The sequence below is a fragment of the Microcebus murinus genome, chromosome 24 (assembly GCF_040939455.1).
Source record: "Microcebus murinus isolate Inina chromosome 24, M.murinus_Inina_mat1.0, whole genome shotgun sequence".
NCBI classification, from domain to species: Eukaryota; Metazoa; Chordata; class Mammalia; order Primates; family Cheirogaleidae; genus Microcebus; species Microcebus murinus.
In genome coordinates this window covers 17,768,144-17,910,586 of record NC_134127.1, presented here as the reverse complement: position 1 = coordinate 17,910,586, position 142,443 = coordinate 17,768,144, and the positions used below count along the sequence as shown (strand labels likewise).

The following is a 142,443-nucleotide window of genomic DNA, read 5'->3' as shown; positions in this document are numbered from 1 at the left end:
AGTAATTATCTTGAGTGTGCCTCAAAACCGCCTAGAGTGCTTGCTAAAACACAGATCGGTGGGCACCACCCCCAGAGTCTCTGATTCTGTAGGTGGTGATGGTGCATTTCTAACAAGTTCTCATGTTTGGAAAATCACAGCATGGACAATAGGGGCATATTGATTCCATAGCCACGCCTCTCCTTGGACAGTACTTGAATTTCATACTTAAAGACCTTCTCCTGACCTATGGATCCCAATGCATGTTATGATGTCTACAGCCAAGCTGAGAATTTATGAAGGTCAGCACAAGTTGACTTGACCTTCATTCCTTACTTGCAAGCAACTGGAAGAGCCGTTGTATTTTAGGTTTGAAGTAGGAAATAGCCAACAGGCATTGGTCAGGAAACCGATGTTAGCATGGCTGGCCACGGCAACCCCAGGCGCATACATCTCTACCTCTTCAGAGAACCAGCTTGTTGTCCTTCAAAGGCTTGCTGTGGAGACAAGAAGAGAGGGTGTAGGGAAAGAAAGTGACTGCCAAGTCCACCACAAGTTTGGACAATATCTTTGTTGATACCTAAAACATTCCTGTTATAACAAGTATCACTTCGACTCAAAATAATACATTTCCTCTGGTTCAAGTGACAAGTGGTTGGAATCATGCTTCTTGCTCTCAGCCCACACACACGTAGAGAGGAAAAGTGATACTGCTCATTTTGTAGGGGAGGTACCAGGTCAGAAACTGAGACACAGAAAGATAAAATCCAAAAAAAAAAAAAAAAAAAAACCATAAAACACATATTTAAGGAAATCAAATCCCTGCATAAATGAGGAGCCAGTGGTGAAGCACTCAGGCACTTTTAGAGTGGTTAATAGTTGGTGCTCTGAGACCTGCATAGCCACATCTGTCTTCTGGAAGATTCCTTGTGTGTCGGTGAGTGTGCTCGGTCCACATGACACCACAGCCCTGCACACCGCTGATTAGATCAGGGCCCGTGCCCGATCCAAACAGCCAGGGCTATGCGGGCACATGATTCTTGATAGAGGTGGCTGACTTAATCAGATCTACTCAGCAGCAAAATCAGCAAATGCAACTGACAAAATAGTGCAGAAGCAGAAAGATGCAAAGGAAAGACAACAGGAAGAAATTATGAAAACACAGGCAGAAGTAGGAGGGAAGAGAACAGAGAACAGAGAGGGAAGATGAGGTAGAGGAAAATACTTTAGTGGCTGACTCGTCCCGGGAGCCGTTTTCTTTTCCGTGGCGGCTGGGGTCACTTCCCAGGTTAGGAACAACAGTCCCTTCTCTGGGAGCCCTCGTTGCCATCTGCAGAAGCTCTTCTTGTCCTTCCAATAAACTCCCATGAACTGAGATAACCTGAGCATGTTTCTAGTTCTCACAAACGTATCTTTGTTAATAAAAACAGAGATAAGAAGAAATCGTTACAGACTAGAATCTCGGGCCAAACCAAGAAGTTGAAATGCAATATGAGTCAATGATGAATGGCTTCCTTTCTATTAAAAACACTAAACAGATTGGACTGGGTGGTAGATCATATAGGTTTTAGGTGAGCTTGGGCTACTAGAAGCTGGCAGTATAGTGCCTCCGGGGAAAATGCCAACTCAGCCTTAGCTTGCCTTAACAAAAGTTTAGTGTGTGGAAAGAAAGGGAAAGAGAAAGAGAAAAGAATGGCTGCTCTCTGCCTTGAGCAAATATTTGCATTGATGTGACCTCCTCAGGTCACCACAAGACAGCATGTAGGCACACAAGCAACACGAATGGTTAGTGGCAGCATAGATTAGGCACCTTCCCTAACATGGTTCCTAGATGTCCTTGAACCTCCTACAGCATGACACCTGCCTCCCCTTGTCTCCTATAGCGTTACATTTTCATGCCTTATTTTATTTTCTGTATTCCCTATCAGACTGGAAGCTTCATGAAGACAAGGACAGATTTGTCTGGCTCGGTACTCTGCTCCTAGCACCTAACACATGCTGAGCAGAGTTGGTTCTTTTGAAGTATGTGTTGAATGAATGAGAACATCACATCGTATGATAAGGGTGAAGTAAAATGGGAACACTACATTTGGAAAGGAGGAAGTTCAAGTAGACTGGATTGTGGTTTTCAAATATCAGCAAGACTTTCAGGTAGAAGAGGGTTGTCCAAGTGGGCAGGACTAGCATGGTGTAGCAGAGCTGAGAGGCCCAGACTGTAGGCACACCCCTGAGCTCACTCTTCAACTCATGGACGGTAGACCCACCACTTAGACCTAAGTGTCATGGTATCACTTCTAAGGTTTGTTACGGCTTCGACATTTAATGAACCATTGACTGGTGGGTAAGCAGTACTGGGAAAGAGATTTTTATTTCCACTTCACCAAAACTCCCCAGTATTTCCAGATGTCAAAAATAGAATGGTTCAAGCACAGTGGTGCTCCTGTAGTCCCAGCTACTTGGGAGACAGAGATGGGAGGATCACTTGAGTCCAGGAGTTTGAGTCCAGCCTAGGCAATATAGCCAGACCTCATCTCTAACAGGAAAAATAGAACGGTTTGTTTCATAAAATAGTCATTTGTTAATATACGTCTTCAAGCAGAGTTAGAATACCATCTGCTATGTACCTTTTAATAAGAATTCTTGCGTTGGGTGAGACATTGAACAGGAAGACATTTAGCCTCATCAAATTCTGTGAAAATTCCAGTTACACTCTGGGTGCTTCAGTATGGGTGTCAGGAATGTGAACCAATCAAAGAAAGAAGTGATTTCTGCCTTATTTGGTGGCTTGGTAGGTAAGTGGCTTAATCTCACTGAGCCTCAATCTTCTCATCTGCTAAGTAGGGATAATAACAGCTGCCCTTCCTGCATTAAAAGGTCGGCAAAGATCAAATGAGAGAAGGTTCGGACTTTAAATGTATGAAGTGCTCTACAAATATATTAAGTCTCTGCTTCTGAGGGAGAACAGGAACTCCACGAAGACATATTCCCGGGCGTCCAGGCCAAGATTCTGTCAGTCCAAAGCAAGAGTGTTTTTTCTCAAACCTCTCTCTCGTTCCCTACTTGGTGATAATAGGGCTGCTAACTTGTTTTTTCGGTTGTGGTGATTTCACTTGCTGCATAAATGTCAAGTTCCACTTGACTAGAAGTTAATATATAATGTCTCTTCCCTTCCCCTCACGAGTACAATCTTGTTAAATTATCCCTTTATGCTCACAGTGATTTTTTTTTTTTTTTTGCTTTTCAGTTTTAAGTCTTAAAATAGCATATTCTACCCAACCGCTTTACTGCTTTCAAGGCAATGAGCATGGTGCCTGGCATTGTGGGAGTCGAATGCAAATCATAGTGAAGTTGGCTGTGCTTCAAGTAACAAGAGCACCGCCAAATGGGCGTTGAATAAGGAGAACCTGACAGTCCCAGGAGCCTAAATTACCTTGCATTTGCTGCATTTCATTCACAGTCTCCTGTCACCCTCGTGCAAGCCAAATGGAAACACAAGATGAGTTTTATTGTCCCCATTTTACTAAGAGGAAAAACTAACATACAAAACAAGGAAGCGTCTTTGCAAAGGTCTCCTGACCTGACCAGGGCTGGACCTGAATTTACAAGTTTGGCTTCCTATTGGCACTTTATACGCTTGTGACTAAGTAGTCTTCAGGTGCCACTAGAGGATCTGCCCACCCCATGGGTCAGATCTACCCCAAATTCGCTCTCCAGGTCTCTGGCCATTCTCACTAAGGAAGGCTCTGACCTTAATCATGGTACATTCATGGACTATCAGAAGAAGATGCAGGGAAATGGTTCTCAGAACAAGAGGAAGAAACGAGAAGAGGAAGCTTGTCTTGGTTGTTGACTTATCAGTGTTTGGCTCCTGGACACTTATGGGAATATTGGGGAACAAGTCCACATGAGGGAGGAGAAGACCCAGAGTGAAAGGGACGCATCTGCCACGTGTATACAGTGGCTTATGGGAGGGGGATGTCGCTCCACTGTATAGATAAGTCAGGGGACATTCACTGACTTATCCATGGTCATGTAGCTAGGAAACGTCAGAGCCCCCCATGAGCTCTGGTCTGCAGGTAACACTGGAAGATTTTGTTCTGCCTATAGATGAATCTCCAGCATTCACGACAGGGGCATAGCTAGAAAAAGAAGTCTCTTTTTGGCCTCCCAAAAATAATGCCATAGAGTTAAAAACTGTCCTTTATTTTTTCTCTGCAACAGGCTAACCCTGCATTATTCATAACAGGTTCACTCACACAGGTTTCCTCCTCAAGGGGCGGGGGGCCCCTTTTCTTGGACCTGGCTTTTCCATGTGAACCCCAAAGAGGGACGCTGGGAATGTTTGAGTTTAGCTTTTAAAACCAGCTGGAAATGTCCCCATACCCAGAGGGAGAGGGGCTTTCCCAGAAAACACTCTTGCACAAGACCCCCCTCTTTTTTGTCCCCCCTCCACCTGCATGTCAATGGAGAGTCACCTTTGCCCAACACCCCTTCATTAGCAGATAGCCAGCTGCCCCGCCGCCCACACCTCCTGCCTTGCAGCCTCTCCAGGCAAAGACCAGGGCCAGCGTCTGTCCGGCCAGGCTGAGGGGTGGGGTGGCCTGGGCAGCTCTCCCCAGAAAGCCCCCCCGCCCCTCCCAGCTCTGGGCTCAGTCCTGTATACAGCAGCACGGTGGCGGCAGGGAACCTCACCGCTGCAAGTTGAAACAGGACTCCCCGCCTCCCCTCTCAGCAGCCAAGCTTTAAATAGGATTAATGAGAGAGAACATTCTAAACACTGCACAGAGAGGTTCCAGAACAGGCAGCCGGCTACTTCCGCTCAAGCTGCCATGTTGGATCCGTTCCCCCGGCTGCCTGCTCTGGCTTGGGGCTGGCCTTGTGCACTCTGCCCTCCCGCTGCTCTGGCCGACCTTGAGGTTTCAAGGACAAGGTGAAGCCCTGTTGTCCTCCCAAGTTCCCCTCAGCCCACGGCTAATGCCGGAAAGTTCACTCTTGCCTTATTCATTTAGATGAGTTGATTATCTCCATTGATAACATTCAAAGACTCATTCGGGGAAGGAGTTAGAGGTGGGGCCAGGAAGGAAGCAAATTTAGGCTGTTGGCATCCTACACACCTTTGTGGGAAGTGCTCTACGGTATAGAGATCACCATCCCTGGGAATTGCAGTAAATGTTTGCACATTTTTTCCTATGTCCAACCCTATGGAATTATATTGTTAATATCAACTCAAAGGGGCACAAAACTGAGCTTATGGGTACAAGAGACTAAGCCAAAGTCGCACTGCTGCTAAATGCAGAATAGATTTCCAACCCAGGTCTTCAACTCCAGGTCTATAGGCTCCAAATGTTGTTCTTTTTCCACTACATCATGCCAATGGGCTTCCGGCCAAATCATGAGATCGGTTCTAATTGGAAGAAATAGGGTAGAAAAGTCCCTGGGTTTCTAGTCAGGGGAGGGGTGGCAAAGGGAACAGCAACTGACACTTAACAAGGGTTTTCTGATACATTTGGCCCTATCCTGACCCCTTCCCAAGCACTTGCTTAGGTAACACTCACATAGCCCTCACGGCAACACTGAGGTAGGTGCTGTTCTGGGAAAACTGATGCTATCTCACAATTTTGTCTGCACTGAACCCTGAAGGCAAAATTAGTCAATTACCAAGAGCCTCTTCTGGATGGACCAATCTGGCTGCTGCCACCGTCCTTTGCTATTCCCAGCAACTTTAGGAAAAAAAGAGTCAGAAAATACTGGAAGTAGGCTGGGAGTGGTGGCTCACGCCTGTAATCCTAGCACTCTGGGAGGTCGAGGCGGGAGGATCATTTGAGCTCAGGAGTTCAAGGCTAGCCTGAGCAAGAGCGAGACCCCGTCTCTACTAAAAATAGAAAGAAATTAATTGTCCAACTAAAAATATATAGAAAAAGTTAGCCAGGCATGGTGGTGCATGCCTGTAGTCCCAGCTACTCGGGAGACTGAGGCAGGAGGATTGCTTGAGTCCAGGAGTTTGAGGTGCTGTGAGCTAGGCTGATGCCATGGCACTCTAGCCCAGGCAACAGAGTGAGAAAGGATGGAAGGAAGGAAGGATGGAAGGAGGGAAACAGGGAAAGAGGGAGGGAGGGAGAGAGGGAGGGAGGGAGGGAGGAAAGAAGGAAGGAAGGAAGGAAGGAAGGAAGGAAGGAAGGAAGGAAGGAAGGAAGGAAGGAAGGAAGGAAGGAAGGAAGGAAGGAGAGAGAAAGGAAAAAGAGAAAGAAAGAAAATGCCAGAAGTAACCTTACAGAGGGCCTTGTGTTACCATCTGCCACCTCCACTCCCCTACCCCCTTTCACTCCTCCCCAATTTTGTGGGTGATCAGATTAAGACCCTCTTATGGAGGCTACAGTCAGCCTTGGGAATAAAAGCAGAATGCATGATCAACACGTACAGACCTCGATACCTAGAGTAAAGGGAGTGTAGTTAATCCCAGAAGACATGAGGGAAGAATGGGGATGCTCACTGAGAGGCTGGATTTAATTAAAAAGCCAGGCAGGCCAGCAGGGGCCCGAGCCCAGGACAGCCCCTTGTCCCAGACACCAAGTCTCTGATCCCTCCAAACCCTCAGAGGACAGCCTCCTCCTCTCATCTAGGACTCCCGGAGCAGCTTCCCGAGAAACAATTGAGTCAACGTGTAAATTAAATTGCAGCACACAGGGTCTCCAAAGCCTCTGCTATTTTTTTCCTCCCCCTGGGGAGAGGAAATGAGTGTGCCAACATTCCCCATAGGGGAACTAAATGATTTCCCAGAAGTCCGGGTCTCATATGCTCTATTTGCTTAAATGAGTTTAGGGCCATAAGCAAACGGGAGCTTGACAGAGCCCATTTGCAAAAGGCCTCCCTCGGAACTGACAGGGGTCATGCCAACTTCTTTGTCTGCAGCCATTTCTCAACCCTGGGGAGAAATTAGCCCAAAGTCAATTAGTCCATTAGTCACCAACCATGTGCCCAGGATCAGGCTGAGTGTTATTAGGGAATAGAAGAATAAGAGGTGGTCTTTGTCCTCATTTATTCATTTGATGTTTGTTGAGTGCCTGTCATGAGCTGGGCACTTAAAACCCAGTAGGAAAGTGATATTCATTCGCCTTCATGGTGAAGGCATGAACAGCAGGACATGGGTGGGTTATTCAGGAGGACTTGGATCGCGTGGGAGTGGGACATTGAGGAGAGTAGGTTAGGACTTGCAGGAGGCCTTGAAAGACACTTTCTTGCTGGCCTGCAGGAGGGCAAGGACACTGATGGTCACAAGCGTGGCCTCCATGGTGGGGGGATGGGGGGTGTGGAGCTCTGGGCTGACCTTGACTCAGGAGACTTACCTGTTTGGCAAGTGCAGGGTGTTGCAGAGATGAGCACCGAAGTTTCAACTTGATAGTGAGGGGAAGCTATTTTATGTCTTGTGTTTGCCATGGCCCAGGAAGTTTCCCATTCATTTTAGGGCTCTCCGGCCTCAGGTAGGGCTGAGGAAAGTTGACTCTTGAGAGACAGTCTAGAAGATTAGAGAGAGCAAAGTGTTTGGATGGGCCTGAATGACAATCCTTTTTCTTCCACTTACTAGTGGTGGGATTTGGGGCAAGTTGTTTAAACACTCTGAGCTGCAATTTCTTCATTTGGAAAATAGAGATAATGATTTTCTACAGTTATTAAAAAAGATACTGTCAGTAGAGTCCCCAGCAAAGATGTGGTATGTATTAACAATGGCAAGCAATGACTGTTAGTTTTCTCCAGGGCTTCCCTCTTCTTGAAGACAAAGGTGAACTCTACAAATATGTCCCAACATCTACTCTCTCCCCAACCAATTGGTTAAAGCCAATCAGGGTAACTGGGCAACTGCGTAGAGTTTATCAATGACTGCTAGATGACATGGCCAAGCCTGTTCAGTGTCAGCTGAAGGTCTTGTGGGACAGGCCTTCTTGATCCTAAAAATAAGATGCAGCAACAAAAGTCTTTTATTCATTCCTGGTTCTGGGTGTGACAACTGGACCGATAGATCCAACCTGGGATCCTGAAGCAACCATCCCAAGGCCAAAACCTATGCTCTGGAGACAGCAGGACAAAGAGATAGGAAGATCCAATCCCTGATATCATTGGGAAGCCAATGTATGAACTACTGTGGACTCTGTACTTACCTGGACTCTGTACTTACTAATTCATACAATTTTTTTTTTCAATTTTTAAAGCCATTTTGAGTCAGTCGTTTCTGTATCTTGTACCTGGAAATATCCTCATGATTCACAATTTTAGGCAAACTTGTCCAAACTACAGAAGAGGTATATTTCTGTGATAGATACACCTGTGATAGAACAGGTGATTGATAGGCCGGGACCTTGCAGAGATTGTATATTAAATTAGAAATAGTCTGTTACATTCTATTGAAAAACGTGGGGTGGAGTGGTCAACTCAGAATACTTCTTCTCATTTCTCTGTAATTTTGTTCAACCCCAAGTTTACATCAAAGGGCTTGCTACCCAATTTTCACATGAGTGTTGCCAGCCAGGACTTACACAAAGCCTATTCACACTGGAAGCTAGTTAGTGCCATTTGAGCCCAGAAATTGCATTAGCCAACCTGGCTGGTTCACTATTCTCTGCCCAGGGGAAGGCTGTGGTCAACACCGCCCAAGTCAAACCACGTTGGGGTCCTGCGTCAGTTACAGGGTTTCCGAGGCAGTTTCAAGACATGTGTCATTAAACCCTCCAGTGAAACTAAAACAATTTCTTATCTTGTATTTTGACTCTTTTTCCTTTCACTGAGAGCCTAGAGTGTACATATTTCCTAACTCGAGCATCTTTGTGGAATGAGGTCATTAGTGAATAAAAATCCTGATGTCAGCAGTTCTCCCAGGGCACCTAGGGGCATTTATTCCCTCTAAGGCATCTCTGGTCTCCCTGATCTTAATCAGGTGAAGAACTTAGAACGAAGTTCTAGACAACAATTCTGATAATGATGATGAGATGAACAATTCCTTGAAGTCACGAAATACCTTCTAAGAAAGTAGAAATACTACTTGTACGTTATCTCATTTGTCTTTGTAACAGCCAGAGGAAGCAGGGAAGAGACCTTCTTTCCAATTCAAAGGTGAGTTTACTAAAGCCCGGAGATTAGAAGTGCAAGGTGCCCAGTTATTTATAGGTAAGGAATTTAAATGCTGGTAATAAGATCTACACATCCAGAGCAACTCCAGGGAAACTGTTTCCTACCCTCAAGGGAGACAGGACACTGAAGTCATGGGGCATTGGCTCTGGCTGCAGGAAATCCAGCCTTGTTCCTGACCCTTTCTCAGGTAGCTTGGAGATTGGTAGCAGCCCTCTGTTGATTCTTTAAAGTTTTGCTAAGTTGTCTGGCTTTATAATATTTTTTCATCTACTTTTAGAGATTATCCAACCTCACTTAAATATAAACAGCCCTTTTGATCTCCCTGGATTTTTAGGCTTGAAATAATGTTGAACAATTATTTGACATTTCATATTTCTCTCACCACCTGCAGCTTTATTAATTCTTTCCATCTTTGTATAGTTGCCACCAGATAGACAGGGATAACGTCATCAGCCCCCCATTTTACTGACTAGCAAACTGAGTCTTGCAAAGGTTGTGACAAGACTGCATGTTGAAGAAGTGGGAATCCATGTGGATCATCTGAATTTGAGTCCAATCCTCTCTCTGAAACATCATCCTGTCCCCTCCCCGCATAGCATTCATTCAAGTATTTTTGGAGTGCTTGCTGTATACCAACAATGGGCTGGGTTCTGGGGATTCCGTGTTGAATGAGACAGACATGGTCTTTGAGCAAGAAACTTATAGACCAGTTGAAGAGACAAACAAGAAGCCAGTCAATTATTTACATTGTGATAGGGGAAAGTACCTTGAGGAAGGAAGAGTTTTTGTAATATAGACAAGCTGCTGGCTTCACTGGTCCACGGGTCTGGTCCTGTGGTCCAATCTTAGTCCTAGAGATGGAGAATGGAATGAAAAGCTGAACAGTCAGCCCTGTATCTCAAGTGATGAATAGACGAGGAGGGTAGGAGATTTTTACAAGAATGTGCTTTGTGACTGAGCTTTCTAGACTCAACTCAGGTAGGGGAAAGCCTGAGGGAGGCAGAGGTCCACGTAGGACACCTTCTCAAGAACCCAGGTGCCCAGGAAGGGCAGTACTCCTTCATTAGACAAGGAAGCAGAAGAGGTACACTGAAAATCCACCAGTGGTGTTGGGGACAGACATACCCAGCCACTGCACTACCATGCCCAACTGCTGAATCAGGGAGCTAATTATAGCTTTGTACTGCTGGAGACCACATTCCTGAGGCTTTAATGTACTCTCACACACACACACACACACACACACAACATATACACACATGCTACACCATCCATCACAGTTCTCCTCCCCCATTCTATCTCCTCACTTTCTACTCCACTCTCAATGCATTTCACTTTATCTCAAGTATCACCACAGGGTATTTCTGTTATTCCATAGTGTTCCACAGTTCCACCCCTCATACACACATCAACACAATGCTCACACCTTTTGCCCAACCCTGTCATTACAGAGGGCTGTACATCACACCCAATCTTCTACCTAGAATGTCTCTGATGAAGATGCCAGTGCTGAAGGAAGGCCCTTAAGGAGTGTCTCAACCAAACCACCCACTTTGCAGATCAGGAAACTGAGGCCTACCAAGCCAGGGATGTGGCTTGTCCAAGAGCATATAAATAGTCAGTGTTAGGACCAGAACAAAGAGTAGGCTTCCAGGGCCCTTTGCCCCTTCCACAGAATTCCACATCTGAAGACATAAAAATGAATTAGACTGAAGTCTGGAGCCTGCCTGATCCCTTATTCTACCTTCCAAGAGTCTCCCCTTTCCTTAAGTTACTGGAATGTTTGATCTATGTTAACCTATTCAGTAAAAATGCATGAGACAGTTTCACCAGCAAACAAGCACACATATTCTGTGTCAATGAACTGAATCTATGGGACTTTAAAGAAAGGAGCATCATTCTGTCTGGGATGATCAGAGAAGGTATGAGTAAGGATTGCATTTTAGGTCTCAAATTTCGAGAGGTAGACTTAAAGGAGCATGATAAAAGCTTTTCAGACTGAGGGACAGGTATATATTAACATGGGGAAAAGGAGGTAGTGTTCAGAAAAGGCTGAGTAGCTTTTGGGGTTGACACTTAGGAATTGCAGTATTACTTGTCTTGGCCACCATGTGTACGCATTTACCACAAGCCACGGATTCTCAGTTAATCCTCACGACACACCTATAAACTAGGAATTCATTCATTTAACAAATATTTATTGAGTACCTATGATGTGCTTGGCAAGTTCTAGCTGTCCAGGAATACAACAGACCAAGTCTCTGGCCAGGAACAAAAGGCAACGAGCCCCTGCCCTCAGGGAGTCTATACTCTGGGATTATTACCTCTTTTTACAAATGGAAAAAACTGAGATAGAAGGAAGTTAGGGGACTGGCTCAAATAACAAGATGCAAAGGCTGTCTGTACTCTCAAGCCCCTGGCTGTGCTGTCTTTCAGGAAGAATAGATGGTCGGAGTCTTCAGTCTTCAGACCTGGAGGCAAAGAGGATGGCTACTCAGCGGAGTGTCAGAAACAAAATGCTCTGTTTCCCTTTGGACTGCCTGGACCCATTCTATTTATAATCAGAGGTCAGCCATGGTAGTCCCACCCCACCCCGCCGGCCCCTCCACACACACACCCTTCTTTCAGGCTGAGGATCACACTCCCTGGGGAAAACTGCCACCTTCCAGCTTTCAGTGGATTAGTCTCAGTCCCCCCAGCCGCATGCCGTACCTGGCACCCCAGTGAATTGGCCTTTTGTCCAACCAAAACTTGTAAGCTCGAATCCCCTCCTGGCTCAATTGCTAGAAGTTAAAAAATGAGGGTGGTAGAGAAAATGATAGTGTCAGAAAGGGATTGAGTGAGATTTATACCTATAGACTTGAAGCAGGCCTCTGCTTTCACCTGAAAGTAAGCCAGCCCTGGGAAGGAGCTGGAAAAGTCTGCGTTTGGACTGTTGGGGAGCCGGGGTGCTCCGGGGTGGAGAAGCAACAGCCCTCACTGGACTGCTGGTCCCTGAGCAAGAAATCCAGCCTTCTGCGGGAGGGGGAGAAGGCACTGGGAAAAGGAAACTGGGGAGTGAGAAGAGCAGGGGTTATAAAGAAGAAGGGGGCACAGAGAAAAGGAGAAGGCAAGGGAATGGATAAGGGAAAGCTAAGGGGTAAGAAGGCAGTGCAGGTAATGGAAAAAGGACAGGATGAAAGCAAGGTGGGAACAGTCGGAGAAGGGGGAGGGGAGAGGTGAGCGGGCAGGGCTGCGCCTGGGGCTGTGCAAGTGAGAGCGGAGAGGGGCACCCGGGACCCCGCGCGGGCGGCGGGCGCGGGGATCCCGCAGGTCGCGGCAGCCGCAGCTGTCAGCCGGGAACAAAGGCCGCCGAGCCCGGAGCCCCGGGCGGCGGCCGCGCCCGGCCAATGAGCGGCGCCGGCGCTGGCCCCGCCCCGCCCGCCCGCGGCCCCGCCCCGCCCGCCCCGGGCCCCGCCCCGCAGCCGGGACCCGCGCAGAGCCCGGCGAGCAGCGGCCGGGCGCGGAGGCCGAAAGTTTCTCCGCGCGCCTCGCCCAGCCAGCGACAGCCGCGACCGCCCGGCCCGGCCCAGCTGCTCTGGGAAAAGAGCGACCGGAACACGCGGGGACACACACCTGGAAAAGGATCCCAAGTCAGGGCGGCGGTGGCGCAGGGGACAGGTAGGGTGCGGGGGACGAGGGTCCCTCCCGCTCGCCCCTGGACGTGTCCGCGGCCGCGCCAGGGCGCCGGGCTGCGGGGCACTGCGCTCCCCGCGGCGTGCCAGCCCGTCCGTGCCCCCGCGCGTCCGTCGGTCTTTGTCTGTCTGTGTCAGCGTCTGTCTGGGTGTCTTTGTCTCCGCACGGAGCTGTCACGGTCTTCCCCCCTGCCGGGGTGGGTGCTGCGGAGCCGGCCCCCGCCTGGAGGGAACCATGGTGCGTCCGTCCTTCTGTCTTTGTCTGCACGTCTCCTGCAGACAGGGTGTCTCTCCTCCCAGCCCCGAATCTGATGTTGGTGGACATGAATGTTAGGTGACACGCGTGCCAGAGGTGAGCAAGTGGGAGGCGAGGAAGCGAGGCCGCGGGGGGCGCTGCCTCTGAGAAAGGGTCTGACAGTCCCGGCGCCGCTGAACTTTGCAGTCTGGAACTTTGCAGATGGGCTGTGTCCACCCCGGTGGGGAGGACAGGGATGCAGTTAGAGGTTTGGAATGTTTCCTTCAAGGAATAGGTCACATGGGCTGAGGTGGTTAGAGAGGAGGGTGGTTAACTCGGGGTATCTAAGTGGCTCCCTGGGGCTGCAGGTCACCAGGGTCAGTCCTGGATGTGCAATTCAGGAACTAAGGCAAAGCACCACACTCATGGACACACAGTCACACACCACGTTCGTTTCTTCCCCGAGCAGCCACGGGTAACCAGACTCCCTCCCTCCCCAGCTCACCCTGAACAGCCTTCCAAGCACCCAACTAAGTGGCCACAGGCACCGAAACATCACCAAGGGCCAGGTGATGTCTCTCTTTCCTGCTCCAAGTGGAAAGGATTGAACTGTGGAGCAAATGAATGTTCTGCCCGCCCACGAGCGCATAGGGCCTGGGAAAGTGCTCCAGACTTGCTCTTTTCCAAGTCCTCAATTGCCCAGGAATAAGGTATCTCAGGGATCTGAGCACCTAAAGCATTCCTGGGTCCTTCCTCGTATTGCATTCACACCCTCCTGCAGCCGCCAGCCCTCTGCACTGGCAAAGTAGTGCCCAGGTGGAGTTCTGACAGCGCTTGGTGGGGGGCTACTCCAGATAAGGGTCCCCCACACGGCTAAAAGTGCAGCCTCATAGGGATCCTGGGAGCACAGGACCCCGCAACAGAGGCGAGCTGTCTGCCTGCCACTCCTTCCTGCACCAAGACCCCTGAGCAGAGTCAGCAGGTATGGCAAGAGGGTGTTTGTAACCTGAGCTTTCTCCAAGTTCAAAAACAATTTTCTGCGGGCACACTGAGGGAGAATGCAGGTGTTTTTTGGGGGAGGTGTATATGGGTATCAGAGATAGCGTTTACAGATGGGAAAGGTGTTTGTTGTGTTCAAGGGTGGGGAAGAACTCAGTCTGTGGGTAGGAGTGTGGGGGCAGAGAGCACGCACACTAATCAGGTGTGGCGTGACACCTTGTATTTATCCAGCTCTTTTCTTCTCAGGAGCTTTGGGCACATCACAGACGTTATCTCATTTGTTATCTCATTGAACTTCACAACATAACTACCAGGTTGGCACTTCTGACTCTCTGTAGTCTGCCAAGGAAGAAACTGAGGACCACCAGCAGAGAAGGGTGTTCCCTGAGGCCCCGCAGTTAAAATGGGAGCAGTCAGGGCAGCTGCTAGTCCAAGTAAGAGGTCCCAGCGGGGTGGATGTGAGTGGGGCCACTCTCTCTGCCCAAGGTGGGAAGAAAAACAGCAGAAATAGAAGAAACAGCATTTCTCGTGGGTGTCTGTCTGCAAGCAAGAGGGCAGACGGGACATTTGCTGGGGCTCAAGATAGCTGTTATTTTACATTAATAGCAGCTACTGTGCGCTTCACAGGGTAAACTTGTTTTAACAGTTCAGCTCGGGCATTTGTGTGTCTGCAGGAGGTGCCCCCATCTGTCTGTGTGTGGCTCGGCCGATGCATGTTGGGGGGCTGCCATGCAAGGAACGCTGCCGTGCGGGGTGTGCTGGGGAGAGTGTGAGGGGAAAACGTGCCTTTCAGTTTTGAGAAGCCTTGTGTGTCTGCATGCATAGTGACAGAGGTAGCTGCTTCCAGACATATATAAATGGCTTTCTAATCCTGAGATCTTATTTATATGCCTTTGCATTTATTCAACACTCATTTCATAAATATTCATAGGGTGCCTACCAAATGCAAGCTCTGGGCTAGGCATGAGGCGACACAGATGCAAAATGCAAATGGTGGCAAACCTATGGCGAAGCAGCTTATAGACTAGAGTAATGGATGATACTGTAACATTTCATACCATTCACTAAGTACACCGCGTGTGCCCAGGGCTTTTTATTCATCATCTCGCTTCATTTTCACTGCAGTGCTGCAGGGTGTGCATAACTACGAGAAGAGGAGTGTTAAATAACTTAGATAGGCCAGTCCACAGAGGAGCAGAGTTTTGAACTCAGCTCAGTAAGACTCTAGACCCCGCCTCTTTCCACTTTCTTCTGCTATCTTTGAGCACAGAACACACTGTTTCTTCTGTGTAGAATATTCCTGCCTAGTTCCTCCACCTTGTCCCCCTAACTAGCTCCCACGTTTGGTTTTAACCATAGGATCCACTCCTCCAGGAAAGTGTCCCCTGTCTCTTCCTTAATTCCAGGTCAGATACCTCCCTCCAAGTTCCTACCATACTTCCATGCTATGACAGCATTTACCCACTGGTTCCTGAAGAGTCTGCAAAGTTTCTAGAAGCAGAAACTGAGTTGTGAATTCCCAGCTCAGAGTACAGTGATTGGCTACTACAAGTAGGCCCTTAGTAGATGCTTGTTTAATAAAGTAGGGGAAAGGAGAGCTGGCAGAGGCCCTGGGCAGGGAGCGTGACTCCTGACAGTGGATTTCTGCACGGACACTCTTTGCTGAGTGGCCTCTGACTTTCCTTCCTCTGTTCCCAGGCCGGCTCCTTCAGGGCCTCTGCAGAGATGGGGGCATCGCAGGCCCCACCTCCAACAGTTCAGGAGCCCAAGGGAACCCTGGCCCCCAACCCATACCACCTCCAGATCTATCAGCCCACAAGTACAGTTCTAAAAGGGGAAGGTTCTAGGTATGATCTAGACCCGGGTTTCTTTTTCAATCCTGCACTTTGTGTTTTTAGAAAAGGCCCTGGAAAAAAAAATCCTGGACTTTGAACCCTAAGAAGCAGATGGTTCCAGGGCAATGATGAGGTGTTTCTGGAGTTTTGCCTACAAAGGAGTATCCCATAGCCTGGGGAGTATTTAGACAATTTACATATTAGCTCTTTGAGTTTGCCTTTGAATAGATCTTTGTGCTGCTACAGTTTGAAACCTGTAATGGACACTCTGAGGCAGCTGTCGGGAGTATGAATTGCTACCATGTTTGGGGAGGTCATCTGGCTGTGATTTTCCAAGGCCACACTGACTCTCTTCCCATGCCCTTGGCATCACCCCGTTATTTCTTATATTGGGGTTACCACATGTGTTCTAGGGGATCCACAATGATTTTAGTTTTCCTTTCAAAGATCATTACTCGAGTTTGAAAACCTCTGCATTTCACTATTTATTAAAAGTCTTATAAATGTGAGGTAGCAGGGAAATGGGAGATGACAAAGCTAAGTAATGGTTTGAGACTAAAGTTGGTGATGAACATTGGGAAGAAGAGTTAGCACACCTGAATCAATGACAAATAAACTGAAAATTGGCAGGTGAGTTGGAACCTCCCTCACCAGGGAGGAGGTGGCCCTGAACCGAACCTTGAAGTTGAACCTAAGGAGGGTATGAAGAGAGTTGATGAACTAGCAGGCAAGGGCCTGACAGCAGGGTGCAAGCTGATCGCCGAGGAGATGGGGCTGTCTCCCTCGCAGGACGGGTGGCCTCCTTCTGCTGGGCGTGGCCAGCCTAGGCAGAGCTGGTGAATGGAAAAGGGGAGATAACTCACCTCTCCCCACTGCCTCCAGCCAGTGTGCAGATCTGCCTGTAGTTCTCCTTCTCCAAGGGTTTAGAGAAGTTGATGGGGCATGTCAGCTAGAGCCAGGCTGCTGGGTTGGGCTTCAGGCTAGTGGCCTCCCATGCCACCTGGCACAGCCGCTCTCTACCTGGCTTTCCCACCCTGGGTCTCCCTCTCCCACACTCTCACTTCCTACTGGACCTTGACTTTCACCATGTCTAGACTTCCTTAATAATAATTTTAATAGCCCTTTTTATTTCGACAGGACTTTACACTTTAAGAGGGGACATAAAATTATTACTAGGACATAAAATTATTATTATAATTATTGACACCTCACAAACGTCTCTGGGAGAAGTTTCCTTCCACCATTTGCCAGCCGAGGAAACTGAGGGAACCTGTCGAAGGTGAAGTTCACCCAAGATTTTAAGAGGAATGCTGAGATTTGAACCCAGCTCTCTTGACTCCCAATCTGGGGCTATAACTACCAAGCCATTGGGTCTCATTGATTAAATGTATTTAGGTTCAACAATTAAATGGAATTGTTGGCAAGTGTTTCGTAGGCAGGGGAAAAAGAGCTTTGTAAAATTCTAAGAATGGGTTACTTTCATAATTATTGTAAATGAAGCATGGTGAGGACATTTGAGTGGTCTTCGCTTTTTCTGTGTTTGCTCCCCCACCACCTTCCTCCTCCCTAAGCGATTGTCATACATATTTGTTAAGCTCAATAGGCAATAAATTAGGGAGTATCTAGTATAATGGAATGTCTACTTAAGATTTAAGGAATGAAGTTTATCATATGTCAGTTCCTTATTTATAGCTAGTCAATTCATAAGGTCTAATTCACTCCATGTTGAAATTGAAGCAAAACTTGCCTCTACAGAATCTGAATTAATGGCATTTCATTGGAACACCAAACTTTCTTGCATAATCTATTTCAGTGTTTCCGCTTTGTCCATAAGCAAATAAGTTCCAAACTAAAATGGGGTGGCAGTCTGTTCACTGTAACCTAAGCAGTGTGCGGAAACCAGACTTCAGGGGCAGTCTCGCAGGGAGGCTGCCCCCCAGTTGAGAAGAGAATTGGATGGAGCACCGTGGGAAGCAGAGGGTCTCCCAGGGAGGGGGGAGACAGAGACAGAGGACAGGCAGAGAGGGAATGTGTGTGTTAGCTGGCAGCTCAAGCTAATTGTTCTCATCAATCCAGCAGAGAGGTGATTTTTTCTTACCAAGTGGCAGGCCAAATTGGCGTCTGAGCAGATGTGACGTGGGTTGCACCCCATACCTGGAACAAAGGCAGCCAAGAGCTGCCCCGTGCAGATCGCCAATAGATGCGCTTCCGTGTCAGTTCATCACTGTGGGGGAAGATAACTAACCGCCTTCGGGATGGCGCCAGAGCACGTGCGTGTGTGAGCGCACACACAAACGCACATTCATTCACCCGTGCTCATCGCCTCTCCCTCCGACACATGCTCTCCTGTGATGCCCCACCTCACAGTCCCAAGCACAGCACCTCACACAGATCTTCAGAGACTCCCACGATGCCAGGACCCGGAAGAGCCGCCTCTCTCTCTCTGCCTGGGCTGGCCAATCTGTGAGCTCAGGCAGCCCCCTGGGGGGCCCCAGAGCACCCCCATTTCTACCCAGCAGCACACAGCAGTGGCCATGTGCCCGTCAGAGCTGCAGATCCTCCCAAGCCGAGCAGCACCCATCAGAAGAGGAAGGACCAGTCTGGGTAGGACTCCCAGCTCGAGGGGCCCCTTGAGGGTGTCGAAAGTGGAGCTGAGATTGGGGTGGGGTGAGCATGCTCCCAAACCCTGCCTGTCTCTGAGTGAGAGTCTAACCTCACTGCTTAGCCTCTCGGGGGTGAGGCAGTGCCTGCGTGAGGCACCAGGGCAGGTCTGTGCCCTTGGTCACTGGCTTGTTGGCTTGGGGGGCATCTTCCCTCTCCTTGCTGTTGCAAAGCCATTTGCTGCTAAATTACCCTCCTCCTGGCACCCTGGACTGCTAAATTGGTCTCGACTTGCTGTACTTCCACCCACCACCTTAGTCATTATTCGCTGGCAGCGTTCAGAGAGTGGGTGTAAGGCAGCTGAACATTATATTCCTGCTGGAAAGGGAGAGAATTGAGTAGAGACATGCAAGGAGAGGGGAGAGCGGGAAGGAGGTGAGACAGAGCGCGAAGGAGGCAGGGAAACACGGCTTGGGGTGTGCCAGCACCTGTCCCTGGTGACCCCAATGGCATGGGCGGTGAGGCCCTGGAGGTCTGCTCAATGCTGGCCTGGAGGAAGGAAAGGATGTCAGCTGCAGGGAGAGAAGGGTTCTGCCTTCCACGAACTGCCTGTTCCTTGAATTCTGCAGGACGTACTTCTTCCCGTTGAGCATTTGTTCCCATGTACTAGCTTTTCATCTCCACCCCCCTCCCAGCCGAGCTGATAAGCCCCTTGAAAGAGAAAGCGAGTCATGCCTCCCAAGTCTCCCCAGCGCCAGGCCCTGGACACAGCCCGGCTCAGCCCCAGACGCCTGAGACAGATGGCGGTAAGGCCTACGGTGGCTCTTCCTGCCCAGCCATTTAAGATCTTCCTGTGCCGCCCAGGGGCCACCAGGCCTAGAAAGCGAGACAGGCAAGAGGGGAAAGGGCTCCGTCTGCCGTCTCAGTGAGACGCTTCTGGGAGGGCAAGGGTTACACTTGCAGAAAAGACCACCTAGGAAAGCAAAAAACTTAGAGACCTGCTGTCCTGGTGCAGAAGGCTGGAGTGACCCCCGCTCAGTGTCGTGCCTGGGGCTGTCCTGATGGCATCGGTGCCCAGGTGCCCAGGCATTGCACCAGGGCTGGCAGGAGGTGGAGGAGTCGGTTCTCACGTCGGGCAGCAGAGAAAGGGTCAAGTGGGGCAGACCGGCCTTGACAACAGGTTCTCTGAGTCACTGGTAACATTGTTTGGCCGCCTGGGCAGAGGTTAGAAGGGAGACAGTGCCAACCCACGCTGGCTTGGGACCTGGTGGGCCCCCAACCCAGGCTCCTTCCCTCCCACACTCTGCTTGAGGCAGATAATGAGAAAACCCTGAGAACAAAGGCCTCCAGCCAGCTGGGGCGGGGGGAGCGGGCAGGGACACTTGGGGCCACCTCAGACTGTCAGGGGGAGGAGGATGAGCCCTGAGGCTGCCCTTGGCCTTGCACCAGTCCCTGAGAGGCAGCCCCATGCCTGGCGTGTGCAGGGTGCCTGTGCTGGGGCTGCCCTGTCCTTGCGCAGCAGGCTGGTGGCCACAGAGTTCCAGAACATCAATTTGAGCACTCAGGGCAGCTTCCCTTATTTATTGCAACTTTCAGACACTCCAGCTTCAGCTCCTCGCTGTTCCTCCCCCCAGAAGGCATCGGAGCAGTGCAAGGGGAGGAGGGGGGGGAGGATTGGACTGCGCTCACATCTTGAGGAGACAGCCTCCCCCTCCTTGCCGATCAAATTCCCCCAGCCCCAACGCCTCTGTGGCGCCAGCAGACAAACCGCACTGCAGGCAGGTGGGAAAACAAGAGAAGCCAGGCAGAGCCCCCAGCCTCCACCTGCACCGTAAATCGAGCTGGCCATTGAAGGGGGCCGGGAGGGCTTCCCCAGCTGCCTCGGGTGCCCCCCCTCCAGGACCGCAGCTGGCCCTGCTCAAAGGCTCTGCAGCCGGCTGGTGGCGCAGGTGTGGGCAGGACGCGTGGCTTCCCGGGGAGACTGGATTTCCTTATCTACCAGACTGGAGCACCAGGCTTGCAGCTTTCCGGGCCCTTCCACCAGCACCTCAGACGTCTGTTGACTTAGAAATTCTCTCCAGATGATAGAGTTACTTCTGTCCTAGAGCCACAGACAGGACCTCCAAGTTGAGGGCTCCAAGATTTATCAGGAAATTAAAGAGGCTGCCCTGAAGGAATGTCAGATACTCTGCACACACACACAACACTTCGTTCGGGCCGGGCATAGTGGCCCACGCCTGTAACCCTAGCACTCTGGGAGGCCGAGGTGGGAGGATCACTTGAGGTCAGGAGTTCGAGACCAGCCTGAGCAAGAGCGAGGCCCCTATCTCCACTAAATATAGAAAAAAATTAGGCTTGGTGACATGTGCCTGTACTTCCAGCTACTTGGAAGGCTGAGGCAGGAGGATCGTTTGAGACCAGAGTTTGAGGTTGCTGTGAGCTACGATGATGCCACTGCACTCTAGTGGTCTGGTGACTGGTTGACTGGTCTGGTGTTGGGAATGAGACCATTCATTACACACACACACACACACACACACACACACAGGTCAGTCTACAAAACAGAGTGAGGTACAGTCTTCATGGAAGGTACAGAGCCGGAGAAGGGCCCCAACAGCTGGGTGTGCTTTCCAGCCACTTGAAGCTAGGGCTGATGAGAGAGGGACAGCAGGTCATAGGGAAACGAAACTTTCTAGAAAGGTGAGTTAGAGTCAGACTGGAGAGGGCCAGCTGCGGTGTGCGTGTGTCACCCCTGAAGTCACAGGCAGAGGAGAACCTACGGTGGACCTCGGTTCTAGGAAGCTCATCTAGCGATGGAGTGGAGAATGGATTTGAGAGTGGACAGACTTCTTTCTAGAAATAGCATTATTTATTAGAGCACCTTTCCATCTTCATCCTGTATCTCCTAGTAGGATCCCAGAGATCTTGTGCAGCCTGGAAATGTTTGGGCTTCAAGGAGAATGAAGTTCATAGTCCAAGGTCAAGGTTCTGGGAACAAGACTTATTTATATAAACGGGAATGGCACATGGGTAGTACCTCCCTGCTTTGGACCTGGAAGAAGTCACAGAGGGCTTTTTAAATTTCTTTTTTTTTTTAAAGATGAAGACACAGGCTCAGAGAAGGGAGGGGACTTGTTCAGGATCCCATGGCTGGTTAGTGACAGAACCAGGACCAGTGAGTGTCCCACAAAAGGGCTTTTTCCACTAGGACTGAAAAGCCAGTAGAATCCATCAGACCCTCACACCTTGAGTGTCAGGCAGATCAGCCCCAGAGAACATGCGAGAACACAGCAATGGAGAGGTACATTCAGTCTTCGTGGGTTTTTCTCTCCTCTCAAGTCAAGGGAGCCCCTGGACTTCAGTGACAGCTCATAACTGGGTCTCCATTTTTCTCTCCTCTCTTCTTTCTTGTTTCTTTGGGCTTTTTAGGTATCTTATTCTGTTCCTCTGCCTTTTCTGTCCTTCTAAGGGCTCTGTGACAGTGAAGGCTGGCTGTGGCAGTCATAGTTGCCACCAGTTGATACTTTCAAAAAATGAAAGTAAGTTCTCCGCCTCTGTCTCATATGTGCACCGTTTAAACCAAACCCAAACAAAACGGGAGGGCTGTCGGATGCCAGTCAGCTGTGCTACCCACCCAGAGAGCCACACCATGCAGGGAGGGCTTTGCAGACAGGAGGCGGGCGCATGTGGCAGTGCTAGGGCGCGTCAGTGACTGGGCAAGGGACTCCAGGCATCCCTCAATCTTAGAAGAACCAAGGTGCCAAGGGTTCTCCTGCCCACTGCTGTGAAACTCTCAGAACAGCACTTCCCATCTTTCTCTGGAAGGTTCCTCAATGTGGTACCTGCCCAGGAGTTCCCTTCCTGCCTGCTGAAACCCTGGCTAGCCATGAGAGGGGGTGAAGCTGGGGCAGTGTCCCATGAGAGCTCTAGAGAGGTGACACCTATAGACAGGGCCTTCCTCAGGACACACCTCAGCCCATGCCCCGCTCCCTTAGTCTCCCCAAGGAGCTCACCCTCAACCTAGGAAGCATCCTACAGTCCTGGTAGAGACAGCACGGGAAGTCCTCAAGGCGAGGTATGGGGTTTTTCCCACATGTCAACCCTGCGGACAAGTTCGGGAGTGCACAGTGGCAAAAACACGGGTTTGGGGATCAGATCGGCCAGTGTTCAGATCCCAGCTCTGCTATCTATTAGCTATGTGGCATCAGGCAAGTCACTTGGCCTCTCTGAGCCTCAGGTTTCTCATCTGTAAAATATGTTGTGTCTCCTATAGAATGTTTATGAAAATTACATGAGCCAATGTAAGTAAAAGCATGTGGAAACATAGTAGGAATTCTGTTTATGTGAGTCTCACCCCTTCCCATCAGCTCCAAAGGGAGGAAACGGGGCACCAGGTGAGTTGCCCATGCAGTTGCCCATGCAGGAGCCCTGGGGACAGGCAGGTGTCCGGGGGCCAGCGAGGGATGACATCAGGACCAGGCAGTGCTGCCATGGCAACAACCTTCTTATCCACTTACTCTGGCAAAGGAGGCGGCTGTGACAACACAGTACGGGAGGGAGTCATTTCCACCTTCATCACCTGCATGTCTGTCTGTGTTGTCAATTTGGCCATATTAAAGACAGTCTATGAAATGATGCAGAACAGACGAGTGTGACATCACTCAGTGTCCTGAGGTCGGCACCCTGTGCTGAAAGCAGATCTCTTGCTCAGATTGTGCCAGATGTGTGTGCAGGCCAGGAGCTGAGTTGGGGAGAGGGCTGGCCTTCCCTCCTCCCCTGGGGAGGACCCCCACAAAGCCATCTCCAGCCAGTGTGGGGAACAGACTTCGGGGGAGGAGGATTTCTCCCCAGGGTGAACAATTGGCTAGAAAGAGTTACTCTTGTCTTCCTTCCTTCCTCCTGCCTCCTGCTTCAAAGCCAATGTCTTTCCCATCTGGATCATTTTCTGGATTATGTAGCATGTAAGGTCAGGAAAGGAGGAGGAAGAAAAACAAATAAAATGAAACTTCTCTCTCTGTTCCGTTTATGGGGGTTGCGCAGATGTGAGAGGACCTAGGTCTGCCTGAGTCTCACGTGGGAGACTGCACGGGACGCATGGAAGAGTCTCATTCTGCCCTGGAAAACCAGAGAAGCATATTCTGCTTGAATGGCATGAAACAAGTTGGGGGCAGCCTGGGTGAGCCAAGGAGAAGCTGACTCTGTTTTGGACATGCATTCCCCACCAGGGACACATAGATGAGCCCTCCCACCTGAAACGAGCAGGCTGGCATTTAGTGATTTAACGCACCTTCTAGGAGCTCCATGTTGGTTTTCTTCTCTTTGTCTCTCTCTCTCTTTCTTTTCTTTTTTTGAGACAGAGTCTCCCTCTGTTGCCCGGGGTAGAGTGCCGTGGCGTCAGCCTAGCTCACAGCAACCTCAGACTCCTGGGCTCGAGCGATCTTCCTGCCTCAGCCTCCTGAGTAGCTGGGACTACAGGCACAAGCGACCATGCCCGGCTAATTTTTTCTATATATTTTTAGGTGGCCAATTAATTTCTTTCTATTTTTAGTAGAGACGGGGTCTCGCTCTTACTCAGGCTGGTTTGGAGCTCCTGACCTTGACAGATCCTCCCACCTTGGCCTCCCAGAGTGCTAGGATTACAGGCACCACACCCGGCCTCTCTTTGTCTCTTTTTTAAGTGGAAGAAACTTTTCCCTGTTAATGGTGTGGCCGAGGGAGTTGAGGGACACAGTCATTAGAGGTCCAATCTGATGTTACAATCTGAATTAGCAAAGCCCGGCAATTTTCCCCATTCTCCCATCCAAGTACTAACCAGCCCCGACCCTACTTAGCTTCCAAGGTCAGACAAGTTTAAGCGTGTTCAGGATGGCATGGCTGTAGATGATGCCTCCATTCTAACATGTTGTTATCTACAGGGGAGGGGGGAATGTCTCCACCCGCATGGGGCTCACGTGACTTGTAGGAATGCCTGGGAGCAGGGATGTTGTGTCACTTGCCCTAGCTCGGTTGCGGAGCTGTCTGATTCTAGAACTGGGAATGGTCCCGGAGATCTCCGGAAGCCAAGTAGGACCCAAGGGAGCCGTGGGATTTCCCTGCAGGCAATCCCAGCCCTTTAAATTACGGGTGGTGGGATCCTCCCACCTGTGGGCCAGAGACTGGGAGTTCAAAGGGCTGCCTCCGCACTGTGCAGGGGAGGCTGCTAAACTCCCATTGACCTTGCTGCAGGGAGGGATTCAGAAGCTAGTGAGAGATGTGGAACCTGTTAAAGAACACACCAGGCAGCCTAGAATTAGGCCTCACTCTCCTTGGCATAAAATGCTTCCAGGGAAGCCCGCCAAGAGTCAGAAATAATGGTGCTAAGATGTGGTCTCTGCTTAACTCGTCTCCACCCAGAAGGGGCCTTGGGAGGTGGGTCCCAGGACAGGAAAACTGAAAGAGGTGGCAACACGAGCCCAGAGCCCTTCTCCTCTCCCTCCACTCCGCCGTCCCCCTTTTCTGCCAGCGACTGAGGACTGTGCTTGTGAGGCAGCCAGTTCAGGGGGCTGAGCGTGGCAGGAGGGCGCCCGTGATCGGGACCTGTTTGCTTGGCCCACTTCCCCTGAGGACCAGAAAGGGCTTTCGGGGGCTGAGCCTTTGCCAGAAAGTCCTTTTCCACTTTGAGTGCTGGAAGGCTCCTCCAGAGGGAAGAGTCTGGTTTCCAAGGGTGGTGGCTCGGCAGGTTTCTCTTGCCAGAAAATCACGGGGCAGTCAGTGTCCCAGATCCAGTGCCAGCCCGAGCATCGCTCAGGGGTGCTCCAGTCCCTGTGCCATTTCTCGATCGCTCTTCCTGACCCAAGCCACGGAGGTGAGGTCATACCTGGACTCCTTCACTCTGTCCTTCCTCCCTCCTTTCCCTGGATCCAGGTGGCACGGACACCCCACAGGTGCTCCTGTTCAGTCCTCAAGGCAGTAGAATGTGTCTGAGCAGTAGAGGCCACATCTCACCTGCGCCCCGGGGCTGTCCTGGCAGATGCAGAGGGGAAAGAGGAGATGGCGCCAACGCCAACCGTAACCACCCCACCCCCCACCCTCCGTGTCACCCTGGCGGGAGGCTGGGGCTGCTCTGTCAGGTCCACACAAGTGCTTCTGGCTGTTCCCTGCTTGAATGTACTCAGTTCCTCCCACATGGCAGCCTTTGTTCTAGAAAGGTGGGTTTTTTTCTACCCTCCCTTTTCCCCCCTCCCCCCAGTTTATAATCCATTTGTCAGATCAGTGATTTCCATGTACTTTAAGAGCAATCCCTGCACACAATTGATACCTGATTACTAATCTTTTGTCTAAACCTAATCTCTAAAGTCCCCAAATGGAAATGATTAGAGTTTTTTAGATAAGGAAAGAAGAGAAATAGAGCCCGGGGCCTTGCAGAAATTGGGGGAAAATATATGGAGAGTCTGAGCTCCAGTAATCCAGGTGTCTGGCTGCCAAGTCCCAGATGTAAAAAAAAAAAAAAAAAAAAAAAAAACAAAAACAGCTGCCATTTATTAAGCTCTTAATTATATCCTTCTTTTACAAATAAAATTGTATTCAATCCTTACCAAGCCCTGCGAGGTAGGTAGTACTGTTAGCTCCGGTTTAGGAACAAGGAAATGGAAGCTTGGAGGGTGGGCAGCAGCACCCCAAGACAGGGAAACGGGGTTAAATTAAGGGATCACAGGGCGGAGGGAGGTGGAGGAGGCGCAGGGTTGGGGGCAGAGTTGGGGCGAGGTCTGCAGGAGCAGAGAAGCAAGGGGACAGAGGGCACGGTGGTGGGGAGAGCTGCTGCCCAGTGGCACCGTGTGTGTGTGGCCAGAGCAGTGGTGACCACAGCCTGGCTTCAAAGCCAAGCGCTGCTGCTGGCCAGGTGTAAAGCTGGGGGTGATGACAATGCCCCCTCTCGGGGTGGGGGCGAGGCTTGCACCAGATCACGTGTGTGTCATGCGTGGTCCAGCACTTAGTGCACGGAAAACACTCAGCGAATGGGAGCCCAAGAGGCTCTGTCCCCCTGCTTGACATCCCAGGGACCTGGCACTGCTGCTTCACCTGGGGCACTGCCTCTGGCCCGAGGTGATGGCAGGGAGGCAGGATGTCGCCTTCCAGGCAGTGCCGACCCCCTTCCTGAGCCAAGGGAAGCTGGCAGTAAGCTGGCAGTTGGCCTTCGCACAGGCTCCTGACAACATCCAGGTCCTGAGTCTTCAGTGAGGAGGAGGAGGTGGAGGCGGCGATTTAAGAGCCCCCCCGCTGTGTGGGGGAGGGAGGGAGACAGCGGGAAGGCCATCCCTGCTGCTGTGGGAGCTGCCAGCGCCACTGGGAAAGCTTGCCTCCTCTTTGGGAAGGAGAAGGAGCTTGCTGGGCTGAGATGGCGAGGGAGCAGTGATGACAGAGCCCCAGGGAGGAGCAGGAGCTGGGGGCTGAACAGACAGCATAGTGGAGACCCCTACACACACACACACCTCAGCCAAGAGCACTGTGAGTGGGGCACCCCAATCCTGAGTGGTGGCGGCACAGCTGCAGGTGGGCGGGGCTGCGGGCGAGGGAGGAGCTAGCCCCTGCCCTTAAGGTGGCACAGGCTCCACCCGGCAGGGAAGCAGGGTCCCTAGAGCCAGGACAAGCTCAGGAACCGTCCCTAGAGCCAGGAGGGAAAGGCAAGTAGAGGAAGGGCAGGCAGGTGAGAGTTTAGATTCCACCAGGCCTTCCATCCTCAGCACTCAGCATCCAGCCCTGCGCTAACAGCAGAGACACAGGATTAAAGACCCACCTTTGAGGGTTCAAAGCCCTCATGTGGCCGTCTTCTACCAAACATACATCCCGGGGTGGAGTTGCTGGGCCAGAAGGTATGCCTCTGTTCAACCTCGACACTGCCAAGATTTTCCTAGTGTGGCCAAGCGAGTCTGCATCCCCCCAGCAGTGTTTGAGAGTTTCCCTTGCTTCACATCTTTGTCGACACTTGGTATTGTAAGACTTTCCTTTAGCCATTCTAGTGGTCATCTAGGGGCATTTAATTGTGATTTCAATTTATATTTTCCTGATGACTAATCATGGTGAGCACCTTTCTATACATTTTTGGCCATTTGAATATCCTGTTTTATGATGTGCCTGTTCAAATCTTTGGCTCATTTTAAATTTGCTTTGTTTTTTCTTTTTAATTAGAGATCTATAAGAGTTCTTTTCCATATTCTGATAAGAGTTGGTTTTTTTCAGGTCTATGTATTGGAGATATCTTCTTCCGCTCTATGATTGCCTTTTCACTCCCAATAGAGACCTTTGATGAAAATAAATTCTTAATTTATTAATATTTTCCCTCTAGTGTTAGTGTTTTCTTATGTCCTGGCTAAGACATTTTTGCCTGCCCAAAGGTCAAGGAAGATATTCTCCTGTTTTCTTCTAGAAGTTTGGTGTTTTACCTTCTGCACTTATATCTACAATCCATCTGGAAATACTTCACTAGGAGTGAAGCTTCGTTTTTTTCCTAAACGGACACTAGCTCACCCAGCAGCAATTTTTTTCTGCTCTACAGTGTCCCCTTTTGTCATAAATCAAGTGACCACATATATGTGGGTCTATTTCTGGATTCTATTCTAGTCCATTGGTCCATTTATCTACCCTTGTGTCCATAGCATAGCATCTCAATTACCGTTACTTCATGGTAAGTCTCGATATCTGTTACCATTCCCGCTCCAGCTTGATTCTTTATCAATATGATCTTAGTTATTCTTGGTCCTTTGCATTTTAATATATAAGCCACTGGGATTTTGACTGTGATTGTATTGACACTATATAGGCCAATCTGGAAATAATTAAAATCTGTAGGTTATCAAGCCTTCTGATCCATGAACCCGGTGCATCTCTGCATTAATGTAGATTTTCTTTAATTTATCACAATAATACTTTACGGTTTTCAGTCTAGAGGTCATGGATAACTTCGTTCATATTCATTCCCCGGCATACACATTTTGTAAATGGTATTTTTTTAAATTTCTTTTTCTGTTTATTTGTTGCTAATATATAGAAGTGCATTTGGTCTTTGTATATTAATGTTGTATCCGGAAACCTTACTAAGTCTATTGTGAGGATTAAATGAGATAATGAGGAAGCCTCAGCCACAGAACTCCTACCTAGGCACAGAAGAACTGAGGCAGGTCAGACTCAGTACTAAGGGGTGCAGCGAGCAAAGGAAGTTTCCAGGGTGGGAAGTTGGTGAGTTTTGGAGGGCAGGATTTGCCTGCCAATCAAAAGAGAGAGAATCCCTACAACATGAGAACCATAAGAAAACCATCCTGCATAGACCTTGAGAGAGGTGCCAGAGACCCAAATGGACTGGAATGCTGCTACTGCACTTGAGAGTTTGTAAAGCCCTTCACGTCCACTGTCACTGATGCTCACCATCAGTGGCCTACGAGGTCACCACCGTGAGATCTTTCTGTCATCTTCAGAGAGCAGGAAGGTCTCCCCCTGAGGAAGTAGTGGTAAGATCAGTTTCAAACACAGCCTCTTGATTTTGTCACTCGATGGAGAGGTCACCTAAGACTATCCGATGGTCGCACGGGTCTTGGTGACTGAGGCCGTGGGAGCATGAAAAGGTTATCAGGCAGGTAAGTGACCCAGGTGTTGAAATCTGTGTTTAGAAAGTCCTTTGTGCAGAAAGGGCTAGGGGGCAGGAGAGGCAGGCAGGCCATTTGGAGGTTGTCATTACGCACTAGGCACGAGCTGACACGGGCTCTGCGGTAGAGGGGGCGGATGCCAGCAGATGCAGAGGAGGAGAACCACAGAACACGGCCAGGTACCTGCTGGGTCAGGTCCACAGGTCTGCACAGGCGACACACAAAGAAGATGAGTGAAGAAGGCTCCTCGGGGGCTTTTGGTTCTCAACTCTGTATTTAAAAAAAAAAAATGAAACGTGCATGCCCGTGTCTTTCCCCCTTTCTCAGCTAACCTTGTGATCAAAACAAAAACAAACAAACAATAAACTCTTTTCTGCTCATCTACTGCTCAGTGGACCCTGATCCCAGCTGAGGGCTGCGGGCTCCCAGCCCCTATTCCACCCTGACTCGTTAATTTCAGAAGGGCAGCTCTGCCCCGGCCTCCTGGGGACTCCTTGCTCTGCGCCCATCCTGCTAACTCGGCCCTTCCATCGGGGATCCGGTGACTCCCTTTTAAGTGGCTCTGGTGTGGCCTGTGCACCCTCCACGTGAGGCTGGACTTGGTGGTGGATGTTCACCAACAATCCTTTCTCTCTGCTCAAAGCGTGTTTAGTCACTGATCTGGCCGGAGCCTTCCAAAACATCTATATTGGAAAGAGCAGTTATGGGACTGCCCATGAGTGAAGCCTTGAAGAGAATGACTCACTCAAGACCACACAACTAATCCATGGCCCAGAAGGCCAAGTTCAAGCCCAGGAGGCCTGACCTCTAATTCATTGCCATTTTGACTCCACCATCAAAAAAGTGGAGTGTCTGTAGCCTGGGCATGTCTGAGATTCCCTATATTCAGTTGGTTTTACCTGTGATGAAACCCCGATTTGTGGACTGGGAAGATTTTGATCCTGGGCCTGCAGGGATGGAGAGGCTGCGTCGGGGGCAGGCAGGACATTGCAGCTGCTCAGCCAGATGTGCAGTGGGCACTGCCAGGCAGTCTCTCCTCTGCGGTTTGCAGACCCTGAGTCCTTCCTTCCTGCGCCGACAGCTGACATCTCGGCAGCGTCTCCCGCACTCTCTCCCTGCAATATGAACCGCGACTCTACATAACCCGTATCCTAGACCGGGCCGTGTGTCTCCCCAGAACAGCCAGGTGTGGAGGAAGAGCCGAGTGGAAACGGGCTGTCCGCTTGCAAAGGGCTCTCCGTGTGAACTGCTCAAGCTGTGTCCCTCTCTGAGCCTCCAGAACAGACTTCAGTCTGTTCGGGCTGCTATATAAAAATGCCATGAGCAGGATAGCTTGTAGACAACAGAAATTTATTTCTCACAGTTCTGGAGGCTGGGAAATCCCAGAGCAAGGCGGCAGCAAAGTCAGCGTCAGGCAAGGGCCTGCTCTCTGGTTCGCAGAAGGTGCCTTCTCGCTGTGTCCTCCCATGGTAGAAGGGACAAAGCAGCTCTCTGGGGTCTCTTGTATAAGGACGCTAATCCCATTCATGAGGGCTCCACTCTCGTGACCTAATTGCCTCCCAAAGGCCCCACCTCCTAATGCCATCACCTTGGTGATTAGGTTTCAACGTATGAATTCTGGGGTACACAAACATTCAGACCATATCAATCTACAGCACCCCTTTCCTGGTAGACAGTTCTAGAACACATCTGTGCATCCATAACATGTCTCCTTCTTTTCAGTCCTGAGAGCAGCAAAGTGACAAGAGATGTCACTGGGCCGGGACAACTTCTCCAGAGCTTTTACTCCTAGGGCCAGCCTGGCTCCACTCCTCTTCTGATCCCACAGGGGTGCTCCCTGGAGGGTGAGGATGGAGCATGAGGATGTACCTGGAAACTGCCCTGTTATAGTCTATTCTAAAAAGTTCTATTCTTTAAATTTCACATAGAAATAACACTCATTGAGCACCTACTGATGTATGCTAGATACTGGGTCAGGCACTTTCCATATGCTATCACATCCTCTGATCTTTAGAACAACTCCAGAGTGTTTATAACAGTGGTTTTCAACTGGGAAAGATTGTGCCCCTCAAGGAATAATTTGGCAATGTGTAAAAGAGACATTTTTTAAATGTCACAACTGGTGGGGGAGGGGGGCAGTGAGTGCAACTGCATGTAGTGTGCAGAGGCCAGGGATGCTGCTAAACTTCCCACTACACACAGGACAGCCCCTTACAATAAAGAATTATCTAGTCCAGTTTATCAGTAATGCCCAGGTTGAGAAACTCTTCTACAACCTAAAAATGCAAAAAGAAAAACTGGAGTTCAAGGCAGTTAAGCAGCAGGCCTTACAGGTAGTCAAGGCAGAGCTCCGTTGCAATCCTCATCTGTCTGACACTAGAACCTCTGCTCCTTTGGTTACAAAATGCTTCTGATGTTCAGGAGCAACTGCCCACCAGGTCACATTTGTCCGGGGAGAGGGCATAGTCTATTGTTTTGCATCAGGCAGGCAAACATCAGCCTGCATCCGCTGGACCGGAAGCCCAGCAAGTTCTGAGAGCAGCTGCTCAGGTGTGAACCTTTCTCACCTGCTCAGGTGTGAACCTTTCTCACCCAGGTGCCCTGGAGGGTTACAGAGGCACGAGACCCACCTCTTCCTGCCTGAACCTTGCCATCTCATCTGAGTAGTTACGATGTGTGAACATGAAGGGCCTTATAAGTGGCGTGAGGGTATTGCCAGGAAGCCCACGAGCATCGGAGGACCTGCACACCTGGTGGCAACCAGGGAAGGCCTCCTTTGTGGAAGGGCGGGACTAGAGTGGGTCTTGGAGGGCCTGGCTGTGGGATTTTGGTACTCAGGGGAGAAGTTCAGGTCTAGGGGCAGCCAGGGACTATACTTCAGGGTAGTAGGATGGGCTACAATGATGGCACCATCCTCCCTGATCCTGTTCTCTCTTATCTCCTATCACTGTCCTCCTTGTGCTCTGTTTGCTCTAATTACTTTCAAGTTCGGACTTTCATCGTCCTCACAATCACCTTGTTAACCATTATCTTAAAAAATGTTGACAAATGCCGTTTTCGCTGAGTTGCTCAGGGAGAACAACTGTTCTTCCTGCCGTTGCAATTCCCCAGCCCCCAAGCAATGATTTGAGAGAATATATAAGCAGTGTGAGAGTTCAAGATCATAGGAGCAGAACTAGCTGGCTGGGGCAGAATTCCGTGCAGGCAGGAGGTAGAAGGTGAGCCTGGGAGGTACTGGAGAGCCTTGAATGCCGGAATAGTGGCCTGGAGGAAGATGGGAGCGCAGCTTCCCAAGGGCTGGTTCTGGGGAGGACCAGAGGGGGTGGGCAGTGTCTGTGTGGAGTGATGTCATTGTCAGAACCACCCCCCGCCCCTTACTCCTCCTGTTCTGCAGTGGCCACCAATTCTCCTGGTACTTCCTTGAAATAACATTAGTGCAATCAACTCCTCGGCTATTAGAGGGGAGGGCAGGTCTGCATTCAGGCGATGCCGCCCTTTATTTCAAGTGTCCTCATTGCTAATGGGACATGGGGTCCCAACACATGTGCACGCGCCTCCGTGCATGTGGCAGCGGGAGGAATTATCCCCATGAATGCCAATGAATGGGCAGGGACAATGAGGTACAGTGAATGAGCCAGTTGTAAGGGGGCCTTTCACGGGGCCTGAGTGACAAGTGAACTGCTGAGGAAGGCTGCCAGCGGGAACACCATCCGCATTGAGAAAATGAGAGGGGACTTTTACGCCTGACAAAACAGGGCTGCAGAAGAAGCCGCAGCCCCTCCGATCACTACTGTTACTGGGCAGATGACAGCAGGAGGAAGCGTGTGCCCTCCCTGTGGGCCGCTCTAAGATCAGGGCCAATTCTTGGAGAGAAAGAACTGAGAAGAGGAGGGAAATCCAACCTCAGCTGGCGGTGGGGTGGGGCGTGTCTAAGGGAATGAGAGTGTTTTATGGGAGGACAGTCCAGGGGCTCCTTCCTCTCCCTCCTCCCTCCTTCAGTAGCAATCCTACTTCCTGGGATGGAAGCTAAATCAGGACAAGGAAATTCAGCAGCCATTCCAGCAATTTCTGGGGCAAATAGCTAAGTGTCTGCCATTTTTTATGTCCCTAACACTAACCTGCTAATACTTCTTCCAAACTCATGGAGCCTCCCTGGCTTCCCTTCCTCCTCCTTTGAACAGTTGATTGCCTGGGTATGCAAAGACAAATAAGACAGTGTTAGTTTTCAAGAAGCCCAAAGGAGAGCACAGAGGATGGACAAAAAACAAGCTACTTAAGATACAGAGTGAGATCAGTGCTATTAGAATTTCAGGCCCCCTGTTGTAAAATAATGGACAAGGAGAAGCAAGGAAAACACAGGAAGGCTTCTCAGAGGAAGTGATGTTTGAGCTGGGCCTTGAAGAATGGGTTTTCCTAAGCTAAAGGCTGGGGACATGGGGGCAAGTTGTGGAAGAGATTCTAGATTGTCAAGGCTATGAGAGAGCATCGTGTGCTAAGTGGTATTTGGAGAGAAAGGGCCAGACAGAACCGGAAAGAGGAGTTGGGACCCAGGGCATGGAGGGTCATGAATGTACCACAGGGACTGAATACACATCACTGAGGAGGAATAAGGATTATTATTACAGATGGGAGAGTCTGAAAAGGACGTCGACCTGAAGCAGGCAGATCTGTGTTTAGAAAGGTAACCTCTAGCTGCTCCAATGTGGAAAATCTCTGAGCTAGCAGAGACCTAAGGCAGGAAGCCCATTCATTCATTTATTCATTCGATGAGCAGATGAGCATGTATTGAGCTCCAGCTGTGTGCCTGGCACTGTGCTGAGTGACACAGTGGTGAGCAAGTGTCGCAAGGTGCTCACAGGCGATGGGGCTGTTTTTGCACACGTTCTCCTCCTACAGAACCCCCAGACTCTGCCCCAAGCCAGACCCCGCAGTAGACCCAGACAGCTCGCCTGGGAAATGGCCGGAATGCTGCCAAATGCCGATGTTTTGGATCTTGCATCAGGCTCTTGGCTCAGTGGTGGGTAGAAACAGAGAAAAGGGGACTTTTAGGGCCCTTTGGCTACCCTTGGTGACCGGGATTTTCTAGCACTGCACCCTCCTTCCTCCAACTCACAGAGCACGCAGTTAGAGGCCCAGTGCTTAAACCGTTTCTTTCTTGGGTTGTCCTGTTGAAATGAATACCAGCCTTTTATGCACTTCCCCGCAATCCTGGTGTCCAGAGCTGAGAACATCTTTAGTAGTTATTGAGTGGGAATAAAACACGAAATGCTTCTGCTCTGCTCTCACACCACAACTGTCAACACAGAAGTCTCCTGGGGCCCAATGTGTGGGGTGTCCCCACCGACCAGCGAGCAGTCAGCTCTGCAGCAGGCGCCAGCTGGGTGTCCGCAGCTCAGTCCGATCCTGACCCTGTCCAGCTGGAGATCATTTCAGCAGGTTGTTTCACCTCCTGCTTCTGACCAACTGGCTATGAATTGAGGTTCCCATCATCCCCTCCTTCGGTTTGATTAATTTGCTAGCGCAGCTCACTGAACTCTTATGTTTACTGCTTTACTATAAAAGGATGTTACGAAGGACATCCATGAAGGGGTGTGTGTAGGACGAGGCATGGGAGAAGCGGTGAGAAGCTTCCATGCCCTCCCCTGGCATGCCACCCTCCAGGAACCTCCGCACGCTATCCAGAAGCACCCCAACCCTGTCCCTTTGGGTTTTTACCGAGGCTTCGCGGCATAGGCATGATCAACTCAACCCTCTGGCCATTGGTGATGAACTGCACCTTCAGCCCCACTCTCTTCCCCAGAAGTTGGGACTTTCCAATCCTGCCTTGACCAGCCCCATCCTGACGCCACAGTCAGTCAGCCATGAGCTACAAAAAGGCGTCACTTTGGAGACTCTAAGGATTGGAAGACTAAATCTATATTTTACAATATATCAGTTCTCCATTCATTAAGCCATTGTATCTTAAAATGAATATAGCAAAGCAAATCTTATCCCAGGATTATATTATTTTTGATAACCTGAAGGCCTCCTATACATTTTCTTTTCTTCTTCTTTCCTTTTCTTATTTTTTGGAGGTAGCGGTAATGGGATGTAGGTAGGTGGCTACTAGCTTTACAGACTTCTCCTCCCGTTAAAATGTGCTCCAGGCCCCAAAAGCCGCCTCCATTTCTGCAGGCTGCGGGATGTCTCCTGCCCGTGCTAACGTGCACTCAACCACACACCTTCTTGCTGCTGAACCGGGACTGCTCTCAGTTAATAACGGCTCACCCCAGCATGCGACATCTGCACAGAAGGAATCAGGTCCCCGTCACCAGCAGCTGGGGTACAATCTCTGCATTCAGCCAGCACTGCTGCTTTTGCAGGGCCCTGTCCCCCTCCCTGCCTCTGCTCGGTCACTCCATTTGCATCACGGTGGAGCCCTAGTCTGGTCCCCCCCCCCTGTGGTCCCACCAGCATGTTCCACTCTTCTTCTTCTGTCTCTTCTCCTCCTCCTCCTCCTCTCCCCACTGCAGACAGATTGCCCCTCGCCTTTTAGGGTCCCCCCTCCTCCCATATCCCCTTAGACCTCTGTCTCCCCAGTTGTGGGAGTTGTGGGGAGTGGGGCTGGGGGATGAGCGGTGAACACAGTCCTCTTGCCCCCACCTTCATGATCTGCCCCCACACACTGCCTGCAGACACTGGTCACACGCCTAAGAGGTAACCCTGTTGAGACACTACAGGGCAGCCACTTTATCTTTGTTTTTGATCACATCGCTCCAGGGAGCCACTCAGGGAGGGAGCAGGGGTCAGGTCAAGGGGTCACAGAGAACTAATTCAATCTTCTTTTGTACAAATCCCAACTTCCAGCCCAGGTGAGACCACCAGCTTACCCCGGCTTTGCTGGGACTCTGCCTATGATTTAGCACTGACACCTCACATCCCAGGAATTCCCGCAGTCCCAGGCAAATCAGCACAGCTGGTTGCTTTGTGCATCCCAAATTCCCTCCACGAGTGGAGCTTGGCGTGCAGAAGCGCCCAGCGCCACCAGGAGTGTTAAGTGCGGTGCACACACCCACACCCCAGCGGCTCACGTCATTCAGCTGTGCTCTCCTCTCCGCGTGGGGAAGGTCCAGCGCCACAGGCTCCAGCACACGTGCAGCCCACAAAGGTGCCACTGAGGCATGAGTGCCCACTCGGAGACTGCTTCTCTGTCACATGCTGAGGCGGAGATTGTCACCGCTGTGCTCTGGGCGGGGGTTAGGGATGAGGACGTTTGTGAACAGCCGCCGTGTAGAGTGTTTCCTGGTGTTGCAGTTAGGAGGAGGCGGCTCGCAGAACCCATGCACCATGAAATAGAAGACGATTTGTGAACACGTGCCTGTCCATTCATTCCAAACACGTGCTAAGCCTGGGGCCAGGCGGCGAGCTAGAAGTCGGCTAAAGCACAGTCTTTTTTTTTTTTTTTTTTTTTTTGAGACAGAGTCCTACTTTGTTGCCCAGGCTAGAGTGAGTGCCCCGTGGTGTCAGCCCAGCTCACAGCAACCTCCAACTCCTGGGCTCAAGCGATCCTCCTGCCTCAGCCTCCCGAGTAGCTGGGACTACAGGCATGCACTACCATGCCCGGCTAAGTTTTTCTATATATATTAGTTGGCCAATTAATTTCTTTCTATTTATAGTAGAGATGGGGGTCTCACTCTTGCTCAGGCTGGTTTCGCACTCCTGACCTCGAGCAGTCGGCCCGCCTCGGCCTCCCAGAGTGCTAGGATGACAGGCGTGAGCCACCGCGCCCGGCCAGCACAGTCTTACAGTCCGCTGAGAAGGCGCTACTGTGCTGCGGCGTGATGAATGCCGCTGCGACACCAGGCAGAGGGCGCCTTGTGGACGCATGGGAAGGCTGCATGGTGGAAGCGCTGTCTCAGCAAAGTCCCAGGGGCTCGGGTGTAGGGAGCAGCGTGGGAACACCTGGGGCAGGGGCCTCAAGAGAAAGGAGAGATCTGCAGAAGCCCAGTCAGCCAGCGTGGAGGGAGGGCCAAGGAGAGGCCATGGTGCCATGAAACATGAAGATACAGAGATAAACAAAGTCCGGGTCCTGAGGCCTTCTCCTCCATGCCAGGAAATTTGGACTTTAGTCTTTGGGCAATAGGGTATCCTTGGGAGAACCAGGAAAAGAGCAAATAACAGGTCTATTAATATCCCAAGGGAAATATGATAGCAACTTAGACTAAGACAGAGGCAGCGGAGTTGCAGGGAAATGCAGGTTTTGGGGGAAACCAAAAATGAGGTGGGACGTGATGATTGGCCAGAAGCAGGTGGGGAGGGAGGAGAAGGAATAGATCATTCCTGGCTTTGACAGGTTTCTTGGGGGCCAGTTTCTGGCTTGTCCACAGCTGTGCTGATCTCTGAGCCCAGGAGCCCAGAAGGAGGGGTGTGCTGGAGCAGATGGATAATGGTAAGGAAGAGGGAGAACGGTGAGTTCCGTTGTGGACATGCCGAGTATGAGATGTGGTCACCCCTCCGAGAGGAAAATGGGTGAATGCTTAGGTACAAAGTTCAGGAAAGCGGTTTGGGCGGCAGGTGCAGATCGGAAAATCATCCCCTTGCAGATGCAGCTGAAGCCATGGGGAAAGCTTCGGCAGCGCAGGGGCAGAATTTAGGGTTCAAGAAAGAACACGGAAGAGCATCCACACTTAAGCAATGAATGAGACGAGGATGACAGAGAAGCAGCCAGGAGGGTAGGAGGAAAGCCAAGAGATCAGAGCATCCTGTGGGCCTAGGAAACGGTGTTCCCAAAAGGATGGAGTGAATAAAAGATGCAGTAACTGAGAGGTCAAGTTGGATAATTACTGGGAAGGTCTATTGGATTTTGCAACATCTCTGGAGAGTGGGTCTAGCGGGTGAGTGGGGACAGAAACCAGCCTTCTGTGGCTCTAAGAACGAGTAGGAAATGAGCAAGTGTCAATAGTGAGCATGGCTTTCTCTCTCAAGAAGCTGGACTGGGAACAAGAGGAGAGATGATGGTCCCTGGAGGGGACAGTGGAGCTGGAATGTTGTTTTAGAATTGGGAGACTCGTGCATGTTTCAGTGCTCAGGGGAGAGAGTAAGAGAAAACCAGCACTCGAAGAAATAGAAGGAAGAGAACATTAGTCTTGGAGCAAGACCCCTGAGATGTCAGGGCTGACAGGAATCATGCCTTGGGTAGAAGGATTCGCCTGATACGAACAGACTTCTATTGCATTTCACGGTGACAGGCACAGAGGAGGCAGCCGTCATTTTGATTGCAGGCTTATGAGTTCAGGGAATTAAGGGAGTTTCCTGCCAGTGAGTTGACTTCTCTCTGGATTATACAGATGAAGTTTTCTGCAGGGAACCAGGCAGCAGGCAGAGGGCTTGGAGAGTGGCAAAGGTTTGACAGATGGGACTTGAGACATGTGGAGGGAGCTGGGAGAGCCCAGGCAAGCTGGGACACCCCCATTCCTCGGTGTGCCCATTGGAGTCTGGCTCAAAAGGAGTTTCCTAGTAGTTGACAAAAGCACGGCCTCGCAATGCAGAGTCCTCCGAGCACACGAGGGAGGGAAATGGCATGATGGGACACGTGCTGCTGACATGCACTGGGAGGTGACACTCAGCAGTGCCCACCCTGCCAGTCACATGGAGCCAGGCCAGTGACCTGCCTTCACCCTGCTTGCCCCAGGCGAGGAAAAGGACGATCCGATCCCATGGGTCAGAAGTCCTGAGTTCTAGAACCAGCTCTTCTAGCTGTGACCTCTGGAACTCTGTGTCCCAAATGGTGTCCATGGTTATGGTGAGGACAGATAAGGACACAATGTGAAGGTATCTGGAGTATGAGGTGCCACCATGCTGTGAGTGTCACTGAACACACCTGGCAAGACATCCATTTCGCTGGGGCCCCTTACTTCCTTGTTGCTTCCTGGTTTCTTGTCATCAGCAGAATGCTGAGTGGTTGAACAGGGGTCCAGGTGACACCAGACCTTCCTCCTGACATCCTCATGCCTGTCCTGGCCCACACAGGAAGGAACACAGCTGATATATGACATATATGGTAAGGTGACCATACATCCTAGTTTACGTCTGTTGTCCTGGTATAATCTACACTAGGGCCCCCTTATAAATGTCGCAATTATCTGGCCACCCTACTGACAGCCCACGCTACGTTCACAGCCTCTGTGTTCCTCGGAAAGCTCCTGTTTGCAAGTCAATGGCTTCGGTTGTGCACAGAGAGCACCAGGTCTGGCTGGCAGGTTAGCTGAGTACCATGTTGATTTGTCATTCCCACCTTCCTGTTATCTTTCCTCCTGTCATGGGGGACACTAAGAGGGTGCTCAGGGATGACCTTGAAGGAGTCTGTGTAAAGGGGGTTACAGCCAGGCTCCCTTGCCCCGGTTTTGCATTTTGAGAGGACAGCTCAGCCTGAGAAGCATCTAGAAGATTTTTGAAGTCTGCAACTTTACTGGGCAGGGGCACTATCTTATAGGCCCAGCCAAGCTCTGACATGTCCAGAGCTTCCTGACACACCAGAAGGGGCCAGGACCCTGAGTCCATACTCTCCTCCACTGTCACCAGCCCTAGGTGGCTACCTGAGAAGAAGGAAAGAAGGAAGGAAGGAGAAACTGAGGCAGGAAGGAAGAAAAGAGGGAAGGAGGGAAGGAAAGAAGGAAGGAAAGAGGGAAGGAGGGAAGGAAGGAAGGAAGGAAGGAAGGAAGGAAGGAAGGAAGGAAGGTAGGAAGGAAGGAAGGAAAGAGGGAAGGAAGGAAGGAGGGAGGGAGGAAAGGAGGAAGGAAGGAAAGAGAGAAGGAAGGAGGGAGGGAGGGAGGGAAGGAGGAAGGAAGGAAAGAGGGAAGGAAGGAAGGAGGGAGGGAAGGAAGGAGGGAAGGAAGGAAGGAAGGAAGGAAGGAAGGAAGGAAGGAAGGAAGGAAGGAAGGAAGGAAGGAAGGACGTTAGGAAGGAAGTTTTCTTCTCTTTCTGAGGCCCTAGTGTAAGATTTCCCTGAGGTTTTCTACCCAGGGCCTGTATAGAAGTCAAATTCACGAGGGCCTACCCAGCATTTCCTCAGACTATGAGACAAGGTCCCTACCCTCAAGGAGCTGTAATGGCAATTCGTGTCAGGCTATGCAGCTCACAGTGACAGAGGTACAAGAGTACAGCACAGAGGGTCTCACGCTGTAGCCTGCGTCGGAAGCCTCTGGAGACCCCGTTAAGACCCAGGTGGCTGGGCCTCGGGGGTGCGGCTTGGCTGGGGCTGAGAAGGCGGGTGTCTGGCTGGGTCGCTGCTACTGCTGGCCTGAGGGCCAGACTCCGAGAGCTGTTGCCGTGGAGGCCCTAGAGAGCGACATGCCTTGAGTTCACCTGGGCATCTCTGCAGAGGAGGCAGCACTGGGGCGGCCTTGGATGATGGATACCACATGAGCATGGGCGAGCACTTGCTGGGGGTTACTATGTGCCGGGTGGGAGGGGTAGCGTGTTTCACATACACCGTTCCTGGAATCCTCATACAAATTCCACAAAGTAGATACTGTTATTGTTCACAAAGGCACTGGGGCAGTGGGTGACCAGCTCAAAATAGTGTTGAGGGGGACACAGACACAGATGTTGCTGAAGGTTCTTTAAGAAACTGCATCTCGGCCGGGCGCTGTGGCTCACGCCTGTAATCCTAGCTCTTGGGAGGCCGAGGCGGGCGGATTGCTCAAGGTCAGGAGTTCAAAACCAGCCTGAGCAAGAGCGAGACCCCGTCTCTACTACAAATAGAAAGAAATTAATTGGCCAACTGATATATATATAAAAAAATTAGCCGGGCATGGTGGCGCATGCCTGTAGTCCCAGCTACCCGGGAGGCTGAGGCAGAAGGATCACTCGAGCCCAGGAGTTTGAGGTTGCTGTGAGCTAGGCTGACGCCACGGCACTCACTCTAGCCTGGGCAACAAAGTGAGACTCTGTCTCAAAAAAAAAAAAAAAAAAAAAAAAAAAAAAAGAAACTGCATCTGGATGTCCCCTGCTCCCGCCCAAATCTCAGCGTCTGCTCTGAGCTGTTAGGCAGCCTCTGTGTCCCCGCCCAGCCTCCTCCCCCAGGCCACAGGCTGTGGGTTTCCAGGGCCTGGGGTTCTATTGCTGAGCAGGGCATCAGACTGGCATTGCCTTCTGCAGACCCGTCAAGAAACGCAACGAGGAGCAAGAGGCGCTTTCCTGCCTTGCCCTGCACCCAAGAGGCAGCCCCGGTCAGGGGAAGCCATTCCCAGCAGAGGGAAGAGCAGGGGGCACCGAGAGGCCAGGGTGGCATTTTGGGGAACCACAGACGTTCAGCAGCGCTGGGGCGGGAAGTACAAGCAGGTTCGGGGGCAGAGCTGGAGTGACTCACCTGTGCCGGCATCTCCCCATGGCTCTTGAGAGCCCCTGGCCCTGCCCACTGGTAACCCTCATCAAGAAGGTTCTCAGGGACTTGGGTGGCAACTGGGGGACAGCCCTGTCGGAGCCCGGGGCCTCTGACAAGAGGCCGATCATCCCGCCATCGGGGGCTGTGGGGTCGCTGGACGTCCAGCAGAGGCTCGAGGCTCCTGCGCTGGCTGTGAGCCCGGCAGGAGGCGGCAAGGAGGTTGGGAAACCGGGGCCAAGGGGACACGGGAGTCAGAATTCCTCAGCCAGACACTTCAAAGGGCACAGAGAGAGGTTTGACTCGGGACGGGCAGAGACTCGTCTGGGCGGCCCCCTGCTTCCTGGCGTGTGCACACAGACTGCCGACAGACGGCCCCGGGCCTCCGAGCTCCCAGAGGCACCCTCAGGAGAGACACACACCCGCCGCACCCACCACCCAAAGCCCCAAAGCCACCCTCCCTAAAGGGCCACACTGAACTCTTCGCACACCACCAGGTCGTCCCTGGCACCCGGAGCCGGGGTCTGTGCTGTGCCCTCTGCCAGGACTTCCTTGAACCCAATCAGTTTCTTTTTTTTTTTTTTGAGACAGTTTCACTCTGTTGCCCGGGCTAGAGTGCCGTGGCATCAGCCTAGCTCACAGCAACCCCAAACTCCAGGGCTCAAGCGATCCTCCTGCCTCAGCCTCCCGAGTAGCTGGGACTACGGGCATGCGCCACCACGCCCGGCTAATTTTTTCTATATATTTTTTGTTGGCCAGCTAATTTCTTTTTGTTTTTAGTAGAGACGGGTGTCTTGTTCTTGCTCAGGCTGGTCTTGAACTCCTGAGCTCAAACGATCCACCTGCCTCGGCCTCCCAGAGTGCTAGGATTACAGGCGTGAGCCACCGCGCCCGGCCCCCAATCCCTTTTGGAGTCTGGAATCTACCAGGTCTCCCCACACTGCCCACCCTGCGCCCCCCTACACACACACACACACACACACACACACACTGGACACACTCGGTGTGTATAAAAGGAGAGTTGGGGCATGGGAGGTGGGGTGAGGGGGTGGCAGGGGGCGTCTTTAAGTCGAGCTCTGTATTGTGTGCCCCCCCCCACTTCACCCACCCTCCCATGCCTGCCCACCTCCTGGAGAAGTCTGTGCCTTTTGTCTGCCCAAAGCAGAGCCCTCCCAGGGTCTTGCAAGCGGTAGCGGGCTTTCCACTCTTCCTGCTTCTCCCCACCGTGTCTTGCCACCTCCGTCCCTTGTCACACCCTTGCCTCACCCAAACTTATGTGCTCCAATCTGCCACTGATTTTCCATGCAAAGACAGCACGCCTCACTCAGCGCCAGACCCTGTTGGTAGCTGGTGATGTCACCGCAGTCTCGGGCTGCTGGGGCGCAGGGTGGGGGACTTGGCTTTGTCTTTGGTCTGACAAAAGTATTTTTAAAGCAATGCCTCTCAGCGGAGAGAGATTCCCACCCCACCCTTCCCCCTCCCTGCTCCATTGTTCAAGGAAGATGTCAGTGGGCAGAGCTCTGGGGAGGGCGCCAGGAGGCCAGGTTTCCAGCCCGGCCCCATTCCCGCCTTGCTGTGTGGCCTTGCGCAAGTCACCTAACTTCTTCGGAGCGCTGGAGCATCTCTGGCCTTAAAAGCTTTTCTCCATTCTATTGTTCCCTCTGCGATCTGGCACCAACGTGTGTTTCTCGTCCTGTCAGCTGCCTGGGACTCCTGGCCCTGCCCTCCCAGGAAGGGCCTGTGGCACGGGTGGAGTGCCGCACCGGTGGCCGCTGCAGTGCCACTGAGGGAGCCCGAGCTCCCTCTTTCTTCTCCAGGGTGCTCTGTCACCAGGCGCCTGCCTTGCCAGTCCCCTCCCTGGCTCCTGGAATGGGTGGGAGAGTTAGCCCACCTGTCGCCCATCCTTCCGATGGGGCAACCTGGTTCAGAGAGTGAGCAGGACCACAGTGTGGAGCTCGGGACAGTGAAGGAAGGTCAAAAGTTGGGAAAGGGACCTCCACAAAGGCAACCCACAGAGTCGGAGATTCTGAGATGACTTGAGATCTCTCCCGTCCCATTGGCAACATTGGATTGTCTGATGAGCCAAAGGCCAATCAGGTACCAACCTTGCTACCTGGGCCAGGGAGCTACCAGTGTGTCCCCACTCCCCTTCCCCACGCCCAGGCTGCCTTTTCACAGGTTCTTGCCTAATGAACCTGAACTTGGCCTCCCAGGCAAGTTCAGGCAGCCAGCAATTTGGTAAGTAGGTAAGACTTACATTTCAGTCCCTGTCCAAGGCCCCGCTGGTTGTGACCATCCATCACTCAGACTCAGAATTCACCTTCCAGGAGGTCTTAGTTCCCACTCTGAGTTTCTGAGGGGTTGGTAGGCAAGGGGGCCACTGCCCCCGACATGCCAGCCTCCCAAGCTTTAACTGGTCCTGGGTTCCTTAAGTCTGTCTGTCCAAGTGAGAGAGTCTAGCCAGGTACCCAGCCCTCCTCTGGAGATCTCCCCCACACCCCCAGTTAGGATCTGTCACAGGTCTTTGGAAATGGCTCCCTTTATCGAGGCACTGCCCAGATAGCTCTGGTGCCCGGTGGCACCCAAGCCACAAATGCAGATGAGCCCAACTCCTGCTCCTGCAGGTGGGAGCAGCAGCCGCTGCACAGACAGCAGCAGGGTTACATTTGCATGAGCTTTGCATGTAACTGTGGGTTTATTTTTGGAAGGGGGAAGGGCAGGTTGGGATTGGTGGGTAATCTTGTTCCCGGGGAGAAATGTCAATCAGTGCTGCCAAGACACAAGCTGCCCACCCGGACGGAGGAAGGTTCAGCGCAGCGACAACCGCACACAAAAGGCTGCCAGGCAGAGTGGCTTTTGATTCCTCCCGAGCAGTGGGAAGCGGAATTGCTTCCGATTGTTCACCCCAATGGAATGACTCAGCCTGCCAGCGATTTCCCTTTCACTCTCTGCCTTTCCACCGAATCCAAGTGCACTTAATTGAGAGCTGCGTGGGCTTCTGCTCCCAGCCCACCAGCAAGCCGCGCCCCCCCCCCCCCGCCCTGCACCTCAGCCTCAGCCTCCCCTTACACCGCCCCCGCCCCCCGCCCCCCCTCCTCCCTTCTCGCCTCTTTCCCATTCATCTGTTCACTCAGAAAATATGGATTGAGCTGCACATGCAGCCCTGCAGGCTCCAGAGGTTTGCAGACGGGCTGAGATGATTAACTAGTTCAAAGGCTGGCCCCTGCCCCAGCCCTGGCCCGACGACCCTCCCTTCCCCCCTCATCTAGAGGAGCAAACCGGGAAGAATTCCAGATAAGGGAAAGCAGTGTGTACAGGGGCGGGGCTGAGGGGGAGTCAGGGAGTCGCCATAAAAGGGGGATCAATTAGCCCTGGACACGTGCCCCATTCAGCCCCAGAGGGAGCTCTGCTGGGGAGCTGGCGGACCGCCCACCAGTCTGGTGCAGCCAGGGGCCCCCAGCCCCAGCCAGCAGATGCCTGGGGACAGCTCTCTGGGCTCTGCAAGTCCCAGCTGCCCTCCTGGAGGCAGAGAGGCAGGTCTGGTGCCACCGGGAGATTGGGGGCGGGGGAAGGGAGTTTTTCCTAAAGCACCTGCTCTTTTTTTTTTTAATAGACAAACTCTCTCTGTCACCCAGGCTGAAATACAGCGGCACGATCACAGCTCACTGCAGCATCCAACCCCTTGGCTACTGAGTAGCAGGACTACAGGCATGTGCCACTATGCCCAGATAATTTTTAGATTTTTTTTTTTTAGAGACAGGGTCTCACTGTGTTGTCCAGGCTGGTCTCAAACTCCTCAGCTCAAGCAATCCTCCTGCCTCAGCCTCCCAAAGTGCTGCAAGCCACCGTACCTGGCCAGGACCTGCTCTTTTCATTTCAAGACAAGTGAGGACCTAGTTCTAGCATCTTTCCACAGTGCTTTATAATTTCACAAGCACTTTGGCTTCAATTCATCCAGCATGCCCTGTCCTTCTTACTATGCTCAGGCATTTTTATTAAATATATATGAGATTTCATTTAACCCTAGCAATAGCTGTGAGTTGGTATCAATTGTGCTTATCTGACACCTAAGGAAATAGAGGTGCTGAAAGGTTGAATCTTATGCAAGATGCCAAAACAAATCCTTCATTCTGGAATCCTTTGCCCAGGGCCTAATGTGATAACGCAGGTAGAGTGTGTGCTGGGTCTGGGGTCTCAGCCGGCTGGGCCCAGAACATGAAATGAGTGTCCCAGAGCAGGAGTGAGGCAGAACCAGAATGAGAACTCGGGTTCCCCGACTTCCCACCTAGCACCTCTCTGTTACCCGGCTGCCCACAAAGGACAGAGGGTCTGCACGAGCAGGGTCTCAGCAGCAGCCGACAGAGAAGCGGGAGGAAAGGGTATAGGACAATGCCAGAAACAAGGAGACCCGACAGCCTGGACAGCATCTTCCACTGGGGTGTCTGGGGGGGGGGTGCAGACGAGAGAGTAAGAACTTTCAGCTCCTTCTGCATGAAACAAAAAATTAAAAGCCACACACGTGCTGGGGGCAGAGGGCAACTGGCCCTAACTCAGCGAAATCCTGAGACTCTTGCATTTTCAGTTAAGTTAGTGCTACCTTTTAAACTTGTCTCATTGAAGTGCGCGTAGCTGCCCTATCTCTCAGCCAGATCCTTGGAAACAGAAACTCTGCCTTTATGTCTTTTGCTTGGTCCAAAACTTTGAGCAGGGCCACTTGTTGAGAAGGAGGTAAACGTACTCCTCCCTGGGTGACCAGTTGACTTAAAGTCTAAGTGACAAACATTTGGGTGGAAACGAGACTTGGATTCTGGTTGTATAGACTTGGCTTTGGCATCTAAGTATGTTGAGAATTCCGTTTAGGCCCCACGTCTCCCCACCCCGCACCCCCATGCCTCACCTTCCCTTCTTCGAACCAGGTCAGTAGTCCCTGGGCCTCCCTGTGAGCTGATTTTTTAAAAAAATGTTTGTTGAGCACCTATTATGTTCTAAGCACTGTGCTCAGCACTCTGTGCTCCAGAGAAGCTTTAGCCCCGTCTCTGCCTTCAAGGAGGTTTAAAGATAATCGGGGAGGCAAACCTATACCCTGCAAAGTTAGATAATGCAAGAGCTGCCTGCACGCTGGAGGCAAAAGGAGCTGAGCTCTGAGAAGCAAGCGTGGCCCGGAGGGGACTCCCTGTCGTCCGTCCAGAGCAGGGAGATGGGGCAGGCCTGGCAGGGGCTGCGTTCTTCCTTTGGAAAGGCAGCTGAGGCTCCACGATGAGACTCGGGTTCTTCGTGAGGGGTCCCGCTCCCCTTCTCGCACTCACAGTGACGTTTGCCACGTGGCATGCCCCGAGGGACGATGTGAATGCAGAATAGGGAGTGCGACAGTCTCCAGGTTCCACAGGTGGAACCGAGCACGGCTCAGATTAGAAGTCTCCTGGGGAGCTGACGCCCACCCAGAGGCATTTCCAAACCACCCCATGGGAGAGCCTCTGTCTGCTCTAACACGCCGCCGTCCTGCCGCTGGAGCACGCCACGCTCCAGTCCCCACGCTCCTCTTGTCCCTGCCCTCGCCCTGCCGTGATGCCGCGTGGTCTCGGCCAGCTTCCACACGCGCAACTTTGCCGGGCTCTGCAGCTGCCCACCCACCCCGCTGCCCGCCTACTCCCCGTCACTCCCGGGGTGCCTAACACGCTTTGCCAATGGAACGTCTTCCACCAAGCACCCGTTCTCCACCCCCTCCTCACCCCAAACCGGCTCCTCTTGTGGCTTTTCACTTCTCCATAAATGTGGCAACTTTCTGCTTCTAGTTGCTTTGATGAAAACCCTGGAGTCGTCCTCAATGCCTCTCTCTCTCTCTCTCTCTCTCTCTCTCTCCCACTCCCTACAACCAATCCTTTAGCAAATCCTATCAGCTGCACCTTAAATTACATCTGAAACTGGCTGCACAGCTTTACCGTGGGCCAGTTCTATTAGTCACTCGCCTAACGGCCCACCACTTCCACCGGGCCCCTCCGCAGCCTCTCCACCCAGCAGCCAGGGTGACCCTCCCCGGCCCAGGGCAGATCAAGGTGTCAGCTGCTCCCAGCCCTCCAGGGCTCCTCATCTCACGCACCTGCCAGCGCCCACCTTGCTAAGGATTCTTCAGCCAGGCTGGTCTCACACCCAAGTCCCCTCTGCCTCAGGGACTCAGGGCCTTTGTACTTGGGGCTGCTTCTGATAATCTCTCTTCCCCAGATGTCCATGTCAGCTTGAGGTCTCTTAAATTCCACCACCTCCCAGAATTCTGTTCTCTTGTCCCTGCTCTGGTTTCCCCAGGGCATAGGCATGGCAGGCTGCGGTAGACACTGATTTGCTTTGTTTGTTTTTTTTGAGACAGAGTCTCACTTTGTTGCCCTGGCTAGAGTGTCGTAGCTCACAGCAACCTCAAACTCCTGGGCTCAAGCAATCCTCCTGCCTCAGCCCCCCGAGTGGCTGGGACTACAGGCATGCGCCACCATGCCTGGCTAAGTTTTTCTATATATTTTTCGTTGGCCAATTAATTTCTTTCTATTTTTTAGTAGAGACGGGGTCTCACTCTTGCTCAGGCTGGTTTCGAACTCCTGACCTTGAGTGATCCACCCGCCTTGGCCTCCCAGAGTGCTAGGATTACAGGCGTGAGCCACCGCGCCCGGCCACTGATTTCTTTATGGCCTGTGCACACCACAAGGAACCTCAGTCCCAGGCGTGCAGAGATTGTGACTGTGTGAGTCACTGCTGGGTCTGCCCTGCTTAGAACGGAGCCTCTCGTGAAGCGGGTTCTCTGGTTTGTTGAATTAGTGGACAAAGGATGAATGAGCCGAGGGCCAAGGCGTGGAGACAGAGCTGGGCTTCCGACGTGCATTTCTCTGCCGCCCAGGATCAGGCAATCAGAATAACTACCCCTTAATCACCATCGCGATGGTGCAGTGACTGTCCCCATCCCAGCCTGACTTCTGTCCTGTGTCTCCTTCCAGGCCCATGGCTCTACCGGGCTCTGTGAGGTTCTTGCTATGACCGCAGTCCCCTCGAGGAGCCAGGACCGCTTCCCGCTGCCACAGCCCCTCCAGGCGCCCGCCCGGCCCAGCCCTCCCTCGGCCCCGGGTCACCATGGGCAGCGTCAGCAGCCTCATCTCCGGCCACGGCTTCCACAGCAAGCACTGCCGGGCGTCGCAGTACAAGCTGCGCAAGTCCTCCCACCTCAAGAAACTCAACCGCTATTCCGACGGGCTGCTCAAGTTCGGCTTCTCCCAGGACTCGGGTCATGGCAAGTCTAGCTCCAAAATGGGCAAGAGCGAAGACTTCTTCTACATCAAGGTCAGCCAGAAGGCGCGGGGCTCCCACCGCCCAGATTACACGGCGCTGTCCAGCGGGGACCTCGGGGGCCAGGCCGGGGTGGACTTTGACCCGGCCACCCCACCCAAGCTCCTGCCCTTCTCCAATCAGCTAGACATGGTGAGCGGGGCCCTGGCAGGGGTGGGTGGGGCGGAAAGGCAGGAGAGAGCGAACGGGGGGTGGACAACATAAGGGGCTGGGGGAGTGGTGGCCCGAACGTTTAGACTCCCAGAAGACCGAGCGGAAGGGCGAGGGCAGGACTGTTCGGCCACACCGCCGAGATCAAAGGTCGGGCAAAGACATTCAACCAGAAGTCTCAGGTCAGCTTTTGAGCAAAGTGCAGAGAGGAAGCTGAGCTCTGCAGAGGTGTAACCGGACCGTGCAGGTGGGGTGCGCGGTGGCATCTGCGCAGGCGCAGGAAGGAGGGGGTGCTCTGGGAGGGTCTGGAAGGGACGCAGTAGCTCCTCGCTCAAGCCGGGCCCAGAAGCATCTTTGACTGAATAAGGGCTGAGATTTTGTCACCATCTATCTAGCACAGGTGAGGGCGAAAGAGTCCTGGGTGCTCAGAAGTCCACCCTCATGCCAGCTCCAGCACGCTGGGTCCCACCAGTGGACACTGAAAATGACTGTCCTGTTCAGTCCCCGCCCCTGCCCTGGGGGGATGAACCCACTGCTTTGATTTACTAGGAAAGAGCCGTCTATGTTTGCGTAGAGCTTTCAGCTTTTCAAACTAAAAGGCTTGTAAACTTGGAGGCACTCTACCAGTGGAAATCAGGCTTTTAAAAAAGGATTGTTATTCCAAGTTCCCCTCCCTGCCCTGCAGCCCTGTGAGGAGGCCACAGTCTGTGTTCCCACTCCAGGCTAATGGGAGAGCCGGCGGACGTGAAGAGGGGTCACCAAGCTCGTCCAGCCTAACACCCTGATCCCAGCACACAGAGACCCAGGAGGGCTGGGACAAGCTGGTGGCAGGTTGCTATTTCCTAGGACAAGGGGCCCAGGTCATCGTTTAAGGACATCCCCTGGGGACAAAGGATTTTCTTTCTTGAGAGAGATTTGCCGTATTTGGCTGCTTCAGAGCAACACACGACGTCTGCTGTGGGTACCAACCAGGCGGACTGTCACATGGGCTCTATGCGGTCGGCTGGCACTCGTACCCACAGGGAGGGACAGGTGGGATGGGTGCTCTGCGGAGGCTCACGGTCTCTCTGGTCCTTTTCCTCCGCAGGGCTCCGAGAAGGGCGCGGCGAGGCCCACAGCCTTCAAGCCCGTGCTGCCACGGTCAGGGGCCACCCTGCACTCGTCCCCCGAGAGCGCCAGCCACCAGCTGCACCCCGCCCCTCCGGACAAGCCCAGGGAGCAGGAGCTGAAGCCCGGCCTGTGCTCCGGGGCGCTGTCCGACTCGGGCCGCAACTCCATGTCCAGCCTGCCCACGCACAGCACCAGCAGCAGCTACCAGCTGGACCCGCTGGTCACCCCCGTGGGGCCTACCAGCCGCTTCGGAGGCTCGGCCCACAACATCACCCAGGGCATCGTCCTCCAGGACAGCAACATGATGAGCCTGAAGGCGCTGTCCTTCTCCGACGGCGGGAGCAAGCTGGGCCACGCCAGCAAGGCGGACAAGGGCCCCGCGTGCGTGCGCTCCCCCATCTCCACGGACGAGTGCACCATCCAGGAGCTGGAGCAGAAGCTGCTGGAGAGGGAGGGCGCGCTACAGAAGCTGCAGCGCAGCTTCGAGGAGAAGGAGCTCGCCGCCGGCCAGGCCTACGAGGAGCGGCTGTGGCGCTGCAGGGACGAGCTGGAAGGCGCGGAGGCCAAGTGCGGCAAGCTGAAGCAGGCCTCGCAGAAGAGCCAGCGCGCGCAGCAGGTGCTGCACCTGCAGGTGCTGCAGCTGCAGCAGGAGAAGCGGCAGCTGCGGCAGGAGCTCGAGAGCCTCATGAAGGAGCAGGACCTGCTGGAGACCAAGCTCAGGTCCTACGAGAGGGAGAAGACCAGCTTCGGCCCCGCGCTGGAGGAGACCCAGTGGGAGGTGAGGCCGCGCAGTGCTCTTGGGCCTGGGCAGTCGGTAGTTTGGCGACCATCTCCCCCTTTCCTCCTGGTGCCGGCCAATCGTGCGCAAACGCCAGCCGCACAGGGGGCTAAAGGGCCACCGGCTTTACCACCCGAAGAAGGGGCTCTGGTAAACCATTTTGGGGAAGCACTTAGCTCTGAGCTTCCTACTCTCCCCACCACACCCTCGTGGCCCCCAGACTTGAATTTCCTAACCCGGTCATTGGCTGGGAAGCCGGAACCCAGGGAACCCAGACCCAGCCTCACTGCACCTGCTCACAGAGGCCCCAAAGCAAGACGGGCAGTGCCTGAGTCCTTGCAAGGCCCGAGAGACCATAACTTGTCTTAGTTGCTTTTGAGGGAAGGGACCCCGCCCACTATTAAGTATTGTCACAGCAGGCCCCACGCCCGCCATGGCCCCGGCCACGCCCGAGATGTACAGCGCATGCTGGCGTGGGCACCCAGGCTTGTCGGTCAATCTGGAACCCAGCTGGATGTGGCTGTGACCTTGTTCCCAGGTTGTCCCGTCAGGCTATCTAGTAAAATGATAGATAATAATTTATATAACATATTTATGATATAATGATAATAATGTAGAAAGTGTTTATTAAGTGCCAAGCCCTAGGTTCTCTCCTCTATTTCCTGCAATACCCCAGTAAGTAGGTACTATTACTAATCCTCAGTGTACAGGCAAGAAAACTGAGGCTCAGAGAGGTTATACTAGAATCAGCTAGTTAAGAGACTAGTCCAAGGTCTGCGATGTGTATATATTAGGTATCGGAGCCAGGCTTTGCTCCCAGTGGCGTGATCGCTGCACCCTGTTGCCACCATGTGACATGTCCAGGATCACCCGGGTCGGAAGTGGTGGAGCTGGGACTCAAAGCCAAGTCCACGCCTCGACTATCATGAAGTGACTGTCGGCTTGGCCTGGGAAAGATGCACTTGGTCTCAACCGAGCATCGTGGGCGGGGCTGAATCTTCTCTGGGACGGGGCAGTGTTTCTCGGAAAGCGAGGGGGAGGGAAAGAGAGGACATGGCAGGGTGGCTTCCGGTCTTATTCCAGGAGTGCCTTCTGTAGGGCCTTGAGACACGGCCAGCCAGACCGGCCCTGGTCTGTGACCCCAAATGGCCAAGACCCCGGAGACACAGGGGCTGATCAATGGCTTTGGTTCTCATCGTTGCTCTTGGTCCAGTTTTGGAGGGGACAAGAGTAGAATTGGTGACGGAGGGCCTGGGGCAGCACTCAGTGGCTCGTCACTGGGCAGGTAGGTGCTGGGCTCTGTCTTGGAGCCAGTGTGGTGCTTGTGGCAGTGGGTGCATGACATAGTCTTTGCCCCCGCCCCTGCAGAGAGGAGAGAGGGGGGGCTGGGTGTGTGCAGGGGTGAGGTTGGGGCATGGGCATAGCGTGGATGATAGAAATCTGGCTGGCACGGACACCAATACCATCGGTGCTCAGTGTGGGTGACAGCTGCCAGCAGTGGGCAGATGCACCCAGCCATGGCTGATCTGCACAGGCTGCGCTGGTGCTGTGAGTGGGGGGCCCGGGTTGGGGGTGAGGGAGGCACGCAGACAGACCAGGCCGGACGCAAGCATGGAAAGACCCTCACAGAGGGGCTTGGCTTCCACAGTCCTCCGGCCCACCGTACCGGGTGGGGACACTCACCTCTTGGCGCTCTGTCCCCGTCCCCCGTCCCCGGCAGGTGTGCCAGAAGTCAGGCGAGATCTCCCTCCTGAAGCAGCAGCTGAAGGAGTCGCAGACGGAGGTGAACGCCAAGGCCGGCGAGATCCTGGGCCTGCGGGCGCAGCTGAAGGACACGCGGGGCAGGCTGGACAGCCTGGAGCAGAAGACGCAGGAGCTGGAGGGCGCCCTGCGCACCAAGGGGCTGGAGCTGGAGGTGTGCGAGAACGAGCTGCAGCGCAAGAAGAACGAGGCGGAGCTGCTGCGGGAGAAGGTGAGCCTGCTGGAGCAGGAGCTGCTGGAGCTGCGCGCCCAGGCCGCGGTGGCCCGCGAGGTGGCGGCCTCGGCGCCCGCGGCCTTCCCGGAGGACATCCCCGCGCTGCAGCGGGAGCTGGAGCGGCTGCGGGCGGAGCTGCGGGAGGAGCGGCAAGGCCACGACCAGATGTCCTCGGGCTTCCAGCACGAGCGGCTGGTGTGGAGGGAGGAGAAGGAGAAGGTGATCCAGTACCAGAAGCAGCTGCAGCAGAGCTACCTGGCCATGTACCAGCGCAACCAGCGCCTGGAGAAGGCCCTGCAGCAGCTGGCCCGCGGCGACGGGGCCGGGGAGCCCCTGGAGATTGACCTGGAAGGGGCTGACATCCCCTACGAGGACATCATAGCCACCGAGATCTGAGAGGCCGCCCGGGGGGAGCGAGGCCTGGGGACCCGGCCCTGGGAGGCAGGAGCTGAGCCCGTTCGAAGAGGGCTCCCCTCCCCAGCACCCCTGCTCAGTGGCTGCAGCCCCTCTGATGGAAGCCACCCCTGGGGGCACAGGCCCAGGGCCCTGAGTGTCGGGCAGGGTTGCAGGATGGCCTTCCCTCCCGTGTCTGACGTCCCAGCGCTTACCAACCCTGCGGCCTGCCGGACCTCGGGCCCTGACTGCTGTGGCTTCCCCAAAGGATGGGTCCAGGGACCGCCATGCCTCAGTTAAGGGCTCCCCTAAACCTGCCTTTGTTCAGAATAGTTAGAGAAACACGCCACCAGGGAAGGTGGCCACTGCCCTGAAGCCACGCAGCCAGGCCAAGTGCGAAGCTCCCCTTCACCTCTCATCCCAAGCCCCTTCTCCCCCGTGGACACACCGGAATGCCTTGGGAATAGAAAGAAGCCATTTGTGACCAGAAGCCTTGGAGCCTGGCCCGTCAGGAGCTGAGCTGCTTTTCCTGTGGCCTCAGACAGAGGGCTGGCAGGGGCTCTGGAGAGCCTGGCCCAGCACCGGGGCTGTCCCGACCCCAGCCAGCCACAGGAAGGAGGGGACAGCTGGGCAGACAGAGGGGGTCAGAGGGAGAAACGAAGTCGTGTCAGCCAGGGGTGGGTGGGGACCAGCCAGACCCTGGGGCCCAGCGCTGCCTGCTGGTTCCCAGTAGCCGGAGCTGAGAAGCCTTGGGACAGTTGGAGGCCTTTGGCCTCAGTGCCCAACCTTCCAAAAGCCATAGGCACTGAGGCCCTGGGGTGGGCTCTGGGAAGGGAGGGTCCAGGGCACCGTGACACAGAGTGGGTGGCTTTCCAGTCGTCCCAGGGGAACCTCCGGATCCCTCCAGCTGGGGCTAGAGGCAGGGTTTCCCCACCTGGTTCGGAGTTGCCCGGTGGCTACTCTGGAATGTTATTTCCTTCCCCAAATCAAGGTTTTACTTGGATGCAGAATGACCCGTGTCCACTGAGTGCGCATGTGTGATCTGGGCGTCTCCCTCCTTTGCCTGTGGCTGGATTCAAAAGTGTGCTGTTTCCCCTCCGCCTTTAGTGCCAAGTTCTGGGTCTGCACGGGTCAGGACGGGTCCCCAGAGTCGCCGTGGGCCAGAGCCCTGGGCAGGGAGAAAAGAGGAGGCGCACGCAGCAGTACGCACAGCCCCAGGCCACCACTGCCCTGTCCTCCTTCCCCTCGAGCCCCCAGCACTCCCAGACTGTAAAGAGTCCCGACGGCAGCAGCGTTTCTCAGGGGCCCGGGCAGTGCCCCGGCGAGGCCGGGCTTTCCCTCCCGAGCACGTGCAGAGCTGGAGGTGGGGGGAGGAACGTGGACAAGGTAGAGTTTTGGAGTTGCTTGGTTCAGGGAATTTTCTTTTTCTTTCTTCTTCTTCTTTTTCCTTTCTTGTCTGTCTGTCAGAGGCAAGCCAGGCCCAGCAGGCTGTTGTCTGTTCTATATTTGACTCTAGCCACAGCTGCTGTTCTTAGGACAGCCAGCCCTGCTGGGTCCTGTGCCTCCCGCCTGCCTGCTGAGCCGGTGGGGACAGTCTGGGACTCGACAGTCTGAGGCCATCCCCAGTCCTGTCTCCCCGGCACTGGGGGTGGCAGCCGGAGGGGGGGCACCTCCCTTCCTGCCCACCCCACTCATGGGGCCCCACAGCCCTTCCCTGGGTGAGAGTTGAGGGCAGGGCCACCTTCCCTGTGCTAGGCTCTGCTGTCTGGTCCCCGGGCTATGCCGTGCTGGTCCTGCTGTCCACAAATGACAGATGAGGGTTCTGGAATTTCAAACCACAGCTCTTAGTCACAGGCTAGATTTAAACCTGGAATCCACAGGCCAGAAGCCCCTCCCTGCATGGAAGGCAGTACCTCCACAGGGCATGGCCCCGACCCCGAGTCAAAGACGTCCCATTCTTGCCCCATGTTCCCGCCAGCCTGTGCCTTGTTGGAGTCCTTCCCCCGTGAGACTGCCCCGTGGAGAGAGAGAAAGGGGCTGGCTGCCCCTCCCCAGAGCCCAGCACCCTGCCCACAAGACGTCGCCTGGGAAGAAGCAGGTCCCAGGCCCAGTGTTGGAGCCCGTGTGTCACTGTGGGGTGTTGGTACCTCCGCCCACAGGGGAGCTCAGCCTTCTTCGTGTCTCCATGGCCCTGCCCCAGCCCCCCCCGGAAGTCCACCCAGGCCCTGCCCAACACCCCAGATGGCAGATGGCCCAAGGGTGGCCGGGGTGGCCCAAGGTGGCTCCAGAATGCAAGTGTCCTGTTTCCCAGTGACCTCGCCTTCCTGTGGATTTTCTTCCCTTCCCCATCCGAAAGCATCCTCACTATTCTTGGACCACGCCAGACTCCACCTCTCTGGAAGGAGGCTCTGAACAGCGGGGGCCCCAGGCCTCGGTGGGCTTGCTGCCCTTCCCTCTGGGCACTCCGTCTGGCACGCGTGCCCACTCAGCTCCCCAAAGGATGCCTGGCCTAAAAATACTCCAGCCGTCTGCAAAGAGAGAGTGTCGTTCAGCACCACCTCACCCAGGAAGGGACTCTGCCTCTGGGCCTTGGAGCGGCCAGGCTCTCGGGACAGCCTCAGGGGCACCTGGCAGGTGCCAGGAGCACCCAGCCCCCATGGGCACCAAGCTCACATGGGGCTGGGAGTGGGGGCATCTCTCCGAGAGGCACTCACAGAGCCTCTCGTTGCTGGCGCCAGCCTGGACCATCTCTTAGGTGAGACAGTTGCCCCAGCATGAGCCAGGCTGGCTGGCAGAGCAGTGGCTTTGGGAGAAGGGTGTCCCTGTGGGCCCTGAGTTCTCACCCGGTACTGCCAGGACAGGAGGCTGCGCCGCCCGGGCCACTGGGCCTGAGCTCCTCACCTGTCGTGCAGGTGGCCTTCACGCTGTGCCTGCTGGGAAAGCTGGAACCCTCGGCAGAGAGGAGCCCCGGATGGACTGGCATTTGGAAGAAGATGTACATAGTTATTTTTCTCTCTATCGTTTCTTGTTTGGCTTGGTTTGCTTTTGACAGCTTCATTCGATTTTTATTTTTGACGTCACTTTTTGGCCATGTAAACTATTTCTGGTAATCTTATGTTTTTATTTATGAATAAAGAATGCCATTTCTCATGCCCTCCAGAGCCACGTCTGTCTGCCCTCGCCACCCTGGCATGCCCGCGCTGCAGCGTGGCGGCCCCCTGGGACTCTCCCTTTGGAACAAGGCGGGTGATGACGCCCCTTTCCACCCGCGAGGGGATGCAGTGGGAAGTGTGGGCCCCCGGGTGACAGAGACATCAGGCTGGCTCCTGTCCCCCAACCCCTCGACCTTACCCTTGAAATGGGAGGAAAGGGGGCGAGGGAGGGGACCCTGCAGAGTCAGGAGCTCCTCCCCCAAAGAGAGGCCGCCTCTCCCGACTCACCCCACCGGCTGCCGCCTCGCCAGCCAACTCCCATCCACCGCATATGGCCTCACTGGCAGGAGCCCAGAGTGGCTATTGTTGCCACTGCCCCAGGGTCCCCTGGCCGGGAGGGTGCGTCACCGCAGTGGCCATCTGCCCAGCCTTCTTGGGACCAGCCCTCCTGGTTCACCTTGACAAACATTCCCTGCTGCCCTGGGCTCAGCTCCTGGACTCCGAGGACTTCTGCTCAGGTGGCAGGAGACAGAAGGGACATGTTAAGAGGGAATTTAAAAAACAAGGCAGCCTGTGGAGCACATGTGGGGCAGGTGACAGTGGCTCTGGGTGGGGGAAGGTGCCAGGCAGAAGAGGACTGGGGACAAGCATGCGTGGGACCTAAGAGGAGAAGAGAGGAAGGAGAAGACAGAAGCACGCCCCCTGTCCCCATGGCACAGTGAGGCCCCCTGCCTGCCGTGGAGGTGACAAGAGCATGGGCGTGGGGCAGGTGGAGGAGGGGCGGGAAGGCCGGGGCACAATGGCCCAAGTGCCCAAGGGAGGCCAAACAGCTGAGAGAGGTGACCGGGCCAGGACAGGAGTCCCCCTCTGTCTAACTCAGAAGCCCCAGCCTTTGGGGGAAGGGTCACGCCAGACCTGGGAGAACCCCTTCCCGGCTGGTCTTCCTCCTAGAGCTTCCCCAGGCTGGGGCCTCACTGAAACACGCCTCCCACTAATCCCAGCCGTGGCCAGGCCCGGGACTCTCACTCGAACCAACGGAACTCAGCAGGAGCTTCCACTCTTACACTCTGTGGCCCTGTGCTGCCACGTGAGAAGCCCCCACCCTGCCGGAGACCACGCGGAGCAGGAGGGGCACACTTGTCCCAGCGCAGCCAGCCCCACCTCCAGCTTTGCGCAGCTGAGCGAGCGACCCAGCACCAGCCGATCCCACGTGGAGCAGAGCCTTCTCCCTCCACTCACCCCTGCTCTGCCAGAATCCGGCCCCCAGAACCGTGAGCACAGTGAGGGGAGTGTGTGTCAGCCGCTGAAGTCAGGGTCACCCGCTTCCTCCAGAGTCCTGCCAAGGACCCAGCCTTCCTGGAGCCCCCAAGCCTGCTTGTTATTTTAGGGGGAAAATAGAACAAAAGGGAAATGAGAGAGAGAGAGGAAATTCTCCTCCTTCCCCGACAACACACAGCTCCATCCTTGGCCTCCACCGCCAGCGAGGCAGTCTCCGGCCCCAGACGGACTCGGAGCATGACGTGCCTGTGGGGAGGAGGCGGCGTGGTCATTCCCAAGCGTTTTCAGCAGTGGGTGGCTTCTGAGCTCTCTGTGCAAGGCCACGCTGCCCCCAGTGTCTCCCCGGCCCAGGTGCCCCCAAGGCCCAAAGCATCACCATTTATTCACTCACGCATGCAGGCAGCATGGATCCCTTCCATAGATAGTTACGGAGCTCCGGCTCTATGGCCAGCCCTGTTCCCGATACCAGAAATGCAGAGGTGAACAAAACAGTCGCGGTCCTTTCTCCTGATGGGGTTACACTTTGGAAGAAAACAAACAAAATTTTCCATTACAGTAAGTGCTGCAAAGGAAATGAACAGGGTGATAGGATCTGGCTGCGGGTAGACTGGAGATGCAGCATCTGGAGGATGAGGTGGGGGAAATTGGCACAGGAAAAGGGAAATCAAAGAACCACAGATGTCCCCAGATTTCACCATTTTGACACATCATGCCAGCCATGGGTCTTACCCAACTCAGATGCTCCCCACCCCCGGGGGCTTAGCAGGGGACTTGCCACTGTCCCTCCCCAACCTCGGCTTCCCCTGTTCCCGCACCATGGACGTCTCTTCCTGAGCAACCTACGCCCTCACCTTCCTCTCCATCCTCCAGAAGCTCTTGCCACCACTTCCCAATGGAGACCTTTGAAAAGCCGTACGCCCTAAGCATTGTTCTTCCGCACATGAATATTAAAGATGAAACTTAGTGAAATGGCACAGTCCTTGTACAGATGCCGAAATTAACATAGCTTCTTTGTAGGGAACTTGATGAAGAAATGTTCAGCTTCGATGAACTTATCCAGATGTTTTGGGTTTTTTTTCTTTGTCGTTGCTATTGTTTGTTTATGAGTTTGGGAGGGGTGTGCTTTCCTGGGTGGGGCTCCAGGCAAAAGTTTCTCCAGGCTACTGCATCACCTGGACTTCACCCACCGATCTCTCCCTGCAGTTTGCAGTCGACATTGACTCTTGTCTGTCCACCACCCTGTCTGTCCACTCAGATCCCAGACCCTGTAGGATCTATCCACTCCCTAAAGCCCTCCCTGCCACCCTCTTTGCTTCCTGGCCCAGATGAGGTTATCCAAAGAATCACAGAACATCCTAGACATCTTAGACATCTTCTAATTCCAGCCACTGCAATTCCACAGGTGTAAGAAAAGCGAGACCCAGAAAAAAGAGAGGGCTTTCTCAAGGTCACGCAGCTAGATCATGAGAGACCCAGCCACCGAAACAGCTCTAACAACTCCTCTGGTTTCTTTGCCCCTGCTCTGGTTCATCAGCGCCACTGAGGCACAGCGGCCAGGTGGCTTTCAGGTCTCTCCATTTTATGGTTCTAACCCTCACCTTGGCCAACCTGAATCTGACCACAGGGGCCGGAGCACATTCTCCAAAGCATCACATCAGTCATTACGATAAGCTCGATCCCCAGTGAGAGACTCCTCTTGCCGGTCACAGTGTTCATGAAAAAGATCCCACTCTGCTGCCTCGTCCTGTTTTCTACCTTGAGACCTTTAATGGGAGGCGGCATGGTGCCATGGCCCGGTGCTCCACCTGTAGAATCAGAGCTAGCCAAGGTCACTTCCACCCTCCCCTGCTACTGAGCAGTGTGACATTAGATAAGTTACTTAACCTCTCTGGGCTTCAGACGGTTGTTTTGACAATTCGATGAGCTAATGCTCAATAAAGGTTAAAGTATTGCCACCATTTTTTACTACTACTACCACAATTGGTGATACTATCATATCATTATTATTATTTGCTAATATAATGTCCCTGATTTGAACTGTGATGAGCTACAATGATGCCCCAGGCTCCCTGGGCCTGGCAAAGCTCCGCTCCTTGGGGAACAGCTGCTTTGATTCTGATCAGGGTCTTCCCAGATCCCTGTAAGCTTTCTCGCCAGCTCTCATCTGCAGAAGGCTGACTTGTGGGGGAAAAGCCCCAGGCGGAGAGGGCACGGGCGTGGGGTGGGGTGGGATGGGCAGGCTGATCTGTGGAGCTCACCAAAATCTCCTCATTCACCAGCTCCCTAAGGGCAGCCCCTCTTCCCCCTGCCCTCCCCTCTTCAGCTCTGCCACTCAGTGCCTGCCCTAGTGTACACACATGCATGCACACACATGGACACACACATGCATGCACATGCGCAGACACACACATCCATGCACACAACACACACCTGCGTGCACACACTTGCACACACATGCATGCACACACATGCACACACACCTGCATGCACACACTTGCACGCACATGCATGCACACACATGCACACACACCTGCATGCACACACTTGCACGCACATGCATGCACACACATGCACACACACAGGCATGCACACACATGCATGCGCCCCTCCCCCCCCATGGCCTCAATTACAGCCAACAGAGAGGTAAGTAGCTCACCACAGCACTCCTAATCAGTGGCAGGTGAAGCGAATTAAATTCCTCACACTAAGAATAACAGACGATTTGCCCACCGTGTGGTGCCCGTCACTCAAAGGCCCCTCTAGGGCTGGGGGGGATGCGTTTCAAGGCCCAGGGCTCCCCTTGCTGGGCTGGTTCCCAGGCAGAGGCCTCAGGGAGCTCACTGGGCTGGGGCGGGGGTGCTGCCGTACCAAGAAGAAGGCAAGTTCACTGCCATGGACTGGGCTAATTTCCCAAGACTGTCCCTTGCATTTTGTACACAAAAACCTGTGGCACAGTGGACCGTCACTGTCCTGGGCCTCACTGTGGCCAAAGCATGAGCTCTGGCTCTGAGGTGAGGCTGCCTTTTCCTCCCACCCTAACTTCAGCAGTAGATGAAGGTCTCGAGTACAGTCAAGGTCGCCTGGCCGCCCTCCCATCCTCCACCACCGTCAGACCGACCCAGCTTTCCTGGGCACTGTCTTCTGAGCCAGGAAAACACCAGTCTGAGCAGCTGGGTGCTTGGCCTCTGCCCAGCGCGAGGGGCCAGGCACACCCGTGGAAAAGGGACAGAGGAGGGGTCCGAGCACCTTCACCCACGGTTGCCCCCCCCTCCCCCCGCCTCCTCCACCAGCTTCCTGGTCCATCTCTTGTGCAGCCAGAGCTTTCCAGGGAAGCCTGGCTCGGGCCTCGCTCTGGCTGCGCCCCAAGGACTATACTTAGAAAGAGGGAGGGGCACAGTCATGCCAACTGTCCGCTCCAAGCAAGAGCCAGCATCGCGGGGACGCGCCAGCTACAGGAAGACCAAAGTCACGTCCCCCATCCCACTGCCTGCCTCCAGCCCCAGGCTGGGCACCCTCCTGCTTCCTGATCCCAAGAGCCGTGGGGCATGCTGGGGCTCCATGCCACATTGCCGTCTTCACTGTCTTCGTTGGTGGGGTATTTCCCCTTCTACAAATTCCCAAAGGGCACAACTCTATCAGAAAGGGAAAAAGCCCATTAAGCTGATTTGCTTTTCCTATACACACACACACACACACACACACGCACACGCACACGCACACGCACACACACACATGCGCACACACACATGCACACACTCGCACACATGCGCGTGCACACACACACATGCACACACCCACGCACACACATGCACTCACACGCACGCACACACACGCACACGCACGTGTGCGCAGAGTTGATAAAAAAGACAGTGCTCTTTTTCTCTAGCTTCTAGATAGATGTCTTCTAAGTCAACATCGAAAATTAGGGCTTGAGAGGCGTGTATGTGTGTGTGTGTGTATGTTTGTAAGAGTGTGTGTGTATGTGTGGATACGGGCTTGAGAGATGTACAGGTGTGTGTGTGTGTATTTGAGTGTGGATGTGCGGATGTGGCCTTGAGGGTTATGTATTAATAAATGTGTATGTGTATGTGTGTGCGAGTGTGTGTGTGTATGTCAGTGTGTCCGTGTGTGTCTATAGGGGTGGGAGGCCCTGAGGTGTCCCCACGTGGGGAAGGGGCTGCGTTTCTTCCATGGCTTCCATTTCATCCACACGCCCCAGGGAGCAGGCCAACCTCCAGAGGGCGCCCACGGGACAGGGGAGGGTGGCGCAGGCCAGGAAGGAAGCTGCCAGGCTGGGGAAAGGGGAGCTAAGGTGGGACTGGGCTCGGCCCTTCCCCCCACCCTGCATTGCCGTGCACCTCCCCCGGGAAGGGGTGCAGCCCTGGGCGAGGAAACGTCTCAAGCTGAGTACAAGCCTCCAAGTGCAAGTGACTCCTCCAAGAGTCACAGCCAACAGCCAGGGGAGCGACAGCCTCACACTGGGGGGGTGAGGGGGACCTGGCCACCCCCAGGGCCTCCACTGCTCCCCACTTTCTCTCTTCCCCCCCTCTGCACTCTCATCACTGCCCCCTCCGCCTCTTCCCCCTGCACCCAAACCTGGGCCTTGTAGATGGAACGGGGTTCCCCCACCCCACGGCCCAAGCCCTCCATGTAGGCACCAAGGCCACCCGCAGTGTGGGTCACAGTCACACCCCCAGACCCAGCTGTGCTCAGGGACACTCGCTGCTCAGAACCAGGCGAGCGGCAGGGGAGCAGGCACCTGGGCTGCACCTCCACTGGGCTCGGTGTCCCGCCAGGACTGGGCTGCGGGGAGAGGACTGGGGCTGTTCTGTGGGGTGCCCAGGAGCCAGCTACCTGCCAAGGGCAGCCCAGCTTCGGGGAGCCTTCGACAGCCCCAGAAGCTGGCCCAGCCCCCCACCCACCCCCCACCCCCGTCTGGCCACACCAGGTGCTGGGGAGGGGATGACTCTGACCAGAAGTCAGATTTCCCAGGGGCTCTGAGTCGCTTCTCCCAATCAGCCTGGAGCAAAGCCCTAGACTTCCAGGGTGATCCCGTATGGACTGGGCTGCCTGGCGAGGGCACCCCAGGCAGGAAATGGCAGAGAAAGTGGCCATTGTGCTCCATAGCAAGAGAGAGAAAAGGCTGTGACAAAGGGAGGTCCCAGAGGGCTCAGGCTCTGGACTCACAGCCCCATGAGGCAGGTGCTGTCACTGGGCCCCGTCAGCATGTGGGACCCAGGCTGCGACAGGCCCGGGCGTGGGGTCGCCTGCTTTGTGGCCCTGCTTTCTCTCAGAGGCACACGGAGGAAGGGAGGCAGCCAGTCGGGCCCCTGTGGGAGGCACATCGACCCTGCAACCCAGCACGTGACACTTGGGGCTCTCCGAGATGTCACCCCATTCCACAGACATCCTGAGTGACTGGAGATGTGCCAAAGGCCACTCGCCCCCGCCCCCCTGAGCTCCTGACGTTGGAACAGCCCTTCTCTTTGCTCCTCGCTGAGTTCCAATCTGCGTCTGCCGAGGTAGATGGGACAGGCAAGGAGGGGGACAAGGCAACACTGCTCAGCCCCACAGAGATGCCACCAGCACCTGCCAGCCTGGTTGAGGGTCGGCGGGGGCTGGGTTCCACAAAGCAGCTTCCGTCCCTGGGGAGGGGGTGGATGGTGGAAGGTTTGACTAGGACTGTCCAGTCGGGGCGGGAGGGGCCTGGATTGTGGGTGGGGACATAAACCCACCCTTGGATCCCAGCAGCCTTTCTGTGACCATGAGGTCACCCACGGCATCTTACAGCACAATCTGTCAAGATCATTAAAACCCCGTCTCGCAGAGGCCCACAGGAATGGCAACTTTTCAGCAGGGGACACAGAGCTGGCTGCAGGGTCTGTGCTCTGGGCCACCGAGCCGGAGCCCGGGTCCCCTGTCCTCCCACTAGCTCGCAGGAGTTTCTGGAAGGGACTGAAACACGTTTTCCTTCGTGGCTCCCCCCAGACTAAAAGCTCCTCAAAGACGCTAATTTCTTTGAACCCCCAAACACTAAGCAGCAGGAGAGGCACCCAAAGGAAATGGGCATTTACTGGGCAGGGTGGGAAGAGTTGGGGGAGGGGTTGCCGTCTGGCCGGGAAGACACCACACGGGCAATCAGGACAGGAGGTGGCTGTGCGACAGACAGAGAGGCAGCCTGGAGGGAGGGGAATGGATCCGGTGGGTGGATGGAGGAGTGATCTTTGCTTCTAGTGCAGTCAGGGTCCCGGTTACGCCTTAATCACAGTGGGGCTTAATTATGGTGGCGGATGGAGGAGGGAGAGGGGAGGACCAGCACGGACAAATGCCTGCTCGGGCTGTCATCATACTATAGCCAGGTCCTTGTGACACTTGGCCAAGTAGTTCTGGGGGCAACTGGTTTCCCAGGGCTGCCACAACAAGCCCCACACCTGGGCGGCTTAAACAACAGAAATGTATTCGCCCGCAGTTCTGGAGGCCGGAAGTCCCGGATCAAGGTGTTGGTGAGGCCGTGGCCTCTCTGAAGGCTCCAGGGGCGGATGCCCCCTTGACTCTCCCACCCTCTGGCGGCCCCGGGTGTTCCTCAGCTCTCGGCAGTGTCACTCCCATCTCTGCCTCTGTCTGCACGTGGCTTCTTCTCTTGTCCCCGTGTCACTGTGTCTTCATGGGCCATTTCTCCTCTCTGTCTCTCTAAGGACACCAGTCCTATTGCATTAGGGACCTGCTTCATCTTAACTAATTCCATCTGCAGTGACCCTGTTTCCAAATAAGGTCACATTCTAAAGTCCTGGGGGTTAGGCCGTCAATATATCTTTTGGGGACACAGATGGACCCACGACAAGTGGCTGGGGAGGATTGAGATGAGGGTGTAGACGCAGAGCAAGCTGGGTCTTGCTAAATGCCGGAGTCCCTCCTGCCCGGTCCAGACCCCATCCAGAGGAGACCTGCCAGACAGAGGAGGGTCGGCGTGTCTAGCAGGGGCACGTGAACTCCTGGGGGTTGTTTAAACCGCCCTCTGTTGAGAAGGGGGTGGGGCGGGGTGGGTAACTCACTCAAAGCTACTTGATTTCCCCAGAATAGACTCAGGTCCCAAGAGTGGGGCGCTGGGGCCTGTCCCCCTTTGAAGTGCAAATGCAGGCCCCACGGTGCAGCAACGCTGCAGAATAATCAGTGCCTCGCATCTGCCACCGCTCCTGGCCCGCCTGCAGTGTGACCCACCAGCTGCTCGTTCTCTGGGTGCCCCCCTGGCTGCAGTCAGGCTGGGCGATCAAGCCCCAGGCAGACCCGGTAATCACCGCGCAGCGAGGAGGGGGCATTAAGAAAACAGAGTGTTTAATGTGCAGGGTGGCAGCTGCGCCCGTCTCCCCGTGTGCTCAGATACCTGCTGTCCCCGCTGGGCCTCGGAGTGGGGGAGGGGCGCAGGCAGCCTTTGTTTGGCAGCGGCTCACTCCCAGGAGCCCAAGGCACTGCAGCAGGAGGAGGAAGGGACATTTGGTGGTCCTGATAATGATCAGCCAGTGACCTTGGCGATAAGGATGTGTAGGGCCAGGCTCCCCTGTGGCAGAGGGGGCCCAGCTGGCTGCTGCAGGGTTCCCTGAGTGGCTCCACCTCAAAGCCCAGGGCTTGCCCCACAAGAGAGGTCAAGGCCAGCACCCCAGACAAGAGGGCCCTGCTCCAAAAGCTGGGCTTGGGAACCAGACAGAGAAGATCTGGTGATTGTCGCTGGCACTCAGTGCTCTATAGGGCTTTGGTCAAGTTAGCAAACGGGAGCCTCAGTTTTCCCATCTGTGAAATAGGAATAACATCGCCTACTGCGTGGGTCCTTCCAGGTTGGCGTGAGAACATGTATGCAAAAAGCCTATCAGAAATACTCAGCACACGCTTGCTTTCCCCACTGGGCCTAAGGATCCTCTGGAAAGGTTTCGGTCCTGGCACCATGCTCTGGAAGGGGGGCGGGGGGAGGCGACAGAAGACATCAGGCAGTGCCCTCATGGCATCCTCGGTGCCGAGACCTTGCTCGAGAAGGGACGGCTTCCTTCCTTCTCCCTGCGTCCACCTCCTCTGGCCACTTCACCGCTTGGCCACTTGCCTTTTCCAGGGCCCCAGTGTGGCAGCCCTGCCGTAGCTGCGGTGACACAAGGCCACGGTCCTTGAGCAGCCCCAGCCTGAGGGAGACAGCCTGCTGTGCAAGGCCCACCAAGCGAGTGCTCTACACACCACCCAGGACCAAACCCCGGTGGCAGCACCCAGGGCCACAGCGGGGAAAGTGGGCCTCTCTCCCGGGCATGCTCAGCTGCTGCCTGGGGACTGTGCCCACGGCTTCTCCTCGGGGAAGGGCTTCCTTGCTTGGAGGGAACCAGGCTGTGCCTCTGAGACTCTGGAGCCTGCAGAGGAAAGGCTTCCTGGAGCTGACACCTGCTCCTTGTACCTCCCTAGGCCCCTCAGGGACATTAGTCCTGACCGGCACCAGGGAAAGCCACTGGGGGCTCAAAGAGGTGTTGCAACTGGGACTCCACAGAGCACTGTCCCTGTGCCTCTGTCTGCACATGGGCTTCTTTTCATAAGGACACCAGTCACATTGGAGTGGAAGCTGACCTCATCTTAACTAATTATATCTACAAACGATCCTCTTTCCAAATAAGGTAATATTGTGGGTACTGGCGGATTAGGGCTTCAGCAGATGAATTTTTTGAGACGGGGGACACCATTCAACTCATAACTGGACTTAAGGGTAGAACAGGATTTGGGCCAGAGAGCAGCAGCCTCCTGATGCGGTTCCCAAAGTCAGGGCAAGAGAGCTCTCCCGTGTGACTGATCTGGGAGAAGACAGGGAAACAGGTGCACTTGGGACCCAGGGCCCCGGGGCCAGGAGGAGGCGGCCTCCCAGAACTGGCACTGCCTTGCACCTGCCTGTTTGAGCTTGGGAGAGCTGGAGGACCCGTCTTTGGGCTTTGTCATCAGATAGTGGGGAACTACTAGAAGTTTTCTCGCAAGCCAACTTAGAGCTCAGGGATTTAGCACAAGCTGGAAAAAGAAATGGCTTAGTACCTGAGGCTGTGATTCTGCCTCTGCGGGGAACTGCCTAGCTAAAGCCCCGCGTGACCCACAGGCGGCTGACAGTCTCTTTACGCCCCTTCCTCACCTGTCAATCAGCCTGACTAGCTGTGCCCACCTCCGAGGGATGGTCTGATAGTTAAATCAAATGATTCCTGCAAACATTCAGATCACTGCTCTGCACATAGTCAGTGCATGAATTCCAGCCCCGCAGGGGAGGGACGCCCTAAAGAGAACACAGAAGGTAACTTTAGGTGTAGGATTCTTGGGAATGCAAAGACAGGCCAGAGCAGGGGAGGAAAGAGGGCAGGGGGGAAAGGAGGTGCTGGGGGGGGGAGTGCACTCCACACGCGCCCGGGACCTGTGCACCCGCCCGCGCCCTCTCTTCCCCTGCTGTCCACTGCCACCTGCTGGTGACTTGTGGAAACGCAGCAAGAGTCGCAAGGATTTCCCACCCTCCCCAAGTTGAATTTTACTTTTATAACAGGATTAAAAGTACCACTACTGTCCCCTTAGACACACGGACTCCCTTGCACATGGCTAGTCTAAGTTTCCCAAAATAGCTTGCTGGATGACGTGGACCCCAAACTTAAGGAGGGCTCTAAGCGGGGTCGGTGATGGTGGTGTGGATGCCGGGCCTCTTCTCCCTGTTCAGGGCCAAGCCCACCTCAGGGCAGGCTTCAGGAAAGAGTCAGTCCTCTCTGGGCCCATAAAAGATCCCTGGGGGGGACGGGGCGCAGGGCAAGGGCAATATACATAAACTTAACATTTGTACCCCCATAATATGCTGAATTAAAAAAAAAAGAAGAAGAAGTTTCAGCTTCTGCTTGAAATGAGGCTTCCCCACGCCACAGCCTCCGAAAGAGACCCCGACTGACCTGGCCAACCCCAAGGGCTACAGCCTGGGTGTGACTGTCAGTTTGACCGAGAACCGGAGTGTGCGGAGTTGGGGTGAGGACATATAAAATGATAGGACGTCCCACTGGCTTCTCTCCAGGGATACTGGGCACAGGCATGGCACATTGGCCCCAGGCCAAATCTGAGCTACTGGGATTTAGAAATCATGGGGCTTCCTCCACCCATTTGGGGGTCTTCAAATAAACCTATCTTTGCGAAGTACAAGACTAGGTCCTGGTTTGCCAGAAGAAATTCAAATGGCTAAAAGGGTTGGGAATTCTTTGGTAACTTGGTTTACTTTAACAAATGTGATAATGTACATTTTAATACCTTAAATTAGCAAAGTCTTTCCCCCGGTGGTGTTAGAAGTCAGGATAGTGGTTTTCCTGGGGAGAAAGGGGAGACGGTTGGAACCTGGGAGGGGACATGAGGGACATGGGGACTTCTGAGGTGCTGGAAATGTCCCGTCTAGTGAGTTGGATCTAGCTCTACAAGTGTGTTCACTTTGTGAAAATTCATCAAGCTATCACCTTAACAATTTTGTGCAGTTTTCTATATATTACTCTAATAGACAAATTTTCTTAAATTAAGGCTTTTTGGTTTGTTTGTTTGTTTGTTTGTTTGTTTTAACAAGAACACCCAGTGCCACTGAAGGTGCAAAGAAATGATGGTGGTATCAAAAGTTGCCACAAACGTTTTTACAGCAGTGGTACCAATCAATATAAGTCAAGGGCGTTAGTAGTGCTCATATTCTTTGTCCTATACTTTTGAAAACATCTTAACTATACCAGAATATAGACAAATATGTGCCGATGAATTCATTACTGCATACATAAAAAGTTGAAAATATCAATAAACAATAGAGAAAATGTGGCACATTTATGGTAAAGTATTATATAGTCTTTAAACTGTTTGAATGCTTAATAAGTGCAGTCTCTCATGCAATTAAGTAAAAAGGCAGAATGTGAAATTTATGTATCTTTAGTCTCAATTGTATTAAACCACTTGGAGTCTCACCGTAAATAAAGGTCTGTTTTTCTTTAAAAAAAAATATGACATTAAATATATCTTTAAAAGCTCAGCAAATAAGCTAGAAGTTACTTGCTTCCCAAATAAACTAGATTCTTTGACATTAAAAAAAAAATCATCCCCATACACTGCCAGCACGAATATAAAATGGTATAGCCACTTTAGTAAATAGTTTGGTATTTTTCAAAAGGCTAAATATAGAGTTACCATCTGACCCAGCAATTCTACTCCTAGGTATATATACCCAAGAGAAATGAAACATATGTCCACACAAAAACTTGGACATGAATGTTCATAGCAGCATTATTCATAATGGCCCCATGGTGGTAACAGCCCAAATGTCCACCAACCAATGAATGGATATATAAAATGTAGTATATTCATATAATGGACTATCATTCAGTAATAAAAAGAAATGAAGCATGATGCATGCTCCAACACAAAGAAGCCAGACACAAAGAACCACACGCTGTATGATTCCACTGATACGAAATACCCAGAATAGGCAAATCCATGGACATCGAACGATTAGCAGTTGCCTACGATTGGTGGGGCTGGGGAGAAATGGAGAGAAGCTTCTAAAAGGGACAAGATTTTTTGGGAGAGTATGAAAATGTTATAAAATTGTGATGATGGTTGCACAACTCTATGACTATAATAAAAAAACCACTGAATGACAAGCACTTCAACTGGGTGAATTGGATGGCGTGTGACTTACATTGCAATAGAGCTGTTATTTAAACACGTGCATGCGTGCGCACGTGCACAGACACACACACATGCAGCATGACCCTCCTCCTGCTCCGCCTTCAGTGGTTCAGGGCACATTCTTCGCTTCAGTCACGTTTAAATCTCTCACACTCACGGTTTTGTATCTTTCAGAACCCGTAGCAGAACACATGGGTAACTCCCTGGTATTTTCACAGGTTGCTGAAGCTCTTAGGAGTTAAGTCGCCCGGAGCCCCATCTCTCTCTGGATGGCCCAGAAATGAGCGCACAACCCTTTCAGCCCTGCCCCTGCCTTCCGGTGCAGGTGGGGGCTGCTAGCTAGGCCCACACTTAAGTCTGGTCTCTCCTTCCCTCCCCACCCTCCCACCGGATTCAGCGTTGCCGCTCCAGTTCCTGCCGGCTCACGGTGGGAAAGGCTGGCAGCTCAGGAGGCAGGGCGATGGAGGATGGCTTCCCAGCGTCCTCATCTCTCCCTGAGGTTTTGATCAAAGCGGCTGAAGGAGACAGAGCAGCAGACCCATGAGAACAAAGGAGCTTTTAAAAAGTACTGCTAAGGGTCCATAATTCCCCTCAGGGTACATGTAAGTTAAGACATTCAAACAAAAGATATTTTTTACTTCGAAATTATTTTTGGTTACACGAACTTCGTTGTTTAACTGACACTACTCAGATTAAACCACGGGGTTCACTGTTTTGCAAGTATATGTATTGAAAGGTTGTAGCTTAAACACATCAATTCTTGACATGATTCATAATCTTATACAAATGATCTTTGGGAGACAGGAGCCAGAATTGCTCTGGGCTTTGGTTTAACAAGATAGAAGGGCAAAGCCAGCTGGTAAAGTCATGATTGCCGAGGGGTTCCGTATGATAAAATGTTAAAAGTTTCCTCTGAGTGGTAGGATTAGGGTATTCTCTTTGTACTTATCTGCACTTTTCAAGTTCTATTTGTAAAATGAATTAAGTAAACCATTAATGAAACTTCCTTAGAGCCAGGATCACACCTGCGTGCTACTGAATAGCAGATCGTGGGGAAAAGTACAAGAGAAGCAGAGAACAGAACGTCTTAGCTCAGAGCTCACCGCGGGTTCCAATACCTAAGCTTGGGTTACAGAGCTGGTCCCAAAGCCCATGTTAAATACTTGAGGGCTTCCAGTTCCAGCTACCTACTTGGGACAGGACTTCATACTCATGGGCTGAGGCTCTACATTTTGGAGAAGACCTTCTTTTATGGACAGCATATACGTTAAGAACAGAATTACAAAGATCCCTATGCCAGAAGGCGAGATCCGGATTCTAATCCTGTTCGGTTACTGAAGAGGTGAGTAACTCCCTTACCCATTGAGGGATGGTTAAGGGAATTAGAATGTTTAGACTGAAGGGGAATCAGAAGAAGCGGCAACGATCATCAAGATGGTAGCAGGTTGCCACCTGGGGGAGCCCTGGGAGACAGGCCAAGGGCACCACTGGGTGAAGTTAGAGGGAGGCAAGTTTTACCTGGTTTAGGAAGAACATTCCGTCAGAGATGTCCATCCTGGAGTGGACTGCCTCCTGAGACATGCCCACTCTCCCCAGAAGCTGGATGTCACTGTCCCAGATGCTCAAAAGGCCCCTTGGTTCCCAGGAGAGGGCTGGACCAGGCCATCTCTAACCCAGCCCTCCCGATTCCACAGTCCAGGGCTCTTTGCACTGATTCCGGTTTGTTTGGGCTTATTTTTATTAGAGCATGTTCTCCGATAGCCCCTAGGCTGACATGCAGCTCCAGAAAAAGGCACCATTTGATTCAGCGAACCATTGACTGCCCTGGCATTGAGCTGGAAGTGTTGCCACCTCTGAACTCAATGTTCAGCCAGCGCGTGGCTGCTCAGGGGCTGCTCCCTCTTGTGGAAATGAAGAAAACTGCTGAGAAAAGTTACTTGGATGCATTTGGAGGCTCTTGTCTGCATACACGTCCCCAAGTTATCTCCTCTCAGAAGCTTAACTTTTTCATGTAAGTTCTGAAGTTCCTGACTCCAGCCTGTCATGGCCTTTAATTTACATTCACACTACCATTATGTCCCCTAAGATACTAGACTGGGACTCTAGCCACAGTACAAAACCCTGGTTTCTAGAGTGGTCAGAATTTGACGACACCATTCTGGCGTATAGAGTGGCCTTTGGATGTTAATATAGTACTTTGGAGAGAACACTAAAGACCCAAATTCTAGGCTGGGCACAGTGGTTCACGCCTGTAATCCTAGCACTCTGGGAGGCCGAGGTGGGAGGATTGCTCAAGGTCAAGAGTTCGAAACCAGCCTGAGCAAGACCCCGTCTCTACTATAAATAGAAAGAAATTAATTGGCCAACTAAAAATATATAGCAAAAATTAGCCGGGCATGGTGGCGCATGCCTGTAGTCCCAGCTACTTGGGAGGCTGAGGAAGGAGGATCGCTTGAGCCCAGGAGTTTGAGGTTGCTGTGAGCAAGGCTGACGCCACAGCACTCTAGCCCGGGCAACAGAGAGAGACTCTGTCTAAAAAAAAAATACCCAAATTCTAGTCCATGTTCTGCCATTCCTTGCATGACCTTGGACAAGTCATTTATTTGATTTTTTTAAAAAAATCTGTGGGTAAGGGGCTACAGGACCACTGCTATCTGAAATGCTATAATTTATCAAATTTATAAAATGCACTAGGAGTTTGGAGACAAAATTCTTTGGAGAAAAGTGGTATATCACATGTGCAATACAGACACAGCTGCTAACCACAGCAAACAGCCCTGTTTTATTCCCGGCTCAGTGCCCTCGGGGTCCTGCAGAGAGGACTGGCCACCCCCTTATCACGCTCATCTGTGCCTCCAGCCTCAGAGACGGCCACAATCAGATGCTTTGTTTGTCCCCTAAATAGGAACTATGGTAGACTGACCAGGGAGGGCTCAACAATTCCCAGCTTGCCCACATGTCTGAAAATATTCAACACGTCTCCTGGGCAGGTTGGGCCACTCTTGCTGAGGATACGATGTGCTGTGGCCCCTGAGTGACTGGAAGTGATTTCTGTTTCCAGCCATCAGTCACCTGCTCATGTTGCCACTCAGGGCTTCACATGGATGAGGGGCAGCTAAGGACACCACATGGTCTGCCTGGGCACCAGGCAGGTGTTCAACCCCAAACTAGAAAATGGTTTGGATACAGTTGAAAGCTGTGTAAGGAACACAACTTTCTTTTAAAAAAAAAAAAAAAAAGAAAGAAAACCATTTCCTTGTACTTCAGCTTTCCCACAAAAGATAATTTTCCCTCAAGAGCTGCCTTGCCAAGTTTTTCTTGTTGTAGTCTCTAAATGATATTTTTAATTTAGTCTGGAGAATTATTTTCTGCTGGCCCTTAATACTGAATTAAGCTAACTTTCCCTTACTAGAGTAACAGAAAATTCCAAAAGCAGACAATGCTTTGTTGTTGACCTCAAAAAACTTGCACCCTACACTTGCTGAAAATAACACCTTAGTGAGGTATTACATTAGTCTAAAAACTTTTTCACTCACATGCAATCTCACACACTGAAGTGACAGTCAACTGCAGGCAATAAATGTCTAATGAGTCATTTAGTCAGCCTGACCTTTGAAGATACTTGTCTTTTTAACTCGTCTCTTAAAAAAAAAATTAGGTCTTATAGCTGGTATAAAAAGGCTCCCTTAGAAAATGTTTTCATTAAAAAGTAAGCTACAAACTGAAAAGAGTACTACTTAACCAGCAAATCCTAAGTGTTATGTAACAGTAATAAGGAAAATCTGTCTTAATAAAGGTTTATTAATAAAAGTTACCTGCTGTGGACCAGGTACTGTCCTAGAGGTTTTTTTTTTGTTTTTTTTTTTTTTTGAGACAGAGTCTCACTTTGTTGCCCAGGCTAGAGTGAGTGCTATGGCGTCAGCCTAGCTCACAGCAACCTCAAACTCCTGGCTCAAGCGATCCTCCTGCCTCAGCCTCCCAAGTAGCTGGGACTACAGGCATTCGCCACCATGGCCGGCTAATTTTTTGTATATATTGGTTGGCCAATTAATTTCTTTCTATTTGTAGTAGAGACGGAGTCTCGCTCTTGCTCAGGCTGGTTTTGAACTCCTGACCTTGAGCAATCCGCCCGCCTCGGCCTCCCAGAGAGCTAGGATTACAGGCGTGAGCCACCTCGCCCGGCCTGTCCTAGAGTTTTATACACAAAATCTCTAGTCCTTATAACTCTCTAAAAGGCAGATAAGCAGACTCAAATGTGTTAAATGACTAAGCAAGGCCATTCAGTAAGTGGCAGAACCAGACAGAGAATTCAGGTCTACCTAGTACTTTCTATGATTAAACTTTTTCCTCTGCATTTCCTGAAAGCTGCCTTGAACTGAGGAAGGGAGAGAAATGGGAGGTCTCCATGATTCCACAATGCCAAGTCCTGTGCTTTAAGGTTTTCTTTCCTTTTTTTTTTTTTTTTTTTGAGACAGGGTCTTATTCTGTCGCCCAGGCTGGAATACAGTGGCATCATCATAGCTCAATGCAGCCTCCAAATCCTGGCTCAAGCCATCCTCCTGCCTCAGCCTCCTAAAGAGCTAGTACCATAGATGCACACCACCACACCTGGCTATTTTTTATTTTGTGTAGAGATGGGGTCTCTCTCTTGCTCAGGCTGGTTTCCAACTCCTGGCCTCAGGGGATCCTCCCGCCTTAGCCTCCCAAAGTGCTAGGATTATAGGCATGAGCCATCATGCCCAGCCTAGGTTTTATATACCAGACCATCCATTTGAGATATTATGGGAAGCAAGCTTTGGCTTTCTTCAATATATATTTAATTTTATATTTACCATCTTTCATTTGTAGCAGATAAGTTCTGTAGGTCCTAAAAATGTCTGAAACAAAGAATGCTATGGGGCACTTGCATTATAGGGACTCTTGGCCCTGAATCAAACATGAGGCATGTTGTAAGAGCTATCACTGAGAAGAGCTTGAAAAAGCAGCCCGGAAGACAGAGGGTATAAAACATGGGACATGTCCCTGCAACACTGGGGGTTGGTTCACAACACTGGTTTATGATGTTCAAAACTGAACTGAAAAGATGCATTATTATACATTTAATTCTTGTTGCTTTTCTGATTAGAAGATACAGAGTCACTTCAGGTAACTTCCATTTAATTTAACATTTATTTTCATCTTATATCCAGATATCACATTTTCTACATTAAAATATAATCATGCTGACTCCCCCCACCCCCCAGACCCTCAGAGAAAAAAAGTGAAGAACTTTACACAACTTGAAAGATGGAATGCACAGAGTAGGGAAGTTGCTATTGCACCCAAGTCCAAGTAACAAAGAACACAAAGAGACCAAACAGCAGACAGGGCAGAACTGCATAGAAGATAGCTCAGGGCTTGCACCAGGGAGGAGCAGGAATTAATAAAACTCTAAAGCTGATTTTAAATGCAATCACTTGTGCCACAAGATTACCCTGAAAAGGTAGAGACAGGTCAGAAAGCAGAACCAAATTGGGGATTTTTCAAAGGCTGCTGTCTAACAGAGTTTAAAATATCCATAAACATAAGAGCTTTCACTTCCCACCTTGCCTTCAGCATCTGGTCAACACTTTAGAAACTTAAACCACTGTTAGCACAACAGAATGTAAAATGGATATAGGTTTTTCTTTCTTCTTCCTTTATTGTACCCAATCACGTGATTCCTTTGCGTGGAAACCCAGTAAATATCACTGAGACAAGGCATCTTGCTGCTCTCAGGTAAATGCCAGCTGTGCAAAAGTTGCATAATTCTGTGTTACTCAGAGGGAGAACTGTTAGCACAGGGGTCCCAATGCATATTACTAAATAGGAAAAGGAAACTCCTTTTGCTAATCTGTTCATTGTACAGGAAAGAGCAAGGAGACAGTAAAAACCATCTGCTTAGCGCAGCAGCACAGCCCCACAGGCACACGAAAGAAAACACTCAGGAAAGAGCCTCTTGGTGGCTCTCCTTAAAGGAGATTTCTTTCAGGCCTGATCTTGCCCCTAATTTAGAGACCAAAGCATTGTAACATCAGAGTGAAACTTTCCAGGGGGTTGAGAGGTAAGGTCTAAGAGACCCAAATAATGAGGACGTTATTGCCTAACTAACTACACCACTATGTACAAATACATACATCAGTAAGGAAACTCCATCCCTGCAGCTACTTTAAACAAAGCACTGAAAACCCAGGTTTTATGAATAGGGGATATTTTAAAGTCTGTTAGCAGTTTAAAACATTGCAACACTGGCACAATATGTTACCTATTCTTTGTTTTTAATTAAAGGGTAACACGGTAAACTCCAACACAAAGGTGGGGATGGGGGAGAAAGGAATAAAGAAAACAAGACCAGTATTTCACAAGAGGACCAGGCCAGTGAGGAAGCAGCAGCTAATGCTTGGCAGAGTCTCGAGGGTAGAACTCGCTCAGGGTGCTCTGAGGGATTCTCTTCAGCATTTCTTTGGGGAAGATTCGGAGCAGCTGCCAGCCAATGTCCAAAGTCTCATACACAGTGCGATTTTCATAAGGACCTTAAAAAATTGAGATTGAATTAATAAAAGCAAAGGACTTCCAACTTAGCAGTGTTACTCAGTATTTACTGTGTTATATGACTGGCAGTGTGAGCATTAAATATAGAATGGGAAAAAGTTAGGACTCTCAAGACTAAATGTGGAGAGGAGGGTACAAACAGTAAGTACCACAGGGAACACGAGGAAAGGAGAGGGCTGTGGGCTGGGGACGGGAAGGAGTCTAGCAGGTGGGGCTGGGGAGGTTGATCTGGGCTTTGACAACTGAGTAGGATCCATGAACAATAGAAACTAGACTCAGTGTTCTGTCCAGAGATCAGTGAGAAAAGCAGTCTCTCTAGAACAAAAGGTTTGCACAGAAGAGAAAAGGCTGAATTTGAAAGAGACCAGTACAGATGCTTGGAAGGCCTTCAATCTCAATCAAGCACCTAACCACATGCATAAGCCTGTGGTTTTCAAAGTTGTTATAACTATTTCTAATAGCAGAATCATCCTTATCCCCCCCAATAAATTTTACTCTTCAACCAAAGAATCAAGAGTGGCTGGAGTTCTGGGTTCTTTTCTCTAGAGAAGAACACTTTACTTTTTAAGGTATTGAGGTTCGGCATTTAAAAAAAAACAACCAACAATCATGTATATTTTGGGGATTTTAATATCAATAACGCATTGCATAACAGAAAAGCGCACAAATGCTAGGTGTATAGCCTGGAGCATTATTCCAAAGTAAACATACATGTTGTACCTACCACTGAAGTCAAGAATATTACTAGCATGAGCAGGGGTGATGGGAGACACCAAGCCAAACAGCTGGAAAACTCTACATATGCTATGTAAAGGAAACCATCATGGGCTGTTTTTAGTAGAGGGACAACCAATAAAATAAATAATAAAGATGCCCTGACAATGGTATAGAGGGAGTCAAGAGACTAGTCAAAATGCTGGCACCAGCAGCCAAAGATGATGGGACAAAGGCTGGACCAGGGCCTTAAGACCCAGCATGTGGTCTCATGCAGTGGTCAGAGACCAGCAGCTTCAATATCACCTAGGAACTCAAAGAAATACACAATCTTTGGCCTGAACCAGATCTACTGAATCAGAGTTTGCATTTTTTATTTTATTTATTTATTTATTTATTTTTGAGACAGAATCTCGCTTTGTTAGGATGAGTGCCGTGGCGTCAGCCTAGCTCACAGCAACCTCAAACTCCTGGGCTCAACCGAGCCTGCTGCCTCAGCCTCCCGAGTAGCTGGGACTACAGGCTTGTGCCACCATGCCTGGCTAATTTTTTTCTATATATATATTAGTTGGCCAATTAATTTCTTTCTATTTATAGTAGAGACGGGGTCTCACTCTTGCTCAGACTGGTTTCAAACTCCTGACCTCAAGCAATCTACCCACCTTGGTCTCCCAGAGTGCTAGGATTACAGGTGTGAGCTACCGCGCCCAGCCTAGAGTCTGCAGTTTAACAAGACACCCAGTTGAGACAAAGCATAGTAAAGTATGAGAAACACTAGACTAAGGTATTATAATGGAGACGAAAACAGAATAGGGTAAGATATCTTAAAGAAAAACAACAAAAATTCATATATAACTGATCACTGGAGAGTAAGTGAAGAAGGTTAAGAATAATACCCAGTTATTGAGTTCAGGTTAATAGGACAATGATTGTGCCCGACTTAGACAGAAATTGCAGAGAGCACTGCAGCACTGCTAGGCGGGAGGTGAGCTGGGAAAAACCTTTGGTTCTGCCCATACTGAGCCTGAGGGGATGGTGCAGAAACAATGCTGGTGTCCCTAAGGTAGCTGGAGCTGTGGGATGAGAGCAGTTGAGTCCCCAGCATGGTGAAAAGTCAGTAACAGGGGAAAAAAAGCACAGAAAGAACAGGTAACTGAGTAAGGAGCAAGAAGGTAAGAAACAGGAAAAAGAGATGAAAACAGATGATCAGAAAGTCCCAAGCCCCCAAAGCCCAAAGAGATGGCTGTTGAAGAAAAGTCATGAGGAAGGACAAGTGGCAATGAGGGCAGCAGCACAGCAGAAGGCCAGCTGGATGGAGGTTTCGGAAGTGCAAGGGAGGGAAGGGAAAAAATAAGATGGTAGCTAAATAACTGGACAGGCAAGTTAAGATCCTTCCCAAGGTGCTCACAAGGCCGAGAAGGAGCCGGAGGGTTGGGAAGACCTCCTTCTCTAGTCAGAGGTATACTGGACAGAGACCAGTGTAAATTCTCTCAGTGGGAAAGGAGGCTTCACAGCCACACATGAGGCTTTGTATGTTAGTAGGAAAAACGACAGTCATCTTACCCTGAGCAATAAAGTTCCTCTCAAACTTCTGCAGAAATTCCAAGTAAAGAAGATCATCTGAGGTAAGAGCTTCTTCTCCCACTACAGCTTTCATGGCTTGTACATCCTTCCCAATAGCATAGCAAGCATACTGAAGAGAAGACAGGCTTGTATGAGTAGACAGAAGATTTTATAAATGTTAACAGTAACCTGGGATATATGAATGCACTGCTATAGTTTTCCTCACTAGAGACCACAGAATTGTGTACAAACACAATTCACATAAAGTTCACACAAAAGTACCAGAAGGACTTTATAATAAAACAGTATACTTCCTTGGAAAGGAGCCTTCAGGCATGCAATACAGAGACATTAATAACATTTTACAAAAAATACACTTCCTCAATATGTCAGTGAGCTTACAATTCATAAAGCATTTGAAATTGAGAATTCCTAAACCACAGAGAAATCTATCTTCAAGTTCCATTCAAGAAAAATATTTATGCTACCAGGTTTGTCATTTCTACTTTATAGTCAAAATTATTTTTATTTATGTTTGGTGTACAATCTTGTGACTATAAAAAAATCAAAGATTTCATGTAATATATGAAACTGTATCTCTTAGTGTTCTGATGATTAATGTTAAAGCAAGAAATATGTTAGAGCATACTTTCAAGAATATTCTACACACTTATTAAAATTATTAATAAAAAATTAAAACCACCTTATTGCTTGTTTTATTTAGAATTATGTAGCATTAGACATGAGTTTTAAGCATATTATTTTTAATATTGATTATCTACATCTATCCTCATGAGAAAAAGACTGTTTGGGTTATAACGAATGAGTACATATTTTCCATTTCAAGTCTAAACTGAAATTCCACATGGATGGGAAAGAGAAAAGTGATAAGGCAGGAAAGAGTTAAGTATTAAGACTGCAGAAAGAACGAACTGAGACAGGTATTCCTTTCCTTCAAACACCATTCTCAGAACCTACGTACCAGCTGGTTGGAGACGTCGGCATGATCCTTTCTGGTCATACCTTCTCCAATAGCAGACTTCATTAATCGTGATAGTGAGGGCAGCACATTAATAGGAGGGTAAATCTTAGGTAGAAGAAAAAATTACTGTATTTAAGTATAAAAATTCAAGCTTTACTAGTAGTAAAGAAACATTTCAAACTCATTATTACCCCTTAAATCACATAAAACTACTATATTTGTTTTCTACATGAATTCTAATATCCTTTCCTGGGGAGAAAAGGTAGTAAAGAAACACATTATAGCATAGTATTTCTTTTGAGATCAAATCCAAAAAGTGTAATTTATAAAACAGTTCAAGACTATTTTGATAAACAATTTTCAACATCTGCCTGGAAGGTACTACCACATGAGCAAGTGTAAACGGTCTTCTGAACTCTGACTCAAAAAATCACATCCAAAATAAAAAGATTAACAAGAATTCTACCTAAAAGCTGATTTTAAAAACCAGCATCTATTACAGAACTATCAAAAATCTTTTTCTATTAATCATCAGATTGGTGGATATACCTTTATGGAATAGAATACCCAGAAAAGCTGAGATAACTGACTCTATTTTAAGGCATAATAAAGAAAAGTGATCATTCTTAATTGTGGCACTCTGCCCACACCAGAATTTTAGTATTTAGACATGACAATTTTTTAGCCATGTTAAAAACAATTCAAGTTGATACTTTGAACAAAATAATTCCTAACAGCAAAATCAAAGTCACTAAGGAGTAACAGATGAGAGAGATGAAAGATCTGTAAGCTTTGCGTTGTTCAAATGCCAATTACCTGTCGGTTGTGCAGCTGTCTGTCCACATAGATCTGCCCCTCTGTAATATACCCAGTCAGGTCAGGGATGGGGTGAGTGATATCTACCAGAGGAAGACAGATGAAGTTAAACTTGGCACTTTCAGTTTATGAGTTTTAAAGCGGCCACCTCATAGAACCAAACCCACAAGAAGTGAATCTGTACTACTTATAGCATTACCTAGAAGCGTGTTATTAGAACAATTTTCTGTGATGATGGAAATGTTCTGTGTCTGCGCTGTCCGACAGCGTGGACACTAGCCAAGTGTGGCTAGCGAATACTTCAGATGTGGCCAATGGAACTGAAAAACTTATTTCAAATGGTACTGAATTTTAATTAACTTGAACTTAAATAGCCAAACGTGGCTAGTGGCTACCATATTGGCCAGTTTAATTTGTCTAGTTACTACAGTTATATACGTGTTGGCACTAACAAGGTAAACAGCTGCATTTGTAAAAAAATACCCTCTCCTAGACACATGCTCAGCCCTAAAAATATAAATAAAATTCTATTTTAAACACAAAATTTCCTTACAGAAATTTGCCAACTTGATGTATATTGAGAGAACATTCTTAACTCATAAGCTACCATGTTTCCCTGAAAATAAGACCTACCTATAAAATAAATAAGCCCTAGCAGAATTTCTAAGCATTTGCGCAATAGAAGCCCTACCCTGAAAATAAGACCTAGTGATGGGCGTGGCTACGCAGCGCATCTGCACAACCCATGCATTTTGTCCGGAGCTCATCTGCTCCATGAGAGCTCTATGGCTTGATACGAGAGATTGGGGCCAATGGTTCTAAAGAAAATAGACTTGCAAGAAATTCAGGATGGAATTCAGGGTTTGGAGAGTTATGATGATGTTCCAGAATAAGACGACTTAACTATATTTGAAGAAATGTAGATTGTTGTACCCGTACTTAAAAAAAATAACACATCCCCTGAAAATAAGCCCTAGGATGTCTTCTTGAGGAAAAATAAATATAAGACCCTGTCTTATTTTCGGGGAAACAAGGTATCTCAGATGGACATACAACATTTCACCATGCAAAATACAGAGATGCTAGACAAGAAAAGCAACTCTATGAGGCTGCACTGGAAAGGTCACACAAAGCAATGCGCTTCTAAATCTGTTAAATTGCATAATTTTGTAGCTACTCCCTTAGAACAAATCAATTTCATGTCAGAGGCAGTGTAGCCTAACAGTTGGTGTAAATTATGAACTCAGACCACCTGAGTCCTAAACCCATCACTTCCTAACACTGACAAATTACTTTACCTCCCTGTGCCAAGACTACAGCACTTGCCTCAAAGTTGCTATGAGGATGATCAAATGAGTGAATACTTATAAAGCACTCAGAAGAGAGCTCAATTATAGTTAAGGTATTACTGCTTTTGAAAATATCTTGTAAAAGTGCTTTAAAAAAAAACTGAAATAAGGACAAGCAGGCAATAATGTAAGAGGAATTCTGAACAGTCTCCCCCCAGGGCCACCCTGAGCACCCACACAGGTGCACTGTGCTGTGTGCGTCACAGACACAGAAAAAAAAAAAAGTAATTTCTAACCAGCCCTTGGTTAAAAATTCTGTCTCTAAAGTCTTTTGGCATTTACTATCTGTGCTTTTCATGTGGCACTTAACATAAACGATCTTAAATTCTGGGGGCACAATACATAAAATACTCAGTCCCTAACTAGACTAACTTACATTAAGTAGAGACCACAAATTCTTTTTAAAAATTCCTTACATTTAAAACAGCAGGCACTCAACAGTACCTAATAAATGGAAGTGAAAAATTTAAATTGGGAAGAAAATTGCTCTTCTTCCACAAAAAGATAATGATAATTATGTGTTAGTTTCAAATAAAAAATTTTATTTAAGCCCAAGTAACTAGTTAAACTCGCAAAAGAATTTCAACTTAAAAAGGCCAATGGTATCTCTCTTAGAATCAAAGTCCTTATAATAATTATGTCTGCTATAACACAAAGATTAAAACTTACCGTCGTTAGGCATGGTGAGAATAGGGATCTGAGTAATCGAGCCATTTCTACCTTCCACTCGCCCAGCGCGCTCATATATCGTGGCTAAATCTGTGTACATGTAACCTGGGAAGCCTCGTCTACCCGGCACCTCCTCCCTGGCTGCTGAGACCTGACAGCAAGCAAGTTGAGGAGAACATCACACACCAGAATGTAACGAGTAAAGCTTGGTGAGAACATGTTTGTTTAAACATGCCAAGTTAACAAGTTGAAACTCCCATCCTGTTCATTTTAAATACTGTTTTTAAGAGATGATTTTTTTTTAAATCTCCTAGCAACGTAAGTTCGAATTATTCTGCAAAAAAAATGTTGACAGTGGAGGACCAGTTTTTTCCCCCAAATCATATTGCTGTAATATAAATGTTCAAATAGTTTGCTAGAAGAAAATGTGCTTGTAATTCTATAAATCAAAGGAAGTTAATTTTAAAACTGAGACAAGATTCTCAGTTCACAAGATTTATTTCATGCTATGAAGCTAACCATATGTATGTAAACTAATCCCAAAAAAGTCAAAAGGGAAGGAAATGTATACCAGGAATCGTCTGTTGTACCTTACACACATTATTTAATTCTCACAACAACCCTATAAGGACAGTTGTTATCAATTTATAGTTAGAATCAAGGGTCAGATAGTTTTCCAAGATCACAAAGCCATTACACTGCATAAAATAACAATAGTTATAAATGGTCTTCCTTTTAGAGACAGGCATACTGGAATACAGACATACAAATTAACATACAATTAATAAGAACCCTAAAGTATTATTAAATGCAACTTCTAAATGCTATTTTGCTACCTAAAAGAGTATGTTACAGCAGTGCTACCCAAAGTGTGGTCTACAGACCAGGTGTTAATGAGATAATAGAGAAGGCAAGATAAGCATTTAGAGACTTTACAGAATAATTTTGTCTTATTAGAACTAATAATTTTAAAATCTGGGTTTATAAATTGTACATCTTTTAAAAAATATCACTTTTCTAATAACTAATTTTTACTGTATTTTACAAAAGTATTGGTCTTTGATTGAAGAGAGGAAAGAATAGTCTTTTACCAGAGTTAGTGAGAAACAGCAATGCATCAAAGTGATATAGGGTGATGGATCTTAGGGGATTTTAAGAAGCGAGTAATTTAGATAGCATTTCTCTTCAGAAGTTTTTTTCCCCTTTTTATATACTTAAAAGAGTAACTTACTCAAAAATTCAGTCATTTATATTAGAACAAACACCACAAAACTTCTGGGTAATAACTGCTAGAATCTCAATATTGTTCCTAAACAAACACTGGGTTTTCTAAAGAAAAAAGTTCTGAAAGAACTGCAGGAGTATGGTCTTTATTTATTTAAATATTAACATCATTAAAAATGGAATTCTAAAAAGGTAAAAATTGATAGTCTGGACAAAGAATTTCCTGGTAGAGTAACTGAATAAATAGCCTATATTATTTACTCCTTTTTACAATCAGTTTTGTTTTTTGAGACAGAGTCTTGCTCTGTTGCCCAGGCTACAGTGCTGTGGCATCATCGTAGCTCACAGGAACCTCAAACTCCTGGGCTCAAGCAATCCTCCTGCCTCAGCCTCCTGAGTAGCTGGGACTACAGGCGTTCACCACAACACCTGGCTAATTTTTTGTTTCTATTTTTAGTTGCCCAGTTAATTTTTTGTATTTTTAGTAGAGACAGGGTCTCACTCTTGCTCAGGCTGGTTTCAAACTTATGACCTCAATTGATCCTCCTGCCTTGGCCTCCTAGAGTGCTAGGATTACAGGCGTGAGCCACTGTGCCCCACCTTACAATCAGTTCTTAATCCGTAGAGACACTGACAGTATGATAAACAGGCTAATAATTAATTAATTAATTTTTTTAATTTTAAAAGAGATTTATTCTGAGCCAAATTTGAGGAGCATGACCCAGAACCACTGCCAAGAGGCCTTGAGTAAGTGGACTCGTTGTGGCTGGGTTACAGTTTGGTTTTTATACATTTTAGAGACAAGGGTTACGGGTAAACAGGCTAATAATTTAAATCTCATCCTCTAAACACTTCTACCAAGTTGACAGAAAAGAAGTTGTATTTTCCCTTCTGATTAAGGTATTCTACCAATATATGAGCAATGAGCTTAAAAACATGATTTAAAAAAAAAAAAGAAAACTTGCAAAGGGAGAAGATAGCCCTGAAAATCAACCCATTTTGTTTAACTGAGGAAAAACAAAAACCAAAAATCTTACCTCTCGAAGTGCTTCAGCATAAGAACTCATGTCTGTTAGGATAACCAATACATGTTTCTCACACTGGTATGCCAGAAATTCAGCTGTGGTTAGAGCCAGGCGAGGAGTGATGATTCGCTCAATGCTGAAAGGGAACAATAAGTCCCAGGTCACACAAACCAGAAGGCCAAAACCAAACGATTCTCGAAATAATAGTACAGTTCCCCTTTTAAAGTTTTAGATAAACTGAAGACAGTAAAGCAATTTTTACTGTAAAAAGTCTTAAGTAAGGCAGTACTTTATAAATTTCTCAAAGCTACACAGCTTCTCAAACCATGGGGAGAGTGCGCAGGGGCAAGGGGGGAGGGAGGGAAGAAATGGAAGGCAGATTTCCCAGGTGAGAGGAAAAACGGTGTGCTAGGTAATTCATATGTATGATCGCATTTAGTACGCAAAACAAATGAGACAAGTATTTGTCACATTTTATGAGCTTCAGAATCTAAGTAATTTGCCCAATGCCAAATAACTACCAAGCAGCAAGGGTGGAAGTAAAATACAGGGTTACCTCATTCCAAGCCCATACGTTTTCATTACCACATCTTACCTCTCCCTGGTCTTAAGTAACATTTTTGACCCTCAGTCTGGGCAAACAAAAAGAAATAGCTCTAAGTACTTACGTTGGGTCATTAGCCAAGTTCAAAAAGAGGCAGACATTGTCCATTGAGCCATTTTCTTCAAAGTCAGATTTGAAGAACCGGGCAGTTTCCATATTTACCTAAATAGGCATGATTTCATTAGCAGTGGGAGAAGAAAAATTCTCATCATTTATTTCTGATGAGGCCACGCTACACGATCTAAATTATTCCTGCTTTTAAAGTTTCAAGTACCAAAAAAACTGTCACAAAAGCCAACAGAGTAAAGAGACTGTTTGAGGCACAAACAGTATTATTCTTAAATTTCAAATTAGTCAAATGCTAAATTTTAATCCTCAGTTTGGCCAAAATGCCAAATTGCAAATTCTGTACCTGGAGATAAATTCAACTATATATGTGTAGTTTACTACATTGTTTTAGTTAACATATACAATTAATTTTATATGTCATACTATAATTAAAACAAATAAAAACCTTATACTTACACCCATAGCAGCAAATACAATTGCAAAATTTTCCTCACAATAGTCCACTACATCTTTGGATTTCTTTACCAAACCAGCCTGGCGACAGATCTGAGCTGCAATCTGAAGAGGATTATAAAAGAACTGAGTTGAAATCTAAAATAATAACATTTCTATAACTAAATAACTTTTATCCTAAACTTTTTGGAATTATAATCATAAATGAAAGTGGGAGGTTTTAGGGGACTTACCCAACAAAACTATTTTGTATTTATTGAGAAGATATGCAAGGGCAAGCAAGAAGACACATGCATGGATAAAGATTCAAGGTAACTGGATTATACAAATAAGAACATTGAGTATTTATTTTAAGAACCCTTTATTTCTAATAACAGTGATGCATTTAGAAATTCTTCCCTGCTAAATTTCAGATCCTAGTTCTCACCTCATTGTGTGGTAACCCAGCAGCAGAGAATATAGGAATCTTCTGCCCTCTAGCAATACTGTTCATGCCATCTATAGCTGAAATGCCGGTCTGAATCATTTCCTCTGGGTAGATTCGACACTGAGGATTGATGGGCTGACCTAATGCATTTCCAAAAGGAAAAATTTTAGTAGGTCTGCACAGTATTTATCAATAGAAGTAGAAATCAAATCAAATTTAAAAGAGAAAGCACCAAGAAGGCCAGAACTATATAAAGCATTTCTCTCTACTCTTAAAAAATCAGTTTACTTTTAAAATCTGAAACTTGAAATAACTTTTACCTTTAGTCTTTTGTAGACTCATAAAACATACCATAGCAGAACTCAAGTTCCTAAAGTGAAACAAAGGTATACCAAAGAGGAGGGAAATCCTAATTTCAAAGTTATGGTTTTACCATACGCATTTCAGATATATCCTACATGTTTTATAATATCTAAGATATTACATAAAGTTATAAGGTAATTTCTAGGAAAAAATTTATGAAATAAATAATTTATAATCTATGGAGCATCTATAATCTATTAAGTAGATAATCAGTTATCTACTTAAAACATATCACAAAAATTACTATTTGGCAAAGGTAAAAGACAGATAGAGGGTATTTTCTCTAAAGCACAGAAATCCATCTACTTCCCTTACCCATAATATCAAGAAAGTCTTCAGCCAGTACAACGGGACCTTTGTCAATGGGTTTTCCTGATCCATTGAATACCCGACCTATAAAACAGTAACAAACAGTATAAGTAGACCTTCAAATACTCATAATTTTTTAAAACCTTATGAAATATGTTTAAAAATGAAATGAAGAACTATATCCATTTACCAAGCATATCCTCAGACACTGGTGTTCGGAGAATATCCCCAGTAAACTCACAGGACGTTTTCTTGGCATCTATACCTGAAGTCCCTTCAAATACCTATGAATAAAAAGAATACATAAGAAGGGAAAAAGAAACTTAGATGGTGGGCACTCAAACTGTCCTTATAAAGATACATAAATGTATACTACTTTTAATATACCAAAGAAATCTTCATGGTGATGAACCAAATTATCAACTGTAGACCAAGGTTCACAACTGCAGGCCAAATTCCATAAGTAAGCTAAGTACATTTTTTACATTTTCGAAGGGAGGAAGGGAGGGAGGGAGGGGAGGAAATGAGGGAGGGAAGGAAGGAGGGAGGAAGGGAGACAGCAGGCAAATATGCAAAAGAACTTAGGTGACCCCATAAACTTTACTGTCTGGCCCTTTACAGAAATTTTGCCAATACCTCCACTCGATCAATTTTTAGGGGAAGATGTTATTTGAAAAAAACTATCATTTCCCACAATGAGATAACATTAAAAACTAGGGACTATAAGAGACAATGTAAAGGAATAGACTCAGATACAGTTTTGGTTTCATCCCACAATCAGTGAACTCTGCTTTTCAGCTCTCTCCTTCTATGTTATTTCATTTTACCCATTAAAAAAAAAAAAGTAATTTTACTACAGGAGTTATTGGACTAGAGTGGATGTAGGCAGCTGACTTTGGGTAAGATGACATGCAATAACAGTTTTTTTTCCCCCATGCAACCTCCAAAGACACTTATAAAGTGATCATTAGAAAAGAACCAGTAGTGTTTCCTATGTGTTTGCTGTTAGGAAACAGTTCAACTGGCCAAGTTTTTTATTTTTATTTTTTTATTTTGAAACAGAGTCTCACTCTGTTGCCTCAGCCGGAGTGCCATGGCGTCAGCCTAGCTCACAGCAACCTCAAACTCCTGGACTCAAGCGATCCTCCTGCCTCAGCCTCCCCAAGTAGCTGGGACTACAGGCATGCGCCACCATGCCCGGCTAATTTTTTTCTATATATTTTTAGCTGTCCAATTAACTTCTTTCTATTTTTGGTAGAGACGGGGTCTCGCTCTTGTTCAGGCTGGTCTCGAACTCCTGACCTTGAGCAATCCCTCTGCCTCAGCCTCCCAGAGTGCTAGGATTACAGGCGTGAGCCACCGCGCCCGGCCTGGCCAAGTTTTTAAAGTGGTGCTCACCTGAACCACTGCTTTGGAACCACTAACTTCTAGAACTTGTCCACTTCTCTTCGTGCCATCTGGTAATGTCAAGTGGACAATCTCAGCATATCTGGGAAACTAAACAGGAAAAAATAAAAGATCAATAACCAACATTTTAAAAGCTCCCCAAATTACTCTCTGTCTCTGTCTCTCCTGTGGCATGGGGCTGCATGTGCAATTCCCCTCATCTCCAACACACACAGGTTTATGCTGAGAGTTTACAATATCCCCAGGTAGTTTAGGTCCTTACAACACACATCACTTGACACATATACTGGCAAATACAGCATAAGGTACAGAGAGATGTTTGGAAAAGATGTTAGAAAAAGATTATTCCTAACAAGCCCCTTTCAACCACTCCAGAGTGTATGTTAATGCAATGGCTTTTGAAAGCACCTAAAGAGGTGGGGGAGGGAGGCTGCCAGGGGAACCAACTACTTGGTTGGAGGGATGGAACTTTCAGCCCCATCCCCTGACCTCTGGAAGAGTAGTGGGACTCGAAATTGACTTGATCACCACCAGCTAATGATTCGATCAAGCATGCTTAGGTAATGAAGCCTCCATAAAAACCCTAACGGAAGGGCTTTGGAGAGTTTCTGGGTTGGAGAACAAGAAGGTGTCCATGTGCTGGGAGGATGGCCCACCCTAGCTCCACAGGGAAAGAAGGTCCTGTGCTCTGGATCCTGCACGATGTCACCGTATGTATCTCTTCATCTGGCTTGTCATTTTAACATATCCTTATTTAATAAATCAGTAATATTAACAGTAAGTAAACTGTTTTCGTGAGTTCTGTGAGCTATTCTAGCAAATTACAGAGCTTGAGAAGGGAATCTTTGATTTGCAGCCAACTAAGACAGTAGCTGTGGGTAATCTGGGGACCCACCACTTTTGATTGGTGTGTAAAATGGGGGACAGCTGGTGGAACTGAGCCCTTAACCACTGAGGTCTGCACCAACTCCAGGTAATTAGTGTCAGAACTAAGTTAAACTGTAAGACACCCAATAATAGGTGTTTGCTGAAGAACTGAACTGTTGCAGGGAAAAACCCACATACCTGGTGTCAGAAATGAAGTACCTACTAAGAACAGTAGTAGAGAGGACACCGCAGTTTTCTTTTCACTGACTTAAACCAGAATGTTTCTAGAGTCTCCTGTACGCTGTTTGCTGTAGACTGTGGGGGATACTCATGAGGTTAAAAGTTGGTTCTATTCCTTATTTTCTATAAGGCTTTTTATAAAATGAAAAAAGTAATCTTATGAGATGCTTTCTAACAAAAGCCAAAAAACAAAACAAAAAACCCACTCTAAATCTCATGTTCTAAAGCCATTTTTTCTACAACTACAGAAAATTTACCTCACCTGCAACTATATCCCTCAAAGTAACATTCATGAAGCTTTTTTAACTCTCTTAAAATTACTTCTCCAGAGATGTTTTCTAAGTCCATCCCATTACTGTCTCATACAGCACCCTAATTCACCCCTCACAGAGCTTCCTAATTAAACATGTATTTATACTCTATCTGCTTCTCCACTGCCTTGTGCTCCACAGAGCAGTGCTCGTTCTCCTTTCCATCATTATATTTTCTGTGCTAAGCTGAGCACTTAACACCACTGAAACTCAAATAGTTTCTTAGCTGTTTTTTAATAATACACTAATATAAAAATTTTTTATTTTAAAAATATGACCCCAAACTTTTATTTAATAAGGAATGTAGAAAAAAGGAGAAATAAAGGACAAATAAAGCTTCCCAATATTTTCCTCAAAAACTAAAAGTGTGGGCTCTATTCTTTCCCAAAACATGAATGGGCATCTATGTAAATCTTATACAGTTTAGGTTCAATATATTGAGGCTTTGAATCAGTCTGCAGCCTAGCATGAAACTGTGGCTAGGAAGTAAACTTGTTAGGCTTAACCCTGACATTAATTTATATAAGTACCTTGCCACACACACAGCTTCTCTTAGCGATGAAAAGACAACGCACTTTGCCCTTTCTTTTAAGAAATGTTTCTCAATGTATTTTCTATTTCCAGAGGAGTCACATGCCAAACATAATTATGCGCTTATCCCTCAATCTACCCCAATAACCAATGTAAGATTACTGTTCTAGAAAGTATGTAAGTTACTTTCTTGGAGGATATTTTGATCATACAGCTCAGGCAAAAAGCTTAGCACCCAGGGTATCCAAGTATAAGTCATATTCTATGCCTAAGATAACAATAATTCTTAGGTGTAAGTCTGGCTAAAAAACCACGTAACTAAAGCAGCTTACAAAAAACAGAAGAAGTAAAAATTATTCTTTAAGGTTTTAGTCACTTTTGAGATAATCTGTTCTTGTACATTCATTATTTGAAAACCAATGTCAAGATAAAACATATACTCAAAGATAAAAGTAATATTATTCATTTACTCAAGATCTTAAAATTTAGTAGAAAAGATAAATACTATTTAAAATAATTATAACACATGGCAGTCTATGACAAGGACCACAAGATACATACATCTGTACAGTACTCTACAGGTTATAAAACACACTCATAAACATTATTGCTGGTTTTTCTCCTAATAAATCTGTTAGGTCGGATTAACTTTTTTCTTTTTTTAAGTTTAGATGAGGAACTCAGGACCACAAACAGAATCCACAGCAGATCCAGTACTGGAATCCAGCCTTGTGGCTTTTGTTCTAAAACTCTTCTCACCAATATAACACCGACATTCAGTGCCAAGAATGACTTCAAAATCATTAACAAAAATCTAAAGTGTATTATACAAGACCTAATGCCACATTTTTAACTACATAAATAGACCATAGCAGATAGTGGTATTACCTTAACATGATCTAAGATCACTAGTGGACCATTGACTCCTGATACTGTCTTGTATGCTGGAAGGAAACACAGAAGAGTGAGCTTTAGTCAAATAGCACAACAGCCTAAATTACCTCTACTTTATCACACCTATTATAATATGAAACTCAAATAGCTAAAACACTTTTCAGTGAACTTATAAAATGTCTGTGCCTATACAACTTTTCATAACCCACCCTCATCCAACCAAAAACATTCTGAATCCTTATTAAGAGCAAGTCACTGTTCTAAGCACTCAAGATATAAAAACAAGGCATTAATGGACAAGACTCCGCTCGTTCAGTATCATGTGGGGAGAATGTGATGAGATAAGGGCTCTCACCTGAGGAGCACTGAGGGCTTCTGGGAGCATAGCAAAAACAGTAACAGTTCCCACCACAGGGAGAAAAGGAAAAGCTGTATAGAGGACATGGCAATTAGCTAAGTTGATTAGGAAGAGAAAGGGAATCCTTATGTTAAGCAGAAGTGACAAAACTCACAAAGGAAACAGAAAATGTAGCCTGCAAGGTAAAAAGCCATGATTTAATGGGTATAAAAATGAGAGAGAAAGAACTTTGTGAAGGAGGGAGTGGGCAATCGAAAGCAAGGCCAGGGGTAAATGAGTATCCTTTAAAAAAGTCAAATGTTACTGCTAGGTTAGAAGCTGATATTTTCTGCTGCCGCTAGGAATAAACTGCTAGTCTACAAGGCACTACCCAAGTCCCTCATTTTAGAAAGGAGATAGCCACCCTTCAACCTTAATCACCCCTATGTGGCAAGTGTAATGGTAATTACATATAAACAGAACACTCAGGTTAGAGTAATTCTAACAGACAACTTCAGAATTCACTAAATTTCATAATCAGAACAGCTGAAAAAACAAATGAAATCAATTTTTGAAGAAAACTTACTGCAAGGTCTAAAATAATTTACATGAAACTGTCTGTCAACCAACTAGGGATTTTTCACTTGCTTAATTTCTTTTGAGGTCTCATAACGAGCTTGGACAGAGATTCCCAGCACAAGTATGGACTTCCAAGAATGAGGAAACCATTTAATAACCAGTCTGTCCACTGAAGGGGCTTTGGAATTTAAAACCACAATTCCTTCAGCCTAAGCACCTAACAGCCAGGAAGCAAGTGCCCTGGGACAAAAGCTAGGACAGAGCAGGTCAGCACTATCAGGGCTTCCATCTTTCCTTCATACTGATAGACATTTATATCCAGACATCAAATACATTGAATACGTTGTAACTGAATACATCAGTAATTGTACTGTAATTGTCAACAGAGGGCTTTTTTTCCATCTTAAATAAAAGGCAAGTCACAAGTTTAGAAAGTAAGTTACTTAAATGGATGGTAATATAAAAGGATTAATCATTCCCCTAAAATTACTAGAAAGACTTTATGTGCCACATTGTCTGCCACTTTTATGAAAACCCTCCCCATTGTTTCAAAATAATCGAATATTCTTTAAAAAATTCTAACCTTTAAAAAATTACTTCATTTTTCTCATTTTAAGAGACTCTCAACATTCCATTTTTCAATGACTTTCTAAAATTGCTAAATGGAAATGGAAAGTGAGCTACACTAGAAACACATTTTCTTGAAACCCAGTTTTCAGAAATATATCACAGAAACATAGACCTTTTCAAAACCCTTACCTAAACAGTTGGGGTGGGGGTGAGCAATCTATTTTTCCTATTTATAAAAAGTTTTGTTTAGAGTAAAATGCAACATCAATAAAATCCTTCAGGTTCTTGAAATTCTCTTTGCTTTTTCAACAAGATTGTATCTCCTTTGAATTTCTAATCTCTACAGAAACAATGCTTCAGAATCTCATGTTTAAAATCCAAGCTCATTCCAAACTACGAAGTTTTACCAGTCACGAGCAAAAGCATGACCAAGAAAAAGAAGTCATAGCTTTTCCTGGAAACAGTGAATCAAGCTGACTTCTACCACAGAAGACAAGATTCTACTTCATGAAGAAGTCTCTAAATTTGCAACAATGTATACAGCCTTTAAAAACAAATCCAGCCGGGCGCGGTGGCTCACACCTGTAATCCTAGCACTCTGGGAGGACGAGACGGCGGATTGCTCGAGGTCAGGAGTTCGAAACCAACCTGAGCAAGAGCGAGACCCCGTCTCTACTATAAATAGAAACAAATTAATTGGCCAACTAATATATATAGAAAAATTAGCCGGGCATGGTGGCGCATGCCTGTAGTCCCAGCTACTCGGGAGGCTGAGGCAGGAGGATCGCTTGAGCCCAGGAGTTTGAGGTTGCTCTGAGCTAGGCTGACGCCATGGCACTCACTCTAGCCTGGGCAACAAAGCGAGACTCTGTCTCAAAAAAAAAAAAAAAAAAAGCAAAACAAAATAAAAACAAATCCAGTAACAAACCCTGTAAGCTAACTGATTAATGCCAACACACATTTAAATAAATACTGGTCAGAATTTCTCATTCAATCTCCATGACTATTATTACTCCAAGTTTCAGAAGAGAAAAATTATTCTCAGAGAAATTAAGTAATATGCCCAAGGACCTGAACCTGTATAGTCTGGCTACAAAGTCACTTATTCTTTAACTCTACTGCAGCCCAAATTCTAAAACTGAATTGGTCATTTCTGTGTGTGTGTGTGTGGTATGCTACACTCTTGCACTTACCAAGAATTAGGAAACAACGCTACCCCAAATAATTTCACAAGTCTGCAATTTTAGTTATGTAAAATAGGTTTTCACTATTTAATGCACTAGGCAATATTCCCTTGTGCCCACATTCTATCATTACTACAAAACAATCTTTCTTCAGTATGGTCATAGCCACTGGAAGTGTTTAAGCAGAGAAAGAAGTATCTGATGGAGACTCTTCAGCAGTTTCCTAGCACTGAAAACCAAGAAAAGCACGAGAGGACTAAGAAGACCATTTCTGATACAAATAAGAAGTTAAACATGATTGGTTTAAACTCAACTGAAATACAAAAACTAAGCTAATAAATACTATAACTCAAACTAAACAAAAATACTGCTAAACTTTACATTTGGAGAGCAGCGCTTCATACTTTTACAGAGCATCTTTGTATAGGCTATATGATTTCATCTTCACAAAACACTGTGAGGGTAAGCCCTATGATTTGAATGTCCTCCAAAAGTCACCTTCATACTTAATCTTCAATGTGGCTACATTGAGAAGTGGAACCTTTAAGAGGTGACTGGATCATGAGGGCTCTGTCCTCATGAATGGATTAGTTCCTTCATGGAATAATGGGTTGCAAGAAGAAGAAGACAGACTTGAACTAGCCCCTTAGCATGTTCAGTCCCCTCACAAGGTGGCACCCTGGGCCACTTCAGGACTCTGTAGAGTCCCTACCAGCAAGAAAGCTCTCCCCAGATGCAGCCCCTCCACTTTGGACCTCTCAGCCTCCAGAACTGTAAGAAATAAATTCCTTTTCTTTATACATCACCCAATTTCAGGTGTTCTGTTATAGGCAACAGAAAACAGACTAATACGGGAGGCAAGGCTAATACACCCTCTTTACACATAAGAAACGAAGGCCTTGATAAATCTGTTTTTATGTTGGGGGGGGGGTCCAGGCTTTTAATTGTTTTGTTTTTCTTTAATTCTAAGGTTTTTACTCTATGACTCTATAATATTTCTGACTTTAGTCCTCAGTATAGTTAAAAATATGAAGAATACACAGTTCCTAGCTCTTGGCCTACAAGTGGGTACTAAAAAACAATTTATATAAAACCATAACCCTTTTCCATGATATAACTATTCTCAAAGAAAACCAAGCAGAGAAAATTACACCAAACACTACCTTTTATCCCTCAACAACATTTATCCAGCCTTCCTCATCATTAACAGTCCAAAGCAGAGATAGCTGTGTAGAGTCCAGCTGCCAAGGACATTAAGTTGTTCTTCAAAAAAGGCAAAACCCATTTACGAGTTATGTAAATATTTCTATTTACCAAAATAATGACCAGTCTTCTCTTAAAAATGTCCAAGTGAACAAGAACTTGAGTTCACAGGTGCATATATAGGGGATAATCAGAACTTCTGACAACATGGTATATATGCTTATACTACATATTTAACACTTCTTGCAGCCAAGTCTTACCTTTGATTCTGAACTATCAAGAGAAAATAGTTACAGAGTAAGACTGAAAAACCAAAATCTACATAGATCTTAAGGAGAACATGTTTTATCAGATGACATCCTCTTCCTCCAGCAAGGTAAAAGAGATTGTTCAACACTATTAACACTACTTAATGATTGTGAAATATTCAAAGGAAAATTTGACTGCCATTGCACAATAACAGTCCTAGTCCTTTAGCCTCCACCTTATTAGCAAAACAAAAAACCCAGAGCAGTCATCTTCTATTGTGCAAGAACAGTAGAGACCCACACCCTGGCCAGTAAGCAACCGAGGAAGAGGTTCTAGAAAAAAAAGGAAGAAGTCAAAGTGTATTTGACTTTTTGCTGGGGCTAACTCTGCTTTATGAGGTAAGAAACTTAATGTTAGTTCATCTAGGGTCTCAGGAAAAAAATGGAGATCAATGAATTCAATATATTTAGCATCCAGAAGCTCTATGTATGCTGTTGAACTTTTTCTTTTAAAAGAAAATCAAGTTTTCATTCCTCGTGACCTTAGAAATTCAGCTGAAGTGCTCAAGATAACTTTCCAGTTTCAAGCCTCAATATCTTGTTTTCCATTTCTTATTAACAGCCCTATAATCCTGAAGCTGTTTTTATACAGGATCTAATTTGTAAAGTGGAACTGTTAATATTACTCTATTCCTTCACTCAAAAAGCATACATCAAATAACCATAATTACACATCACCTTAGATGGCATCATCAATCTTTAATTACAAGAATTAAGAGGTTGATCAATATTTATTCAGAAGCAATTAAAACTGTTGACTAGAATAAAAAATGTGGCAAAACAGGAAAAAGATGATATTCGAATGCAGTTAGCTGTTAACCTAAGAATGGTATCATTTATGTTTTTTTTTAATTTTTAATTTTTTTAATTTTTATGCTCAATATTCTCCCTAATACCATTTATGCCTTTTAGAATAACCCAAATACCTAAAGGAAACTCAGCTCCACCAGCTCCCTACTGATTCCATCCATGTTAAGAATCTATCCACTAAACCATTGGATCAAGGAATTTAAATGCAAGTCATACAACAATTACAAGACACCTTCTTTGTGTCAGGCACTGTGCTAGGCACTGGGTCTGCAAAAAGGAACCCTGATCTCTAAAGGTTCAGTTTTAAGCATTATGCTGCAGTTTTACCAGGAATAATTTCATCGAGAGAAATTCTTCAGCCACTGACTAGGCACACACAGAACATCGAGAAATCACTCATCTCTCTTAATGACTTACAACCTTAATCATAGAGTACTCTTTAAACATTATTTCAGTCAAAATTCTCTGAATTGGCATTGAATAATTAATTAAATGGCAACAGACTATTGCGCCCTTATGACCTTTTTCTAGAGGCACCACTAATGTCCATCTCCTCTGCCCAAACAAAAGCAAAGCATACAAATGCAATTCATAGAAGAGAATGTCATTCTTATGTATGAATTTACCGCCAAGGTTTATATAAGAATGCAACATCTGTCAATTTCCTAAAACACTTACTTCAGCTCATATAAACCCCTAACAGGCATTCTCTAATTCAAACAATTCACAGTGTAAAAGGCACATCTCAGCAATTCACAGAATCAAATGTGTTTTCCTTCTTTCTCACACTGCAGTGCTGTCACATGACCCAGTGACAGACCAGGATGGGATTAGTCAGGCTTCAGATGGCCCAGACTAAACCCTTCATCTGAAATTCTTTTTCACCAATAAGCCACCCACAAACAGGCACTCTGGCAACTAACGAGCCGTCTTGCCACCTGGGGAAACATCAGGTGCTTTCTCAAGGTTTTTTTTATAGTCTATTTCCAGGGCTCATCTCCAGTTTCTAAGGAAGTTGTGAAGATGTTTGATGCTACACAACTGTATTCTTTAGTAATCAAGAACCACTTCTTTTAGAACTGCTGAGCTGTCCATTTAAACCTGGCTTATTAAGGCCTTTTTATAATCACAGCAACGCTTAAGCCTATGCCTATATGCTATACATGGGCAAAGTTGCTTGGCTTCCCTAAAGAACCTTGCACTCAACCAAGTTTGCTTAATTGGTCAGTAATGGAAGAGGCAACGGTAGAAAAAGGCCCAGAGGGAATTTAAAAACCTGGATTTTTAGTTTAGTTCCTGCTCTGCCAATACTTAAGAGTCTGAAGCCTGGCGAGTCCTACCCCTCCCAGAACCTTAGGCTTCTCACCTGTAAAACGAGAGGGCTGGACTAGATGACCTGCAGGGTACTTTTCAGCTCTAGCGTTCTCTGATATCTAGGTGTCCTCCTGTGGAGCAGCCCCTCCACGGAACAACAAGCCACATCTCCCTCTGGCTGCCGGCCTGACCTCCATCCACGAAAGGCCTGACCACGTCAGCGATGGCACTACACCGTCCGCCCTCCGCAGGAGCTTAAGACCTGCCCTGAGGTCCTCACCAGCGGGATGGAATGGATGGGAAGGGGCGTTGCCTCGACCCCTAGTCATCCAAAAGAAGTCAGGGGAAGATTAAGATCGGAGTGACAAGAAGTGGCCCTCAGAGACAGGAAGCAAGTGCCTGACAACGCTCCAGCCTAGGGAAGTTGGAGAGGGTAGGGAATAGCCGGGAGCCCACCAAGCCTAGGAAAAAGTTCCCGCTGGTGCTCCTGCCCTCGGCCCACCTCACGGAAACGTAAGGTGCACGCAGACCTCCTTCTAGAGAAAGACATGTGGGTCAGGGTCGGAGGGGGACGCGGGAAGGAAAAATAAATCCCACCCCCCACCCGCTGGCTAAGCAGGTGAGTGGGAGCAAAGGGCTAGGCTAAGGAGCAAAGACCGAATGCGTCTTGCTCTCTGATACTCACTGAGGCGAGGCTGGGAGAGGTAGTTCCGACTAACCGCCAGCGCCTGCTCCCGAGATCCCACCACCGGCCCGCTGGTGGACACGGGTAGCTGGGGCGCGGCCCCGTTCACAATCCCCCGCATCGCCCGCAGCGCCATCTTGTCTCCTCCGTCCCGACTGGCCCAGCAGCAGCGCCGCGCAGGCGCAGATATACCAGGGCGGCCCGCGCACCCGGCTCCGCCCATGCGCGCTGCGGAGCCCCGGCCTCGCTCCGCCCCCTTCGCGGCTCACCGCCCCCAGCCTCGTGACTCGGCGCGCGTGGGCGCGGCGGGCGCGCGCCGGCTGGAGGAGCTGACCAGCGTGCTGGGAGGGCGGGCGCGCGGCCGGGACAGCAGTGAGGGAAGCGTGGCGGGGAGAAGGGCAGGAGTGAAGGGGGAAGGGGAAAAGGGGGGAAAAGAGACACAGAGAAAAAGGGAGGGGGAAGGAACGCAAACTCGTGCAAGAAGAGGTCAACGGACGTCCGTTTTCCAATAGCCTCTCATGACATCGAATGAGGAAAACTCAAGCTATGAAAACCACTTTGAGAAACGAAATATAAAACCTATTGCCGTGATTATGAACATAAGGGACGATGCGCCATCATTTATTTCACCTCACTACCTTTCTACCCAATTCATTGACTCAGGTAGCCATTCAACAAACACATACTGGCTTGTTTTAGGGTGCGGGTAGCGGTGTGAAAGACGAATGGGAACAGATTTGAGAACTGCTTAAAGCGTGCAACTAATGTGGGATGACAAGCTGTGCAAGGGACAGCCCAGGCTCCAGGCCTGAGCGACTGAATGGATGTGATGCTGTCGACAGGGTAGAAGAACTTTGCTGGTGTTGGGGGAAGACACGAAAGACTTTTCTGTTCTGGGATCTGATAAATTCCTTGTGGGATATCCAGAGGTGGTTTTATTGGACTACGTGTACTTGTGCAAGGAGAAGATATCTGGGCTGCACTGAGGTGAAATTTGTGACTTACCGTCATATGGTGGTAATATGGAGATAAAAGAGACAGACCAGAGAGTGTGCTAAAGGCTAACTTTTGAAGGACTAGGAGAAGAGCAAAGGACAAGAATTATATCTGGAATCACATTAGAGTTGAAGAGAACCTAGAGCACGTGTCCCAGAGGCAAAAAGAAGAGAAAATTTTAAGGAAGGGCTATTGTGTAATGCAAAAACCAAAAAGAAGGTGAGCTTAGGAGCATTACAAATATCCATTATAGTTGGCCATCAGGAGGCCATTGTGATATGATGGGGGAGCTAGATGCTTGATGGAGAAAATTAAACTTTTTTACATGGGGGAAATTTTAGGGTTCAAACTGTTTATAATGTTGGTATATTACAAATGGAGAGAACACTACTCAGCTATTTAAAGTCTATTTTGTGTGCATCTCATTTCCATGCACTTTGGGATAAATGCCCACAGTCCTTTTGAACCACACCATTGAAGCAAGTGTTCTTTAATTATAAGTGAAATTGAGCATAACTTAGTATGTTTTATAATTAAAGAAAAAAATGCAAAATAATAGGAGACATCATTTTAATTCATGAGACTTATAATTCTTAAGTTTAATGTCTAAAGTTGGCAAGTATGAAAGAAAACAGGAATTTTAACATTTTATTGATAAAAGCATCATTGGTATGAAATTTGGAAGAGTAATTTGGTGGTATCTCATTCAAATATTTCTGTGCTTGGAAACTATCTTTAAAGAAAAAATATTTATATACACACTCAGTGTTTGTGACATATTTTCGATTATATATGATACATTATATATTATATAGTATATTATATATTCATGAGTATATTCACACAGATATTCAATGAACATTTTTGTGATAGTAAAATCCTAAAAATAATCTAAATGCCTATTTATAAATTATAGCCTATCCAGTCAAAGCTATTCCTCAGCTTTTCAAAATGAATTCAGTGGAGGCTTAAATGTTGAGATTAAAAAACAAACAAACAAAAAAACCCTCTGAGACACATTATTAAATTTAAAATAAAAAAGCAATTGCAAAATGCTATGTAGAGTAAATTAATTTATGAACATTTACATATATATAAAATATGAGAGGGAAAATTTTACTTTTAGTTTAATAACCTTTCTATGTAGTTCAGTCTTGTAACATGTGTTTGTACTTATTTTTTTCTAATATAATACATGACAACTTCCTTTGTAACAAAATTACATACCAAGTCTTCTCATGCCCATTTTCACAATAGTAGGTAAGTTTCGGGTATGAGTAGCAGACTGTTAGGCATCTTTATAATTTTTATCCTATTATTTTAGGAGTAGTTCAAGTACTTTTTTAAAAGTTTTCTATAACTTTCTCCTCTGGAAACAGGAGTCAGTTATGGTCTGTAGCGCATAAGCAGAATAGTAACCCTAACATTTATTTAACAAACATTTGTTGAGCAACTTCTTATGTGTACTGGCTACTGTTCTAAGTCCTGGAGATATACCAGTAAATAAACAAAGTCCCTGTCCTCATAGCATATATACGAGGTAAAAAGTCATAAAGTGCCCACTGGTGACAAGGGTGAAAAGAAAATAATAAAACAGGGTCAGGATTAAAAGAGCAATCAAGATCAAGCAAAGATTTTAATAGATGATGTGATCAGATAATGCCCCTCTGGGTCACCTTAGACCTAAATGAAAAGAGAAAGCAAGTTATGGAAGCTTCAGGAGACACCTGATACAGACAGAGGGAAAAACAGGTACAAAGGTCCTGAGGCAGAAAGAGGAAAATGGAGCTGGAATGGACCAGGCTAAGCAGAAGGCGTAGGAAAGAGGGTAGGACTGGGTCATAGAGAGACTTGGATGGAGCTTTATGGACAGAGGTTTGAATTTTGCACTTAGTGTAAAAGTATAATTTTAAGAAGGGGTAATGTGATCTGATTAGGCTTTAGACATCTTGTTCTACTGAACAAAAAAGAAACTGGTGCAGAAGGCAAGAGAAAACTTGAGAGACCAGTTGGGAAGCTATTGTAGTTGTCAGGGTGAGGAACTCTGACTCAAACTGGAGTGATGGCTCCCCTCTGGCACATTCCTGTAGCACTCTGGCCTTCCCTCCATCACAGAGTTCATCCCTATGATGCTGTCATTGAAAAGTGTCCCTTTATATTTTTCTCCTCTGCTGTTCCTCTCTGTAACCTCAGATACAGAACAAGTGGATTGGCAATGGGAGGGTAGGGTATAGTGCAGTGGAGAGAAAGAGTTTGAAGGAAAAAAATGGTAGAAATAAGCCCAAGATTGCTGTAAAACAGGGGTCACTAATTTAGGATCCATGAAACCTTTTAGTCTGTGAAACCTTTTGAAAAATGAATGTCTGTAGGCATTTGCCATGGAGATGGCCCATAGAATTTTATCGGAGTCTTAAAGGAGCCAATAACCCTTAAAGAAAACAACCAGGTAAGCTCACTGAGTAAAATTGGGAGAGTGGTATTGCTACTTACGGAATCACAGGTGTTTAATCAAATTTTTACATGATAGAATTATCTCCAACTTCTAAGACAACTACACTTTTTAAAAAAAACTTACAATTTCTTAGGATCTTATGATAGATCTATGTAGAGGAGCAGTCCCCAACCTTTTTGGCACCAGCGACCAGTTTCATGGAAGATAATTTTTCCATGGACTGGTGGGGTGGGATGGGCATCAGATCATCAAGCACTAGATTCTCATAAGAGGCGCACAGCCTAGATCCCTCCCACGTGCGCTTTACCATAGGGTTCATGCTCCTATGAGAACCTAAAGCCCTCCCTGATCTGACAGGAGGTGGAGCTGAGGCGTGATGTGAGCAATGAGGAGTGGCTATAAATACAAAAGAAGCTTTCCTTGCTCTCTGCCAGCTACTCACCTCCTACTGTGCAGCCTGGTTCCCAACAGGCCATGGGCAAGTACCCATCCAAGGCCCAGGGGTTGGGGACAAGTAACCCAAAAATGTCAGTCAACTGAAATTGAACAAGTGTTTCTCAGAATTATTTAGAGCATCATTATTTGAGTACTTTTTTGAGGTTTTTTTTAAAAATTATGTTCTTAATACATAAGAAAGGCAAAGGATAAAAACATATTGTACACAGAAAAATACAGGTTGGAAAATTTTGAGTTTCCCTGATAATGAAGAAATTTAAACTAAAACAGGCGTGTGATTCTATACTATCTGTTAAATTAGGAAATTAGGAAAACTAACCACGTAATTCTTTTTTAAGCGTTGGCAGAATGAAGGGCTAAGAGCTGCATCAACACGTTTCTGGTGGCTTTGTAAATTGGCTAGTCCTTCTGGAAATCAACCTGGTATGGTTTAGGTATCATAAACTTGTTCACACAGTTTGATCTAATAATTTGATGCAATAATCTCAGTGATGTGATTATTAACCAGAGGAATATGTTTATAGCTTGGCAATACTGTTTATCATAGTGAAAATGAAGTAGTAACCTAAATACCAAAAAATAGTGAACTAGACAAGAATTCTATATTTAATGGATATTGGCATAAAGTAAGATCTATAGCTAGTGGAATTTAACGGTATGGAACTATTTATACAAAATAATACTGAGTGAAAAGATCGGAACGCAGATATAGACCAATTGCAATAGTGTAAAACACGTTTGTACATTGATAAAAATAAGAAGAGATTGTGCAGTGATATAAATAATAGAAGCTGCGATTTGGGGAGATCTTTTTCCCCTCTAAAGTGTACATTAAATATCCAATAGTCACATACACTCACACAGAGAGTATCCCCTGGGGCCAGGGGAGTGCACAGTATTATGGGTAAGAGGTGTGGATTCTGGAGCCAGCCAGACCATAGTTTAAGCCCTGAGTTCATTAATTCCATGTCCTTGAACAAAACTTATTCTCTCTAGTTCTCATTTTTCTCATTTATAAAATGAGAGTAATACAGTCTCCATAAAGTTGTTATAAGTATTAAAAAAGATAAGAATGCAAAGCGAGGCCGGGCCTGTAATCCTAGCTCTCTAGGAGGCCGAGGTGGGCAGATTGCTTGAGGTCAGGAGTTCGAAACCAGCCTGAGCAAGAGTGAGACCCCCGTCTCTACTATAAATAGAAAGAAATTAATTGGCCAACTAATATATATAGAAAAAATTAGCCGGGCATGGTGGCACATGCCTGTAGTCCCAGCTACTTAGGAGGCTGAGGCAGAAGGATTGCTTGAGCCAGGAGTTTGAGGTTGCTGTGAGCTAGGCTAGGCTGATGCCATGGCACTCACTCTAGCCTAGGCAACAAAGTGAGACTCTGTCTCAAAAAAAAAAAAAAAAAAGAATGCAAAGCGTTTAGCAAATAGCAAGGGCTAGCAATGTCTGTACTAACATTATTATTATATACTTTGATTTATTGATTGATAAAAAATTTACATATTAATTACTATGTGTCAAGCTCTTTTCTATCTCCCTGACTAGCTGATGAGTTTTGTCTTGAGCAGGGACTATATCTTAAAATTTTCTTGTGTCTTTTATCTAAAGTACCTAGAAAGGTAATTTGCACATAGTACTTCACACATGTGTATTAGAGAAATGAAGATGTGTCGCTTTTTCCTAAGAGTGAACAGTTGTCCACCAGTCTTATTCTTCCATATGGTGGGTTTTTTTGCACCTAAGGAGCAGTCACCTTATTCAGATTGCTTGCTGTTTTTGTCCCCCTCTTATTTGTTGAAATCCTACCCTTACTTTACTCCTAAGGAATGCAAGAATCCAAGGAATTCCCCAGCAGCAGAGAATGTGGTCAGAACTTGCGACTCAGAGTCACTATCCCGGTTTTAGATTTGACTATCTTTGTAAGCACAGCGTGACTTTGGGCCATTCCTCAATTCCTTGTCTCCCAGCCTCCATGAGTGGGGAGAATTTCATGTCACTCCTGGTTCTCAGGGATTTGAAAGAGGTTTCCAGAAATCGACATCTTAAATAGAAATGCAAACCCTTATTGTTTTATTACAAACGATTGTTGGGGAAGAAAAAAGGGAAGGGAAGTGTAAGAAAACCTCATGCCAGTGACCTAATTTCCCCCGTATAATGTGTGTCTCTCTTCGTTTGCTGGAAAATCCTGACCCAGGAAAATATTATGAAGACAAACCATAGCAGATTAAACAGTCCTATACGTTTGTACGTTTCCATGTAATAAGGCATAAACCAATATAAAATCATCAGTACATTTTCAGCATAAATTAGCTTTATATTAAATATAGGCAATTTATATGTAAATTATGTATTTAATACATGTTTATTATTGTTATTGTGTTGCATGCTTTTAAATTCGGACCATCAGGTGCAGAGGGAGCTTTACTGTACTTTGACCTTCTGAAACTGAGATCTGTGGTTCTCTTCTGTATTCCTTGATTCTTTCCATTGTCACTAGGATTATGGATGTGTTGTGGAAAGGAGAGGAAACAGCAGAGGGCCTCCTATGATCAGAACAATGGCTACTCAGAGTGCTACAAATGTTTAAACATATAACAATGAAGAAAAGGCTAATGACTGAAAGGTCCCTTACCAGGTACTGCTGTCCTGTTGCCTGTGGTCTGAAGTGGGAAAACACGTCGTTGTCGTCGTCCTCGTTGAAACTCCAGGTGCCTTTTGTTAAAGACTTTCTTTTGTTGCCAGCTTGAGACAGCCCTTTCACAACCCAAATGTTCCAACAATGCTAATGTCTTTATTTGATGGGAAATTATTCTAACACTAGTTAGATAATAGAATAGTTAGAATAATAATAGAATAGTTAGAATAGAAAAATAATTATAAAATAAATAAAAATAATTAAAATAATAAAAACAATTAAACAATTATTTCAATTAAATAATTAAAATTATTATAAATCATTATTTAAAATTATTGTAAATTTTTATAATAAATTATAAAAACCATAAAAATTATTATAAAAATTATAAATAATTAAAAATAAAAATAATTTAAAAAATAATAGAATAGTTAGAAAAATTGTTTAAGCATGAGAAAATTTTCATAATAGAGAAAATTTTTGAGTAGAACCCTCAATCTGAAATGGCATATACAATATAACCTTTTTATCTATGTGTGTGTGTATCAGAAAATATTGAAAAGGAATAGATACTGTTGTTAACAGTGTCTATCTCTGAGTTAGGATATGTTTTGTTTTCCTTTTTAATTTATCAATTTTTTTCATGTGCATCCATTAATGCTTTTTATTTTTTATTTTTAATTATTATTTTTTTATATTATTAAATTTTTTATATTTTTTACTTTCTCTTTTTCTCCACTGCAGGTGTGATGAATGACATTAATGCTTTTTAATTGAAAGTAAAATTAGGACTCTCAAGAGGCTTCTGTTTAAAATGGTGTGATTTTCAGAAGCCCCAGTAGCCTAATGGATAAGGCATCAGCCTCCTAAAATGGTATGGTTTTCATTTTAACCGGCAGCAGTTTCTATGGCTAGTGGTGAAATGAGCATGCAGTCTGATAAATGAAAAGTTCAATGTTACAGAGACCTGGAAGAAATCAGGTCAAAGTGGGCAGTGACAGGTGACATAGGGTCTACATTAAGTAAGAACACATTGTTTTACCTCTAAGAGCAGTTAATGATTGTTATATCTGGGATGCACCTTAGGAACCAATTAGACTTAACTTTCTAATTTACAGATTTAGAAACTGAACCCCAGGGAAGTAAAGTGATTTTCCTAAGCTCCAGAAGTGAGATACCGGGATCTAAGCTTCCTACACCACATAGACCATGCCTTTTTATTGGGTCGCCTCTGTAGCTACCTAGTTCTGGCTCTGTTGCCTACGTACAAATTTGGATACATCTGGGAGATTCCCTCTGATGCAGGTTAATTATAGATGGTCTGTTCTACCCCCATCTAGGGGAACTTTGGAAGACCAAATAAATTCTAAGACAGCTAGGAATATTTTCAATCCTCTGAAATGAGAATCTAAGGCATCTACATGGCATCTGCCCGAAGACCCTTCTGTATTTCAAAGATGACCTGGGAACACCTTGGACTGGGAACATCTGAGATTCTCAGGAAACATTCTAGGGACATATTCTAACTTGAATCATCACCACTTTTCCACCAGTTGTCATGGCAATGTGGCAGCACTGTCTCAGAGTCTGAATCTGACCATTGCCAGAAAAGGCTTTCATTCTTGGCTTACATAGGATGCACTCCTTAGAGAAGTGAAGGCACTGGAATAACATTTTCTATCAACAGTGCCTATTGAGTGAGCCCCACCAATGAACTCAACATGATGCCGGGCACCAGAGGAGCTCGGAAGAACTACAGGATATGATCCTGCTCTTGGTTGGGAGGACTTTGAACCGAGAGTCGCTGGAGTGGCCTCAGGCTCACTCCTAACTAGCTCTGTGCCTCTGGGCCAATGTCACATCTTTCAAGCAAAGATGACATTACCATGCAATATGTTATTTCTGAGGAGCTAAAGACAAGAGTAACACACATATTTGGATAAAGAGAAGATTCAAAGTAATATGGAACGAGAGGCTAGACTGTCCAGCTGGTAAGAGAAAAGTCAGCCAGGATTGGTGTAGGTCAAGTGGTTCTCCATGGGGTGGAAGAGGGAGAGACTTTCCAGTAGACAGAATTTGGAATGGATTTGGATTAGAGGAACAGCATAGGGTATGAGTCAGTCTTGAGCAAGGCGTATAAATTCTCATGGTTAGCGTGAAATAAGAGCTCTGAAGCAGTTCGTGGTCAATGCTGCAATTGGAGGAGGAATTTATTTTAGAGAACTTAATGTTTGGAGATTCCCCCAACAAACAGAGGGCTTCAGTCAGAGCAGAGTTCGAGTTTTACTGTTTTTCTGATAAATAAATGCATAGGATACAATGTGCCTGCTGTGTGCCTGATCCTCTTTGAAGTACTTATTGTTAATTTAGTTTTTGGCTTTGTTTTTTTTAAAAGAAGGGTTTGGGGGCTATGAGGAGGGGTGTTCAGTTGCCTTGTTTGTTTTTGTTGAGACAGAGTCTCACTCTGTCTGCCTGGGTAGAGTGCAGTGGCATCATTGTAGCTCACTGAAACCTCCAATTCTTGGGCTTAGCAATCCTCCTGCCTCAGCATCCTGAGTAGCTGGGACTATATAGGGGTATGACTAAACACTTGGCTGGGGTTTTTTTTCTTTCTTTCTTTTTGGTAGAGACCGGGTCTCACTCTTGCTTAGGCTGGTCTTGAACTCCTGAACTCAGGGGATTAATTCCTGCCTCTGCTTCCCAGAGTGCTAGGATTATAGGCGTGAGCCACTGCCCCAGCCTATTTCTTGAATCTTCACAAGAGCTCTTTAAGTCAGCAAAGTGAAGCATGGAGAAATCTGTTTGTTTAAAGTCTCACAGCGAGTGAATGACAGACCCGGAGCCAAACTCTGATCATTCAGATGCTCCTTTCCTGTTTCCTGAAAAATATTTATAGAAAACATGGCCTTTGTTCCTAAGGGACATTTCCACTGCCCCTTCCTGCCTCATTGAAATCTCTGGTCCAGCACAATGATCTGGGGGTTGGTAGATTTTTTTCATATCTTGTAAATAAATAAAAGTTAACAAGGAGCCACTGCTAAGGCTAAGATCCCAAGGGTCCCAAAACCCTCAGCTCTGCCTATAGAATTCTGCTCACACTGCCAAAGATGGGTGGGTTTGGAAGCTGAATTTCGGGTGGATGGTGGAATTTCCTAATTCCCATTCTTGAGCAACAAGGCTCTGGGCTTCCAGCAGCTAAGCCAGTCTTCTGAGATTCTCGGGCAAGAAGGACTCCTGACTTCTCTTCCTCATTATCAACAACAACAAATAGTTATTGAGCACCACTCCTGGGCCAGAAGCCAGTGCTATGTGAAATACAAAGAGGAATAAGATAAAGGCCCCCTGCCCTTTAGGTAGTTTACAGTCTAGAAACAGATAACTGTAATTTAAGGCAAAATGTCACAAGTATCATATGGCATTATATCCCTGCTTCTGGATTTGACCAGTCTGGCTCCCAAGCAACTCCTGCATAACTCCAAGGAAAGCACTGAATGGAAGGAGGTGGAAGCTGTGACTGGGTCCATGTAGCTGGGGCTGCATTTCCCAAAGCAGAGCAGGCTTGAGTCAAAGTAGGCAAAGAGGACCCAGCAAGAATCAGGGGAAGGTGGTCAGGCTGAAACGTGATAATTAGGGAGGATTTCTGAAAAGGCATATGTCCGGCCAGTCATGGTGGCTCATGCCTGTAATCCTACCACTCTGGGAGGTTGAGGGAGGAGGATCACTTGAGGCCAGGAGTTCGAGAAGAGCCTGAGTTAAGAGTAAGACCCTTATCTCTACAAAAAATAGAAAAAGTAGCCAAGCATTGTGGCGTGCACCAATAGTCCCAGCTACTCTGGAGGCTGAGGCAGGAGGATTGCTTAAGCTCAGGAGTTTGAGGTTGCAATGGGCTATGAGGCACTGCACTCTATCCAGGGAGACAAAGCAAGACCCTGTCTCAAATACCTTAGTATCCCTGGGGGATTGGCTTTAGGACCTCCTGCAGAAACCAAAATCCACGAATGCTAGCTCAAGTCCCTGATATAAACTATATACATATAGTTTATGCATATAACCTACACACATCTTCTCTTATACTCTAAATCATCTCTAAATTACTTATAATACTTAATACAATGTAAATTCAATGTAAATAATTGTTATATTTATTGGTTTTTTATTTGTATTCTTTTTATTGTTATATTATTGTTTTTTATTAGTTCCCCCCATCCCCCCAAGTATCTTCTGTCCAAGGTTGATTGAATCTACAGATGGGGAACCCATGGATATGGAGAGGCCGACTATACTGAGAGGCAGGAAAAAACTAGAAGGAAAGGAGGGGCTTCACCAGGGCAGAAGAAACGAAGGGAGGTTGAGAGCAAGGAGAATATACATCGGCAGGACTGCGATTGTGAGGCTTAGGTCTGTACTGAAGAAACTAAGGAAATGGCTGGGGTGGCAGGTGAGAGGCTAGGAGAGCCCCCAAGGGCAAGTCCTAGCAGGGCCACCCCCTGCCAAGGTATATGTTGGAGCAAGACAGCAGAGGTTTCTGGTAACTGTGGCCAGAGGAGAGTCAGACTGGGTTTGAAGGGACCTGGCTCTAAGGGGCCAGGCTTCCCAGAGACAGATTCTGCAACTTCTTTGGCTTTAAACCCATGAGTCTGCTGTCTCCAGAGGCAGGGCTGTCTCTTCAAGAGGACTAAGGAAGAAGGGGTGTGGTTGGGGAAGTGCTGAATTTCCCTGTCCCCAGTCCACTTGGTTATTGCTGAGTTTGTGGCCAGTGTCCCTACAATAGAGCCCTTCAGTGAAGGTCCCAGCTCAAGCCAGCACTTCCCTTGCTTCCCAGGCACAGCAATTCCAACCTTTAGGGACACACATCCAGTCCTACCTACAGGGTCCACAATGCCCTGATATAGATCATGGCCATAAAACAACATCTCCCACCCCTCCTGCGCCTTCTTTCCAGAAACCTGCGACTTCCGAACCAAAGTCAGTCTCCAGTCTGAGGCAGGAACCACAACGTGCTCAATATAAGAACTCGGAAAGGATTATTAAATATTTGAACAGAAGGGGAAACAGGAAGCAATGAGACACAAAAGCACCCTCCAGACTGAGTCACACGGCTGTCGACTGAGGCAGGCCATGTCAGCCACAGCCAAAGGTAAGTGTAATTGGGTTATGCACATATTGTTTGGCCTGGAGAAATAGCTGTCTGTCTGTGGGCATTGTGCGCCAGCCACTCTAACTGGAAAGATAACAGAACCACTGTCAAAGAGCCCAAAGCTTCCATTTCAGTCCCAGAGAGCTGTCACCAAGCTGCTCTGGCTAGAGAGCATTAGTCCTCAGCAAGGGCTCAGACCACCAGTATATCTACATGTAGACTGAGCTGTTACCTTTTACTGGTGACTTCTAATTTTTTTCACCATTCTTTGGATAATTAATTAAAAACCTTCCATGATTTTGCCATTTAAGATAACACTTACAGATATATATAATCACAATGTATATAAAGTATTCTTTTTAAATTTTTAACTGTGGCAAAATACCCGGAACATAAAATGTAACATTTTAACCATTTTTAAATGCATAGTTCATTAGAGTTAAGTATATCCGCAATGTTGTGCAACCAACCCATCTCCAGAAGTTTTGCATCTTGTAAAACTGAAACTTCATACTCAGGAAACAACCACTCTGCATTTCCCCCTTCCCTCAGATCCCAGAAACCATCATTCTACTTTCTGTTTCTATGAATTCGACTACTACAGATACCTCTTATAAGTGGAATCATATGGTATTTTTCTTTTGGTGACCGGCTTGTTTCACTTAATATGTCCTCAAGATTCATTTGTGTTGTGGCATGTATCAGAATTTCATTTCTTTTTTCTTTTCTTTTTTTTTTTTTTTTTGAGATAGAGTCTCACTTTGTTGCCCAGGCTAGAGTGCCATGGCATCATGCTAACTCACAGCAACCTCAAACTCCTGGGCTCAAGCAATCCTTCTGCCTCAGCCTCCATAGTAGCTGGGACTACAGGCATGTGCCACCATGCCTGGCTAATTTTTTCTATATATTTTTAGTTGGCCAATTAATTTCTTTCTATTTTTAGTAGAGACGGGGTCTCACTCTTGCTCAGGCTGGTTTCGAACTCCCTACCTTGAGCGATCCTCCCACCTCGGCCTCCCAGAGAGCTAGGATTATAGGCGTGAGCCACCGTGCCTGGCCAGAATTTCATTTCTTTTTAAGGCTAATATTACATTAGCTTTTATAGCCACATTTTATTTATCTGTTCCACCATTGATGGATATCTGGGTTGCTTTTGCTTTTACCTTTTGATTATTATGCATAATGCTATTTTAAATGTATGTAAAATTGTATATTCTACTTTTCACTCCCATTATAATATCAATGGGTGTGTATATATATAGGTATAAATTACATATATATACACTATAATTTCAGAATATTATGGGGGTACAAACATTTTGGTTACATATATTGCCTTTGTACCACCCACGCCAGAGCTAAAAATGTGCCCACCCCCAGATGGTGTGCTCTGAACCTATTAGTTGCAAATTTACCCATGTCCTCCACCCCCTCCCACCTGCCCAGCACCAGATGAATGTTACTTCCATGTGAGCACCTAAGTGCTGATCAGTTAGTACCAATTTGATGGCCACCTACAACTCTTTTTTTTTTTTTTTGAGACAGAGTCTCACTTTGTTGCCCAGGCTAGAGTGAGTGCCGTGGCGTCAGCCTGGCTCACAGCAACCTCAAACTCCTGGGCTCAGCAATCCTACTGCCTCAGCCTCCCGAGTAGCTGGGACTACAGGCGTGCGCCACCATGCCCGGCTAATTTTTTGTATATATATATATTTTGTTGGCCAATTAATTTCTTTCTATTTTTGGTAGAGACGGGGTCTCGCTCAGGCTGGTTTTGAACTCCTGACCTTGAGCAATCCGTCCGCCTCGGCCTCCCAAAGTGCTAGGATTACAGGCGTGAGCCACCGCGCCCAGCCAACCTACAACTCTTAATGTCAGAATAATATAGATCTACGGAGCCTCCCAAGATTCCACCATGAGCTCTGCTCTCTCCTGCAGCCATCCATCCAGTCTTCATCCATACAAGGAATATTCCCTAGAGGCTACTGTGTGCCAGGCACCAGGCTTGTATTGGCATGCAGAGACACAGTGCACAGTTGGCCTTTACAGAGGCCATAGACATTGGATTTTTATGGCTTGAGAACAACATGCATAGATTCTTTTCCCCTGAGAGTGTTCTAAGATTTGTTTCTTTCCCAGAAGCAATTGGGGTACAAGTAGCCTCGTTGACTAAGCAAGCAGCTGGGGACAGAAACTGCACTCTGGTTCTGTCTTGTCTTCCAGTTTGTATCCAGACCCAGGCAAGAGTTAAAGAAAGTTCAATGACTGATAAGCACAGATGAGAAACAGCGCAGCCCAGTGCCTCTTGGCTTAGGATAACATCTCCCCTCTCTTTACCCTTGCCAGCCCTGCCTTCCTGCCTTTGATGCAGGGAGCGAAAGGTCTGAATGAAACCTGTTGGAGGTTCCAATTAAATCTTTGTGGACAAAGGGCACACAGACGCACGCGCACACACAGCATCCTCAGATAACAGTTTGCAATAAATCAATCAGCAACGTTCACTTTCAGAGAGCAGTTCCTGCTGCCTTGCTCACAGCTACCAGCACCAGCACCAGCACCTCACTGAGTGCTCACACCAAGATGGGCTCTAAGGTAAGATTTGTTTTCCTCCCTCTGGACAAATTTAATCCTTCCTTGTAATTTGTGTCTCTCACCAGAGGATTTTGACTGTAATGTTTACTATCGATTTGTCGGCAAATTCCTGGTTTTGTTTGGATTTGTTTTGAGGTTTTAGTGTGTGGTTGTTGTTTTGTTTTGTTTGTTTATCTTTCTCTCTTGGACTTACTTTATTTACTTCGTTCCATTTTATATCTTTTTGTTTTCCACTGCTTTTCTTTTAGTCTCTTATTTTCATCCTTGTGCATTCTAAATAAATTTGTATTTAGAAATACCTTATTTATACAGAGAAATGGAGGGCCTTAAGTAATTGCATGCATTTTCTGGTTAAAACTTATCTGGAAATTTGGTTCACTTGGGACCTTGATCACTTGGATCTGTAGCATGGGGGATGTTCTTCTTCCAGCTCTGGGCTTAGAACAGGGTAGCTCAATGCTTGGAATGCTTCCAATATTTGAGGGTGACTATTGAACCCCAGTGATAATCCTTTAAAATTATTTACTTCCTCAATTATGAAAGTAGCTCATTATAGAATATTTTGAAATGATAAAAAAAAAAGGAAAAAGAAGATAATTTAAATAATTAAATTATAAATAGCTGGCATCTGGGTATCTTACTAGTCTCTCAATAATGTACACATGTATTTATTTTTACATAATTGAGATCAAGCTGTAGATACAGTTTAATATCATTTTTTTACTTAACATTATATTAGTAGTATTTTCTAAGTCAATAAAATTATTTGAAAACATGATTTTAAGAGCTGCTTAATATTCCACCATTAAAATGTTCCCATTTTTTTCACTAATAAGAATAATTTAGCAATTGATAATTTTGAACATAACTTTTTGTCTGTACCTCTGATCATTTTCTTAGGATAGGTTCCTTGAAGTAGAGTTATCTAATCAAAGGGCCTGATACATTTTGTGGCAGTCATCTATTTTAAAATTTAAATGATTTGTATTGCTGATAATGCAACAGAAGCCACATAAAAGAAAATGAAATTCTTCCCAGAAGCTGTTATTACCTAGTACTGTGACTTAATGCTGACTAATGATTTGAAATCCTAAATAGGAAACTGATCATGAAAGTTAGCATTTTATTTCCACAGAGTTTATTCTAGCTTAAACAATAAAAGTGTGTCTGGTATTACAGAGCAAGGGAAACTAGTGGAGAATAAGTCTACAAGTTAAAAAACTTCAGATTTCATCCCTGTTTGGCACTAATTGTGTGACCCAAAACTGATCTCCTAACCTCCTGAGTCTCAGATTTCTCATCTGTGAGATGAAAGTGTTGGTCTAGGCCAATGCTTCTCAGTGGGCAGTGCAAGTGACGCTTGTGCCACGTGAAATATTTTTGGGTTGCGTATAGAACATAGACGATAATTTTGGGGTGGTGTGTAGACAAAGAACATATTTTTTTTTTCTTTTTGCATGGCCCATAATGTTACTTTTTTTTTCTCTTTTTTTTTTTTTGAGACAGAGTCTAACTTTGTTGCCCAGGCTAGAGTGAGTGCCGTGGCGTCAGCCTAGCTCACAGCAACCTCAAACTCCTGGGCTCAAGCAATCCTGCTGCCTCAGCCTTCCGAGTAGCTGGGACTATAGGCATGTGCCACCATGCCCAGCTAATTTTTTCTCTATATATTAGTTGGCAAATTAATTTCTTTTTTTATTTATAGTAGAGACGGGGTCTCACTCTTGCTCAGACTGGTTTCGAACTCCTGACCTTGAGCAATCCGCCCGCCTCGGCCTCCCAGAGTGCTAGGATTACAGGCGTGAGCCACCGCGCCCGGCCTAAAGTTACTTTTTAACCTTAAAGGAAAAGATGAAGTAAATAATAGCCCAGGTAGTCATCAGCTATGTCTGCTATGACATAAACTATCAGGTGATAGGCAAATGTCTCTTATTTGAAAAACACAGACATACATGATCTGTGGTCTGTTTAATGTTTCAGGTATAATTCCAGATGTAAATAGCCAATAAGCAACACTTACATGAAAGGCATTTTGGAACCCAGGTAGAGTTATAGAGATGTATGAAAAGTGAACAGTGATACAGATATGGAAACATTTCCAAATACCATCCTACTACTTGCAACCTTTTGACTTTTCATTTTCCTAGTGACTTTTGCTCGTCTGGGCAGACTTCCTCCCCTCTTCTGTAAAGGCTGCGGAAGACCTGCAGCTGTAACAGGACCCTCCCCAAGAACCTGCAGGAGACGAGTGCCCCCGCCCCGCCCTCACCATGCTCAGGACTGTTCTAGAAACTCCCCAGAGGTGGCTGAAGGAGGGGAGATCGTCCCGGCAGCTGGTGCTGGTGGTGGTCTTTGTTGCTCTTCTCTTGGACAACATGCTGCTCACTGTGGTGGGTACGTTTGGGGGTCTTTGTGCTGAGGGTGAACTTGAACTTGGGCCCCAGCAGGCAGCACACACCCTGCTGGGTTTCAGCAGTGAATGGACTTGACAATGTTTCTTTTTAATGCTCAAAACCACACAGAGGTTGCCAGGGATTGGAGGGAGCTGCAGGAAATGGAGTCTGAAGCTTGCCAAATGTTGCTAAAAGACTCCAGAGGTTCAAAGAGGGGGAGGTTCAGAGAGCATCCGACCAGAAGAGCTGTGGGCTCCTTCCTCCCCAAACTGTCTTCCCAAGGTGCTGATGACTCCACATGCCCTGGGCAGCGAGCAGCATCTCACCGCGTGGCCTTTCCCGCCTCTGTTCTATGAATATAGCACAGTTTATTTGGATAGCCGAGTCCTTATCAAGACTTGCCTTCCTTGCGGTTCATTCCCTTAGAGTCCTGCTTTTTCCAGTGGCTACTCGTAATTGTTGCATTAAGTTGCGTCAGTGTATAAATAGGTACCAATACGTTGCCCCTCCTGGGTAAAATACATGTGAAGTGTTCAATGACTTGCCCACGATAGGATTCAAGCCTGTCTGTGTCTAACATCTAACAGGTCCCAGAGCTGGGGCTGCCGGTATCGCATTGCCCCATCCCCTCCCGCCCCCATCCTCCGGTCACATCTGTGTGAGAGCAGGAACAAGAAAGCAGACCCCACCTGGTTCCACCTCCACTGGAACATATTCCTATGTCTGCAAAAAATTGTGATAGCAAGTGTTGATTCGGGTATTACACAGAAATTTTAGTGAGTAGACAAATTAGCCAATACGGATTCCACGAATAAAAAGGACTCACTGTATGATGGTCACTGGCATTTAGGTACTTTAGCTAATAGGATAATTTGGGCAGCAGGATCTATCAGCAGGCTTTAAATCATGTCACTTAGACACTTTCGTTGAGCATAAAACCAAGCCTCATCATAGTGCCCCAGAACCAATCTGTCCTTAGCCTTCACCACGTGTCCTTGACTTTCAGTGCCTGTTGTGCCCACCTTCCTGTATGTCACGGAGTTCAAAGAGGTCAACAACTCTCCACACCTCAGCCATGCCCTGAGTTCCCCGCCTGCCCTTGCCTCTCCCACTTTTTCCACTGTCTTCTCCTTCTTCGACAATATCACCCTGGCTGTTGAAGAAAGTGCACCCAATGGCACAGCATGGACAAATGACACTGCTGGCATCAGCCCCCCTCTAGTTACTGAAGCCATCTCGGCACGCAAGAACAACTGCTTGCAAGGCACAGAGTTCTTGGAGAAAGAGAACACCCGCGTTGGGGTTCTGTTTGCTTCAAAGGCTATAATGCAACTTCTGGTCAACCCATGCGTGGGACCTCTCACCAACAGGTATGTCAGCGGGTGCAGTGCCCCACAGGGTGCTCAGGGACTCAGGAACAGGAGGATGAGCTGAGGTACATAAAGGTGGTTTAGAAGGGAAAAGGAGGAATATTCACTTGTCTTGTCCCCAGGGCAGTTGGCTATTTAGGAAGCTGATTACCCCAAAGGATAGCATATTATTGATGCAATGCATGGGCTTTAGATTTTCTTAGTGATGTGTTGAACACTGACTATAAAGAAGAGAGCCAATGAATCGCAGTGTGCTGTTGTTATTATGTCTGTGTTATCTATGGAACATGGCTTGAACAGATGAGGGCTGGAAGGGGACAGTCCTATTGCAATCCTAGAGCACTGGCTTCCCAATGACTGCGTTTAGGGTTATCCTGATGTTTCAAAGGGATATATACTCTACCTGGGCTATCCTTTCTGGAAATGAGAATCTTGGCCCTGGTCTATGAGTAATTTTGCAAGTTTGTTTATTTGCTTGTACTCATTCATGTGTCACATTCCATCTCCACATCTGCATTCAGAGGCAGGTTTTACCATGTGCTCAAATAATTGCAGTTCTGTTCCTGCTTACATTAAAAAAACATAATTAAAGTATATGAATGCCTATTGGAATTGTATCTTTGTTTTTTTTAATTCCCTTTTAGGATTGGATATCACATTCCCATGTTTGCTGGCTTTGTTATCATGTTTCTCTCCACAGTTAGTAAGTAACTTGCTGCCTCTTTCCTTCCCTTTACTAATTGTCTTTGATCTTATCATGTGAATTTAGAGTAGAGAGTTGGGTAGACCAGAGAGTAACTAGATGTCTGACAAAGTGGACTGGAAAGTTGGTTTAAATGCTTTGTAGTTTTCGGTGTGGAAACTAGAACAGTAGTGGCAACTCAGTCTAGTTGGAATTCGTCTATTCTGCTGTAGAAGAACAGATACTTTATTTACTTGAGCTGGGAAATTATGAAGGCTGTTCGAATGTGTATGCTATAGTGTCTCTGTGTGTGTATCTATCGGTAATCCCTTGAGCAAGTTTAATACAACCTCCCAGCTTCAGGAAGAGATCATATTATTTTGATATGCCATGGTAAAGGGCAAGTAACCAAAAAAAAAAAAAAAAAAAATTGGACATCAGCGTCTGGAAAATTCCAAGAAGTCTGTTGCTTTCCAGTTAAAGACATTAAAGGTTAGGGCTTAGGAAAGTAAATTTGCTAAAGAAGCAAGAAGGAGAAAACAAATAGTCCACCCAGCATCTGCTAAATGTTCTTAATAAAATGGAGATGGAATAAAAAACAGTAAGTGAGAAAAACAGGTCTGGAAATGAACCCTGAGAAGTAAAATAAGGAGTAAGGAATGGGGTGTTTGGGGGTTCATGCAGGGGGATGTGGGGACCCACTTTGGCTCTGATAGTTCTGCTGACTCTCTGCTCTTGAACAACACACCTCCTTCTCCCTCATGTTTTTCTTATTGCCTTTCTGTTGGTTACCTGCTTTCTCTATTCTTCTTCTTCTTCTTCAACTTTTCTCCCTTTGGATGTGAAGTTTTGTCTTGAGAACTGCATCTTCATAGTAAAAGTCCAGCTGAATCAAAGAAAATGAGGACATTCAACTTGGCAATGTTGATTGAAATTCTAGAAGCTTGGCCTATGCTAGACAGCAAATTAAAAAATAATAAGATGCCCTATTTTATCAAATGAGATTTAACGTTTTTTCCGTAAAACTATATGGAGCACATGTATTATGCCTCGATGGTGACAGTCATGTATAGAATGAAAAGACATGGTTCCAGAGGTCCAGGAGTGTATAATGGTTGCTTAGGGAGCAAACACCTTGCAAAATAAGACAATGCAGTGTGCTAGTGGGTCCTGAACTCTTTAGCATAAGGTCCTTGCCTAATTCTCAGCCAAGAACTCATGTTTTTAAAAGCTTTTCTTTTCTTTCTTTCTTTCTTTCTTTCTTTCTTTCTTTCTTTCTTTCTTTCTTTCTTTCTTTCTTTCTTTCTATATTTTTGAGACAGGATCTAACTCTGTTGTTTTCTTATCTACCTAACAATATGTATTAAATAATTATTTTTTCCATGAGATAACCAGTGTTCTATACTGAGTTGGCCTAATTGTAGCCAAAAGGAAATACATTTGGTGTTTAGGATATCCTTGTAGCATCATTCAGTGTTTTAAAAATACTTAAAAGAGGTTGCTGACACTCATTACTACCCTAAACTTCCCAGCTAGGAACTGTAATTAATGTAATTAGGACCAAAATGGAGGCCCATGCAAAGGGTGCAAAGTGAAAAGCAAATTGCCTTGGTCTTCTTAAGTAGGGGGACCAGCTACCCTGGTTTGCCTGGGATTGAGGGGTATCTTAGTCCCTTTAGTGTTGCTATCAAGGAATCCCTGAGGCTGGGTAATTTATAGAGAAAATAAGTTTATTTAGCTCATGGTTCTGTACAAGAAGCATGTCACCAACATCTGCTTGGTCTATGGTGAGGGCTTCAGGTTGCTTCCACTCATGGCAGAAGGCAGAGGTGAGCCAGAGGTGCAAAATGGCCTGGTAAGAGAGGAAGCAAGAGAAAGAAGGGGGAGGTGCCAGGCTATGTTTAACAACCAGCTCTTGCAGGAACTATAGAATGAGAACTCACTCACCACCCCTCACCATCACTGCCCCCAGAACATTAATCTATTCATCACCCATGACCCAAACACCTCCCATTAGATCCCACCTCCAACATTGGGGATCTGATTTCAACATGAGATTTGGCGAAGATAAACAACTCATATCTAAATTATAGCAAGGGGCTTTCCAGGATATAAAACTTAGTTTTTGTGGGATTTTTTTTGATATTGAGTTTTAAAACCATGAAATTTCTGGGCAAACCAAGGCAAAGGACATTTAAGAATAGTAGAATGGCCGGGCGCTGTGGCTCACGCCTGTAATCCTAGCTCTTGGGAGGCCGAGGCGGGCGGATTGCTCAAGGTCAGGAGTTCAAAACCAGCCTGAGCAAGAGCGAGACCCCGTCTCTACTATAAATAGAAAGAAATTAATTGGCCAACTGATATATATATATAAAAAATTAGCCGGGCATGGTGGCGCATGCCTGTAGTCCCAGCTACTTGGGAGGCTGAGGCAGAAGAATCACTCAAGCCCAGGAGTTTGAGGTTGCTGTGAGCTAGGCTGACGCCACGGCACTCACTCTAGCCTGGACAACAAAGCGAGACTCTGTCTCAAAAAAAAAAAAAAAAAAAAAAGAATAGTAGAATGAATAGATTGGAAATCAGAAATCCAGGAAAAGAGAGACCAAGAAGATATATGTTTGGGAGACAATGAGTAGTTCAGTGTGATCATGTCATGAAGTAATGGGAGAAGATTATAAACACAACCAGAAGACATCTGTAATGCATGGGTAAGGGGATTAAAATTCTTCTGATTCAGACACTTTGGGGAGGTTCTTCTCGCTTTAATAGACACTGTTCTGAAATTGGAGGTGAGACATGTCTGGGCTTACTACCCTGACCACCAGCACCCTGTAATTTAGTTTTGGATAACATATTCCTATTTGGTTCTCAGTTTCACATATGTTAGTCTCCAATAGACTGAACCTCTTCAAGGGCATGAACTGAATATTCTCTCGACTTCACATCTGCTGCAGAGTCTAGCAGAGCTGTGTGTTCAATATTTCTTAATAAATACTGATTCAATTTGGTTAAAAGATCTTCTAATATAAGGTAAGAGGCAGGATCTGACTAGATCATGAGATATTATTTTCTACCCAATGCCCCTAGTCCCTGAAGCACATGATATTGCCACCATACCCAAGAAGACCCAGTGGTGCCCAGCAGTGGCAAAGACCAAATCTGGGTGTGCATATGGAGGACGTAGGAGTGGGGTCTAAGAAATAGTTCCCAGCCTGGGGAACTGGGTTTCATGGACATTCCTGATTCCAGCGGATGGGATGTTGGGTTCTCGGCAATAAATGGAGAGATCTAGCCTTCCATCCACTGCGTGGTGAGTTGGCATATGCTTCTGTGGTTTCTCAGTCTTCTTGCCAACTAAAAAGCAGTTCTGATTGGGGGATGGAAGATTAGAAAGACAATTCCAAAAACAGGGAGCAGTCATCCTGCATTATTAAGACATGTGCATAATGACTCAGATCTGCAATGTCATGGGCATGTCTTCTGGTGGCTGGGGAAGCTGAGATAATTTGCTAACTGGAGTTTTCTTGCTATTTTCTTTGCCCAGTGTTTGCTTTCTCTGGCACCTACTCCTTGCTGTTCGTTGCCCGAACCCTTCAAGGCATTGGATCTTCATTTTCATCTGTTGCAGGTAACAATTGATATCTTCATTACACACACACACACACACACACACACACACACACACACACACACATCTCTTACTCGCTCAAACCCTATGAGATTTATATGAAGACATTAAGGAAAATAGCATCCTGGTGGATAGAAATAGTGATTCAGAAACAAGGCAAAGGACCCATAAATCCCTAAGCCTGACATAATAACTTCTTCTGATAATATTCAGATGGAGCTAGCTCAGGTCAGAACAAGCCCATGGTAACACCGTGAAGTAGACCAGACTTTCATAATATTTAGTGCTACTTAATGGTCCTTTCTCTGTCCCCTATTAATCTTTCTTAGGAATAGAAATAACGATAATAATAATATTACTTAGGAACAGTAATGTTAACACTACTGCTGTTAATACCCCCATGGTCTGCAAAGTATTGCCAAATACAGTACTTACTGGAATCCCATGAAGTTGGTATTTTATGCCTATTTACACCAGATGAATGGACCTAGGCGTGCAGCTGCCATATAGCACCAGCCCACACCCTCCCCAGGTCCTAGTGCCCTCAAGCTCCTCCTCGGGCACCTCTGCTGAATAGAACAGTCTCTGTGTGGCTGGGTTTTCCTTTTCCTAATCTGCTCCACAGCAGTCCTCTCGTTCAGGGAAGTGCACTAGGGCATGATCAAACGCCATGAAATGCTGTGTAACTGGGTGGTGGCGTTCCGTGTCACCTCTCCAGAGGCCTTTGCACTTCCAACAATGCTCTGAACAGCAGGCTGAGCACTCTGCAGGTTTGGTGAGCACTGCAGGGGCAGTGTTTGTGGAATATTATGGGTTATGTTTTAAAATTCCTGAGACCGAAACCCTAGCGAGGATTCTCTCTGAAGATACAGCAGGGCAGGGACCGAGGACTCCACCGGGGCAGGCAAAGCTCCCACGTTTTGGCTCCATCTGCTTCTCCCCGTGCAGGTCTCGGGATGCTGGCAAGTCTTTACACTGACGACGGTGAGCGGGGGCGGGCCATGGGGACCGCCCTAGGGGGCCTTGCCTTGGGACTATTGGGTAAGTGGCACCAGTGGGCGGTAGGAGTGGTGGCTGGTGGAATGCAGACCCTCTGGAGATGCTCCAGGAGGCCGGTGCTCCCAAGGTCGTGGAAGACTCGTGCTTGCCTTCCTTCCCTGGCCCAATCATATTTTGACCCCTTCAGAAATATTGCTGAGGAAAGATGAAATTTCTTTCTCTCTAAGACGCTGAACAGCCCATAAGGACCTGGGAAAGTTCTGGAAACCCAGCCTTTTGGCAGAAGTGAACCTCCCCACATTAGTGGCCACTGCCTGGCTCTGCTTCCAGGCATGGACAGAGCATGCCCTTTGCCAGATTCTCTGCTAAATTCATTACAGACATAGTCTCCTTTATTCCTCACCACTACCCTGTGAAGGAGGAATAATGCCCCCATTATAGAGAGGAGGATAAGAAAGGATAAACAGCCATCCAAGGTCACCCAGCCAGGAAATGCCAGAGCCAGGATACGGATTGATTTTCTGGGCTCTGAAGCTCTTTTCTGGGCTCCCAAGCTCCAAACCATAAGGTCATACTTTCTCTGGGGCTTATCCCTTGTATGACTTAACTGACAAGCCACATACTTTGCTGAGCACTATTGCAGAAGGGATTTAGGTGAGACAGCTTTCCTGCCCTCTAGGAGTTTACAAGCTCATTGAAAAGAAAACATCGAAATCTTTTCCCTGATCTATGCCCCACCTTCTACCACCACAGGGAGGAGAGGAAATGAAAACTCTTGTTATTTGTTAGTATCCATCAACCCAAATACACAGCCTAAAACTCAGGTGCATCCTGGACTTATTCATCATCAGTCATTCCCAAATGAATAAGCCCCATTATATCTACTCATCACTTCTTGGTTGGAATATGGCACCTGCCTCCCGCCTGGGCTCTGTTGCATCCCTTCCTCCCTCCACCGTGCCACCAGAAGAACCTCCTGAATGCAGAGCTGGTGGTGTTTCTCCCCTGATGTCTCTCCCTAGGCCAGAAGGCCAAGTAGACACCTCGGCTAGATACACAGGACCCTCGGCTCCATGGCCTCAACCTTCCCCATCTGCACTTTTCTCCTCCCAAATACTCATGCTCTAGTAACACCCACTTTTTTCTCTTTCTTCTCCACCTGCACTCTCTTTTCTGACACCTCTGTGTTCTTCATACAGGCTTCTGCCCCACCAGGCACTATGCATTTGGCAAAGCTCTTGCGGTTACCTGGACTTTCTGACACACTCTACTGTGCTTACATCACCCTCTGTGCAACCCTTTGCTGTTGACCTTTTCACCATGTTCTAATCGTTCAGTCCCCCAACACATACGTTTCCTCCAGTAGATAGTGAGCTCCTCGAGGCAGTGACCCTGTCTTCTCTATTTCTGAATCCCTTGAACCTCCGGTGGAATTGAGCCCTAGCAGGCCTTCCATAAATGCCCACGGAGTAAATGTGCACAAGTTTCCTGGGCTGGGATTCACCCTCACCTCTGGAACCTGTGCCTGCTTTGCCTTTGCAGTGGGAGCTCCCTTTGGAAGCGTGATGTATGAGTTTGTTGGGAAGTCTTCTCCCTTCCTTGTGTTGGCCTTCCTGGCACTACTGGATGGCGGTAAGTCACCCGTAGAGCCCCCAGGCAGGTGGCAGCCCAGGCCAGTGCTCTTGTGTCCACCTTGACTAATACTAATAAGTGGTGTGGGCTTGTTTGGATGGGTCAAGGATTGCCCCATCCTAGGAAAGAAGGAAGAAACTCAGGGAGTTGGATTTGTATGTGACGGGCTGGCAACAAGATGGCTGGTATTGGAGCCCCCCGCTAGTCAGTAGAGAGACCGAACCATCTCCCCCTCTCTTTCCTAGCTCTCCAGCTTTGCATCCTGCAGCCTTCCAGAGTCTCTCCGGAGGTAAGTAGACACCAAGCTCCATTGCTAAGAGATATATGGAAAGGCGAAGTGCAGGGAACCAGGCATGCCTATCAAACCATCAGAAGAAAGGTGAAAGGAAGTAGAGTCAGGGAAAGTGGGTACTTGGATTCCCAGTAGGGTCACATTTAGGGTAGTGTGGGACGTAGTGAGCATATTTGGCTTGATGTTGGACAAAGATGGCAGAAGGGCCTTATGAAGAATCAAAGAAGCCTTACACAATATACAGATATGTATATATGTACATTTATGTGCACACACACACACACACACGCATTTGGAACCAGGAGATGATGACTTTGAGACCTGAGTATTCAGAGTTATAACATCATCTCAGAGACAGGAAAGGCTGTGGTGGCCATCCAGACAATGTCTCCCCCAATATAGGACATCCTTCAAGAGCATCCCCACCAGACTGCCATTCTGTCATAGTTAATAAATGTCAGAGTTGGCATTTGTATGACTCCAAGCCAGAAATGGCTCTGGAAAATCCATATCAAACCATGAAGCAAGGAAGATAAGAAAGTGCATAAAATATGGAAAAGTTTGATCTAAAGACCTTGACTTTGCATTCCACAGTCCATCAACAGATTCCAGAAGTAATTATAATAATAGAACTTACAGTTCTTCAGGGCTTTTTAACATACCAAGAACTCTTCTTAGTATACTCTCTGTGCTGCATCTTATAAATGTCATGAAATAAGTAGTATTTTTAGCTTTATTCTACAGATAACGAAATTGAGGGAAAACAGAGATGCATCTGAAAGAATGTGAAACTATAACATAATCAACACTTTTAAAGGGCTAATTCCCCCACTGCAGCTAGGAGCCTCCTGCAGTCTGCTGAGTTGCTGCTGCTCTTTGGGAACCGACTCTAGGAGTAGGATGTCTGGCAAGGGATGTAGCCACCACCCAGCCAGGACTCCTCAGGGCAAGGAGCACCAAATGCCTTCTGCGCAGGCGCCCAGGCCTGGAACATGCTTGCCCCAGAAACCGAAATATGAGCACTCGTTGTGCTCTTCACTTTTGAGTCTCCTTGTTTCTATGCCATCTCAGTAGCAACGTTAGTAAACACACACACACATACACACACACACACACACACACGCAAGTTCACACTCTGAGACCTCTACTTCCAGCCTGACTCCACAAGATTTTTTTTTGCTTTCCCCATTCCTTATTTTTATTTTCCTTCTTTTATAGTGAGAATCCTAGCTCCCCCCCCAAATCAAAACACTTACCTATTTGTGCAAACATACAATACTTTTAATTTATATACTCTTACTACTACAAAAAACAAATCTACCAAGAAGTGTTCAAGATTTTTGCAGTTCTTTTTTCCTTAGACTTAGGGAATATATTCGAAGTACTATGTTTACAAATTACTATATTTGCATTCGTTCTTTTGCCCATCTTTAGTGTGATTGTATAATGCATGATGCATTTAAAATTCAATTGTGTTCATTAGTTTTTCTTTGCATTTAGTTTTAGGGTTTTTTTCTCTGTTCTTGATAATCGTATTAGTCTGTTCAAGCTGCCATAATAATATACTACAGACTGGGTGGCTTAAACAACAGATATTTATTTTCTCACAATTCTGGAGGCTGAAAGTCCAAGATCAAGGGGCTGCTAGGATTGGTTTCTGGTGAGGCCTCTCTTCCTGGCTTGTAGACGGCCACCTTTTCCCTGTGTCCCCACCTGGCCTGTCCTTGCTGTGTGTGCACAAAGAGAGAGATCTGGTGTCCCTTCCTTTTCTCATAAGGACACTAATCCTATTAGATTGGTGCCCCACTCTTATGACCTCATTTAACCTTAATTACCTCCCTAAAGTCCCTGTCTCCAAATACAGTCATATTAGGGGTTAGAAGTTCGATAAATCAATTTGGGGGAGGGAGACACAATATTGTCCATAACACTAATATAATTTTATTTTTTGAATATGCAGAACATGACTATCTAAAGGTCAAAATTATTCAAGAAAATATACTCAGACGGTGTTAATCCCTCCACAATCTTTCTACCTTCCCCCTACCCTGCCCCCACCACTTATAGGTAACCAACTTTATTGTTTTATGGTTTATCTTTCCTATGCTTTTGTTTTTTACCCAAAATAGTTTACGTGTTTTCTTATTTCCCGCTTTTTTCTTACATAAAAGGTAGCATACTATATATTCTGTGTGTTCTCCTTTTATTCTCACTTAACAATATATCCCCAAAATCACTCTTTATTAGATCATAGAGTTCTTCCTTATTGTTTTCCAGCTTTATGGTCCACGCACACACACACACACACACACACACTCACACTCACACACACACAATTGTGTGTATATCATATTTTACTCAATCTCTTATGTTTGGCCATTTAGGTAGTTTTTGGTGCTTTGCAGTTACAAATAGCACTGCAATTAACAAACTTATGTGTATGCCTTTTAATAATGTTGGCAGTAATCTTTAGAATAAATTCCTAGAAGTGGGATTGTTGGGTCAAAGGGTTTATTGGACTTCTTTATATGTCTTTTTTTTTCTGATTCAGTTTGTTTACATTGAATTATATATGGGGCAAGTACATGATCATTTCAGTTTTAGGATCTCTAAATATCTTAATCCACCCCTGTGTGTGTGCAAAGAGGGTTATCAAAACTATTAAATTTGCTAAAAGACACAATACAGTAAACACCATAGAAGACTAGGACAGTGCTCAGGAAGTTTGAAAGAGGGAGACATTCCAGGTACTGAGTCAGGGAACATTCTAGAAAAGAAGGAACCATTTAAGCTTGACCATAAAGAGTGGGCAGGATGTGGAACCGTGGAGAAGAGAAGGCAGGTAGTTAAGGCAAAGGTAGTAATGATGGCCAAGGGACTGCTGGGTGCATGACAGGAGGGTGGGTGACCAAGTTTAGCTGGGATGAGAAAAGGTCCTGAAGGGAGAAGACATTGGAACTGGATGTTTAGGCTGGCATTTTACCCTAGGTGTTCAAGCTGCTTCTGCTACCCCAGTCCAGTGTTGGCTCAAAATGGTCAGAACAAAGAATTCAGAAAGCTTGAAAGGCTTTCTGAGTATGGCCTCTATGCTCAGTTTTGGGATTCAGCATTCTGCCTGTGGCTCTCCTAGGACAGACAGTGCCGGGGAGTCTAGCAGAGAGACTCAAGACCAGGAAGCAGTCCAGATATCTGTGGTCCAATCCTGGCCTTGCTACCGATCCACTCTGACCTGGCTGATGCTCATTTGAAGGCAGGAGTCACTTCTGGCCTATGGTGCCCCCTCTCTGAGGCCACCACAGTGCCTGCCTGGCACACAGGAGGGGCTCTGCCTCCACTCGTTCTGGGACATCAGGCAAGTCCCTGGGCTTTCTCTCCCTGGACTGGGTGTCCTGGTCTGCGGCGATGGAGCTGATGTAGAAATGGTCTTTAAGGCCTTCTCCGCACATTCTCAGATTCTGTGAGAAGAGGAGATATGTATACACTGTACAAATGGAAGTGTTTTTGTTATCTGTGTTCTCAGAGTGTCAAGGGGACTCCGCTCTTCACGCTTCTCAGAGACCCTTACATCCTGGTGGCTGCAGGTGAGCTGGCAGTGGCCTTGCACTGGGACAGGAGAGTCTAGGCTGCAGGAAGCCACAGGGGCTCACAGCACTGTCCCCCCAGGTTCCATCTGCTTTGCCAACATGGGAGTGGCCATCCTGGAGCCCACACTGCCCATCTGGATGATGCAGACCATGTGCTCCCCTGAATGGCAGCTAGGTAAGTGACCTTGCCACCTGCTCAGGCCGGGGCAGGAGGCAGGTGCTTTGGGCCCTTCCTCTTAGGTCCAGGTCATCAATGTCACACAGGGACAATGTGCTTCCTTCTTAGAATGACCTTCCAGGTCCATACCGATGAATCAAGCTTGAGTGGGTAGGCAGTCCCTCAGAGAAGCATTCTGAGGAAGGGTATGGTGGCAAGGGGATGATTGGAGGGTCACATACCTAGCTATATAGTAGAATAATTAAAGAATTCCAGTCTAAAGGCCTAGGTTTTGGTTTCAGCTTCATTGATTGCCTACGCAGACTTGTGCAAATCACTTAGACTTTCTGAGCATCACTTTTCTCATCTCCAAAATGAGCATCATAATTCTACCTAGTTCAAAGGGAAATTGGATGAATAAATAATATAAGATGTGGAAATGCTCTGCACCACATACAGTATTAATGTGCACCACCATTACCATCCTCACTTTCCTCTCTTCAATGCTCCATCCCTGAGATTACCCCTTTGCTGTCTTTTCACCTCTCAAAAGGTGCTTAGGTAGCACTCACTTAAGGAAGGTGCTGGGCTCTGTGTCCCAGGAGAAGCTCTGAGCCCAGGAGAGAGAGCTCCAGTGTCCTATTCTCCGTGCAGAGATTCAGAGAGGAGGCTCCAGCCATTCCCAGGAAGCCTGAGGAAAGGGGGAAGAGAAGGCTACGTGCAAATCGCTCCGTCACTGCAGAGAAGAGAGGCTTATGGAGCCAGAGGGGAAGCCGATAAGAACGTGATATAGCTCAGCATGCAATAAAAAGCACTAAATCTAATTTTTAAGGAACGGTGCTAAGCAAGGCTCCCAGCTGCACTCTTAGCCCCAAATTGAATTTTTCTGGGCTGCAACTGCCTCTGACCATGACAATTAATTGAATTAGTCGGTGTTCGGTGCAGATAACACATCCACTGCCCCAAGGGTCTGGACAGTTGGGCTCTTGGTGCCAGCGAGCAACTGCAGCACAGCCCTAATACACCAACCCAGTTACCAGCCTCAGTTACCAGTTACCAGTTACCACCATGTTTCACAGCTTTCCTCAGTGCTGTCTGGTCTGTAAAATCTGACATCAAAGGCTCTCACATGATTACATCAGGATCATCAGGAGAGCTTGTTAAATGCTAAATGAGGCTGGGCATGGTGGCTCACACCTGTAATCCTAGCATTCTGGGAGACTGAGGTGGGAGAATCACTTGAGGTCAGGAGTTCGAGACCAGCCTTAACAAGAGCAAAACCCCTGTCTCTACTAAAAATAGAAAAATCAGCCAGGCCTGGTGGCATGCACCTGTAGTCTCAGGAGGCTGATGCAGGAGGATTGCTTCAGCCCAGGAGTTGGAGGCTGCAGTCAGCTATGATGACACCACTGTACTCTAGCCAGGGCAACAGAGCAAGACCCTGTCTCAAAAAACAAAATTAAAGAAAATTTAAAAAGCTAAATTAATATCATAATACCATCTAGTGCAAAGAGAAATTGGAAGAATAAATGAAGATCCTGAGTGACCTTGAGTGATTCAGTAAACACAAGCTGTCATTCCCATTAAGTTTCCAGATGATGCTGATATGGTTGGTCAGCAACTCCCCTTTGAAAACCACTGCTCTGCATAAAGAACACCTTGAGGTTTTGGGGAGGAACAAAGGAGTCAATGCTTTTGAGAGTGATGTGTAGTCTGTGACTGAGTGCTTGCTATGTGGCAAGGTACTATCACCAAGGGGAGTCAACACCCCAGGTTTTGGAAATAGATTCCCATAGGTTTGAACCCTGACCTGGCCACTTACTGATTGTGAGCTTGGATAAGTTATTTAACCTCTTTGAACTCTGCTGTGGTCTGAATGTGTCCCCCAAAATATCTGTGTTGGAAACTTAATCCCCAATGCAACAGTATTGAGAGGTAGGATCTTTTAGGAGTGATGAGGTCAGGGGGGCACTGCCCTTATGAAGGGATGAAGACTGTTATTACAGGAGTAGGTTAGTGATGAAATGGGGGAGTTTGGTCCCCTTTTCCTCTCTCTCCATGTGATGCCTTTCTGCCATGCTATACTCCAACAAGAATGCCCTTGCCACATGACCAAGCAGATGCTGGCGCCATGCCCTTGGACTTCCCAGCCTCCAGAATTGTGAGCCGAATAAATCTCTTTTCTTTATGAATTACCTGGTATTATGTTATAGCAGCAGAAAACAGACTAAGACAGATTGCCCTTTTTATTTATAAAAATGAAGATATTTTTTAGGGTCATTTTGACCTATTTATTCTAGATGGATCAGCATAGTGCATGTAGTAAGGATATACTCAGTAAATTTAAAAAAATATTATATTACTATTTTTATAATGATTTTTTAAAGTAATTCTGATAGTCACAAAATGTGTAACCCCTCACCCTTTGAATATATGCTGTGTAAAATATACACGAATCTATAGACATAGTCTGGAACACCTATTTTTGCGCAAAATGCTGCAGGCTGCAGGAAATGGAGGCTGTAGTCAGATCCTAAAGAACAAGCTACATGGATGGAGGAAAATCTCATTCAGGAAATTTCATGCCATTTAAAATGATGTCAAGGAGATGTATCTAGGAGACTACTGGGCTTCCTAAAGGTGCTTGTGCTCACATATTAGATAAACAGTTGAGTAGTTATAACCTCTACATTTTTTAAAGCAATTAAATACAAACAAATGGGTAGAGTTTGGAAGAGATTGCCAGCTGTGCAGATGGTCTAGACAAATACACTAACGTGAGCTTTACCTCCAATCTATAGAAGAGAATATTAAAAGCAAACAAGCTGTCAGCCAGTAACTGGTGAACTGTTGACTTTTGGTATAATTGTAATTGTCATGATGCTTTTTATTAGGCTATATTGTTTCTTCTAGGTACAGAGAAGCATAGAAAGGCTGGTGAGACCCAAAGAAACTCACACTGCTGATTTCAAGCAGTCCCTTGACCAGACCAATCTGTGCCGCCACACTGGGGTTGTGGAGTAGTGGAAACACCTGGATTTGGAGTGAGAAGGCCTGGGTTCAAGTCCTGACCCTGTCACTCACCAGTTATGATGACAATAATTAAGGCCAGTGCCCCTAGGGCTCTTACTCTGTGCCAGGCACTGTGCAAAATGCTTGATCTGCACTATTTCATTTAAACACCATAACCAGCCTATCTGGTAGAAATTATGATTATCCCCATATTTCAGAGATTTCTTAATCTAACTCAATTTCCAATGCCCTTTGCAATCCTGGGTCTGTGAAACTCACTGTCATTGGCAAGCATTCCTGTGCCTTCATCCTCTTCTCTGAACACCTCCTTCACCTTCTTGCCCTGAGCCCCAGATGTTTTCTGTGCACACTGTTTCCCTGAAGCTGGTTGGTAGAAGTCCATGCTCCCCCAGACCTTGCTCTCCTTGCTGCTTCTGAATCATTTCTTCTCTGGTCTCCTTTAAAGATCCCAACTCCTTTGAAGATCATGTTGTTAGATGATACCACCCACCCCTCTTCATTGCAATCATCTGGTGACCCCTTAGCTGCCCCTCATCATTCATTCATTCATTCATGCAAGCTGTCAACATCTGGCTCATGTTCTTTTCACCTCTACTCCTGTCACCATTTTTGGTGACTTCAGTGTCCAGGTGGGTAACATCTTGTCCTCTTCCTTAATCTACTCTCTTGCAATGACCTTTTCCTCCTCTCCACCTTAACCAATCAGCCTTATGTAAACCCTGACCTTGACATCAGCGTTAATTATAATACCCTCTGAAATCTCAATTCCAAGCAAGTTCTTACATGTCCCCTGCTCAGGTGTTCTAATATTCCCATAGCAACAATTTTTGGCCACCCTGAAACCACCAATCCATTGGCCTAAGTTCTTTTTCTATTTCCATCTCTGTTCGTGTCCTCACTTTGTTCTTTACTCAGCTTGGATTCAATGGTCCATCATTAGTGTCACTCCTTTGAAACTCCTCTCTTCCCCTGTGGTTGTCACCTGGCAAAGCCTTACCTCTGATTAAATCTATCAGTTGCCTACTCCTTGTCTGCACCTGATCAGTGGGTGGGGCTGTAGAGAAACACACAGCCAGGCTGTTGCTCTCATCTTAAATTTATGGCCACAAATCTAAAGTGGGTTTCACCCTGCCGAACGATCTTTGTACTAGTGTCTAGTTGTGCTGTCTTTCCCACTTTCCAGAATGACAGTTTCACACTTCTCCACTTAAACCTCCTATACACACCCATTCTTTCATCATTCTCAGCTATTGACTTTGCCTCCTAGTCATTGAGAAAACAGAAGCAATGAGAAGGGAATTCGCACATTTCCATTGCTAAATACACTCACTTCCCTGTACCTGTACCCACACACAATGTCCCAGCTCTGATCAAAGGCCAGACCTCTCTTCTGGATTCCAGCTCCTCTCACCTGCTTCACTGGCTACCCTCATCACCTTTGCTATCTTCTCTTCCTTTGCTAACATTTAAAGGTAGGTGTCCCCAGGGCTTAGACCGTGGATCTCTGTTCTTCTCCACTTGATCTTGCGTAGATGAGCCCGTCCATTCTCATGGCTTTCAGAACCACATGTAAACCAATGAGTCTCAAATTTATCTCTCCTTGGAGCTCCAGACTTATATATCCAACGGCCTGATATCTCTGCATATCTAACAGTTATCGCAAGCCTTTCATATTTCCCCCAAGCTCTTCCTCTTCTACCAGTCTTCCCTATCTCCAGCCACCCAACTGATTAAGACAAAAACCTAGGTTATCCCTGGCTTCTCCCTCCCCCTTCTTACTCCTGTGTGTGCACTGACTCCAACAGCAAATGCCCCAACTTTGCCTCCAAAACCTCCCACTTTATTCACATCTCTCCACGGTGACTTCTAAGCTGAGGCACCATCACTTTTCTCCTGGATTCTGCAAATAGTCTTCTGGCTTCCACTCTTGTCCCATGAACACATTCCTCTAAGGGACTTCAGAAAATATAAATCTGATTATGTCATTCCCCTCCAAAGCTTCCCATGGCCCTGCAAAAGAAATTCCGAATTCTTTCTTAGGGCCTGCATTTTCTCACTCTCTACTTTGTTCATTATGAACGATTTTTTTCTTTAAGGCCTTTTCATTTGCTTTAGGTACTTTTTATGTTCCACTTGAAAGGGCTACTCTTTTGGTCATTGAGGTCTCAGCTTAAGTGCCACCTCCTCAGAGGAGCCTCCCTGACCCCCAAATCCCACATAGCTGTTCTTCCCGATCACTCTGCTGTATCACCACGTTTTTCAAAATCATCTTTCTCATTTCATTTATTTGTTTACTTGTTTGTTGTCTGTCTTGCTCCCCTGGAAGGTACACACCCCAAGAGCTAGGATTTTGTTTGTCTTATTCACCGCTCTATTCCTAGCCCCTAGAATACTTGGCACATGATAAAAGATGGTTAAGATAAATGAATGAATGATGAGGCTCACAGAGGGTAAGTAAATCACCCAAGGTCACAGAGCTAATAAGTGGCCATGCCATGATTGAACCCAGAACTGTGTGGCAGGCACCAAAGCCCACATTTCCAGAACACTTCATTCTGCTGTCACAAAAAGCCACATGGCCAGGGCTTCAATTTATAAAACACTTTACATCCATTATCTAATTCACTCCTCCCTGTAAACTGATATGACTTGAATTGTAGCTTTGCTTTTTCCAGATATGGAAACCAAGGCTCAGAAAGGTTTAGTAATTTCTCCAAGGTCCCTATCAGAGCAGCGGAAGGGCAGGTAAATAACAAGAGAGGAATCAACTCCCCAGGAAGTATGTTTATCTCTCTCTGAAGCTCATGTTCTCATGCTGATAATCAGGGGTGTTTTATACAGGAGAATGGCTCATCAGGGCCATTCACGAGGAAGTCTGAGAGGGGAGCTGGAAGCACATTGAGTGTATTGAGGCTAAACACAGCCCTGGTCCTGTGGCAAGCAGAGGTGCGAGGTCCTGCGACATATGCTCTGTGTTTGCGCAAGGATCCCCAAACCATAAAACAAAGTGGTTAGGGGATCCCAGAAGGTAACCCAGGGACGTCACTGTCTTGGAGGAGACAGTGTGCTTTGGAGTGACTTGGGCATGTGCTAAGGTGAGGGTCTCTGTCTTTCACCAGGTATGGTTTTCCTGCCTGCCAGTGTGTCCTACCTTATCGGCACCAACCTCTTTGGGGTGTTGGCCAACAAGATGGGGCGGTACGTAGCCTGGGGACCTGGGAAGAATGCTAGGAATGCGAGATGGGAGAGCCTTTCGAGGTTGTCCCTGCGCTTGGGATGATGAACAGCTTCTCTGAGGTCAAAAGTTTAGGGCAAGTACACGCCGATAAAAACTGCCCACTGGGAGGATGGGTGGTCGGTGGGTGGGTGGAGAGGTCAGTATAGAGGATGGTCCTGAGCTCTGTGCTGGTTGCTCTAGAAGAGGCAGCTGATTTCTCTTCTATGAGAAGGAAGAATATGTCCCATTGCACCTGTGCCACCCTTACTGTGGCCATAGGGGTGGAGCCAGGGAGGAGGTGAGGGCAATGAATGGACAGGGAGAGAGCTCCCCTGGGCACAAATCCATCACGGAGAAATGCAGTCATCTTCTCAGGTCCTAAGGTCACTGGAATTAGAGCTGGCAGGACTGGCCAGCGTGGTGGTGACAGGGTTTGGGGTGGAAGGGGCATTCCCCTTAGCGCTGCTTGACGATGGCTCTTTCCTTCCAGGTGGCTGTGCGCCCTGGTTGGGATGGTGGTGGTAGGAACCAGCCTGCTCTGTGTAAGTATAAAAGGCCTAGTTGAGACAGAGGCTCAGACATGTAAAGACCACTTTCCTTTAAAGTGAGTGGAGGATTGACTTGGCAAGGACCGTTGGCAAGACTGTGTTCGAGTAGGTAGGAATTGAGCAGCGGGGCAGATGCCACGAGTTGAAGGGCGTCCCACTGAGGGTGGGGTGGGGTCGGGAGAGTGAGAGGGCGGAGGGCCAGCCAGGGCCAGAGGTCTGAGGCTCTCTGTGTGGGCATTTGAAGTGACACGTGTTGGTATCTATTTCTGGGGCCGGCAGAGTAAATGAAGCATTTTATGACTTCACTTACTCATCTCACCCTGATGGACCCCGCAAGCCCCCAGGGAGCCTCAGCCACCATCTGTGTCTCAGTCTCTGGCCCCAGAATCTTTGCTTGAAGAAGAAAGAAAGACGGCTTTTCTGTTTTCAAGAGTCCCCACTCAAGTCCTGTAAGCCTCCATTTCCTTCTCCCCAGTGGGACTGAGGAGCACAAAGCATCGTAGGCTTGGGGCACAGGGGAGGAGCGCAGCAAGGCTCCAGGTACTGTGCTCAGGGCCGGCTGGAGGTCACCAGTGGGAGCTCGAGCTCTGGCTTCCACCCTGGCTTTGCTGCTTGCTGTGTGTGTGACTTTGAGCTGGGGACCTCACCTCTCTGTGCTCAGCATCCTCATCTGGGTAGAGAGGATTGCGAAGGTGTCCCCAGGGTTGTCCAGGTGATCTCCATAAACCGCAGCTCAGAGTCTGGCCTGGGTGAGCCCCCAGCACATCTCATCCAGTAACTATGGATCAAATACAAACACTTGTCGAGGCATCAGCACTACAATTGTGTAAACACATAAGGACTGAATATCCTGGGCCAGCAGGTTTGGGTAACAGGTGCCCAGGGAGGGAGGTAAGGAACCTGCTAAAGAGGGAAGGAAATGTTTTCATTGAAGGGTTGGAAGGACAGTGGGAAGGAGCCTCACAATGTGTCACTCAACCATGTCACCTGCCCCATCTAGCTTATGGCTAATTGGTTGTTGGGCTCTCTGCTCTGTCTTGCTCCAATGGCTATGGAGTTAGGGGTTTAGACAAAACCTTTGGATGATGTCAGTAATGGAAAAGAGGCAACTTCATTCAGTGAAGAACGAGGACAGAGTGTGTGTTTGGATGGAGAGGGGTAGAGAAAGGGAGGAAGCACCCATGTGCCAGAAAAGGACCCTTATCATGGTATAATGGAGTCAAATCTGAGGTTCAAACTTGACCTTGGCACTCTGCAGCTCTGTGACTTTGAGCAGGGCATTTAACGCAAACAGCACCACCAGTCTAGTTTTCAAATCTTTACAATGGAGGGAAAGATTCTTCTTCATAAGAAGGTGTGAAAATGCAAAGAAATGATGCGCGTAGCCCTTAGCACATGCTTAATGTGAGTGCCTGTCATGTGACAACCTCTTGAGCCCTGCCCCCACCTGTCCCAGCTGGAGTCCCGACAAACTGTTCTTCCTCCCCCTTGCAGGTTCCCCTGGCTCACAATATTTTCGGTCTCATTGGCCCCAATGCTGGGCTTGGCTTCGCCATCGGTAAGAAAAGCCCTCAAACAAAATAAGAAGCCCCTAGACCAGGCGTCCTCAAACTATGGCCTTCGGGCCACATGCGGCCGACCACAGAGGACATTTATCCGACCTGCCGGGTGTTTTTGCCGCAGCTGCCTGTCCTGCTTAGCAGCCGACTCTTCCTGGGCCCACAGTGCGCATGTGTGGAATGTGCACCGCACTCTCCAACGGCCCTCCAGCGGTCTGAGGGACAGTGAACTGGCCCCCTGTTACAAAAGTTTGAGGACCCCTGCTAGACATTGGGTGCAATGCCTTTCCTCCCCCTTTCTCATCGGAGGAGGCAGGTGGGGAGGCAGAAGGAGCAGGAGGGCCGCTGGCAGGGTGTGGAGAGAGGGACTCATTATTCCCACCTGGAACAGGTGTTGGTGCCGAGGGGGAGGACGGCAGGCAGAGCGAGGGGACCCTGGGGGAGGGCCATGCCACCGACTGTGGGTGGGGCTGACAGTGTCCCGTTTGCGCTGGCCACAGGCATGGTGGATTCCGCTATGATGCCCACCATGGGACACCTGGTGGACCTGCGCCACGCCTCCGTGTACGGGAGCATCTACGCCATCGCAGACGTGGCCCTTTGCATGGGCTTCGCTATAGGTACGTTGGTGGAGGCCCCACCCGCCTCGCCTGCTGTTTCCCAGCCGGAAGTGGAGCAGGACCATCTTCAGGTGACCCCGCGGCGCCCTCTGGGTCACCCGCCGCCCTTGGCATAGTGCCGGACATGTGACCCGGCTCCGTAAACACACGTGGCCTTGATGTATTCCTCACAGGCCCGTCCACCGGGGGTGCCATTGTGCAGGCCGTCGGTTTCCCCTGGCTCATGGTCATCATCGGGGTCGTCAACATCGTCTATGCCCCTCTCTGCTGCTACCTGCGGAGCCCCCCAGCCAAGGAGGAGAAGCTTGTAAGGAAATCTGACTGCTAAAAAAAATCCACTTCTGTTTCTCCCTGTTGTCTCTCGCATTCCCTTTCATCCTGAGCTCGTATTTCCTCTATCAATAGTTTCTCTGCTTTGTCCAGTTTTCTGATCCCCTTTTCATCTTTACCCTTCCTGTGTGCCCCTCCTAAATTTCCCTTCTCTCAGTAACCACTTCCTCTCTTTCCTGGGCCGTTAGGAAGAATCTTAGGGAAAGAAGGCAAATGGGGAACCCACAACAAATTGGCATCCAAGGCATCCTCTAGTTGCTGTGGTTACTGGCAAGGTGTGAATTGCCAAGTTGTCTCCCCCCCAAAATGGGCAGAATCCCATTGTGCACATTCATCCGTTCACTCATTCATTCATTCATTCGTTCAAGTGTGCCATTATCTTTTCCAGGGCATCTCTACAAAAACCTGGCCAGGTGCGGTGGCTCACGCCTATAATCCTAGCACTCTGGGAGGCCGAGGCGGGAGGATTGAGGTCAGGAGTTTGAAACCAGCCTGAGCAAGAGTGAGACCCTGTCTCTACTATAAATAGAAAGAAATTAACTGGCCAACTAATATATATAGAAAAAATTAGCCGGGCATGGTGGCGCATGCCTGTAGTCCCAGCTACTCGGGAGGCTGAGGCAGGAGGATTGCTTGAGCCCAGGAGTTTGAGGTTGCTGTGAGCTAGGCAGACACCACGGCACTCACTCTAGTTTGGGCAACAAAGCGAGACTGTCTCAAAAAAAAAAAAAAAAAAAGACAAAATAAAGTACAAAAACCCCAGGGAAGAGAGCCACATGTGATTTCCTTTAATAAGATACTTTCCTCTTATTGCAGCACGAGGCCACCCTGAGGGGCGTGGCTGGGTTAAGGAGTAGATGTAGAGGCTGCTCGAAAACACAAAAGAAGGTCTAATGGGCAGTGGTGCCAGTTCCGGCCGGCGTCCTGCCTGCTGGATCTGGCCCTGCCACTGTTAGGACTCAATTAAAAGCATATCAGGTGTTTGTTCTGCCGAGGGTGGATATACACAGGTGCCTTGGGAGGCCTGTGTGTGTAGGTGAAGCGGAAAGAGGGTCCTGTGTGTGTTTATGGTGTGGTTCCTCGGCAAGGCTAGACTTGGATGAGCTGACGGGAACAGAATGGATGTGCAATGAAGATGTGCAGTGATTTCTCTCCTCGCCTCTCACCGCTGCAGGCTATTCTGAGCCAGGACTGCCCCATGGAGACCCGGATGTATGCAACCCAGAAGCCCACGAAGGAGTTTCCCCTGGGGGAAGACAGTGACGAGGAGCCCGGCAACGAGTAGTAGCAGCAGAGATGGTCCCCGAGCCCCGCCACATATGAACTTGTGAGGCTCAGACTTCAGCTGCCACCTGCTTCCCTGGAACCAGATCACCATGGGCTGCTCAGTGGGGTCCCCTCCCTCCCCTGGGCGTCTCCTTTCCCCCCCGCTTCCCGCCTGTGTGACCCATAGCTCCCCCTCTATGCCTTGGGCCCCAGGTGGCCCATGTTTTGTGGGAGAACAGAGGGATGCTTCCTCCCAGGCTGCTGCAAGGTTCATTAAACTTGAGCTGTGACGAGTTCTGCAAGGGGTGACTCATTCCGTGGAGGCGGCAGCGAGCAGGGTGCCCCTGAAACCAGTGGGGTGACTGACAAGTCTTGTTTCATCTGTTGTCTGACTTTCTTTGGCAGATTCCCAACAGATCATTTTGTCCTCTTTCCCCAACTTGTTCCCCATTGGGTTTTCCCAGCGGAATTGAGAAAGCATGTTCTACGCTGTACTGCTGTCTAATGCCAGCTTGGGGGGATTTTTGATTGGTTTTTTTTTTTATAAGCTGAGTGGTTTTTCTGTAGTGAAACCTACAGCTGCTGAAATGACTTGAGCCTTGGTGAATTGGGTCTTCTGTCTTCTTCATTATCAAATGGGAAGGGGAAGAGCCTTTTTCTCTTATGCTCATGATCTCCTCTGTGTGTTCCTACCTTTCCTCAACTTCTTAGATGCTTAGAAATAAAAGTAGGAGAAGGACAGAAGAAACAATCTATTAGACCCAAGATTTCATGGGAAGAAGTGAAAAGAAACTGCCTTGAAATCCTTCCTGAATGTGGATTTCCTGACTTGAGCAGTAGAATGAGGCATTGTTCACACTTGCTAATGAATAATTACTGCCTGATTCAACCATGGTAAAACCAGATGCTGTTTTATAACAAAACAGAATGTGTGGGCAAATATAGTAGGTGCTATAAATATTATGACATTTTGCTACCTTATTGAAACAGTTGTTGGATGATGGGGTTTCAAAGAGATGGGAGACATAGCACCCACCCTAAGTATATTCCCATCTATTTGGACGAACAGGATATACAGTATACAAATGATCAATACTGCAAGTTAGTATACACTGTGTTCGGGTGCAAGGAGGTGGGGTGCTCGTGTAGGTGGGAGATAATGGCAGAGATGGAGGTGGAGGCAGGATGGAGACACCCACAGAAGCAGGCTTTTGGGGTGCCTGGATACCAGATGGGGGTGTTCAGACTTTATCTGGAATGGTACCTGGCTCTGAGTACTGCCCTCTTCTGTAGGCGTTTAGTGGGTTCAGCACATGCCCTGAGTCACCGGAGCACATTCAAGCTGAACCTCTTGTTGAAGCTCTGTCACTCAGACAATAGGCACCTGATTTATGGATATGCTTTTAGGGAGTTGGCATTAACTAGACTTACCTGATTTGCAAAACCAGATGTCCTTATATCATTTAGTCAGGGTAGTGTTTGTCTCGGATTTTGAAGGAGCCCAAAGGTGAAATGAGACAATTATTTGTCAAAATATATAAGCTGTAACTACACACGCAGATGGAGTGTGGTCCTTGCAGAGGTGGGAGTGGGGCGGGGCAGGCGAGGAGGCCTGGCAGTGACAGACGCTCACTCTCTCATGCACTTGGGGCAGGATGTGTAATAAAGGCTGGCCTTGTTACAGAAATTAACACATTAAAAATAGGAAGAATGTATTTTTTTAAGAGAAACCCATCCCTGATTGCCTGTTAACATTGAGCAGTATAGGAAGACATGGATAAGGGGAAACCAATGGATATAATTTGTTAAGACTTTCAAAATACTCTTGATAAGGGTCAACACCAAACACTACAAAGCAAGGCAGGACATCTGTTTTATCATAGATCAGAGATAGGTTAAGGATCATACTATGTAGTATGGAGGAGTATAAAAAGGAGAATCCCAGCTATAAGAAACAACGGTGATATAGTACCTCTTGTATTTTCCTGGCTAGAGCTGGAACCCATTTTATTAAGTGAAGTATCCCAAGAATCGAAAAATAAGCACCACACGTACTCACCAGCAAACTGGTATTAACTGATCAACACCTAAGTGCACACATAGGAATAACATCTATTGGGTGTCAGGCAGGTGGGGAGGAGGGAATGGGTATATACATACATAATGAGAGTGATGAGCACCAACTGGCGGATAGGCGTGCTTGAAGCTCTGACTCGAGGGGGGCAGAGGGGCAAGGGCAATATATGTAACCTTAACATTTGTACTCCCATAATATGCTGAAAAAATAAATAAAGAGAAAAAAATAAAAAGGAGAATCCCACAAGAATAGAAAAATGGAATTAGACTTTATCCATGGGCTTATTATAAATGATATGAAGAAGAGAAGACAGTGAACTTTCCACATTCCTAGGTCACACAAAGTTCTAAAAATGAAAATGCCAACCCAGCAAGGATGAGCCACAAGAAGTTTTCTATAAAAGTAGCATACAATGGCAGATGGCCTCCCCTGTGGAACTGTTGAAGATACATGCGTTTTCCCCTCTTGAAAGGGAGGAGGCACAGAGACTGTAAAAATGTTTATATTAACAGGATGATGGGCTCTTAGCTAACAATCACAGCATAGCGAAGACGATGTGCAACTAATGAGCTCTTGTGCTCAATAGGCCAGAACAATGTCGGGCTTTCTCAGGCAGTGTTGGAACAAACCAGAAGACGTTCCCTTTCCAATGTGCAAAAGCATGGTGTTTCCACATTGGGGTGGAAGCTGCCACATCACAGATTGCAGCATTCATATACAAGTTTTCGTGTGGACATATGTTTTCCTTTCTCCTGGGTAAGGCTATTCGCATGCACTTAGGAGTACAATTTTGAGGTCCTGTGTTAACTCTGGGCTGGAACTTTGAGGAACTGCCAGGTTGTTTTCCCAGGTGGCTGCACCATTTTGGGGTCCCACAAGCAGTGTATGCAGATTCCAGTTTCTTCACATCCTCTCCAATGTTGGTTATTGCCTGTCTTTGCAATTATATCCCACCTAGAGGGTATGAAGTGATATCTCGTGGTTTTGATTTGACTTCCTCTGATGGCTAATAATGTTGATCATCTTTTCATGTGCTTATTGGCTACTTACATATCTTCTTTGTGGAAATGTCTATTCAGATCCTTTGCCCATTTTTAAAACATGTTCATCCTTTTATGATTGAGTTATAAGAATTTTTATATCTTCTACATATAAATCTCTTATCAGATATGTGATCTGAAGATATTTGCTCCCATTCTGTGGGTTGTTTTTTCAATTTCTTGATGGTGTACTTTGGAGTACAAATGGTTTTAATTTTGGTGAAGCACATGTATCTATTTTTTCTTATTGCTTATGTTTTTGGCATGATATCTAAGAAATCATTGCCTACTCCAGGATCATGAAAATTTAAACCTATGTTTTCTTCCAAGAGTTTTTAGGTTTAGCTCTTACATTTTGATATTTGATCCATTTCATGTTAATTTTTGTATTTGGTGTGAGGTAGGGGTGCAGCTTCATTTTTTACATGCGGATAACCAGTTGTCCCAGCACCATTTGTTGAAAAGAGTATTCTTTCCTCACTGAACTTTTTTGCTACCTTCTTTGAAAGTTAATTTAAAGTTAATTTAATGTAGATGTGAGGATTTATTTCTGGACTCCCAATTCTACTCCACTGATCCATTTGTCAGTCTTTATGCTAGTAATGCTGTCTTGGTCAATGTAACTTTGTAGTCAGTTTTAAAATCAGATTGTTTAAAAAAACCTCAAGTGTATAACAAAAAGCAGCAGTCTTTTGTGTCATCTTCCTGAATCCTATCCTCTACTTTCATATTTTAATCTATTTTATTGTTTTATTAGTTTAATTTTTATATCTAAGAAATATATTAATACCCAGTTCTTTTCTTTTATTGATATGTAATATTTTACATATTTATGGGGTACATGTGAGTGTTTGATACATGCATAAAATGTGTAATGATCAAGTTATGATATTTGGGGTATCCATCACCTTGGATATTTATTAATTCTATTTGCTGGTAACAACTCAACCCTCTCTTCCAGCTACATTGAAATACACAGTATACTGTTGTTAATGGTGGCAACCCTACTCTGCTATTGAACATTAGAACTTCTTTCTTCTATCTAATTATACATTTGTACCCATTAGTTCTTTCTTTATTTAACATCTTTTGACATCATCTACTGTCTTCCTTTAATGCTAGCTGGGGGTTGAGTATTTTTACTGGCCCCTTTCCTGCCCTTCAACCTCCAAACATAGTTTTATCACAATTTATTAATTAATAAGTATTTGCATTATTATGGCCATATTAGCATTGCTTGCTGCTGAACCAGGGATGATGTATGATTTTATTTCCTTGTTCTACAAAGTTCTGCTGTTCCTGGAGTTGATGGTGCCTGCTCTGTTGTGTCTGGAGTTGCTTTGTTTGCTTTGCTTTCTGTGCTGCTCTCAAGTCTTCCAACAGATTTATAAACCCCCTCTGACTATTCCTTTCTGAGCATAGCAGGTAACCTATCACCTCGATTTGTTTCCTGGAGGCATCCCTTCAGCTCTGTGTCCCCTGGACTCAGTCTCAGAGCCACCGGCACAGCTGCTGGGCTGGAGTTTTCCTGTGCTGCTCTCCTGAACTGGATCCATAGTTTCCTGGATCCAGTGTCTTCCTCTTTCTTGGTGCTTTTCCATCTTTTGGAAAGCATGTCCTCCAATAACTTCCTCATATGGGTGCAAGGCAGGTGAATAACTTGAGACATTGACTATCTGAACACGTCATATTTGGTTGATGTCTGGATGTAGAATTCTGAGCTGAAGATCATTTCCCCTCATATTTTGAATGTGTGTTCCTTTGTCTTCTGGTGTCAGTGATGCTATTGGCAAGCCCAGTGCCTTTGCACGGAATCTGCTGTTGCCTTTAGCTTTTAGGACCTTATTCCAGGTCTTCTATAAAATTCACAATGATGAGTCTTTGCGAGTTTTTTTTTTTTATTCATAGTGCTGCTCACCCAATGGGCCCTCTCAGTCTGGAAAATCATGTTCTCTGTTCTGGGCATTTTGTTGTGCTATCTCTTCCATCTTCTTTTGCTTGCTGTCTGGAAATCTTCTTAGTTGGGTGTTGGGCTCCCTGGATTGATTGATTTTCTTCCTTATTCCTCCTATGCAATCATTTTAACTTATTTTATTCCACCCTCTGAGAG

At 47.6% G+C, this 142,443-nt stretch overlaps 3 protein-coding genes across 5 annotated transcripts; 2 read left to right on the top strand and 1 right to left on the bottom strand.

The window, feature by feature from the left end:
• Positions 1–12,582: 12,582 nt before the first annotated feature.
• Positions 12,583–56,323, top strand: LZTS1 (leucine zipper tumor suppressor 1). The gene is made up of 4 exons (XM_012785092.3): positions 12,583–12,759; positions 48,398–48,875; positions 49,981–50,781; positions 52,502–56,323. The coding sequence occupies exons 2-4, from the start codon at positions 48,531–48,533 to the stop codon at positions 53,150–53,152; spliced, it is 1,797 nt and encodes a 598-aa protein (XP_012640546.2). The 5' UTR covers positions 12,583–12,759; positions 48,398–48,530; the 3' UTR covers positions 53,153–56,323.
• Positions 56,324–74,417: 18,094 nt separating this feature from the next.
• Positions 74,418–97,828, bottom strand: ATP6V1B2 (ATPase H+ transporting V1 subunit B2). The gene is made up of 14 exons (XM_075997320.1): positions 97,645–97,828; positions 90,649–90,704; positions 87,803–87,901; positions 86,595–86,688; positions 86,411–86,488; positions 85,733–85,872; positions 85,309–85,410; positions 84,848–84,945; positions 84,192–84,315; positions 81,931–82,081; positions 79,913–79,995; positions 79,097–79,201; positions 78,115–78,244; positions 74,418–75,818 (listed from the first exon to the last, which is right to left on the bottom strand). The coding sequence occupies exons 1-14, from the start codon at positions 97,778–97,780 to the stop codon at positions 75,679–75,681; spliced, it is 1,536 nt and encodes a 511-aa protein (XP_075853435.1). The 5' UTR covers positions 97,781–97,828; the 3' UTR covers positions 74,418–75,678.
• A 14,036-nt stretch (positions 97,829–111,864) lies between these two features.
• SLC18A1 (solute carrier family 18 member A1) lies at positions 111,865–137,763 on the top strand. Of its 3 annotated transcripts, XM_012785083.3 has the most exons (16): positions 111,865–111,912; positions 114,057–114,303; positions 115,309–115,672; positions 116,317–116,375; positions 119,896–119,979; positions 120,928–121,020; positions 122,521–122,610; positions 122,856–122,899; positions 126,423–126,483; positions 126,566–126,661; positions 132,796–132,874; positions 133,384–133,435; positions 134,936–134,999; positions 135,501–135,620; positions 135,794–135,927; positions 137,125–137,762. In XM_012785083.3, the coding sequence occupies exons 2-16, from the start codon at positions 114,180–114,182 to the stop codon at positions 137,233–137,235; spliced, it is 1,575 nt and encodes a 524-aa protein (XP_012640537.2). In that variant the 5' UTR covers positions 111,865–111,912; positions 114,057–114,179; the 3' UTR covers positions 137,236–137,762. The 3 variants fall into 3 exon arrangements, with proteins under 3 accessions (XP_012640537.2, XP_075853301.1, XP_075853300.1); XM_075997185.1 differs by lacking the exon at positions 111,865–111,912 and having other exon boundaries at positions 113,799–114,303; XM_075997186.1 differs by lacking the exons at positions 111,865–111,912; positions 135,794–135,927 and having other exon boundaries at positions 113,795–114,303; positions 137,125–137,763.
• The last annotated feature ends 4,680 nt before the right edge of the window (positions 137,764–142,443 follow it).

What these genes read in the sequence shown, in the direction of transcription:
- LZTS1 (XM_012785092.3), top strand. Translation starts at nt 48,531, where the DNA reads ATGGGCAGCGTCAGCAGCCTCATCTCCGGCCACGGCTTCCACAGCAAG. An exon ending in TCTCCAATCAGCTAGACATG is followed by an intron (nt 48,876 to 49,980) that starts GTGAGCGGGGCC and finishes TTTCCTCCGCAG; the next exon opens with GGCTCCGAGAAGGGCGCGGC. An exon ending in TGGAGGAGACCCAGTGGGAG is followed by an intron (nt 50,782 to 52,501) that starts GTGAGGCCGCGC and finishes CGTCCCCGGCAG; the next exon opens with GTGTGCCAGAAGTCAGGCGA.
- SLC18A1 (XM_012785083.3), top strand. Translation starts at nt 114,180, where the DNA reads ATGCTCAGGACTGTTCTAGAAACTCCCCAGAGGTGGCTGAAGGAGGGG. An exon ending in TTGGCCAACAAGATGGGGCG is followed by an intron (nt 132,875 to 133,383) that starts GTACGTAGCCTG and finishes CTTTCCTTCCAG; the next exon opens with GTGGCTGTGCGCCCTGGTTG. An exon ending in TAGGAACCAGCCTGCTCTGT is followed by an intron (nt 133,436 to 134,935) that starts GTAAGTATAAAA and finishes TCCCCCTTGCAG; the next exon opens with GTTCCCCTGGCTCACAATAT.
- ATP6V1B2 (XM_075997320.1), bottom strand. Translation starts at nt 97,780, where the DNA reads ATGGCGCTGCGGGCGATGCGGGGGATTGTGAACGGGGCCGCGCCCCAG. An exon ending in CCTCTCCCAGCCTCGCCTCA is followed by an intron (nt 90,705 to 97,644) that starts GTGAGTATCAGA and finishes GTTTCCTTCCAG; the next exon opens with CATACAAGACAGTATCAGGA. An exon ending in GACAGCTGCACAACCGACAG is followed by an intron (nt 79,202 to 79,912) that starts GTAATTGGCATT and finishes CTTCTACCTAAG; the next exon opens with ATTTACCCTCCTATTAATGT.